We start from the raw sequence: 144,179 nt of genomic DNA on the forward strand, positions 1-144,179 counted from the left end.
TCACCTTTGCTTTGACGAAAATTTTGCTTTCATTTTTAATCATTTGTGTAAAAAGCTCTGGTTTGGGTTTGTTCAGACCTTTTGGGCAGGGAATCGATCTCCTCCAAACCATTTCCAAATTGCTTCCACTTTGGAAACTTGCTGAGCCTGGCGTTTTCTCTGTTGGACCAGAGGCCTCAATTCCTTTATCAGTCAGAAAACAACACACACCACACGGGCTATGATTTCCAGCCCTCACCCCCAATAAGAATTTTAAAATTTTTAACTAAAGCTGTGATTCCTGAGGCATTAATTGTTTGAGAGAGTTTTGCATTTTTTCCTCAAGTATCATTTTGTTCCATTGGGAGTTTTCCTGTGACATTTGCTGATTTCTGTACCATGGCTCCTACTCCCCATGTCACTTCCCTATTGACCGCTAGGCTAGAACAGCCAGCTTCAAATAAAATACCACATTTCTCAAGCGGGAAATGTAAGGCAGCATAACTTTTGGAAAAACTCTTACCACTGGACTCCACAACAGTCATTCTGGTGAGCAAGACAGGCTAAGCTGAGAGTGGGGAAATAGCAGAGAGCTGGAGGGAAATAAAGGCAGAGGAAACCTCAGCCAAACTGAGGGAGCCATGCTGAGGGAGAAAAGAAATTCCCCAGAGGGGGCAGAAGCAGAAAGTCTGGAGAGCCCCTGTCAGCAGGTACCAGATCCCCAGGGAGCTCAGGACACAGGCCCATTCCTGGCCCGCCCTGGGATTCTGGTTCCAGTGGTCTGAAGGGGACCTGGAAATCAACAACAACAATAATTTATACTTGACAACAGCTAGGTGCTAGTCATTGTCCTAAGAGTTTTGTATATGTTAACTTATTTAGTTTTACAACAACTCTCTGAGGTAGGTACTCATGATAGTCTGAATTCTAAAATGATCCTTGGTGACCCTTGCCCTTGTGTGATCCCCTGCTTTTGAGTGTGGGTAGCACCTATAAAAATAATGTCACTCCCCTGCTTGTATTAAAATACATGACAAAAGGGGTTTTGTAGATGTAATTAAGATCCCAGATAAATTGTAAAATAGATTATTTTGGGTAGGCCAGACCTAATCAGGTGAGTCCTTAAAAAGGACTGGGCTCTAGTTGATGAAAGGGATTTGGAGTGTGAGAGGGATTTGACATGAGAGAGATTCTCTGTTGCTGTCTTTAAGGATGAATGGGCCATGTTGCAAGGAATGTGGATGGCCTCTGGGAGCTGAGAGCATCTCCCTGCTGACAGCTCCCAAGGAAATGGAGGTGTCAGTTCTATGGCTGCAAGGAACTGAATTCTGGCACAACCATGTGACCTTGGAAAGGGCCCCTGGGCTCCAGATGAGAATGCAGTCCTGATCAACACTTGACTTGGTGAGACCCTGAGCAGAAAACCCATTCATGCTGTGCCTGGACTTTGGACCTACAAAACTGTGGGCTAATAAATGGTGGTTGTGTTAAGTGGCTACACGTGTGGCCCTTTGTTATACAGCAATTGAAACCTGAGACAGATTTTAGTAGAGTGGGGCACTGCCACAAGAAAAATACCTAAAATGTGGGAGGTATTTTAGGTATTCTGGAAGTGGGAATAGGTGAAGGCTGGAGGGATTTTGAGGAGAATTTGAAGATCATAATAGAGAAAACAAGTCACCTTGAAAATTTAATAGAAATCTGGACTTCAAAGATGCTACCAGTGAGGGCTCTGAAGGAAGTGAGAAATGTTTTATTGGAAGTTGGAGGGGAAGGGATCTTAGTTATATAGTGACAGACAGCTTAGCAGAGTTGTCTGCTGGATTTCAGTGGAAAGCAGAACGTGAAGTGATGAACGTGGATATTTAGCTGAGGAGACTTCCAAGCAAACCGTTGAAGGTTTGGCCTGGTTCCTTCTTGCTGCTTATAATAAAATGCAAGAGGAGAGAGATAAGTTGAAGGAACAATCATTAAAAAAGAGGAACCAGTACTTGATGATTTGGAAAATTCTCAGTCTATCCAGATGGAAAAAATGTCAAAATTAAGAGATTGTTTGTGAAAATGCAGTGCAGAGAAAAAGCCAAGATGTGACTGTACAACCTTTTGCCCAAACCTCAGAAAGACCAAAAGGTCAAAGTATTCAGTCACACAGTGGGTTTGTTCAAGTGGGCAGGGGTGTGCCTTACAGATCTTCTGGACCAAACCAGAGGGCTTCTAGAAAGCCTAAGGGTGTGGTCCTTAGCCATCTCAGCAGGAGACAAAAATAGAGAAGAGGTTATCTCTAAACAATGTGTGGGTGTGGGTTTTATCTAATGGAGGGGAAACCCAATGTAATTCACACAAGACCCAAAAAATTCTTACTAAAATTATTTCAGCAGAAACACTGCCAGCTTGGACTAAAAGAGTTGTAAAAGAAACAGAGACAAAATGCTGGAGCTGCTGGGTCCCCAAAATTCGGCTGGCAGGGAACAGGTTAATTCATAATAAAGGACAAATGACTGAGGGCTGAGCCAAGATCCCAGAAGGTTGACCCCAGAGCCTCCCATTTTGGCCAGCGGGTACTCCCACTAGGAGACAGCATGAAGATGAGTGGTCAGGATCTTTACTCCTTGGCTGTTCATGCTGGCTGCTTCCCTTTTCTAAGGTCCCAGCTCCTATCAGGAAGCACTTTTCTGCCATTCAGTGATCCTTGGCCATGGCCTCTCTAACAAGGGCTGGATCTCAGCCCTGAGGGACCTCTTCTCTAGGCACTCCATCTCAACTCTAGGGGTGTGGCTGCCCCTTCCATCTGCTATTCTGATGTTCTTTAGAGGTCTCTCTACTTTTTAGCAGTTAACCCCTCATTACTCTAATCTCCTCTTATATTAATAATTCTTTACATCAAACTTTTCCTGATAAAATTACAGTGTGGTTTTGCTCTTCTGATTGGATACTGACTGATACAGAATTGATTCAGGAGTCATCCCAGGAAAGAGACCACAAAGACAGAAATTGGGACTGGTTTGGCGTCCCTTTGGACTTGAGCGCAGTCCTGAGCTCCTTGCCAAAGGGAAATGGGATGCTAGTAACCCTCGACATGCAGTTGAACCACATTTAGCCAAGCTACCACCTACAGTTGGTTACGATGAAGCAACTGTCTCGGGAACCCAGGTGCCTGCTGCACAGAACTATCATGCTGGTAATGATGACTACAAGAACCGTATGATGTGAGATGGATTTTTTAAGCACACTTGAGCACTTACAAAGAGAAAATGGGAAACACCATTCTGTCCACTCTCAGCTGGAGTCACAGTCTGAAAACTGGGGAGCCCTAAAAAAACTATTTCTTGTAGCTGGACTGATAATGCTGAAAATCAAACACGAAATTTAATTTTTCACTGAATTGCATTTGAAATTTAGAACTTGATTTGTGGGGAATAAGATTCCAAACTTGAAATGGGAATGTCTGGCTGGACCCAGAAGAAACAGACAATCATGAACCTCCAAATGGCTCTGAGACCCCCTTGCCCATGGAAGAAGCCTGCCCTCTGGTGCCTGCAAACATTAACCTTCCTTTGCTTCCAAAACTTGTGATAATCTCACCTGAGACAGATACCTAGAAAGGGGATGCCCATTCTCCTCAAGAACCACCCGAACCACCCTCTGTTGCCACTACACCCAGAACTAGTGTCAAATCTCAACATTCTCCAGGGAAACAGGTATACACAATGACCCCCAAAGAAATAGCTTACACACAGAGAGAATTACAAGATTCTGTTAATGCATATTGTCAGAAGCCTGGGAAACATGTGGGAGTGGATTCTAAGTGCATTAGGCCAAGGAGGGTGGAATATAACACTAGATCAGGCCCAATTCTTTGATATGGGTGCACTCACTGCAGATTCCGGGTTTAATGTGTTAGCTCGTGCAGCTGAAGGTGATTATAACAGCTTATTTAATTGCTTGACTGAAACTTAGACACAATAGTGGCCCAAATTTAGTGAGATTGAGATGCTAGAGCTTCCTTGGCTGGGGAGATAGGAATATTGGACTAGATTTATCATGTGCAAACTGTACATCTAACCCCTCCCTCCAACTATGTTCCAAGAGAAGACCCAGAAGACACTCGCTTCACTAAGGCATTAAGAAATACATTAGTGAGCAAAGCTCTTGCACCCTTGAGCAGCTCGGTGGTTGCTTTCTCCTGTAGGTGAGATATGACTGCAGGGGATGCTGACATTGAGATGGGCCCCCTGGGTTTCAAGAGGGATGAGATTCCAGAGTAGCAGAGGCCACCAGGCAATGCTTAACTGCCAAAGGCACATCTACTGTAAAGGGCAGCAGGGATGTTCAGGCTATCAGAATGCCTTGACCCACAGAGATCTTTGGCAGTGGCCAATTTATCATGGTATTCCATGGAATTAAGTAGATGGACAGCCTACTACAGTATTGTAGAACAGGAAGAATTCTAGATCTGACTTGAGTCATAGCCTTTTACCCCATTTCTACACTTAAGGCAATTCACACATTCGGAGCCCCTTGAATGAAGAAGCCCCTTAAGGAAGAGCCCTTCATCAATGCCACAAATATACACTGTAAATCTTACTCCAAGCTTTCTACAAAGGGACCTATGGCTGTTGATTAACGTGACTGCACTTGGGAGAAGGAAATTCCCAGACCTTTATAAGATTACTAGACGTTGACTCTGAATTAATACTAATTCCTGGGGTCCCGAAATATCACAGTGACTCACCAGAAAGAATTGGGCTTTATGGTGGTCAGGTGATGGAATCTTAGCCCACATTTGACTCACAGTGGGCCCTGTGTTCCACTGACCCACTCTGTAGTTATTTCCCCAGTTCATGAGTGTATAATTGGAATAGACATGCTTAGCAACTATGTGGGGATCCTCACATAGCTTCTCTGACCTATGAAGTGAAGACCATTATGGTAGGAATGACTAAAGACTGACTTCCACTCTCTCCAAGCTAGTAAACCAGAATCAATACTACATCCCTGGAGAACTGCAGAGATTAATGTTACCATGAAAGACTTGAGAGGAGTGTTGATGATAGCAACCATACCTTCATGTAACACTGCGTCACATCACCAGTTTGGCCTGTGTGGAAGTCAGAAGCATCTGGAGAATGACTGGACTATTGTAAACTTAACCAAAAGGTGACTTCAATTTTAGCTGCTGTCCTGGACGTATAGCTTTACTAGAAAACATAAACGAAGCTCTGGGCAGTTGGCATGCAGCTATTGACTTAGCTAGTACCTTTTTCTCCACACCTATTTGTGAAGACAGTCAGAATCAGTTTGCTTTTACCTGCTGGGGTCAACAATATACCTTCATACTCTTGCCTCAGAGCCATGTCAATTCTCCTACTCTCTGCCATGTCCACAGAGACCTGCATCATCTTGACCCTTGACAAAACGCCATGGTGGTTCACTACATTGACAAGATTATGCCGATCAGATCTGATGAGCAGGAAGTAGCCAGTTCTTTAAGCGCCTTAGTAAGATACATGTAAATTAGAGGGTGGCAAATAAAAACATTCCTGGTACCACCAATTCTGTACTAGGGCTCAATCAAAAGAGATACGTCATACACTAATGTGAATAAATAGTTTAATATAAAGAATTATTAACTATAACAGGGGAATGGAGTAACAATGGGCACAAATACAATATTTTTTAAAAGGGAATTTTATCCATACGAATTTTAGAATCAGTTTGTCAATTTCTACAAAGAAGTCAGCTAGGATACTGATAAGGATTCTGCTGAATCTGTAGATCGGTTTTGAGATTACTACCACTTTAACAATATTAAGTCCTCCAATCTGTGAAAATAGGATGTTTTTTCATTTATTTAGATATTCTTTAATTTCTTTCAACAATGTTCCTTAGTTATAAGAGTATAAGTTTCTCGCTTATTTGTTGAATTAATTAAGAAGTATTTTCTTCTTGATTCGATTGTAAATGGAATTATTTTCTTAATTTCTAAATCGTTTGTTACAAATGTATAAAATTTTTAAAAAGGGAATTTAAAAAATAAAAGTTAAGAATAAGGAGAACTCTAAAGAACACAGGAATAGCAGATATAAGAAACAGCCACTACTTTGGAGCTGAGGCAGAACACCCAATGGAATAGTTCCCTGAGGTAGGGACATTATGTGTTATTGCTGGGTCCTTACTTCTGGGACATAGTCTCTCTTTCAGCCAGTGGGTTTCAGGTCCCAAAACTGGCTCAGTTCTAGAAACTGGGCAAAGGATTATGTCATGGACTGAATGCTTGTATTCCCCAGCCCTCAAGTTGTGTGTTGAAGCCCTAACCCCCCATGTGATGGCATTTGGAGATGAGGCATTTGGGAGGTAATTAAAGTAATAATATCATAATTACTAAGTAATTAGGTCATAAGGGTGGGGCCCTCATGGTGGAATCAGAGCTTATAAGAGGAGACACCAGAGAACTTGCTCCCTCTCCACTCACGCACAAAGAAGAGGTTATATGAACACATGGCAAGAGGGCGGCTGCCTGGGAGCCAAGGGAAGAGGCCTCAGGATAAAACCTACCTTGCCAGCATCTTGATCTTAGACTTCCTGCCTCCAAAACTGTGAGAAAGAAATTTCTGCTGTTTAATCTACCCACTCTATGGTACTTTGTTATGAGAGACCAAGTTAAGCCAAATTTTGATTTTTTATTGGAGTTGCTGTCTTCAGCCTTCTGCTCACCCATCCTGGCTTTCTCTTAATTGTATGGACTGAGCATACCCGCACTGACTGTCTGCCTCTCTTGTTAGAAATTCCATGTTCAATTGCCTCATCTCCACACCTCCGTGCAGGTCAGGCCCCCTGGCCACACTATCCAGCTCTTGCAGGTGTATGTTGGCTGGTCTTAAAGTCCCTTTCCTCCCTCAGTCAGTGCAGTGCTCTCCTGGCCAGACTATGTTGTGACTTGATCCTAGTTACTGGTCTGGTGATTAGGAGAGAGGGTAGGAGTAAATCCTGAGGAAGTGTGTGTTGTCTTGCAAGGCAGAGGTCTCCGCTGTCTCTTAGCAGGAGAGAGTTCTAGCCTTTAATAAGGAGGACTGGGCCACTTCTGAAGACCCAGAGAGTCTAGGGGACATGGAGTTGCAAAGTTCTTAAATGCATCAGCCCAGACGTCCCCATCCCAAGTCTCAAGTTTCCACTTCTTTCCATCTTAGGCATTGACCTTGGCATTGCAAACTTGCTGGGGGTGAGAATTCAACCTTCCTCGGAGTTCTACTACCTTTATAATCAACCCCTGGGCTTGGTCTCCATTTTTTTCTGCAAGAGATGAGACTCTCTGTATATGAGTATGTTGCCGAGAAGGCTGTCCAACTTTGGCACCATGCTTTTAATTGGTGATTAATCATTCTCAGCCTTTCATTGTTTTTCTTTGATGTATCAGTGGCATTCAGTAAGGGCCAACCAGCTTATCATCTTTGTAATGACTGTTTCTCGGATGCCTTAATCATTGCATCAGCTTTCCTATTCCAGTTTGTGGCTGGGGTAAGTTTTAAAGGCCATACTTCTTCAGCATGCTAGGGGCTATCTACTCCACTGAGTTCAGTTATGGGGTCCTTACCGTCAACCAGTGAAACGGACTCTCAGGACGAGGAAGTTGACTGAGAACTGCTGTAGGTAACAGCACAGTGTGGAAGTGAGGAAAGCCGGACTGAGCAGAGGGGGAGTTCAATTGGAATGCTGTTGCAAGAAAGGCAGAAGCCGGGGTGGGAATGCTGGGGCTCCTCTTGGAGTCCTGCCTACCACACATCCTCAGCATCTGTCTCAGGCCCAGGACTCTGACCCCCAGTGGCCCCCACCCCTGGACATAATAGCAAGTGGAAGAGTAAGGAAAACCTAGCAGAAAACACTCTCGGGCTTCCTCAAGAGTTACAGGTGCTGCAGTGGGTGTGGGTGGGTGAGGGCAGAGGGCTGGAGAAAGAGTGGAGCCTGCCCTGGCTGGGTGGAAGGTTTGGACCTGAGACAACGTGCTCAGGCTGACAAGCTGCTCCAGGGGCCCGGAAATGGCTTCTGGATATCTCCTGGGACTTGAGCCAGAGTGGAGGGGTGAGTGGGACAAGGAACAGAAGGATCAGTGGGAGAGCACATTCTCCAAAATTCTGTCAGCAATTTTCATGGTCATGTGTTGACATGAACAGTGGTTCTCAAACTCAACTGCCCAGCACATCCATTTCTATAATAAATATCTCTTCACCCCCCCACACACAGACACATATGCACAAACACACACTACACACACATAAACACACACTACACACACTCACAAACACACATACACATAGTTCTTTGAAATCAATATAATGCCCTGAGTAAAATAAAAGGAAAATAACTTATAATAAAAGAATATTCATTTCAACATGCAAATGCTTGAGCAGGCCTACACTTGAAGACAAAATGAATGGTCAGATGCAGGTACCCATGCATAGAACAGTGGTGTGACAAGCTACAGTGCACATGATCCAGGTGTGCTATACCAGAGACGTGGACACTAGGAGGGGTGTTGCCGCAGGGGATGTGGCTTTAAAACTGCTGCACCAGTCCCAGCTTACCTCACTTTGCACAGTAGCTGCACATCTGGAAAATGCTCACATAGTAAAACTGCACGTAAAGGACTTTATTTTACATGGAGTTCAGGTCTAGACTCAAATAAGTATAAACAGGTTTCTCACCTACACAAAAGTCTGAAAGTCAGGTGGATACAGGACAATTCTTTTTGCATCCAACACATTGAGAATGTTAGAATTCCTGGCCCCTGCCCACTACGTGTCTGTGGCGTGGCCCCATCACGTGCCTGCTGTTTCCGTTCACAAGGACCGTGACATAAGAGGAGTGCCCAGAGAACGGGCAGCCTGCATGTGACCCTTTTTTGGGGGGAGGGGCAGAAAACTGGAAGAGTTCCTATAGAATTAGTTAATAAGATACACCAGAATGGGGATTCCACCAACCTACAAATTGCTTCTGGGGGGAGGATTGCCCTGCGGTCTCCTTTCTGCTGCCCTCACGCTTGTGCAGCCACACATCGCTCACGTGTGACACTTTCATTATTTTCTGCACAGAGGCTCCGAGAGCAAAGCGGCTAGATCTGTCTCCACTCACTCATTCATTCGTTTTAGTTTAACCCTCTAATTTTATTTATGCTGCCACAAACTGACTAACAATTTGCCAGCATAGAGCTTAAAAAGCACCTTGAGGAATCTTTCAGTCTCTGAACACAGATCTCACAGAAATGAGGTGGGCTGGGGGTAGGGGCTCTTGCTAGGCTAGAGGAAACCTCACCACTTCGTAAACCTCGGAACAGGCAATGGATCTGAGATCTGGGATCCCAGGGGCTGGCGCAATGAGAGGCAGTATCTCTTTATCTGCAGAGCCTGACATTCCCCTGCTGCGGGAGGAAGGGGACGGGGCTGGGCTTGGCATCCTGTGTCCCTGGAGGGCTAAGGTGGTGGGTTGTGGGGGCAGCAGAAATCCCATGCCCCGGGCAGTTACAAAACAGTGTGGTGAGTGCTGAGGTGGAGCTCTGAGCAGAGAGTGAGCCTGAAGGTGGGTGTTGGGAAAGCTTTAGAAACAGGCTGGAATTTGAACGAAATCATAGAGTATCACCAGACCGACATCCTGAAGACAAAGACATGAGCAAAGGCTCAGACATTTATTTCTCCACTCTCCAAGGGCCAGGCACACGGCTAGTTCCAAATATTAGGGAAAGAAAGACAAATGAGACAAAGTAATAAGGTGAATTGGAGAGTATTCACCCAGCAATGTGATCCCTCTGCCCCCAATAAATACTACTATCAATTTTGCCTTTTCAGGTTCTTTTTCCATACTGAAAGTGGGGAGGAAAGAAAACTTGGTCTCTTGCCAGATATTACCCAGGTTGTGTCTGATAAGTTTGACCAGTATTCTGATACAGGGTTAAAATTTTTGCATCCTTCCAGGCAAATATTCAGCTTATTTGAATGCTATGATCCCTTGCCCAGGTCTTCAGCAATGAGCTGCTGGCAAAGGAGACTACGTGGACCCCCCCTCCCTCCCAGCCTCACTGTCTCCCCTGTCCTCCTCAGCTCCCCACCCCAGGGATCTGTGCCCATGTGTGGCAGTGTGCTGGGGAGGTGTGAGGAAGGGTCCCACTTAGGGAATCACCAGCTCCTGGTGGAAGCAGGAGTTGTTCTCTTTCTGCCAGCTTAATCCTGCATCTCCTTTGAATGCTGGTGACCTGCTTGCTCCATGTGTGATTGTGCAGTGATCTGCTGGCTGCCTTTGTTTAAATGGCAGGTCCTCTCTGGCACCATGAGCCCTCACGAGCCATCTTGTTGTCTTCTGCATGTTTGGCACTGAGTGTTATGACAGCTTTCTGGGTCACATTCCGTACCAGTTAGCTTTTGCTGCATAACCAGGCATCCCAAAACACAGTGCTTAATACAACCAGTGTTTATTAGCTTGCTCAATTCTATAGGTCAGCTGGGGCAAGATGGCCTGGAATGGCCTTGCTCACACGTCTTGAGTTGACCTGACAACCCTGGGATAATGGAGATGACTTGGGCTCATTCACATGGCAGTTGTCACAAGAGTCCCAAGAGAAAACATTTTTGTTTTTAGTATATGGAAATATTTATTTTTGTATATTTATCTTGTATCCTGTGAACTTTCTTTTTTTTTTAAATTTTGTTTTATTTTGTCAATATACAATGTGGTTGATTATTGTGGCCCATTACCGAAACCTCCCTCCCCCCTCCCTCTCCCCCCTCCCTCTCAACAACCTCATATCTGTTCGCTTGTTGTATCAACTTCAAGGAATTGTAATTGTTGTGTCTTCTTTCCTTCCCTCAGTTTATTTGTGTATTTATTTATTTATTTTTAGCTCCCACAAATAAGTGAGAACGTGTGGTATTTCTCTTTCTGTGCCTGACTTGTTTCACTTAATATAATTCTCTCAAGGTCCATCCATGTTGTTGCAAATGGCAGTATTTCATTTGTTTTGATAGCTGAGTAGTATTCCATTGTGTAGATGTACCACATTTTCCGTATCCACTCATCCGATGATGGACATTTGGGCTAGTTCCAACTCTTAGCTATTGTAAATAGTGCTGCAATGAACATTGGGGAACAGGTATACCTTCGACTTGATGATTTCTGTTCTTCTGGGTATATTCTCAGCAGTGGGATAGCTGGGTCATGGTAGATCTATCTGCAATTGTTTGAGGAACCTCCATACCATTTTCCATAGAGGCCGCACCATTTTTCAGTCCCACCAACAATGTATGAGAGTAACTTTTTCTCCGCAACCTCACCAGCATTTATTATTCACAGACTTTTGGATATTAGCCATCCTAACTGGGGTGAGATGGTATCTCAGTGTGGTTTTGATTTGCATTTCCTGAATGCTGAGTGATGTTGAACATTTTTTCATGTGTCTGTTGGCCATTTGTATATCTTCCTTAGAGAAATTGCTATTTAGCTATTTTGCCCATTTTTTAATTGGGTTACTTGTTTTTTTGTTGTAAAGTTGTTTGAGTTCCTTGTATATTCTGGATATTTATCCTTTGTCAGATGTATATTTTGCAAATATTTTCTCCCACTCTGTTGGTTGTCTTTTAACTCTGTTAATTGTTTCTTTTGATGTGCAGAAGCTTTTTAGTTTGATATAATCCCATTTGTTTATTTTTCCTTTGGTTGCCCGTGCTTTTGGGGTCGTATTCATGAAGTCTGTGTCCAGTCCTATTTCCTGAAGTGTCTCTCCTGTGTTTTCTTTAAGAAGTTTTATTGTTTCAGGGTGTATATTTAATTCTTTAATCCATTTTGAGTTGACTTTAGTGTATGGTGAAAGGTATGGGTCTACTTTCATTCTCCTGCATGTGGATTTCCAGTTCTCCCAGCACCATTTGCTAAAGAGGCACTCTCTTCCCCATTGTATAGGCTTGATGCTTTTGTCAAAGATCAGATGGCTGTAGGTGTGTGGGTTGATTTCTGGATTGTCTATTCTATTCCATTGATCAGTGTGTCTGTTTTTATGCCAGTATCATGCTGTTTTGGTTATTATAGCTTTGTAGTATAGTTTAAAGTCAGGTAGTGTTATGCCTCCAGCTTTATTTTTTTTTGCCCAGAATTGCTTTGGCTATGTGTGGTCTTTTGTTTTTCCATATAAATGTCTGGATAGTTTTTACCATTTCTGAGAAAAATGTCATTGGAATTTTGATGGGGATTGCATTAAATTTGTATATCACTTTGGGTAGTATGGACATTTTCACAATGTTGACTCTTCCAATCCAAGAGCATGGGATATCTTTCCATCTTCTTGTGTCCTCTTTAATTTCTCTCAGCAGTGGTTTGTAGCTCTCATTATAGAGATTTTTCACATCCTTGGTTAACTGTATTCCTAAGTATTTTATTTTTTTGGTGGCTATTGTAAATGGGCAAGCTTTCTTGATTTCTCTTTCTGCATGTTCACTGTTGGAGAGTAGAAATGCTAGTGATTTTTGTGTGTTGATTTTGTATCCTGCACCTTTGCTGATATCAATTATCAACTCCAAGAGGTTTTTTGTAGAGACATTAGGCTGTTTGACATATAGGATCATGTCATCTGCAAACAGGGACAGTTTGAGTTCATCTTTTCCAATCTGGATGCCCTTTATTTTCTTTTCTTCTCTGATTGCTCTGGCTGGTACTTCCAACACTATGTTGAATAGGAGTGGTGAGAGCGGGCATCATTGTCTAGTTCCTGTTCTTAAAGGAAAAACTTTCAGCTTTTCCCTATTCAGGATGATATTGGCAGTGGGTTTATCATATATGGCTTTAATTATGTTGAGATACTTTCCATCTATACCTAACTTGTAGAGAGTCTTTATCATGAATGAGTGCTGAATTTTATCAAATGCTTTTTCAGCCTCTATAGAGATGATCATATGGTCCTTGTGTTTGATTTTATTGATATGGTATATCACATTTATAGATTTGCATATGTTGAACCAACCTTGCATCCCTGGGATGAATCCCACTTGATCATGGTGTATAATTTTGCGTATGTGTTGCTATATTCTGTTAGCTAGTATTTTATTGAGGATTTTTGCATCTATATTCATTAAGGATATTGGCCTGTAGTTTTCTTTTTTAGTTGTATATTTACCTGATTTTGGTATCAGGGTGATGTTTGCTTCATAGAATGAGTTTGGGAGAACTGCCTCTGTTTCAATCTTTTGGAATAGTTTGTAGAGAATTGGTGTCAATTCCTCTTTGAATGTTTGGTAGAATTCTGCTGTGAATCCAACTGGTCCTGGGATTTTCTTTGTTGGGAGCCTTCTGATAACAGCTTCAGTCTCTTTTATTGTTATTGGTCTGTTCAGATTTTCTGCATCTTCTTGGCTCAGTTTTGGTAGTTTGTGTGTGTCCAGAAATGTATCCATTTCCTCCAGATGTTCAAATTTGTTGGCATATAGTTGTTTATAGTAGTCTCTAATGATTCCTTGTATTTCAGAGGTATCAGTTGTAATATCACCTTTTTCATTTCTAATTTTTGTTATTCAGGTCTTCTCTCTTCTTTTTCTAGTCAGCTGTGCTAATGGTTTGTCAATTTTATTTATCTTTAAAAAAAACAACTTTTTGATTCATTGATCTTTTGTATCATTTTTTTGGGTTTCAATTTCATTAAGTTCTGCTTTGATCTTAATGATTTCTTTCTGTCTGCTAAATTTGTGTTTGGGTTGTTCTTGTTTTTCTAGTTCTTTAAGGTGAAGTATTAGATTGTTCACTTGCCATCTTTCCATTCTTCTAAAGTAAGCATTTAATGGGACAAATTTCCCCCTTAGTACTGCTTTTGCAGTATCCCACAGGTTTTGGTATGATGTGCCATTGTTTTCATTAGTTTCAAAAATTTGTTTGATTTCCTGTTTGATGTCTTCTTGGACCCATATGTCATTAGGTAGAATGCTTTTTAATTTCTATGTGTTTGTATTGTTTCCAGAATTTCATTTGTTATTGATTTCTAATTTTAATCCATTGTGGTGTTAAAAAATACATGGGATGGGCCAAGCCTGTGGTGCACTTGGGAGAGTGCAGCGCTGGGAGTGCGGCAACGCTCCCGCCGTGGGTTCGGATCCTATATAGGAATGGCTGGTGCACTCACAGGCTGAGTGCTGGTCACGAAAAAAGACAAAAAAAAAAAAAAAAAAAAAAACATGGGATAATTCCAATTTTTAAAAATTTGTTGAGACTTGATTTGTGACCTAACATGTGATCTATCCTGGAGAATGGTCCATGTGCTGATGAGAGGAATGAATATTCTGAGGTCGTTGGATGGAATGTTCTGTATATATCTGCCAAGTCCAATTGGTCTAGAGTATTATTTAGATCTTGTGTTTCTCTGTCGATTCTTTGCCTAGATTATCTGTCCAATATTGATAGTGGGGTGTTCAGGTCTCCTGCTATTATGGTATTAGTGTCTATTTCCTTCTTTAGGTCTAGTAGAGTTTGCTTTATAAATCTGGCTGCTCTGACATTGGGTGCACATATATTTACGATTATTATGTCTTCTTGATGGATCAGTCCTTTTATCATTATGTAGTGGCCCTCATTATCTCTTTTTATGGTTTTTAGTTTAAAGTCTGTTTTATCAGATATAAGAATAGCTACTGCAGCTCATTTTTCATTTCTGTTTGCATGGTAAATATTTTTCCATCCTTTCACTCTTAGTCTATGTGAGTCTTTATAGGTGAGGTGGGTCTCTTGAAGGCAGCATACAGTTGGGTCCTCCTTTTTAATCCAGTCAGCCAGTCTGTGTCTTTTGATTGGGGAATTTAATCCTTTTACATTAAGAGTTGTTATTGAAAAGTATTGATTTACTCCTAGCATTTTATTGATTTTTGTTTGGATGTCTTAAGTGTCTTTTGTTCCTTTCTTTCTGATTTACTGTTTGTCTTCTGTATTTGTTGGTTCCTTGGGTTATAGAATAACTTTTCTTTTTTTCTCTTCATTGCTGGCATTTTTATTATACTAGTAGGTTTTGATTTTTCTTGGGTTTTTATGGCAGTGGTAGTTATTTTTCAGGTACAAACCCCAGTACTCCCTTGAGAATTTCTTGTAAGGCTGGTCGTGTGGTAGTGAACTCCTGCAGTTTTTGTTTGTCTGAGAAATATACTATTTGCCCTTCATTTTGGAAGGATAGCCTTGCGGGGTAGAGTATTCTTGGCTGGCAATCTCTGTCTTTTAGTATTTTGAATATATCATCCTATTCCTTTCAGGCTTTTAGGGTTTGTGATGAAAAGTCTGATGTTAGTCTGATTGGGGCTCCCTTATAGGTGATTTGACGCTTCTCTCTCGCAGCTTTTAAGATTCTCTCTTTGTCTCTGAGTTTTGCCAACTTGACTATAACATGTCTGGGAAAAGACCTTTCAGGGGTTGAATACAGTTGGGGATCTTTGAGCTTCCTGAATCTGAAGATCTGCGTCTTTTCCAATAACTGGGAAGTTTTCTGCTACTATTTTGTTGAATATGTTTTCAATACATTATCCTTTTTCCTCCCCTTCTGGAATACCCATGACTCAGATATTTGAGCGCTTAAGGTTGTCTGATATCTCTCTCAGATTTTCTTCAATGTTTTAAATTCTTTTTTCTTTTCTTTTTTTTTTTTTTGTCTGCCTGTGTTATTTCAAACAGCCCATCTTCAAGGTCAGAAGTTTTCTCTTCCGCTTCTGCAAGCCTGCTGGTTAAACTCTCTGTTGTGTTTTTTATTTCGTTGAATGAATTCTTCAGCTTGGCAAGCTCTGCTACATTCTTTTTTAGGGCATTGATTTCCTTCTACATTTCTCCTTTCAGGTCCTATATACTTTTCCTCATTTCATCGTATCGTCTAGCTGAGTTTTCTTGTATCTCATTTAGTTTCCTTAGAATAATCACTCGAAATTCCTTATCAGACATTTCAAGGGCTTCTTGTTCTATAGGATCTAGAGCTTGAGACTTATTACCCTTTGGTGGTGTACTTTCTTGATTTTTCGTATTTCTGGTATCTTTCCTTTGATGTTTAGTCATTGTGGCAGGGGGTTTCATGGTCCACTGGTTCAACACTCTTGTCCAGCTAGGATGCTGCTGGGGCTGCCAATTTGGCACAGCTGCCTCAGTGTCTGCTCGGTCACCCACTGGCACTGTGGGGCGCATGGTCTACACAGATCTCGGGACTTTCCGGCAGGGCACTTCTCTGGCTGGCGCACACTAGGCTGGGCTGGGAATGGAGTTCGGCTGCAGCGAGGCCTACCTGCTGGGTCGTGTGCTGGCACCGTGGGGTGTGTGGTCTCTGCGGATCTTGGGCCTCTCTGGCAGGGTGCCTCTCTGATCAGTGCACACTCCCCAAGAGAAAACTTAAAAATTTGTATGTAGTTCAGTTGATCTACTTTTTCTTTTGCCCCTTGTGCTTTTGGTGTCAAATCTAAGAGTCCGTTGCCAAATCCAAGGTCATAAAGAATTACCCCGAAGTTTTCTTCTAAGAGTCTCATAGTTCTAGAACTTACATTCAGGTCTTTCATCCATTTAAGTTAATTTTTGTACATGATGAGAAGCAAGATTCCAGTTTCATTATTTTTCATGGGGATATCCACTTGTCCCAGCACCACTTGTTGAAGAGACTATTCTTTCCCCATTGAATGTTCTCGGTACTCTTGTTGAAAATCAACTGAGCATAGATGTATGGGTTTATTTCAGGATTCTCAATTCTGTTCCATTTATCTATATGACCATTCATATGCCAGAATAACATTTAAAAAATGTAAATCCAGTCATGTCACTTTCTTACTTAAAACCCTCCAATGGATTTGATTTGTACTTAGAATAAAATCTAAATTTTATGCCTAGCTTACAGAACTCTAGATAACTGGCCCCTTGCTATTGTGGCTTTAGCCACAGATGACCAATTCCTAGTCTTTAAACTTGCCCAGTTTGTGCTCGCTTTACCCTCTTTGCACTGCTGTTTCCTGTTGAGAATCCTCTTCTGCATGGTCCTCCCGTAGGTATCTTCTGTCATTCATACTGCAACTGCAAGTCTCCTATTCAGACACCGCTTTACACCCTTTTCATAAAGAGGCATCCTGGTCACTCTTGGTTACCTTATTTTATGTTCCTTAATGGTATTTATTACTTTATATTTTTATTTGTTTAATGATTTTATTATTTTCTCCCTCTGCTAGAATGCAAGTCCCACGAGAACAGGGACCTTGTCTGCCTTTTCCCTCACATCCAACACAGCAGCTGGCTCATGGCAGCCACTCAATAAAATGAATCTGTTGAAATGAAAAATGCCTGCACCCATTAGCTGGTGCTCTGGTTCTTCTAGTGGTCACTTGTGGAACAGCACCCCTGAGAGCGGTGATTAAAAGAGATGCACTGACAATTAAAAACAACAAGCAAAGCTGCCTCACAGCACACAGCATGCTAGGACCACACGCTTCTATTTTCTTTCTACAAGTTTTATCTGGAATTAGATATCCTGGAAACATGTATATACCCTCAAGTTATTCTCCACTATTGCTAAATTCTTCTTTATGTTCATAGCCTCAATCAGTTTCCATTGAAGAACAGGTCAACAATAACTTTTCCTCTCGTGTTCAGAATCATCACGATTCCCTCCAAAATCTCTCTCTCTCTCTTTCTTTTGTCTTTTTGTGACCGGCTGCACCGCGCTCAGCCAGTGAGCGCACCGGCCATCCTTATATAGGATCCGAACCCGCGGTGAGAGCACTGCTGCGCTCCCAGCGCCGCACTCTCCCAAGTGCGCCACGGGGTCGGCCCGTTCTCCAAAACCTCTTTAATGTATAACTGCACATGTTACTGACAATGTTTGTTACTGACAGTAAAATTACTTTGAAACAGCAGAGCCTAATAAAATCAGGGCACACTGAGATTAATCCACACCTTCTACAGTTTGAGCAGAGCTTTGTTCATCCATATCCATTCTCTCCTCTTTAGATCAACTTTGGAGAGCAAGATGTTTGCTGGAGATTACCAAGATGACCCTAAAAGATTAGGCAAAAAGCAATGCTCAAAATTAATCAGGGAGGAGTTTGAGAAAAAGTCAGGGCAAAGACAAAGTTGAACAGAATATAGGAAGCAATGAGATAAAGAATGATAACAAAGGCACAGAACAGCATGGTAGAGGCGTGACTACAAAGTTAGACTGTTCTTCACCCTTCAGCCCCCCCAACGTATATACACACATATATTTTTCAATGGGATCACATGGTTTTGTTTTTTATTTTTTTGTGGGTTTTTGGGTGGCTGGCTGGTACAGGGATCAAACCCTAGACCTTGCTGTTATCAGCACTACACTCTAACCAACTGAGCTAATCAGCCAGCCCAGCAAATTGTATTATACATTCACTGCTTTTAAAATCATTTTGATGTAGGAGGTGCTCAGTTTCCCTGGGCTGGGTCTCAGGACATGCCTCTGGGTTTCCAGCCACTCCCTGAGGTCTCAGGCCCCCTCCTCTGAGCTCCCCCCTGGAGGAAAGTTACTGTTGCCAGTTAGACCTATTTTCAGTACAAACAGGGGAAAAATGAGACCACACAGGGCTGGCTTATGCAATCTGGTGTCTGGGCATGATCAATAGAGAAGGGTTATATAACCCTGGTAGCTGAATGACCTTTCACTAGAGGTGTTAAAGAACACAGAACATTCTTGAATGTGCCTGGTACATGTGATAGAATTTGACCAATGAATATGCTCCAAGAAGAGACTGACTAAGCATATTTAAGACTGTTACATAACTGGGAACCACCCCCTTAATTGAATATTCATTAGATGGAGAAACTATAAACACTGAATCCCAGCAGGAGGTGGGGCTATTGCTAATTCTCCTGGAGGCAACCGCATTTGGCTGGCTGAGGTGTGTATACTTTACTTTGTATCTAACTTACTTTCAGCAAGCAGCTGCCCATTGTCTTGAGCCAGCCTGCACTCTGTACTGAGATTTAAGTGTGTATTTCTTGCTTTTGTGTTAGACTTGATGTCTGTAACGAGCTTATTTTTGCATTAAACTTGGTGTGGGCCCTGCTCAGTGTCTGGAGCTATGCCGCGCTCTCTCTGTGGAACCTGTATTTCTTATCTGTTACAAGTTTATCTATTAAACTTGTTCTCACTTTCTACTGTGACTCTGCCCTTGAATTCTGTCCTGTGGTGAAGTCAAGAACCTGGTAAGGGGACTGGATGGGTTGAGGCCAACAATTGGGACCCTTGAACCCTAGCTCCAACATCAATTTGCTCATTTATTCAACATATATTTAACATAAGTTTTTCTAGTGGTTGCCAACATATTCTAAATAATATGCTTTTACTTCTATTTTTTGATTTATCATATTGCACTTCCAATATATCTACTGTGAGGGTTTTTGTTTGTTTGTTTTCTTTTACTAGTATTTCCATATTTATGGGGAACAGAGAACCAAATTGGTGCACTGTCCCTACCCCGAAGTTTTGAAAAGTGAGAGTCAACTTAGCCCTTCTGTTCTGTAGGGACAGGGAAAGAGTTACACTGAACTCTAAATTAAAGTAAAAACACAAAGACTATTCTGGTCATATTTAAATGAGTTAATATATGTAAAGCACTCAAGGCAATGCCCAGCCCCAGAGTAAGGGCTAATAATTGGTAAGTAAAATGCATTAAAATCCAAACCAATAAGTGTTATAATAATGATATTAGAAATATTGGTTTGTGGGTACAGATGAGATTCGAGGCCCCAGTTCTGTTTAGAGGATTGGAGAAAGCTCCAGGAAAGAGAAACCTTGGGCTGAATTTGCAATGGGTGAGAGAATTTCAGGCAGAGAAACCTGTGCACAAGATTACAGAAGCCTGAGAATAACAGGTGGGGGAATGCGGGGAAAAAATTAACTCCCCCCGCCCAGTCCTGGTTTATAGAGTTTGAACATTTCTGTGGTGTAAATGCTCCCACCATGGCCAATTTCAAGCTACCAATATGAGGTCACCAATATGAGGTCAGCAAAGTTGGTGCTATGGACTGAAGTTCATATGTGGAAGCCCTAAACCCCCAATGTGACTATATTTGGAGATAGGACCTTTAGGGGGTAATTTAGGTTAAATGAAGCCATAAAGATAAGGTCCTTATCCAACAGGGCCAGTGCCTTATAAGAAGGGAAGGAGACACCAGAGAGCTCTCCCTCTTTACCATGTAAGGACACAGTGAGAAGGCAGCTGTCTGCAAGCCAGGAAAAGAGCCCTTACCAGGAACCGAATCTGCCTGCACTTGATCATGGGCTTTGAGCCTCCAGAACTATGAGAAATAAATGTCTGTTGTTTAAGCTGCCCCGTCTGTGGCATTTTGTTACGGCAGCCCGCGATGACTAAAACAGTTGTCAAGATGTGCACAAGAGGCTTGCTAGGCAGTAGAAGCGAACTGCAGCACACCCTCAATGAGAACCTTGAGCATAGGCATCCAGGGAATGAAAGATAGAAAAGACGCAGAAAAATTAGATGGGGCAGGAGAGTAAAAGGGCTTGGAAGACTGTTAAATAGCTTGGAATTTATCCTGTGGGGGGAGAGGGTGAGTCTGAGGCAGAGGAGAGACAGGATCAGAGCAGCATCTTAAAGAAATCTCTGTGGCAGGTGCATGCAAATAAATGCAGAGAGAGCAGGACTGGAACTAGGAGACTGGTTGCAATAGTTAAGACAACCAAACAGAGGGGATAGAGAAGACTAGACAGTGTGTGAGCTATGGAGGAGACAGTACCACTGGAACTTGCGGACTGGTTGGATATAGGAGGCAAGGAGAGAGGTCTTGGTTGGTTGACATCCAGGCTTCTACGTTCATAAATGCATATTACAAGTTTTTTACTAAAAATCCTACCCCTTCTTTATTCCATCCACATTATTTCACAGCTAGCAACACTGATAGTAGAATTTCCATTTTCACATTTCCTATTGGTGGGCTTCAGCTTGAGCTGTTTGCAGCTTGATCCTATGTACCCATTTCTTTCATGATGACCATAGACTGGAGGAAATGTATTCTCCAATTTTGTGTTCTTTGAAAGATCAAGCAGAAGATAGAATTTGGAAGTTGCTATCAACAGAAACAATTCTCTGAATATTTCCCCTCTTAGAAAACTCCTGATGTATTAATAAAGAGTTTTGGAGGAACAGCAGGCTCCTTGAATACTTCTTCCTTGACATCTGGCTTGTCCCATTCTGGTCCTTGGCACATTGTTCCCTTCCCAACTTTCATGCTGGTGGATGCAGGTGCTTTGGGCATCCTGGTGCTGAGTCACAAGCTCTTTTCAGTCCATCTCAGGAATTCTCAAGGGGGATGCAATTCCCTCAGACCATCCAGATGGTTCTGTATAAGGAAATAGACACCTGAATGTGCATCCAGTCAGCAGTCTAAAGACTGCATAGACAGTGATTCCCATAGGTAAGTGCTTCTAGCTTCCAAAGCATACAGGGATTCCCTACCTGAGGCTCAAACTGGAAGTCAGACATGTCTGATAAAATTCTAGATCCGGCCTCTGTGTTCCATCGGCGTGTTGTTGAGGAAGTGCTGCAGAGGGAACGAATTGAGGTGTGGGAGCGCACCCATGCTAGTGGAGAAACTGGGTAGAAGAGTGCAATGGCACCGTGTCTGTGCTGTGTAGTGGCCTCCGGTGGGGCAGCACATGCTTGTGTATGATGCAGAGACTGGGGATACAAACAGAGCAGCTGTGGAGCTCAGCTGACAGTGAGGCAGCTACAGAGCATGGCTCTATCCCCCCTCACCTCACAACCTGGACTCAGATTCAGTGAGGACCTCAGAGAATGCCAGCTGGGGGTGGCTTTGGCAGAGCCTGTGGCACCTTCATGACAGCGCTTCCACTATGCAGCGGGCATCGGGAGCAGATACCACTCTCAAAAGGATGTGAGAATGGTAGGTGCTGTGAAGGAAGCTTGGGCCAGACACACAGGCCGGAGGTACCCCAGGGGATGTCAGAAAGAGCCCAGGGAGACTGGCAGTGAGGATGGGAGTGAAGAGAGAGTCCTTAGTCTTCAGGTGGGCACAGGAATCATCAAACCTGAGTTATCACTGCTCATATGACCTTGTTATGATTCTCAGGTTAGGGAGGTCAGGGGAAACTTGGCTGAAAGTATGTAGATCCTTTAATTAACTAAATGTGAATTCATCTAACAAGTTTTACTGAACTAATTGCAACTCTTTATCATTCTGCCATTTCTAAAGTAAAGGGACACTAAAGGGACAGTTACAATTGAGTGGGGAATGATGCCTATTTTCTGTCTGGCACTCCACCTGCTCTGTGCTCTGGGGCTGCTCTACGTGGACAGGCATTAACAGGCTCTCTAGTCCTCCAGTTTACCGCTGGTTTTGACAGTGGGAGTTTACAGCTGGTTTTGACAGTGGGAGGCACCAGCAGATGAAATAACAAAGGAAAGTGTGGTCAGTGCATTTACTTTAAGTAGTTCTCTCTGTTCTACTATTCCCTTCTGTCTGGGTCCTCCCATTGGCCCCTCAGGCCCATTTGCTAGGGCTGCTGTAACAAAGAATCACAGTCTAGGTGGCTTAAACAACAGAAATTTATTTTCCCATCCCGGAGGCTGGAAGTCTGAGATTAAGGGGTCAGCAGGGTTGGTTTCCTCTGAGGCCTGTTACCTTGGCTTGTAGATCTTCTCCCTGTGTTTTCAAAGAGAGTCTTTCCTCTGTGCATGTGTCTGTATCTAAATTTCTTCTTCCTAAAAAGACACCAGTCATAGTGGATTTGGGACCACCCTAATGACTTCATTTAACTCAATTATTTCTTTAATAACCCTGTCTTCAAATACAGTCACATTCTGAGGTACTGCACATTAGGACTTCAACATACGGATTTTGGGGGACACAATTCAGCCCATAACAGATGGGAACAGCTCCTGGCCTCTAACTAGCCCCAGTTGTTTTCCTAACCCCTGCCTACATCTTTGTAAAAGTTAACTCTCCTCAAGTACGCCATAAGTGTACCATTTCCTGTCCAAACTGATCGAAATATAAAGGGTTTCTAAAATAGTACACCTTAAAAAGGGAACCACTAAATATCTGCTTTCACACATGAAAACTAATAGTCTATCAACTGTCTTTCTATTTTCAATATTTTATTCGAAATCATTAGAATTCTTTCTCCTCTTTAAAAAACAAGTTACATTTTTGTGTGTAATGACGAGAGGCACATGTAGGTTGGGGCCACTGACAGGAGTGATAAGATGGTATTGCTGAGCATTACCAAGTCCCCTTCCCAACCCCTTTTTCGAATTGTCTGACTTCAGCCTTCGACATGAGGAGGCACTTCCCTACCCAGGCCCCAAGATCTTTGTGCAGTCACCTTCACTCCCAGAGGTATTTCTGCCCTGGAAAATCCACCCTCTCCCGGCGCTGGCATCCCTGGGCTAAGTTCCACCTTGGTACAGCCACCACTCATCCATCAGGGGCTACTTCCACAGGTGAGGCCCAATTTCCTCCGTTTATTCTGAACCTATGTGTGGATATTTTGTATCTTCAAACGCTCCAAGCTAACGTTCTCACCTGCCTCAAAACCCTCCCTACCTCTGAGATCTGACTTACTAATGCCGTCTCTCTATACACACACCGCCCCCGCCCAGGTGTGTGAGTGTGGCAGAGGGAACAGGGATCGACTACACTCCTCCCTATTCTTCACGTGTCCACGCACGTGGCAGGTGACCGGGAGGTGACAGCGCCCGCCCGCTGCGCATGGCGCATGGCGACTGAAACGTGCGGCAGGAGCTAGCTCCCTTCTCCAAGCTTACTTTCTCCCTAGGATTCTTGGTTAACGGTAAGTATTTACATGCGCACGGCCCACTAGCATGCCTCTCTCTCGGAAACATCTCTTTTAATTCCTATACCCGCCTTCCTAGCGAGGTATTGATCACCAGGGGTGAAACGCCAGCCGCAGGTCCCCCAGCCTGGCCCGGATGGCCTTCCCACCGGCCACGCCCCCACCGGCCACGCCCCTCCCACCGACCACGTGGGCTGGTGGGTGTTTCCAAACAAGCCCGGCAGCCCGTCGGCGCCGTCGGCCTCACCGCGCAGGCCCGAGTCGGGGTGGCAGTCGGGGGCGGTGCTAACGGCGGGACGAGGGCGCATGCGTTGCGTCTGTCAAGTCGGACTCCACGGCGGCTGGCGGTTGGCGGCGGCGTCTCCGTTTACGTAAGGGTGGCCGCGCGGCCCTGGGGTGAGTGTTCTGGCCCCACGGCTGAAGTGTTGGGCGGGGGTCGTCTGGGCCCGGCTCGCGCTTCCCGGGCGGCCGCGGTGACGAGTCCTTCCCTCGCGGGCGGCCGGAAGGCGGTCTCGGGCCGGGCGCGCGCCTGCCGTCCCGCTCACCTGCGACCGGAAGCGACGCGGCGGCGCGCGCTCACCGGGGGCAGCGGGGTCCCGGCCGGTCCTGGCCCCGGGCCGCCGGCCAGCGACCGAGCGTCGGCTTCTCGGAGTGTGTATCAGCCCCCCGCGTGCAGAGCCGGCCGGGCCCTGTGTGATCTCGATTAGAAAGCTGGAGTTGTTTGTGAGTCGGGGTAATTGCGTGCCGGTCGCTGTGGGCACGGATGTAATGCGGGTGGAGTTTGTGCACGAGGATCGAGCGGTCCACGTGTAAATGCTGAACGTGGTTTTCCCACATAGCGTCCATCTTCGCTGCTGTCACCCTGTTCCAAGCTGCCGTCATTTTTCTCCTGAACGTCGCGTACCATCCCCCTGCACTGTTTCCTCATCCATTATCCATACAGTAGCCCAGGTGGCCTTTTATAATCGTGAATTGGGTCATGCCATTGTCACCCTGCTTAAAACTCTTCAAAGTCATTCCATTGCGTTGGGAGGAAAATCCAAGCTCATGTTTTCCCGGGCCTTGCGCGATCTGGCCTTTGCCTGCCCCTGCTCAGAACTGTGCATGTGTAAAACCAACCCTACGCCAGGACCCAGCTCGCCCCTGGCCACAGAAGCCACGGGGGAGGACAGGGAAGATACTGTTTCCCCAGTTGATTAAGCCTTGCAGCGTATTAGAAGATACTCTGTGAGATTTACACAATGAATGGAGTCCTTATCAGCTCTTTTTAACTGGAAGTTAAAAATAAAATAATAAATTCTCACTGTGTTCCAGCCTTCTTCCATTTCCCTAATGCACCAGTTCTTTCCAACCTTAGAAATGACACATTTCGTTGTAAGATGTTCACTCCACTTTTGACCTGGTGAACTCCTGTTCACTCTTCAGATACTGGCTCAAATGTCACTTCATCACACCTGCCTCCACAATTTCAGTTAGGTTTCTCTAATTTTGTAAAGAGTCCTATACATTTCTCTTACAGCAGTCACCACAACTACATTTGTATCTATATATATAATATTAAAAAATGTCTGTCTTCCCCGAGAGACTCTAAGCTTTACGGGGACTGAAACTAGTTAACCTGCTACGTTGCCTGATGTAATTTACTCTCAATAATTATTTGTTGAACATATGACGTATTTCACTTCTGAAACTGTTCTTTAACCTTGTGATGAGAGTCTTCTGGTTTCCAACTTTTACTCCCAGGAGACTTGCTCCTCAGGCTATAGGCAGGCTCTAAGTGGCTTCTTGACTTCTTTCTCCCATTTCCCGTCCTCTTCTGGCTTTTTTTTTTTTTTTTTTTTTAACTTACCCAGCTTGGACCCCAAGGTCAATTACTTCAGCTACTCTTCTCAGCATGGCCTTTTTTCTGCTACTTCTACTCTGAAATCCCCCAATAGCGATATTTCCCCCTGCTAATTACTGAAGGAGGAAATTGTACAGCCTTGCGGATTGTTGGCAGTCTGTGGTTTTTAGGGGCCAACTTCAGGTAGGACCTCCACACCTACCATCAGTGTTTGTTCCCCATCACTCCCTTTTCTCTTCTACAGGACATTTATTTCACACTCTCATGTTCTCCAGCCCCCATTCCAGCTTTGCCCCCTGACTCCTGAAGTGCCCAAACTTCCTGCCTTATGAGATGTTTTCTCTTTGGTCTGCCTCAGCTTCCCTCCTCTGCACCTACAAATTTAGATACATCAGGAGTTATTCTTCTGCCAGAGTCAGAGAAAGGTGTGTTGTGCCTTCTGTTCACTCTCCTCTGGACCTTTCCCTGCTGTTGTCTCTTCTTGTACAGCTTTCTGTGTAGGTCACTCCCCTCCAACCATTACATTCTCTCGTTTTCCTTGTCCTAATTTTCCTCTCGCTAACCCCCAGCAAACCCATTATTACATTGTTATTTCAACCGTCCCTTCCACAGCCAAGCACCTTAAAGGGACAGGCTATGCCCTTGTGGCCTCCATTCCCTCATCTCCACTTCATAACCGACTGCTGTCTGGTTTTTGTCCCCATTGCTCCACCGACATTCCTTATACTAAGATAACCAGAGACCCATTTGTGTCCAAATCACTGGATCCTTTCTGATTTCCTTATGAACTTGCCAGATCATTTTCTACTTTAACCGTTCCTTCGCCCTCCTTTTTTATTATTACAAGTTTTCCCCAAACTTTATTATTTTTAACCTTGTCTTTGTACTACAGTACTATTACTTAGTATTTTTGATTGAGTCGACTTTTTTAAAAAAAACTTTAAAAGGAATCCTTGTATGCATACAAATAAGAAAAATGAAAACTGGTTTGTTGAATTCCAGCTAGTATGCAGGCTCTGAGCCAGACCCCTGCCCCCGCTGTTAGAAAGGGAGCCTTTCTCTTGATAATAATCAGAATGCCCGAAAGGAGGAAATTTCTCACTCTGTTGTTCACTTTTAACCTTTTCAATGTTAGCCTCTGCTTTCCCTCTAAAGTGATCTCTGGTACTGGTCAGAGCCGTGGGAATCCTGGAGCTGCTCACTCTGCTGATGCGTCCACATCTAGTCCAGGCCCTCCCTTGAGCTCAGATTTGCATTTCTGACTGCACGCTACATTTGGTACTGGTGACTTGTAAGCCCCTTGCCAGCCTCTTCCTGCTCCTCATCTGCTTCCTTTCTGAGAATCTCATTCTTGTAGCTGAATTCACTGGTGACTCATTTGCCCGGACCAAACTTTTTATTATTTCAGATTCCTTTCCAAACTTTACTTCCTTTCAGCAGATATTTCACCTCCTATGTATCAGACCGTGGACCAGGTATTTAGATCTTAGCTCCTGCAGGGTGTGTGTGAGGCCCCAGACACAGTGCATCACATGGCCTCTTTGTGCCTAGGCAGCTGACCTGTTACTGACACGTGCTTCTTCAGCACAGAGTGAGCCACTCTGCAGAAGAGGATACATTCTTGGCATCTTTGTATCCTAGTGCTTGCCCTGGGATTGTTTTATTTAATAAGGAATGAGTGGGCTGATTGGCGAACCTGTGGTCATTTCATAGAAACAAAGTTTCAGTGTTGAAAGAAACCTTAGTTTATTCACAGTTAAATGAAAAAGCAAGGCTGTCTCTTGGTTATTGTGTTGCTTTTTAATGTACTGTGTTTACTAAATATTATAGTTATAAAGGTAATATATAATGCATATATTCTCCTTCAAGCAGGTCCTGAGCATGTGGAGTAAAATGTGAAAGTTCCCCTGTGTTCCTTTCAGTTCTGTCTGCTCCCCTGCCCCTGTTGCAGGATGAGTATCTATCTTTCCGGATCTTTTTGTAAGCACCCCATTCATACAGATGTGGATACACATTTCTTTCAGTGTAAATATGTTCATACTATGTCCATGACTTTTTTCACTTAACGTGGTTTTTATATCAGTACCACAAAAATGCTTAATGGCCACATTAAACTATGAAAAGTCTGCCACAGGAAGCAGCCTTGTACCATGTGTGAGTATGTCTCTGGAATAAATACCTAAAACTAGAACTGCTGGGCAAAGCTCACAGGCATTTTAAATTTTGATAGATGTTGCTTAAATTGTCTCCTAAAAGGGCTTTCCTAATTTGTATTCCCATCAGCAGTGTGTGAGGGTGAATCCTCCTCCTTGTCTATGTGGGATATTACATTCTTGGTAACCTGGTGGGGGAGAAATCATATTGTGTATTGAAATGGAGTAATTTTTGAGAGTGTGTATATATATATATATATATATATATATATATATGTATATATATGTATATATTAAAATTAATTATTATTTTTTACATTCTAAGATGTTGCAGAGTAGGTGGAGGTATAGAGGTAGGGGGCATGGGGAGGAGAGGGAGGACCAAGGAGGGAGGAGAAGCTGGCCCATGGCTGGCTCCTTCACTGGCCTGGTTGCAGGGGAGAGGGTGGGAGGAGGGTGGCTGAGGCCTATGGCCCACCCCCATTCCAGTTTGGGTGCCTGGAGTGGTGGCTCAGTCATCACTGGGCTGGATGTGGTAGTTGGGGGGAGTGTGGCTAAGGCCTTTGATACCCCCTCCTACCCTGGCTCAGGAGCCTGGGGGGCTTCTGGTCCTTCTAGGTTTTATATGTGTTCTTTGGTGGTGTTAGACCTTTACTGGTTAGTATCAGAACTTTGTCTCTGGTATGTGGGTGTTTTGTGTTTTCTTTCAGTTCTGTGGTGGATTATTAGCTACCCCCACCACTTAAACTCTGCACTGAAACTAATTTGTTGTCTTTTGGTTACTTCCTGTGGGGACCAGCACTTGAACCCTGTGGTTGAGCTAAATTGCTGCTTTGCTAATGATTCTCTGGGGAAGGTTTTTTTGTGCAGCTCAGGTTTTGATTGTTGACCTTTTAACACTTCCTGGTCTTGTGAGATCTGATACACCTGGGTTGTGTGGAAACTTTGGTCTGGGCCTGTCCTTATACCAAACTGCACCCCCTGCAGTTCTGTATTCTTGACCAATCTCCACTGAGTGGTCCTGTGCTGACTGGAGGGCAGATCAGCTGTCCATGCTCTGCCCCAGCGTTCCCCCAGTGGGCCTGTCTCCCCCACTCCCTGCACTCTGAACACTTCCATGGGACTGGCTGTGTGCTGGTCCTTTGCAATGACTCAGTGGCCTCTGGGTGGCTCCTTTTTTCAGTTTTCTGTTGCCCCTTGCTTCTGTGTGAGTCCACGGGAACCCTGTCAGTGGTCTTGCTGTCCTGGGGGCTACCAAGGCCCTCTTCTCCCCTGCAGTCTCCAAGCAACATCACACAAAGGGCACAGCTGTGGCTTTTGCGAGCTCTTGCTCCTTGTGCTCACCAGGGCCAGGGCTTGAAACAGAGTGGTTTTTTCTTTCTCACATCGCAGTTTCTCCCGCCTTCATGAACTCTGTAGGTCTCTCCTCCTCCTCCCCTGGACTCTAGTGGCCCCAGCTTGGTAGTCATTCCTTTTTAATAGTTGTGTATTGATCAGTTGTGGGAGAGGGTGATGCTGGGGACCATCTCTATTCTGCCATCTTGACCGGAAGTCCCGAGAATATTTTAACTAGTTCTTCTGAGATTTTGATTTGTTCAAAGCTCCTGTTTACTGGGTAGATGTTCAGCCTAGAAATTTCTAGTTTCAGATTTATAAGAAACTCTCTCTTTACGTTACTGATTCTGTACATTACAGTTGATCATGCCACTATAATATAAATCCTTTGTGCCATAATGCAGTGAAGAATGCTGACTTGGAAATCAGCAGCCAAATGACTTCAGCTATTTTGGAGAACATTCCGTGTGTGTCACTCAGGATTATGGTTGCTGGCTTTCTTAGCTGGCTGCCCAAATGTCCTTTGTTGATGATACTGCATTTCTGTTTTTGGTTAATTTTTCTTATTATCAGAACTCATGAAGATAATATAGTTCATGCCCTTTTAAGAAATGAAATACTTGGGCCAGCCCCATGGCTCACTCAGGAGAGTGCGGTGCTGGGAGCACTGAGGCCGTGGGTTTGGATCCTATATAGGGATGGCCGATGCGCTCACTGGCTGAGCATGGTGTGGACCACACCGTGCCAAGAGTTGCGATCCCCTTACCGGTCAAAAAAAAAAAAGAAAGAAATCAAGTACTTGGAAACTTGAATTTTATTACTTGGTCTTTTGAGAAATCAGTCTCCTTTAATTATAAAATATTTAAGAAACTATATAAAGATCAATACTATATAACCAAAAAGCTTATCAAAAAAATTTTTGTTTTTTTTAGATAGTCTGTAGAGGATGCCAAATGAGAGAATTCCCCACTCAAGTCTAATTCAGGAGCAAGACTGTTTACAAAGTAGGCATGTCAGTAATGATGAAGAAACGGCAGACAGGCAGGGAAACGGTGCTGCGGAGGTGGAGAAATGCCTCCCCTCTCACTCCTCTGATGATGGGCCGTCCACCTCTGCCGAGGGAGGTGCGTCGGTGGCTTCCAGGAGAGGGCCGGCTCTGCTGCACATCGACAGACACCAGATCCAGGCGGTGGAGCCCAGTGCACAGGCCCTTGAGCTGCAGGGTTTGGGTGTGGATGTCTACGACCAGGCGGTGCTGGAGCAAGGTGTGCTGCTGCAAGTGGACAGCGCCATCCATGAGGCCAACCGTGTGGCCCAGCTCGCTGACGCGGAGAAAGAGTATCGGTCAATCCTGGATGACCTTGCGTGAGTGTGGCCCGTCTTCTCTCTCACAGGATTTTTGTTTGAACATGGTGGGGAAGTTCAGGTACTAGAGAGCACCAGAAACTTAGGAGATTTATGGAATCCCTTTTTGGGGGACAGAGTCAGGAAGGGCAGTCATCAACCTCTTCTTTGAGCCTCAGCCCTTCACCGCAGCAGCAGCATTGTACGCAGTAGTTAGGGTCTCAATCCAGTTACAACATCCTGTTTCACTCGTAATGTCCTGAAGAGAAGGGCTGTTCCGAATGCCTGGGACTCACCAACATGTGCACAAAGTGGCCTCAGGAGAAGCACACCTGAAGCTCAGGTGTTTCCTGCTTGAGATACCAGGAACACATCCTGCCCTCACACGTTTCTTTGTCCTGTAGTTTCTTTCCAGCTTGCTGTCCCAAATCAAGTTTTCAGTCCTTTGGCAATTTTTCAGATTATCATGTCTAGAAATAGTGAGAAAGAACTCCCTGCTTTTCCTTTCTTCTGTCTTACTTTTGACTCTGTAAGAAGAGATGAAGTCCCATGGAGACTTCATTGTGACCAGAGGAGAGACAGACTTGGGCTCTGTTGAGCATGGCACACTGGTGGAGAAGGGAGGAGGCTCTGGATCTGGGCTGGAGTTGGGGCTGAGGACAGGAGAGGGGAGGGTTGGGGTGGAGGGTTGAACTCACTTATTATTGCCGGTCTGCCTCCCGTTGGGCAGTGTTTTGGGCCATGTCAGGCAAGCGAGAAAGAGAAGGTGAGGACTGGACTGGGTGGAGGAATGGAGCAGTCTCAGGGGAGTGGCTGGGGGAGGACTGTGCAGCAGGAGACTACCCTGTTGGGGAGGCTGCAGGGTAGGTGGCTGTTGGCACTAAAGCATGTGTTTTCTGCTAACAGTTCCCTGGTGTCTTCTTTTGGCCTCTTAAGTACCAGTTACTCTTGCATAACTTTAGTCTGACCTTGGGTGATGAGGCTCTCACCTCTTTGATCTTTTGGAGATATGTCCACTTCCTGCAGAGGGGATAGATAGAGGAGAGTGCTGCAGAGTCTCCAGGCAGGGTGACAGTAGATGGCCAGTAGCTTGCATCATTTACCTTCAAATCCACAAAGGATACCAATAGAAAATTACTGAAGTGTTAAGAAGATTGAATTTGTGTTTTGAAAATTGAAAGCTACAATTCTATGGTGTCTGTTTTAGGAGTAACTTATTTAAATTGATTCTTTGCAGCACCAAGTTTAATGCTACAGTAAATGAATCTTCCAGTTGTGTGAATGAAGAATATTTTCACGGATGTATGTTTATATAAAAAACGTTTATATAAAAAAATGTTTAAGCATTTTTAGGACTTTCCCAGACTTTAGGAGGCTTCCATATTGGGCTTTAAAAACCTGCATATGCATTTCTTCTTATAAAAGGACAACTTATTGCAGATTGTCCCAGCACAGTGTCTTGAGTAAAGTAGACACTGAAAACATGCTTGTAGAATGAATGCATCAGCTTACCAATGAGAATGAGTGGATTTAAGTCAGCCAGATAAGAGAAAAACACTAACAGTCATCTTAAACCTCTTCAAGTCTTCCAGTGACTTGAAGTTCTGTTTGTGGCAAATGGGAATATGCATTCTGGTTTAGTTTCTTTTATCTTTTAGTTGATAAGAAGTAAAAGCGATGTGTTTTTAGCATTTCTTCTTTATATTCTGCTATGAAAATGTTACCACGGTGGAAAGTAGACAATTTATCTTCTTTTTCAGGTCATGTACGACATCCCTAAGGCAAATTAATAAAATTATTGAGCAACTTAGCCCTCAAGCTGCCACCAACAGAGACATCAACAGGAAACTAGATTCTGTAAAGCGGCAGAAGTATAATAAGGTGATTTGAAATAACACGTTAAGTATTGCATTTTTGAAAAAGTCATTATTTATGCCCTTTTAATAATTTAGGAAGTTTTCTGAAAAGTACTTATAAGATGTGAACCAAATGTTTATAACTACAATAGAGAAATTTTGAGTTGCTTTTGTATGTCTGATCTTTCAGCTGTTTTCCTTTAACATGCTCTGTTATACAGTATTTTTAAACACACACACACACAACATGCATGCGTGCATCCATACATATGTATTTGAGAATAAGTTCCCTTCCGGCTTTGCTTGTCTCCTTGCTCACGTGCGCTTTCCAGGTCTTCCTGGCTTCACCATTTGCCTTCATCCAGTTTAGGCTCCCGTTTGGCATGCTGGCCTCCCATTCAGTCTCCTTGTCTGGTGTGAACTTTCTTTTCTTTCTGCTTAGCTCCTGCTCACACTGTTTGTCTCCATTCTGTTCCTGCTGACACAGCCGTTGCCCCTCACCCACGCCTTGCTCACTGTTCAGAGCGACTGGCCCTTCATCCCTTCCTTGGGTTTTACAGTCAGCACCCAGCCACACTGGGGCTGCACTTAGGGTTGGAGAACTTAAGAGTAGGGAACATCTGTTAGTTAGGGTATTGTTTTTATGAGTTTGAAACATTTTTTAGGATTTATTTACAGCTTTGTGAGGTTAGAAACATTTTTTAGGATTTATGAAAATTCATTGCAAGTGACTAGTTTGGTCATTTTAGTTCTGCCATCCAAAATGGCTAGCAGACATCCTTGTGCTTACTGCTGATCCACTGCAGTGAGTGGAGCCTTGCATCTCTTGAGTTCCCATTTAGACTCAGTTCACGTGGCCCTCCTCTTTCTTTGCACTCACCAGTCTGTCGTCTTTACCACCCCATCTTCTCTCACTTACCTCTGGAATAGAAGCCCAAAGGTCAGAGCCAGCAGTAGCTTGAAACAGCTGGGCCCCTTCCCCCCCAAATCAGAGAGGGGACATCTGGTCTCTTGTGGGAGCATGTGAATTGATGTGCAGAGACCTTCTCTGACCTCTAGTTTCTGGTGGGCTTTCAAGGGGCGGAGAGGACCAAACTTTAGGCCACTTCAGATCCTACTCTAACTTGATTATATATTTCTATCTTTCTTTAGCAGCTCTTTGATGTTTGGAGATAGACTATTTACAGTGAAAGTGTTCTGAATGGGGTTTTGCTGAGAGAAAGACTGAGGAAAAAAACTTCAAGTCATTGCAGCGTGGTGTCTGTATTCAGGGTTTTGCCTTACGCCTTTCTCATGCACAGTTGAAACACTTTTGACCTTGGGAAGACGAATCAGGCACCACAGGCCCAGTAATTTGTGGATGCTGTAGAAAGGCCACATGTCCACGTCTGGCGATGTCAAGGGAGATAAGACAGAGGAGTCTGGGGTGGGCAGGGTAAAGGGGCATAGCAAAGCGTATTTTCTTTTAAAGTGCATTGATTGCATAGAGTACTATAAAGGACAGTCATCAACATGGGAGTTTATCAAGGGAGCCTACTTTTTTAACTGTTTGGACTTTTGTGTTTTTATTTCGTGTCCCCATGGCCTATTAACATCCGTAGCACATTGACTGCTACGGTCAGAAACACAGAATGGAGGAAACCAAGTAGAACAGTTCCACCTCCCAAGTCAGTACCTGTTTACCTGAGTACTCAGGCGTGTAGAAAGCTGTGTGCTGCCCACTCAGAGAGCAGGTGTGCAGAGAAGCCTGCCTGATGGGACTGCTCGGAGGCCTCCTTGCTGCTAGAGAAATGGTGGTTGATCACATAAGGCTCTCTTTAGTAATAGTAGTGCATGGAATTTCTGTTTTATTTTTATTTTACTATTAATTAAGGTTTAGATTTTGTAATGTTGTCTTTTACATTTAACAATAAGTCACTTCATTGCTGTTTTCTGTATTCAATATTTACCATTCAAGGAACAACAGCTGAAGAAGATCACTGCAAAACAAAAGCGTCTCCAGGCCATCCTTGGAGGAGCAGAAGTGAAGGTTGAACTAGATCATGCCAGTCTGGAGGAGGAGGAGGATGCAGGTGAGGATGCTGTGGGCAGTTGCTCTCTGTTCTTCAGTTAATGCTTGATGCCTGTAGTCAGTGAGGGGTGTCTTGTTAGTCTTTGCCTGATGTTTGAGACAAATATGTTTCTTTGCCTTATTGTCAAAACAGATTTAGGAAAATTTTATTCTCTACACTTGCAGAACCAAATCTCTCCTATTACATGAGGTTTATTAGAGAATGAAAGTAAATTTTTAACTCAGTTCACTGGAGGCTGCTAGTACGCATTTAGTATTATGTTTAATAAATTGGAAATCTTAAACATTCATATGGAGTTAATTTTATAAAGACAACTGACATCTTGATTCAATTACATTTTGGAAGCCCAGCATCATCAATCAGCATTTATAGAATTGCTCTCACATATCTTTAAGGAGCATATTTGGCAGGCTTTCCAAGCATCAATTCTGTTGTTTAAGAAAACACATCTTCATTCAGGTTATACCATGGTCATGATTTCATTTGTATTACTGGCTTGGATGGTTGTCTTTTGGAAAACCTTTTGAGAAAATGCATAAGCTCTGGAACTAAATATCTTTGCAGTTATGTGTGTGTGTTTAGAAATTGTTGATGGCTGCTTAGTCATTTATTGCTTGAAATATAGATTAAGCCCTTCAGGCAAATATTTTCTACTAGCTCCAGAAGTTTATTCAATAAGACAAGAGAATTAGAATGAAGAATTAATTGAGGTGATAGAAAAATATTAGAAAAATATGTTTCTAAAGTTCAGTCTCTCAGAATTCATTAGGTCTGTGACCTTTCTGCTGCTTTGGTACTGTGTTTCTTGTTGGTAGCAGGCGTTGTTCCTGTCTGGCTGTCTAAACCTGCCACTGTCTTCCACCTCCTATCGCAATGTTGGCTAAACTGCCTAGGGTTAATAGTTACCTCTCCAAATCCAAAAGCCCCTTTCACCTGTGCTCTGCTTGGCCTGCCTGCAGCAGCTGGTACTTCCTGTTCCTTCTGGGATCCCCATCTCCCCATCTCTTTCCTGGTTTTTCTTTCAGCCCTCTGCTACTTTTGTTTAGTTATTTTTTTTGTCAGCTGTATCTTAAATGCTGATGTTTCTTGGATTTCTTGCTGAGTCCTCTTCTTGTTCTACTACCTCTCTCTGAATAAGCTTACCTGCTCCCCAGGGCTTTTGCAGCCATCTAGGTTCTAGTATCTTACAGATCTGTAGACTCTGATCTGCCCTTTTCTTGAGCTCCTGGTTACTACTTTCCCTGTCCATCTGGGCATCAGTCAACACTTGAGACTCCTGTTCTCTCAGTTCCCTCCTTCCTCTGCCCTGTCTGGGGAGGTAGCAGAGCAGAGCACCTCAGAACCCAGGCTTTCGGGCAAGCTCTGCACTGCCCAGGCTTGGACCTTGAGTACGTTCCTTACCTTTCCAGGCTTAAGTGTAGGAGCCCTCCACTTCTGTTCATAGGCTTTCCTGAGGTTTCCTTTCCTTGGTGCTCCACATGGTGATCCATATCATAAGGTGGTTGTGAGGATTACCTGATAAAGAATCTTTTCTGGAAGTAGGGGGATGAGGGCAAATTACAAACAAAACAAAACTTTAGCCATGCCCATATGACCTGGGAGGAGTCTAGGATGCTCACTATCACCTTTTCTGTTCAGTGTTGTGCTGCACACTGTAGTAACGGAGGAAAAGAAGTAAAAAGCATAAGGATTGAAAAGAAGAAATAAACCATCATTATTCACAGAATACTTGATTATTTATGTAGAAAATCCAAAAGAATTGATGGATAATCTATTGGAATTAATAGTGAATTTAGCAGTATCATTGAATAAAAGGTCAATATAAAAAATCAGTCATATTTCTATATTCCAGAAAAAATAAAAAATAAAATTTAATAAAGATGTCAATTGCAATCAAAATCAAATACCTAGAAATAAATCTTAGCAAAAGAGGTAGATTTCTGCAATGTTTTCTACATTAAAAACTATAAAATGTTATTGAAAAATTAAAGAAGATCTAAGTCAGTGGGAAGGTACTATATCTTCCAATTCATAACCATAGTGTATTATTGTAAAGATGTCAGTTCTCCTATCCACCTATCATTTCAGTGCAACCCCAGTATAAATTTCAGGGGTTTTTTTGAGGGGAAGAATGTGTGGTAGAAAGTGTGGGGTGAAGGTGGATGGCATTAATAAGCTGATTCTAAAATTTATATAATGATGCATTGGGCAAAGAGTAGCCAAGAACAAAATATCCAGACCTGTTATAAAGCTATAGTAATTGTTACAGTGCTTTGCTGGCACGAGGATAGACAAAATAGAGGATCCAACAAGCAGACCCACTCATATATGGTCACTTGATTTATGACAGAGGGGACAGGCTGTGCTGTGGAGAACAGAGATCTTTTCAGTAAATGGTGCTGTGCTAATCCACAAGAAAATAAAATGAATCTTGACCCATTACATCATGAACAAAAGTAAATTCAAAGTGGATTTTAGATATAGATGTGAATGACAAAACAAAGCTTTTAGAACATAACATAGGGAAAACATTTTTGTGATCGTGCGGTAGACAAAGACTTCAACAGGACACAAAAATGCTCACTTATGTAAACGAAGAGATTTAAGTGGACTATATTAAAACTAAAACCTTCTGTTTATTAAGAGTGAAAAGACAAGCTGCAGAGTAGGAGAAGGTATTTGCAATACATGTACCAATCAAAGGCCTTGAATCCAGAATGTATAAACAACTCCTGGAAATCAGCTTTTTTTTTTTTTAAAAAAGGCAAACAGCCTAAGAGAAAAATAGGCAAAAGAGGCTATCTAAAAGGGGCTATGCAAAAGGTCAATAAAAGATCTATGAAAAGGCACCCAGTTTATTAGTCATCATTGGCATGCAAATTACAGCCACAATGTGGTATCACTATACACCTACCAGAATAGCTAAAATGGAGTGGCAGGAGTCTGGACCAGTTGGAACTCTCAAACACCGTTGGTGGAAATTAAAATTCTTAGGATCACTTTTGAAAACCGTTTGGTGATATCTACTAAAGCTTGACATACCCATAGAATTATACACATATATTGCCAAAGGATGTGTACCAGAATATTCATAGCAACATCTCCTAGTAGCCAAAACCTAGAAACCACCCAAATGTTCATTAACAGTGGAATGGAAAAATTGTAGTATAGTCATAGAATAGAATACTAACAGCATTTGGGGATTAGCTAACAGTAACTACATTCATCAGTAAGTATGAATCTCATGAGCATAATGTTAAGCAAAAGCCAGATACAAGAGAGCCAACATTTCCATTTACATAAAGTTCAAAGCCAGGTGTGGCTCATCTGCAGTGTTAGGAGTCAGGTTTGTCATTGCCTTTGGGTAGGGAAGAGGCTGGAAGGTGGCAGGAAGGGCACCTCTGGGGGTGTGAGTAATTTCTGTTAACTTGATATGGATGCTGGCATATGAGTGTTTTTTTCTAAAAAATTTCATTTGAGTTGGGAGGTTATGATTTGTGCACTTTCTCATGTATATTTTATTTCAGTGCAAATTTAATGAAAAGCTGGCTGTGGTTTCCATTGGCATGCAAGAATCATAGATTTTAGAATATGAATTCCTTCCCGTTAAGCCTTAGATCTTTTGTTGTTTTGGCTATGCAGTAAAGTAATTTTGCCCGAGATTTATTTTAACTAATGAAAGAGGGATAACTTTTTGGTGACTTTACACTTACTATGGCATAACTTTCAGTTTTCTTTTATCTCTTCAGTCAGTTAACTTTACATGTCTAACACAGTGCTGTCCAATAGGCCTTTTTGCAATGATAGGAATGTTCTTTATCTGTATTGTCCTTTGTGGTAGCCATCAGTCATGTGTAGTTATGGAGCACATGAAATATGGCAAGTGAAACTGTGGGACTAAGTTTTTAATTTAATTAAATTTAAATTTAAATAGCCACAGGTGATTGGTAAGTACTCTGTTCGGCAGTGCAGAGAAGACATCTGTTTTCCTATTTAGGTACATGCTGATCCCTTAGATGTCTATTTTCAGTTTTACTGTCTCTTGAATTTAAGTTCTTCTGAATGTTATTAGTAGCAATGACATGGAAACTTGGGAGATTGCTTCCTCATGGGCTGCTCCTCAGTTGATAAGGAAACAGCTAAATTAATGTATAACTAATTTATATAGGAATAGGTCTGTCTTTGGATGCATAGAGAGTATATTTATAATGTGATATCTTGGAGAAAAGTTACTGAGAAATCACCTTTTTGAATAGGAATATATTAAATGAGGCATAATAAATGCTATAATAAATTTTACTCTATTCTTCATATATAATATACTTTACATGTTTGTTATGAGTTATTTGTAGGTGCCTACTGTTTATTGAATAAGTGAATGTTTCTGTTATACTCTTGGAAAGTTTTATGTGCTGAGTGCGATATTGTTACCCTTTCAGAACCGGGGCCATCCTGTCTCGGCAGCATGCTTATGCCTGTCCAGGAGACTGCCTGGGAAGAGCTCATCCGCACTGGCCAGATGACACCTTTTGGTACCCAGATCCCTCAGAAACAGGAGAAAAAGCCTAGAAAAATAATGCTCAATGAAGCATCAGGCTTTGAAAAGTATTTGGCAGATCAAGCAAAACTTTCTTTTGAAAGGAAGAAACAAGCTTGTAATAAAAGAGCAACTAGAAAAGCTCCAGCCTCCATCATGTCTAAGTTGAGCCCCTCGACACAAAATAGAAACAAATCAAACAAGAAAAACAAAGTTCTCTTGAAAACAGATAAGCGCTTGAAGAAGCACATCAGGAAGCTCCAGAAGAGGGCTCTGCAGTTCCAGGGGAAAGCGGGATTGCCCAAGGGGAGGAAGCCCCTGGAGTCTGATGTGAGGACCAAGGCAGAGGCAGACTCTGAGAGTGGAGAGTCTGAGTACCTCCCCCCAGAGGAGGACGAAGATGAGGACGAGGCCGATCAGGTGGGGGCAGGCCTGTCTGCACATGGCACTGATTATGAACTGAGGCCTGTGCTCAAGGGCCGGAAATGGCAGAAGAAGGTCCCAGTGCAGGAGATTGATGATGACTTTTTCCCAAGTTCAGGGGAAGAAGCTGAAGCCACAGGAGGAGGAGGTCGGAAAGTAGTGAGGTGCCAAGACGATGGAGACGAAGATTGTTATAAGCAGCGGTTAAGGTCAGTCTGCAGTGGTTGTGATCAGATTGACTGACTGCTTTATCTTAGGTGGCAAGCTTATTAATACGTAAGCATTCTAGATGCAATTTAATGCATTAGATGCAGAGATTGCATTAGACACAGACTTAGCCTGCCGGCAACAGTGCAGCCCCTGAGTCCTCAGTGGAGCTGGCCCTAAATGCTTGTACTTCCAGATCTTTTCTCAGATTTGGAGACAAGACTAAGATGAAAAGCTTAAGGGAAGGGCTAGGGCAAGAGGCTTCAGAGGACTGAAACGTGAGCTGAGGCAGCCTTTACGCTGAGTAGTCCCCCTGGAGTGAGGGTGAGGAAAAGGAAGAGGTACAGTTAGGTACTGTTTGCTGGGTGGGGGTTTTCATTGTTGTTTTTCCTTTTAAAGCAGGAAAGTAATTTTAGAAAATTTTCCCTCAAAAAGAGCTGAAATTTAAGCTTTGGCATATGAAAGAGTAAGCTTGCTTTCTTAAATCCCTCCTTCCTTGTCGAGGAAATAGTCACCTACAGAATTAGAAACCGCTGTCATGCCAAAAGCATACTTTGTGTGCATAGCATACCTTCCTTTTCACTGGCATTTTTTTTTTTTTTTTTTTGCTGGAGACTGACTTTGGCTTTTATCTCCATGAGTTTGTCAGAATATGATGCGAGGGAGATAAAAGGGAAGGTGGACATGCAGGTAACATGAAGTCAGAATTGAGTATCACCATGTTTTCTGTGAGCCAGGAAAAATGACCCATACATGCAGGCCTCCTCCGTGTCCCGCTGAGCACTAACTGAGCTGCCTCTTAAGTCTCCTGCATTGACTCACCAGGAACTCCAAGGCCATCAAAGGGAAAAGAGGAATCTCATTACTTTTTAAATATTTAATATTGGGATAGCTTTTTCTCAATCCTCAACAGTTTTTTCTTCTCAACATGAGGAAACCTAGTTTATTGTATTCATTGTAGCTTTCCACTGGCCTTCACAAATGAAGGTTGTCTTGATTTTTTTTTTTTCTGATATTTAGAACTGCCTCTGACCCATGTCCAGACTGCCACAAACATTCCAGAACCTTTTCAAAGTAGATGTGGCATAGTTCTTTTAAAAAATAATCTGAGGACCTGTGACTTAAATCCAAGTCTTCAGAGCTATTGTGCTCACATGCCGGTAGCACCTTACATAGTGATACATAGTTAAAGAGTGGTTTCTGTTTCTTATTGCTCACTGCAGCTTTAGTCACTGTGCACATCTGTGAAGGTGTTTGAGGAATGTTGCACATACTCTTGAACAATGAGCAGCATCGGTCTTTCTTAACTACTGCAGAGAATTAATAAAAGTGTTCATCTCAACGTATTGATTATAAATGGAGCAATATATATTCTTCCCATCAAATTGGGTCAATATTAAATATATTTTAAGTGTATCAGTATTTTGATCAAGAGCAATTTATTTTGATTGAATTTTAAATTTTGTTTTAGTTTAATTTCATGGCAATAAGTTTTTCTTAATAATGTTAAGACTATGAAACAATTTATTACTTCCAAAGCCATATCATAAGCCAGTTTTTTGCTAAAGTTACACTAAAATCTCAAATGAATTTCAGAAATATCAATAACTCTAATTGCCACCAAAATATGATAGCTCTTAAAATTTCATAGCTACAGTTATTAAGGCTGTTAAACTGCAGATATCCACTTTGAAATGCTTATATTACATTTCCTTGGGTGCTCTTCAGATTAGGGGGTGTTAAAAGAAAGTAAAATGCTTAGGATTGAGAAACATATTAAGAACGTGTTAGAACTCTCAGTCACTCTGTGCTTTGTTACTTCTTGTTGCTGATCTTTGTAGATTGATAGAAATGGTAGTGGCATTTCTTTGAGTGAAGAAAAAGACCTTTAGGATAGCTTATCTTAGCAGTGGTTTGATGACAGATGATCAGAATAAAGCCATATAGTTTACAACCTAGAAAATGAGTGTTTTTTAGTGGTTAGAATTTAGGAATATATACCCAGGCTAGGCACCTTTTACTTCACTTAACAAATACGTATTGGTCATAGTCTGTTAATTGCAGTGCTCTTTTTAAACTTTGGAAGTGAAAGTGGACAACTAGAATCTCTCCCCTTTATTCCCTCAGCTTGAGAGTCATAGGCCTTTCATTAGCTCTAGGTCCGTCCTAATTAGGTATCTTTGTTTTAGCTGATACTCAGTGGGAATTTCCTATATAGCCTAACATTTTTTGGAACTAGGCGATAGCACTCGGTATCCTACTTTCTCTGATTTGTCCAAGACCTCAGCTCAGTCAGTGGAGTTTTAACCATTTTTTAAACTGGGTGTGTGATTTCCCTTCCCACACGTTTGTCCTGCCACCTTTTGTGCAACCTAATTGCATGTGGAGACTGGCTCCTTGTTGGTGGTCAGCCTCTCTGTTAACATACAGGATGGACAGGCCACTGCTTAGAAGTAAATGTTCTGTCGGTTTTTATTCATGTCAGTGGTATGCAGGTTTTATAAAACATAAAGTATTTTTTAATTTTAATTTTGTGCTACCAGAGTTTCCATTAGGGTAAGGCTCTCAGTTGTGAGGTGTAGCTCTGAAAATACACTGCTGGCTTTAGAAATTTCTGGCTTGGAAGCTCCAGGAGCCAAATAAAGACTTAATAGAGCTAACACACATTTGGTGTTTCAATGATATGTGTCCCTAGTGAGCACCTATGTACCACTTACCTAGTCCAGACCATATGGCCAGGATAACCCAGAGTGGCCCAGAAGACTAAACGTCTCCTTGGACCTCTCCCCTTCAGGGTGATAAATATCACCAGTACCTGTCCCCAGTCCTTGTTATCTCACTATTGTGGATTCACTGCCCTGTGGAGATGTGAGGTCAACTCCTGTTGCTTTGTCTTTGCTTCCACGGCAAGCATGCGTGTCTGGTTTCTAGGATTGGCTTTGAAAGTTCTGGCAAAGACTTGCAGTCTGTTAGCCGGTGTGGGCCCAAACAGGACATAGGCAAGTGTGAGGGGCATAATGAGTTCAGACTGAGGCATGTGTGGAAGACTTTGTGGAGGAAGTCCACCCAGTGCAGGGCTTTGTCTGTTAGGTAGCTCACATATGTCGATGGACCTTATGATGCAGGTTAAAATCTTTCCACACTTGCCCCCAAAATTGAGCAGGAGAGAACTTGCTTTGCTTTGGAGGCACATTATTTCCTCAGGAGTCTATTTGGATTGCCTTGGAGGTGGGTGTGGTAGCCCTGCAAAGAGGCCCAGTTTCTAAGCTGTCCGTGTTGGGACAGCGAGGGCACCTGGACTTCACCTCGCCTGCCAGCCCTGATCTCTGGGGAATGGTAGTCTATTCAGGGGCAAGTCGAGGCCCTGTTTGGGTCTCTGGGAAAGAGTGCCACAGCCCCTCAGTGATGTGTGTCATGGGCACTGGGGGAGCTAGCAGCATTTGTGCCAGCTATCTGCCAGCCTTGAGACAGTAAAACAAAAAATGTCAACAACTCTCACCCCTTTCTCCAGCAGTGGTCAGCCCCGCTTGGGCAGGCTGTAGCACATAGATCAGGTTCCATCCTGAGTGAGAGGAGGAACTTCAAAGATTTTGTCTCCTCTTGATGGCAGGACTAGGGTTAGCATTTATCATTTGACTTCAACCCATACACTGAGGCTCTTAATTCTAACTCCATTTGCCAGCTGGTTTTGTACAAGTCGCTGCCTTAACAGTCTGGGCTTCCTTGGTAATGAGGAGAGACTTGTTACCAAGGAAGCACAAAAGCGTCCCAGCAAAGTGTCCCAGCCCACAGACTGGTCCTGCAGAATCACCAGGAGCCCGCCACTGGAGCTGCTCATTTAGGAAGTCTAGCGGGGGCTACCGGGTACTTGTAAGGAGCTTTTCCAGGTGGTTCTGATGCACTGTCAAGTTTGGGAGCTACTTGATGTCTATAAGTCAATTTTATATGAGACTGTAGCTTTCAGCCAATTGGGTTTGTATGCCACTTTCTCTAAAATCCACTTTTATGTGCCCCTCACATTTGTGTTTACGCAGGAAAAGGCCTAGACAGGAGCCTCAGGGTCAGCTCATTCAGCTAAATGCTGTGCTGAATGTAGCAGAATGCAAAGGATTACCTGTGTCAGAACTGCCTGGGGAGCATCCTCAGAGGGCGGGTGCCTGGGCTTACCCCAGGAGCCGAGTAGTGTGCTTGTGCTCTGAACAAGCTCCTGCTGTTTCTGAGTGGAGGTTGGCGGCATTCTTGATTGTTGTAGGCCCTTGTTTAGGAAGAACTGTGTTCCTATTTAGGAGATCTTTGAGGAGGCTGGAAAGAATTGTTGGTAAGCATGTTGGGGTTTTAGAATGTAATGATTTTTTCTCAGTCCAAAGTCAGCATAGTATTGATTCTGGGATAAATCCCCAACACACCCCTAACTCCAGTCAGTAAAACACAGTAGAGTTCAGAAACACTCTTCAGTAGATAGTGCCTGAGTCTCCTCAGATGATCTGGCATGTTGGGCTAAGCTGCTGAAATCGATATGAGCTGGTACCTTGGCATGGTTTGAAGGTTCCCACCTCACCTTTTAGCACTTCTGATGATTCCTTGTTTTTTTATTGTAAAAATATACTATTAAAATGAAAAAAAACTATCTATACCTGTATCTTTGATCCTATATATACAGATTTTTACATTGTTACAATTATAGTAGCTGTACAAACACTTTATCACAAAGTTAAGAGGTAGAGCTGAGATTTGAAGCCAGGCAGGGCTGTCTGTTTCCTTTCATTGGAGAGGTTGTGTGGAAGGTGCACTATTTAGGTGTGACCACAAGGTGGTGCCAAGAATCAACATGTAGCTGCTTCTATCTCCATGGCTGGAAACCAAACCAAAAACCCAAGCCTGGGATCTGGCAGTTGGGTAAGGATATGGGAAGATGGCTAGGGAATCTAGAAGAACTGATGAATATGGTGTGGATGAGGATAGAATTTGCTTCATGGTCTGGTGTAACCTGAAACTGTAGTCATGGTGCCTGCTTATATAACTGGTTTTTAATATATTTTTGATCCTAAAGATTTTTCTTTTCTTGGGCTCCATTTTTTTACTTTATTTTTACATGAATAACTTTGAGTTAACAAGGGTCACTGGGCTTCTATGGCCAGGGGCTAGTTGGGTCCTGGTTTGGAGGATTTGCACAATTCTGAGAAGGGGCAGTGTAAAGTAAGGCAAATCTTCACTGAAGCCAAAATGTTTTTGTTATTTTCGTTATTATTTTAGTTATACTAAGTTTTCATTTACATTGTCAGAGCTAGGGCTCAGACCGTTCAAACCCATTGTATAGACTGGGTCCCCAGACCCGTCACATGCAGGTCCATGCTAGGTAATTGGGAAAGATTCCGGGAGCTGTTGGCGTATGACATGAGCTCAGTCCTCAGCTTCCTCAGTGGCAGCAGCTTACAGGTCTGGCGGTGGCAGATGGCCTTGCAGAAGGTCCCAGGGGCACTAGCAGGAGCAGCCTCCAGCAGCAGTAGTGCCCTCCCCTGCCCCCCCCGGGAGTGGGAGGTGCCGTGGATCAGATCCACTCATCCTTTATATTTAAGTCCATAACCCAGGACACCTGGGTTATGCACAATTACACTAGACAATAACCAAGGAACACCTGAGCACACGTGCCTGTTTACATCAAATGTTCAGCAAAATTCTGAACATCTGAATGGCCCTGACCATTTTCCTATATTTCCCCAACAGGCAGGCTGTAGCATTTTCAGATGCTGAGAGGGGTCAAGCCAAATAGGAGAAATGTTGAAAAGAGTCTTGTGTATTTGGAAAGTTAGAGGCCTCAATGGGCTGAGCAAGGGTGGCATGAAGGGTGGTGTATAAGAACGACAATAGCTAACATGTTTGAAAGCTTACCAATTGGTGGTGCTTCATGTTGTGTGGGTTAATTGGTTTAATCTGCACAGCCTCCTAGGTGATAGGAACCTGAGCCCAGAGAGATGAAGTCATTTGCCCGAGATAGTAGTCAGCGGAGGAGCCTGGAGAAGGAAAAGAGGTCTGAAGGTGGTTTGGGGCAGGTGGGAGCGATCTAGAAGCTTAGTATGCTGAAGTCTACTCAGCTGAGCATTGCCTCAGTGACTGGTTTCACCTGTCACTTGATGGGGACCAACTCCATGCCATCATTGGTTTGTCCCATTCCTAGCCTGAAATGCCACCATGCCTCCATAACTGTAAGGAAAATATAGGAAAATGATCGGGGCCCCTTAGATGTTCAGAATCTTGCTGAGCATTTGCTGTAAATATCCGCGTGCACCCAAGTATTCCTTAGTTACTATCTAATGTAATTGCGTATGGGCACCCAGGTGTCCTGGGTCATGGACCTAAGTATAAAGGACTAACGGCTTGATACATGGCGCTTCTTGGGACATTCCAGGAGGCCACTAGGGTGGCTGCTCCTAGCTCTGAATAAGTCCTAATATTTTTTTTTAATCCATGGCTCCCAGGATATTTTCCTATTATCTAGCTTGTGGACCTGCATGTGAAGGGATTGTGATCCAGTCTGTACAATGGGCCTGAGGGGTCTGTGAACCCCTAGCTCTAGCAATACACTCCAGAACCACTGCTCTGCTGGCGCCTGTCTCCATTTGTCTTGATGGAGCCTCTTTCTCTTCTTTTTGCCTAGAGCCTGTTTGCAGTGGAATAGTTCCCTGTCTGTCCTTCGGTCACATCTTTGTTGACACTGGATGAGGATTCAGCGATTTTAGGCCATATTTAAGCAGAGGCCAAATTAGATGGTAGAGCTTGATTTGCTTGTACTTTTTAAAAAGCCCAAATAACTTGACCTCTGGAAATCTGAATTTAGTGAAGTTTAATCTAGATTTGATCCAGAAACCCAAGTATAATGAAGATTGTCCTTATCTTCTCTTTTTGGTAGTTCATTTGTTCCGAAGAAATAAGCCTATGTTCTTTTTTTTTTTCTTCTAGGAATCTATATTTTTTAAAAAAAGAAAAACTTACTCCCTTACGGATGTTTTCTTAGCGAGCACATTGACTTCTTTGAAATGACAAAGCCGAGACACAAATAAAGACTAATTCTGTTTCCTGCTCCACGCACACCTTTCATTCTCTGCTCTGTGCATAATTGTCTGCATCAGTCTTAATTTACTTTGTGAGATCTGGACAACTAACTGAGGGTGTTTCATCTGCTTGGATGTGCCAATTAAGTCCACCCAGATAGACCATAAAAAGGCAGATAAGAAAACTAAAACACTGAGTATCTCAATTTAGCAAATTAGTTTAATCTGTAAGGGATTCTTAGCTGTCTGAAATAGAAAACCTATTGCACTACAGAAATACAGACTATTAAATACCCAGTTTGGTTCCTGAATATATTTTTAAAAATCAAATTGTACTCCTTGTGCTTCTGTTGTAGAATTTTTTTTTATGGCTATTGCAGTAAGTGAAGAATGATCCTGAAGTTGCAGTTTCACTCTGTATTAAGAATGATTTAACTGTATGATGTGTGGCTTTTTCTTTATAGTCAGTGCAGATTTAAACTGCTCTGGGCTTGGTGACCCTTGCAGCATAAAAATATAAAGCAGAGCAGTGAGGTCAGTTTTGAATTTCAAGCTCCTCAGTATGTGACTTCCTTGAAGGTTTTGAGAGGACATGTTCATTTTACTAATATACAGTCTCATGCTACTAATATTAGACAGTTCCCATTAATAGGTATATTTTGTGCCTTTTGTGGATTGGTATAGCCTGCTGTGAACATCAATTTGTCTTGTATTAAATGTGTCTTATGTGGGCTGGCTGGTTAGCTCAGTTAGTTAGAATGTAGTGCTGATAACACCAAGGTCTAGGGTTTGATCCCCATACCAGCCATCACCGAGAACAAAAACAAAACAAACAAACAAAAAGAAAATAAGTGTGTCATATGTGATTGTTCAGCCCAGATTACCTGTAGTCAAAACTGATTTTACTGTTACCTGGAAAGGCTTGCAGGTGTCTAGTGAAGAGTGAGTTTTGACTTACCCTTCCCAGTGTTGATGTGCGAAAGGAATCATGTTATTGTACAGAAATGAAGGCAATCTTTCCCCTCTTTAAACCTTAGCACTGACATTTTTTTAAAGACAAAGTTTAGGTTACCCTTTTAGAATCTGGTTTGCCCTTGCCCAATTGTTTTCATTATGTGGCATTTAAAGAGGTGATTATTGACCCTTTGGCTGGCACTGAGTTGGGAGATACTTTTTGAGAGAGAGTATGTAACAGGTAGGAGTACAGACTAGATCCCGATTGTCTGGGTTTGAATCTTTATCACTAACTCACTGGCAATCTTGGGCAGGCTCCTTTATATCCCCCTGCCTGCCTTTCTTTAACTGTAAAAATAAAGAGAATAACAGTAGCATCTGTTTCATTGGGTTGTAAGGATTAAATGAATTAATAAATGTGGAATACTTAAAACGTGCCTGACATAAAGGTGAGCATCAGTGACTGTCGTTTTTACTTAGTATTTGTCTTGACTGTAAGTTTAAAATACATGCACATATGTATGTGTGTATAATCTGAAAATAAAAGTTGTCCAGCTCTAGCTGACTTAGTTTAAGGAGGCACTGTACAGCTTAGGGGTTAGATTGCACAGGCCGTGGAGTTAGAATGCTACAGTCTCACCTCGTAGGCATGAGATCTTGTGTATCTCTTCATCTGTGAAATGGGGATCATAGCAGTACCTTCCTTAAAAATGATAGGAAGATTATAAAAGGTAATACAGGTAAGATGTTTGGCATACGTCAGGCACTCAAATATTATGGCTGTTCCTGTTTGCCACATGAACAAGCTAAAAGTTATGACAGATGTTCCATCAGGCCAGTAAGACGCTTGAAAAGAGTCTGTGAGAACCCTGAAGAAGAGCTTATAAATACTGGACATACAATATGTGAAAAATTGCCCAGTGAGAGGCAGTTTAACAATTGGTAATAGTGTACACAGCCAAATCATTAGCTGTTACAAACTTAGTTTTATTGATGTTATATTTTTTGTACCTTTCGTACATTTTTTGTTAATATGATTAAGGCTCACTTAGTGATAAAAGTATCTGTATGATTATAAGTACAGGATCAAGTTGGGGAGAAATAAAATATTTCTCCCTCGAACACACTAGGGGGCACTAGACATCTGTCCAGGGGACACTGAAACTTTGCAGCCTGTTTTTTGGTTCTAGGTTTAGGTAGGTCAAGATTACTCTCTGGTTCCTAGCAGTTTTTTCCTAAGGTAGATGTACCAGATCCTTCTCTCATGTCTCTTCTTGTGTCTTCTTTTCTTACGGCTTGATTTCCAGACTCCTTGCTTGGTGGATGCATAGGATGTCATGCCCAGAATGTCCTGTGCTTCTTAGCTGACCAGTAGGGGGTGGGGCACATGCTAGTCTTCTGTGTTGGGAGGTGAACTTACTTTTGCCTGCTCAAGAGTGCAGTAGGTGTTTTGACATTTTTATTCACATTTAACCTGCAATTAGACTTTTTCTATTTTACCTTTTTAAATAATCTCCTGCTGGTAACTATAAGGTAACACAGGATATTTATGTAGTTTCTAAAGTCTGTTGTGCATATATCATCTTATTTAGTCCTCATCAGAACACATTATTTGGCTCATTTTGTGGTTGAGGAGACCACAAAATGCAGAATGCAAAAGGCAGCAGTGTTAATTGATGTTTTCTGAAGTTTAGGCCTCCCCTTCCCTGTTAAAAGGCCTGTACTGCAGCACTGTGCCTACATCTGGTTTCACTTCTCAGTGACTGTCTTAAATCTGTGTTTATTACTGGCTTCTCCTCTAGTGGCTGCCACTGGAGTCTGACAGGGGCTGTAGAAGTTAGACACCCCCCCCCCCCGTGAATATCACACTCACTTCGGTTTTTTTTTGATACCTGCTGTGATTGTACATATATGGATTAAAGAAAAAAACAAGTGGGAACATCAAAAGCCTTATTTTCTTCCTAGTAATATAAATATAGTTTAGGGTTAAACTTCTTTTTCCTTTTATAAGAAGAATTCTTTCATAAGAAGTTGGATCTCTTGCCCAGCCTTTCCCGCCTGGTCCTGGGGAAGCTTGGAACCAACTAGCTGGTGTGCAGAAACCAGTCTCCTTACAAAGGGGGTCACTGGTGAACCCAGATAATGGAGCTCAGGCTTGAAAACAACTCACAAAATTTTAATTTTATTTTTATTATTCAAAGTAGTGAGCTTTCCCTCTACTCCACTTTGTTGTTGTTGTTTTTGTTGTAAGATTCTAAATTAAGAATTTTTCTGACCTGGCAGTGGCCCTTTGCCATGGGTCATCCTTTGTAGTGGAACCTTACCCATGTTTGCCTGGAGGATGGAGCTAGGAGCAGTGCTCTCAGTCATCCGGGTAGACGGAGTAGGAAGTGCAGCAGGAGGCGGGCTCTAAAGGAGTAGGACAGGGACTTCCTGGAACCCATGTCTGGATGACCCACTGTGACCATTTTCAAGCCACACTTCTCTGTGTGTCTTCTGTATCCCTATCCCAATTCTGAACTTTGTCATTCACTCGGCACTTAAGTGTCTGCGTGAGGAAGGCAAAGGGCTTTGTCTGTAGTGATGTAAACATGGCTGACACTGTCTTCAGGTGGCTCTAGTCTAATGGGGGAGGCAGATATGGATTTCACAATGTGCTATCACTTGATGGGCACTGTAGTAGAGACCCCAGGTGTGCCCACAATATTATAGGGTTGGGAGGGTGCTTGGACAATTGGTCACCTAACTGACTGGTCAGGGAAGGCTTCTTGTGAAAGGAGGTGCTCCTTGAGTGGAGGTCTGAAGGGTCCGCCTCATGTGTGGATGTGTGTATTGGGGAGGGAGGTTGGGCACAGTGCAGTTGCACAGAGTTGACGAAGCCACATGCAAGCCATGGCATGATGGCAGCTAGCTGCGTTTTTCTGCTTACGTATTTTGAGCATCCTTGGAATGCTGGAAGTTCTTCTAAAATAAATGAACTTTAAATGGTGGCAGCTAGCTCTCAGGTGTATTCTTAGAGTTCCATGACAAGGTGCCCCCAATAGGTTACAACTGGAGGAAGCATTGTTCCTGGTGCAGTTCAACTGGTTGTGCTGGGTCCAAGTTGCTTCTGACAGATAATTATTGCAATATTAGCCCCAGGCCCCACAGCCTGGGCCAGGTTCTCACTCCTGTACGAATGCAGGGAAGCCAGGGAGTGTTTTCTCTGTCTGCATCTGATTGGAATTGTACGTTTATGTTTATTCCTGGCTTCTCTTCTGAGCGGCTGCCTGCGGAGTCGACAGCGGGCTGAATCTGGCAGTCAAGTGAGGAATTAGAAACGTGGCCAGTGAACACCATGCCTGCTTCATTTTAATGTGGCTGCAGCTGTGACTATTACATGTGTGGCTTTTTTAAAATGAGAGGATAGAGAACATGAAAAGTTATTTCTTTTCTAAAGGTAAATGTTGGACTTTTGCTTTTTCTCAGTTAACTAAACTATTTATCGAGATAACAGAATTTAAACATCTGGGGGCCATTTCTAATTTTTAAGATTTCAGCTCACTTGGGCCCAGATCTTAACTTTGCCCTGCCCCCAGCCAATTTAAGTCATCCTGTATCTATTTTTTGTTACTGTCATATAAAAGACTGCCATACTTCGTGACAGCTTACTGTTTACAAATTTGTGACAGAATTTTTAAATTGAGGTATTCCGGCAGGTACCTTTTGAAGGTGAGGTGTCTTTACTATTGTGGTCGTATTACTCATAATAGTTTATTGAGTATCTATTGACAAACTCTCACAGTTTTTGTTCAAATGTATGTGTTCAGGCAGTGTGTGAAACACTGGTGCGCTGCATTAGCACATGCAGATTGGGTTGGACTGTATATTGCCTCTGTTTTCTCCTCTTTAAGTGAACTTAGGACCTGCTGCAGGGCTGTTGTGAGAATTTCAGCGGGTGTATATCATTAGACATTCTTTTAGCACATCTTGTATTCTAGGCACCGTGCCTAGTGCTCTCCATGTGACACCTTGTTTAATCCCCTAAACCCAGGGAAGCAGGTGCTGCTCTTCTCCCCATCTCACAGTGGAGGAAACTGAGACGCTAACCAAGTGAAGTTACTTGCTGAGGGTTAAAGAGCTAATCAGTGGCCACAGGACTTGATTCTAGCCATTCGAAGCACAGACTTGAGCTTGGACCTGTCCTTCTGCATGTCAAACTCATTGTACTCATATGGCAAACTCATTGCACATACCCGCCCTTTATGTCTGCTGGCCGGATAGAAGGCTTAGCGTGCCAGGCTACAGGACATGCTGGTTAAACGTGCTACAGAGAGCACCTTTATGACTCAACAGCACTTAGTATGGGAAGGTGAATTTGGCCTTTCTCCAGCCTGTCATGTGCCGGCTCACTTCTTGCTGACCAATGCCTTCAGGCTGCACTGCTTTGTGGGTAATCCTTAGGTAGTCAGCTCTGTTTTGGCAACAAGCCACGTGAAGAAGTATTGCTATCTATAACAGAAGCATCTCTGAGACTGAGCCACGTGTGCATGTGGTTTTATGGCCCTGGTATTTTCTGTCTCTAATATGTATGTGTGATTCTACTGGGGCGATTTATCTTCACAAGGATACAAATACTTGTAGGTAATAATGATTTTCCCCCACCACCTTTAGTCATCTTTTAGCTAAACTGAATAAATGTTCGGCCCTTTTCCTCTCTCTTTACGAAGCGGAAGGTGCTGAAATGCAATCATTTCTGCAGTGGCTTATGTGGTTTCCTAGGTGCTGAGTTCTGTGGCGACACGATGCCTACATATTTTAGGAAGGAGGGAGGAGGAGGAGGAAGCTGAAACCCTGTCAGTGCAGAGTGATGTGGTGGGAAATTTAACAGCCACAACGATTTGCTGGCTAAGTCTAAGGAAATAGCCATCATCTGTTAGTGAAGTTTAGTATATGATACTCTTGCATGGAAAATATTTATTGATCTTGTTTTGCCAAACTTCTAAGGCCAATATCTTCTGGTGTTTTTATTTCTCTTCCTGTAAAATTGTCTTTGAGGAATTGCAAAATGAAGTATTTTTAAATGGCTTTTTTATTTTTAAATCATTTTTGTGATTCTTATGAGTTTGTGCTATCCACAAATTTGCTAATTACAAATAATCCTTTGTTATGCAGATGTTTGGTTTCGAGCTCTGAAAACAAGAGTTTGGGTACCAGGGAGGGTCTCATGATCTGAAACTGCCTGATTGCTAAATTTAAGAGAGTGGGTAGCAAGAATTTAGATATGTACATCAAGAAAATTTATGTACATCTTTTCTGACAGTAAGGGATACCTGTATACGAGGGTTTCATAGCCTTGACACTATTGACATTTGAGACCAGGTAACTTTTTACTGGGGGGAGGCATGGTTTTGTGTGTTGTAGGTCATTTAGCAGCATCCCTGGACTCCACCTGCAAGATGCTGGTAGTTCCCCCAGCTCCCTCTGCAGTTGGAACAACCAAGTATGTCTCCTGGCATGTCTCCTGGAGTGGGGGTGAGGGGGCAAAATTGTCCCCTGTTGAGAACCACTGCTGTATACCAGTGCACTTAACTAGCTTTGTAAATAACTTGAAACTCAGGAGAATACAAAGACTATCATAGCCACCTAGAGATTCTTTATTTTGTCAATTGCATGGAGATAATTTTTAAGGAAGAAAAATGCTAATACAAGAGAGGAAGAGATTGCTTTTAGAAGTTAAGCTAAAAAAAAGGACAGTACGTTTTTTATATAAAAGGCTATCACATTAAACTTTATGGTTAGATGGTAGCTATTTCCTTAGACTCAACCATATACTGCCTCTTCCATTTGCTGTTCCCTGGAAATTGTCAACAGTGCTTCATTGATCTTATTTATAGGTTCTCTTACTACTCTGCAGTGCAGTTTCAGATCACCAACTAGTGCTTTCTTATTGATCACAAGTAAATTTCAGCTAACCCTTCCTTTTGTTTGTTTGAAGAGTTGGAATTTTCAACAAAGCAAGAATTTATCAGAGAATGTGCTTTAAGGTCCACGAGCATCTACCTGGATGGGGTTGCCTGTCACTCTAGAGTTGGCCTCTGGGCTGGTTTTGCAATGGATACTGGAAAACATACCATACCTCTAACTTGGCAGTGTGTACAATATTATCCTTTCATTTTCTCAGACATTTTCTATTATTCATGCATAATCAGTGGCACACAAATGCCTTCTTATGTATGTTGCTGCTGTCGTTCCTTTCCTGTGAGCTTTTTAGTTTGAAGGCATTTATCTTTATTATTACTTTATTCCATTTCCATCATTTTGTGAAATTCAGAGTGTCAGTTGCATGCATGCTAAAAAAAATCATCCTTTAATTTTGAAAGTAAATAGAATTTGAGGCTATATATACCAGGGTCCATTATAGTTATGTTAATGCAAAATCAGTCCGGTTAAATGGCTGCACCTTCCCCACAACCTTGCTGTGTTGCTAAGACTTTCAGATCTTTAGATGACTGACATTTCTTCTGTTAAACATACATGGTATCATCCTTCCCTTCAGAAATATAAATGTGCACCTTATTTTATGTCTGAACATCATCACATTACTAAATTCATAAGTTAGGCTTTCTTCAGTGAACACATTCTTTCTCTGTAGTATAATTGTCAGTACGTTTATAATGTTGATACCCTCCCCCGCAAGTAAGTAATCTGTAAGGTGAATCTGATATAGCAATTTTGACCAAAAATTTGCTTGTATGTTCAAGATACAATGCAGTTTTATACTATGATTATCATATGTTTAGCGCAGAAATAATAATTATAAATAAAATCTATTTTTTGTTGTACCGTATTGCCACTTTGGAGATACTAAGTTATATTGAAATTTTCACTGAATCTTTTCTAGAACTAGGTATTCATATGTTTTAGGAACTAACATATGTGTGCCAGAAGAGGAGCATGTACTTTTGATAATGAAATGAGACCCTATAGAAATATTTCTAGAGCAGCTGTAATAATTCAAATAAGAATTGAATTGAGAAGGCATGAAAAGAATTGTTTTTCTTCTTTGAATGGCAGTGTTTTGGGTAATGATGACAGCAGAAACCTAAAAGACCATTCAAATTTGCCTGTCTTTTCCTGTGCATGATCTAGAACTATTTTAATCAGTCCTGTAATCAAAATAATGGAAATATTTTTTTATTTTCATGGTAGGAGATGGAATAAACTGAGGATGCAGGACAAAGAGAAACATCTGAAGCTAGAAGATGATTCTGAGGAAAGCGATGCCGAATTTGACGAAGGTTTTAAAGTGCCGGGTTTCCTATTCAAAAAGCTTTTTAAGTATGTGTCATGTGTTCTGTCCTTTATACTTGTCATCTCAAGCCACTGTGTATAAATTAACATTTTAGGAATTACACAGTAGTTACCTGTGGGCCCTTAAGGTACTTGCAGCAATTTATTGCAAATACAGACACTGTCAAATGAAATTTTAGCCACATGCTATTCATTAAAATTAGAGGATAATAAATTGACTAACGTGCGCATTGGGTATGTTTGTAAACTGATGACTCTATGTGGACCTGTCTCAGCAGACTAAAAGCAGCACCATTTAAAAGCCATCTATGCTGAAATTTTTTTGTTCTTAATAATTTTAAGGGACCAAACCTCTAATTTCTTAAATCAGATTAATTTAATAAGAGTTATATATGAAAATCAATACTAGGGAGGTTTTTTTTTTACTTCTATGTGGAAATAAAAAACTGCTGAGATGATTTTCTGAGTGTCTTATATTGTACCTGAGGGTATAATACTTTTGAGCTGACCAAATATGCATCTAAGTATTTTATGTAGGTGTTGTTCTGATGTCAAAGGCAACACCTTGAGGATAAAGTTGCTATTTGAAGATGACTGAGTTTCGTATGTAAAGTGGCTGCATGTTGCAGGTGACCGACATGGCCTGATAGATGCACGCTCATGGTCTATGGGTGTGGCCAGTCTCCTGAGATGAATATAAATAGTGAGGAATGTTTCAGTCTCATTGCTCCTGGGATTTACTTAACAAGATGCTTTTGGGATGGAGGCTTCTTAGATGCACATAGGAAGTTAAACCATTAAATAGCTTCTTTCTGTCTCTTTTGTATCATTAATTTGAAGTTGGTAGCAGGATGCAAACTTCTTTCTTTGAGATGATTATGTTTAATCTCGTTTATAGATTCAGCTGTCAGCCATGCCTAAACTTGTAAAAGGTGTCTACTCAAAAATAGCATGCTCTTTATATTTCTTCTCAAAGAGCTTATGTTATAGTTTAGTTATTTATGCCACTACACCTGTAGGAAGCCTGAGTCCTAAAGCTGTGAAGTTGCTTGACTGGGTTGCCATAACCGGACAGAGGAAGAACTGTGCAGAAGTTAAAATCTGAATCTCTAGTAATTTTTGCAAAGAAATCATTTTATAGCCCAGAGAGGTAGCTGTTTTGCTCATGGCTTCTCCCCAATGAAAATTAACTATGGAAGGGTAAATAAGACAACATTTATTGGCAACTCTTTTTATTTTCTCTAAGATGATTGCTTGTTGGAGAGCAGGCCATGTAGTATCAGTGTTGTATGAGCAAAAAGAATACCCAAATTATAGATTAAAATGATTTAATGACAGATACTCTACATGTGTAGTAAGTGATTTGGCAAATAACCTCAAGAATCAAGTAGAGTGTGCATTTTTCTATAAATATCATATTTTCTAGCAAAGAAATTTCACAGTTAATAGAACCAAACTTTGCTTACTAAGAGTATATCGGATTCAGTGTATTGACTATTAACTCTATAGTAGTTAATAGAAATACATATTTGTTTGTTTTTTAATCAGTCTTAATTACACATTCCTGGAAAGTGTTTGTGGTTCTCATCTGTACAAAAACAGGATTTTAAATACTTTGTAAGTGTTACAAAACTTCTGTTCATTTTCTCCTGAAAAAAAAAATTAATAGAATAGATAGTCTCTATTTTTCTTTTATGATTAAGTTTTAGCCAGGCCAATTTAATTTTTGACTGTAGATATATTTTTACTGTATTTACTACATTCTGTAGAATTGAATTAACAGGGTATATAGTTGTACACAAGGGAGTCAGAAGGTACAATTATCCATTTAAGTGCTATTTTCTGCAAGATAATTTTTAACTTTTAAATTTCTGTTTTGAAAGTTTGCCCAGCAAATGCATTCATGTGTATAATTTAGCAGTCACATGACAGACTTCAATCTTTTGACCTTACTTTCCGTCACACTAATATATGCAATCTTGGGTTAGAGTCACAGTGGCAAGATACACCAGTCATGTGTGGTTATTTTATGATGCTTCGGTCCCGTGGGGATAGCAGAGTAATTTCATGACTCTTGTATAATAGTTTATAAAATCTTTAACTTTTCCTAAAGAGTAATTTTTAATGCTTTTCAAAAGTTTCAAAAACTAGATTCTATAACCTGCTTTCATCTAAACTATGTAATTCTTATGCAGTGCCTATTATTAGGAAGGTAAAGCAACAAATCCAAAGTCAGTTAGTTTAATTTCTGCTGGAACTAGACCCAGGCCCCTTAACTGCTCATCCAGCAGTTTCCTTCAACTGAAGTCTGAGGATCTTCCTGTGTTGTGGGTGGAAGGAAGGAGCCACTCTTGCTGTCTTTGGACACTGTCCCTAGTCATTCTTGGGAATTTCTGTGTAGAGATGTGAGTTACAGGGCTGCCTAGTAGATATTTTTTCTTAGGTTATTTCTTTAGTACTAGTCATCTTCTTGTAAACACGCAATCATGTGCTGTTGGAAAGCCCTTGGAGGATAGATTTGTAGAAGAGGCAATACCTAGCACATTGTTGCCACCTCTCCTGGGTCACAACAAATGTAGATGTGCTAACTCCCTCCTGGGATTCCAGACTGGTTACCATTCCTTTCATAATTTCTTGATTGCTGCTCTCCAGATTCTTACCACTTTAAGTTAATGGGCCCCAAACAAAGTGAGGCATTGGACTCATGTTGGATGGAGGCAGTGTGGTGTAGTGGTAAAACTCCAGAATGACCACTGGGAGATTTTGGTCCCTGCACAGGAGGTGATCCCATAGTTGTTCTGTACATCAGTACAAGGAGTTTGATGGACTAGAAGGTAGTGATTCTGGAAACAAACTGTGCATCAGTTTTTTTTGAGAACATTTTAGAGTATGTCTTTTTCAAGAGCTGAGATTATTACAGCGTAGCTAGTTTGTGAACCAACTTTTGTTCTAGACCAGTGTTTCTCAACCTTGGCACAATTTACATTTTGAGCTGAATAATTCATTGTTATGGGGACTGTCCTGTGCGTTGTAGGATGTTGAACAGCATCTCTGGCCTCTCCCCCTAGATCCCAATTGCACTTCCCCAGTTGTAGCAAAAATGTCTCTAGACATTGCTAAAGCTCCCTAGGGAGCAAAATTACTCCCAGTTGAGAACTACTGGTCTAGATTATTTCCAAATTGGAATCACTTTGGAATCATACAGTTCTGGATTTCAACTCTGGTTTGCCTAGTTTTTCTAGCACTGTGACCTTTGGCACGTTACTTTATCATTCTGAGCCTTTGTTTCCTAACTAAAATATGCTGCTGATCTCCTCTGTGCAGGTTGGTTACGAGGCTCTATCCAAACCACCTGGCCTAGTGCCTTCCGGAAGTAAGCTCCTTAAGTGGTAGCCATTATTCACTGATTACATACCACATATTTGTGGAACTTGTCCTTCTTCCCCAATTAAATGATCTTATGTCCATGATAGACTTCATTGTGTTTTGATTTTTAGTCCTATTCTCCAGGGTGCATATCCAGAGTGTATATTATGCTTAGCAAGCCTAATAAGCAGCAAAATTCTCAAAGTTTTCCTTATATGATAGGTTATAACAGCAATAGCTAGAGTTAAGCTTCTAGAATGGATTTGAAAAATATAGGGGGAAAGTTAATTAGGACATATTTACTGAGAGGAGATTAAATAAAACCAGCTCAACAAGGACTGAAGTCCAAAATTAGATTTTAGGGAGACATACCAGGTACCAAATAGTAAATATTTGGGTAGTAAAACAGTAACAAAAACACCTTCTTTTAAGGTGGGTAGCTCAGCCTTGGTATTTTTTTTGAGGAAAGAAAATTATTTAGCTTTCATCATCTTTTAAGTGGTTTTTGCTTTAAATTTTTTAACTTGGCATATAATCTTCCTACCATTCCATGATGTTGTCTTTCTTTCACTCTGAAAAATGTTTTTGCTCTATTCCATTTTTTAAAGCTTCATTTTTAGATTATAGATTAAACAGGCCATTGATGGAGAAAGGAAAATACCAAATCCTATTTGGTGGGGAAGGACATACATTATTTCTCTTTGACCCGTATTCCTTATTTAAAATTTTAATAGCTCTGATCTTTTTGTACCTATGATGAAATCCCTGAATCAATTTCTGCTTTAAAATAAGACTGTATTGTTGAGTCTTTAAAATGTTCTTTTTTTGCATCTGCTAGTAATAGACAGAATCATCTAATGTGTACTAATTTTGAAAGCAGCCCTATTATCAAACTTGTTTATGCCTTAAAATTTAATTTAATTTTTCCTATAAAAAGATAATATGATTACCAAGTGACTTTTCAACAGTAGAAGTTGTAAATTGTGGTGTTCTCTATCCTGCTTTTTTGATGCTATTCAGATTGAAAAATGAACATAAATTCCTCTTTTTTGTAGAGAAATTAATGGATCTAAAAATATTTAGGATTTTTTTTTCCCAGAAAGAGAGTGAATAAAAGATGATGTTTGTGCTTGTTTAGCAAGCTATTTCTAATGCTGAAAAAAGAAATGAATAGTCTTTAATTACCCCATCTATCAGTTTAATTAGAAATGTGTTAACATTCTATAAAGAAAAACTTGTGATTTTATGCCCAGGTGATCAAAAATGTATGACCTTGTAAATATAATACTCATGTAAAACAAATATCCAGCATGTTTCTCTGACTGGTACTAGAAACTAGCCAAATGATTAATTCATGAGCACTTTCTGTTATGATCTGTATTATCCACCGTTTGCCATTTTCTCTTTTCTTGTTGGTATTTGTTGTTGTAGGTACCAGCAGACAGGTGTTAGGTGGCTGTGGGAATTGCACTGCCAGCAGGCAGGAGGAATTCTGGGAGATGAAATGGGATTGGGCAAGACCATCCAGATAATTGCCTTCTTGGCAGGTCTGAGCTACAGCAAGATCAGGACTCGTGGTTCAAATTACAGGCAAGTGCTCCTCTGCAGACTGTCAGTCTGTGGAGCTCAATTAATATTTCATCAGATGTATTGCTGTGGAGGAGGGTCTTGTGAATTATTGATGACATTTCAATTACAATATTCCTTTAATTCTTTTAGTGGGGGACATCAAAGGAAAATTTTTACGAGACAATGGAGCTGTAGGGCAGGAGAAATTAAACATGTAACACTTTTAATGAATTCCAGGCATCGATGCTTCATTTTGCAGATGAGCCCCACTAGATATTTTGGGTCAATACGATGTCTAAGGTTAGCCTCTACAAATGGATTGTTTACAAACTCAATTATGTTAATATCAATAGTTTACACAATATGGAATTTTAAATTAGACATAATATCTTTAGTTCCATTTATTAAATTTTACATTAAAATATTTGTTTTGGCAAGAGACCAGGTGAGCATTACAGTAAGTACAAAGTCTATTCATGGGGAAAGTTGGAGCTTTGAAGAATCCATTCTCCCTAATTTCCTTTATAATCAGTATGCATGACAGCATTTATAGATAGCTCTTTTTTCTTTTTTTGAATGAAGTTGCTTGTCTGCTCACTATGCTTTCTGCCCTTCATCCAGTGTTTATGAATTTTATATAAGTTCTAAGGCCAAAGCCTAATTTACTATCTAAAATGATAGAAAACTATATTTAGATTTTAATCTTTATTCTCTTTAGAACTTTAAATAAACTATTAAAGCTTTAGTGTTCCAAAAAAATAAGCATTTAATCTGTTCAGTATGGTAGGGCTGAAATACTTTATCTTGAAAAAGTACTGTGATCATTTCCATATTTAAGCTGTAAATTGGTTTTATGGAAGTCAGCATTGGTAAAAATATTGCTAGGTAAATTACGTATGATATTTAATCTTGAACCCAGATAATCCGAGAGCTCCTTTTGTTTTAATAGGTTTATCTAATGAGTAACAATAAGATATTTACCAGGTGGTTATGTCCTAGAAACCTCAAGCACTCATATGATTTGGAGATCCCTTTAAAATAGTGTCGATGTGCCTGAAGTCAGCAACTGCAGGAAGTTATTCTCCTATAGTGCAGTTCATTGGAGAGAGATGTTTAGTAGGGAGCGAAATATGAACCATAAACTGTTGAATAAAGAACTTTTTTTTTGTCTTCAGAGTTTATTGTTTTGTTTTTATCTCTCACTCATTAATTTAGCAGATCAACACTTCTTGTGAGGAGTGTTTGAAATTTTAGAATATTTTAGAAATTCCAGTTGCATTTATGTAGATATAGGAAGGGGAAAAAACATTTGGCAATTTTTAAATGCTAAGTATTTTGTTATTGTTACAAGGAAGCTGTGTTGAAGCAGAGGATTTTCTTCACATATTAGTATTCTTTTTCTTACGTTTTGCCTGGAAACGTGAAAACATTTCAGCCCAAGGAAAAAAGCAAAGTTAAAAATGGGTATTTAATGTTTTCTTATCTATGACAGTCATTAGCATTTAAAAATATGCTTCCTCTATTTGGTTGGCTTGGTTTCTCTGACTGTTGGGCTTTTTTGATAACTAGAATGCCCCAAATGGCCCCAAATGGTTTCTGGGATTGTCTTTCTTTCCTTAAATGATTTCTGGGACTTTCTTATCTCCCATTCCTTTTTTTCCCTTCCCTTCCTATTATTATGAAACTTATGTGGAGTCTAATATTCTGGGCCTAGGAAACCTAAAGTCTTCCCTGCAGTGTAATTCTGATCTAAAAATTAAAACGTACTCTCTTGAGTGGTGACAGTCCTACTAGGAGTGAAGTCAGGGTGAACAACAAGCAGCAGCTATAATCAATTAACTATCAGCGCTCATATCCTTTTTTCCATAATGAAGTAGTGTGGCATACTGGACTGTAGCCCAGATTATCTTTATTAAAATGGTACTGGTAAAGTGGCTTTGGAGAATGTGGTAATATATCAGCCAGACAACTGGGCTCTTTCTTCATGAACAGAGGTGTACTGAGGAGCTTGGTCCCCCCAACTTATATGCCAGAGTGAATTGGATAGCATTTTTCTAACAGTTTTCTAACCTGTCCTCCTCTGAAACTAGATGAACTTGGAGTTTTCCTCTATGTGTATGTCCTAAAGAAAAATAGTCAGTCCTTGAGGTCAGATGACGTGTGAGGTGGCGTGGCTTCATTGGCTTTGTAAGCCTCCTCAGCACTCCTGCAAACTCTGGATTTGGGGGCCCTAATTTGAGATGGTCTCAGTGTTCCAATTTTAAGGTTCATGAATGTTGAAATGGTGTAAGTCTCTGTGACAGGAGAAACTACATGGTAAAAGATGTTTGGTTGATTGTTTTTTTAAATGTATGTTGTATGGGTGTGTGCTTTTAAAAGAGGGAGCAGCATATTACAGGAGGTTAATAAAAATCTCCACTGCTTGTTGTGTTCCCAGTTCCCAGTGGATACTCTACTTTTTTTCACTTTGCCATTCATATTATAATGGTAGGCCCCTGAATTTTATGATAGAGAGGAAATAAGTTATTTACCTTTCACATTTCATTTAATACTGAAAGTCTTGGTTATCATGTAGTTAATTTCTAATGAAGAAAAAATGTCCTGAAAAAGTTAATAAACTTTCAAGGGCAAATATTTTACTTTGTAATTCCTGGTAAATTCTAGGCTATGACTATCTGGTTTCTATCCTGCAGGTTGAAATATTTGGCTAGGGAGCTATTGGCTTGTCCTAAATTCATTAGGTAATCAATGATGATAAAGATGAGAGGAATTTAGACATTTCTGTGCTCCTCTCACTGGTATTGAGGATTGAAAAGGCTGGTTCAATTGATGTGACTATTAATGGATTTGATTGCCCCTTCTGTGGTCCAGGAACAACCTAGATCTGCTCCTAGATTTCAGCTCAGCGTGGCAATCTCCATCTTCTAATGGAGAACGACAGAAATTACAGGGCATAATAATGCTGGATGAATGTTCAGCCAGAAGAACCTTGAAGGACAAAGTATGAGTCATCAGTGTAGCTGTTTGCAGAAGGCATATTATAAAAGAGAAAAAAATGCCGTATAACCTGAAAAAGGATGTGTATTTATGCATGCTTATTTGAGTGTGAGCTTGTTTTTAAATATTTTAGACAGCTTTTAATTGGTTGTTTCCTAATTTCTGCTAAGTGCATATTGATGAGAACTCCTTTATTTCTCTGGGAGGATAGAAAGAAGTGGGCACATTTAATACCTGTAGAAAGGCATGCTGTCACGGAAGGGACCAGGGTAGAGTCCCGCTCTCCCCAGGGAGTTTGGGGGGCACATGTACAGGCCTCGCCCTTGGTGAGGAGCACAGCTTGGGAATTCTGTAGGAAATATCAGAGTCTACTGTAGCCTCTGGCTTCTTGTAGTCTGACCCTTTCTACCCAGCCAGGGAACAAGGACTCTAGCAGGAGGCGGGGAGAGTTTAGAAGTGGACAGAGGCATTTTGTCATGTTGGGGAGTAAGGGTAAGCCTCATCTAAGTCAGGGCTTCACCAAAATCTCATTGTTTTTCTGTTATAACTACAAATTAATTTTCAGTTGTGTAGAAGATAAATTTTAATATTTCAAGCACTGTGATTTACTCTGTTATTTAAAAAAATTTTTTTTTAAGTTCAAGAATCATTTATTGAGCTGTAGCAAGAAAAATCACTCATCATATTCCAACTTGGAAATAATATCTTCTAACATTTTGACATATTTTCTTCCTACCTTTAAGAAAAGCTCTCAGTTAGTAAAGCCAGTGTTTATTAATGAACTGCTCTGGGCTAGGCATTGAGATTATTCAGAGAAGAGATTGTCCCTGCTCTCAAGGAGCTTAGGGAGCTCTGACACAATTATAGCAAGGGAAATATGTGTTATGACAGGATTAGTATGGGGTCCTAATTAGCTGAGGTGCTCCTAGGAAGTGTCCTGCAGTTGTGTGGAGAGGCTGGGACAGGAAGTTTCTGTAGAGGAGGCTGGGGTCAGAGGAGGACTAGGAGGCAGCTGAGAGGGGTGGAGGGGAAAGAGGGTCGAGGTGAAGGCTGAGGGGTCAGAGGAGCATGTCCCCCGTCAGGGTGGCGATAGTTCAGGCTGGTGGTTGCTTACCACAGGGTCAAGTGTTGGGTGGCAGTGCAAGTAGAAGGGTGAGCTGAGGTCAGATCCTCGTGGCCTCATAGGCCAGGTCAAGGTGTTCAGACTCTGTCCCATGAGCAGCAAGCAACCATTGAAGGCTTGGAAGTGAGGGCGTGAGGCATTCAGAAATTCGTGCTTTGAAACGATCATGCTGGAAGGTGTAGTAACCAGATGAGAGATGAGAGTGGCCGGGACTGGCATGGTGACAGGATAGAGGGAAAGATGTGGTGACTTTGAGAGGGATTCCGGAGGTGGAAGTGACGTGAACTCGGTGGAAAGAAAGTGGGCCTGATTAAGGACAAGGCCTGGATTTCTGGTTTGGGCACACGCAGAGGGGACGACGGTTCTGTCCATTGGATTGGGCACACTGGGGGGAAGGCCAGGTGGGGAAGGGTGGTGTGTATGCCGGAGGGACAGCCGAGTCAGCAGCAGTTATGAATCCAGTGTGGTGGTTTGGGGTCGGGAACACGGTCTGGCTGGAGACCTAGATTTGGCCTCCTCAGTGTATAGAGCAGATTGAAACCGTGGGCATGAGTGAGCTAGCATGGAGATGTGTGTACACTGGGGTAAGGTACGTGCGCTTGGCTTCACACAGTCAGCATCTTTGTTGAGCAGAGGAAAGGGAGAGGGAGAAGAGCGGCTGCCTCCACGGTGTCTCTGCCTCTGCCCTGATGAGTGAGGGGCAGGTGTGGGGCCGGCAGTGCCTGTGGTCAGTCTTGTGTCTGGTGGCCCCTGGCAGCCCGAGCTGCATGTAAGTCTGGTGTTGAAGAGGCCGCCTCAGTTAGTTTTGGCTTGTGCCTAAATTTCATCCTGTGCACTGACTAGCAGCCACCCCAGCGAGGCTGAAGATGAAGTGGCTGCGGTAACGGGAGTGTTGATGTAGTGGGGGTGTGGGCTCATGAGCTTAGGTGAAGGGGTTGGTCTCAGCCAGGAAGAGGGCGGGACGGGTGTGGATGCAGACAGGTACCTGTGGTGTATAATGCATCAGGATATTTGACTGCAAGGAAATGAAACCTGGATTCAAATTGGGTTAAACGTTTACAAAATGCATGGTACACCTAGCAACCTACAGAGAGGGAGGCTGTAGACACGCATGATCAGCAGCTCAGTAATGTCATCAGGGTCCCAGCCACTTTAGTTTTCTCCTAAGGCCAGTTCTCCTTGTGACCATAAGATCTTACCACTGTAGCCCAACTGCCCAGTGCCTGTTGGGCTGTACACACAGCAGGAGAGACTGAGAGAAAAAGCTCTTCCCCACTATAGAGCATAAGTCCTTCCTTACTAGGTAGGTTGGTCAGCCTTGCCAGCCAACTTTGTGGGCTAGTGAGAGTTGCAGGGGAATGCTGTGCACTAACAGGCTTGAGGTGAACCAAGATTCCCACTTCACAGCCAGACAACGGTCAGAGTCCCATGAAGTACGTGTCTGTGGGAAGGAAGTGGGCACCTGCACAAAAATGGTTCTGTTTGGAAAGGAGAGAGCAGAAAGGGATGGTGAGATGTGGCTGTGAGTCTCCTGGCCTACCTAGTGTGAGGGCACTGGGTGATTCCATAAATGATTTCGTTTTTTTAAAAACTTATTATGAGCATTTTCCCAGGTGATTAAATATTCTTTAGAAATGATTTTATGTTTATATACTATTCCATGTCATTTAACAAACCCTTATAGTATTTACTATATGGCACTGTTCTAAGCACTTTACAGATGTTAACTGACTTAATCTTCATAATAACCCTATAAGATCAATACTATTATTATTTCCATTTGAAGATGAGAAACTGATGTCCAGAGAGTTTAAATAATGTCCCTGAGATCACAAAGTTAGTGCGTGCAGAGCTGGGATTCAGACCCAGGCGGTGCTCCTACCACTGGCCTGTGCTGTGTCAAAGAAATGGGATAGTTCATTCGCCCCTTCTCTATCTATGGACATTTGGGTGGCATCCACCTTTTCCACAGTATAAATAATTCTCTGGTGTGTATGCTGTTCTGTACATGTGTGTTGGGATCTCTGTGTCAATGTGTGACTGCTGCTCGGCTGCTTTCCACGACAACAGTGCCAGCCTGCATGCCATTCGTGTGGGCTTTCCAGGAGAGCCGCCGCTGGCTGCTTCTCCACTGTTTCCTCGCGTGGAGAAGCGGGCAGCGTGGTGTAGTGAGAGCAGGCCGCAGCAATCAGAAGACTGACTTGTACTTCCAGGCATTCCTCCACCTCTGGGTAGCCATGTCACCTTGGGCATGCCACCTGCCGAATCCCCAGACATGGGAGCGTTTCTGTCCTGCTTACTTCCCAGGGCTGTGAAGAGCAGCCTGTGAAGAAATCCTGTGGGTTGAAAATTCTTGGTGGACTGTAAAGTGTCAAACAAATTTAAGATACTGATATGTCCACTTAGGTTAAGGTCCACTGTATAATAACTTCACTAATCTGGAATAGAAGGGGAGAGAATATTTTTCTTACATAGTATTTGTTTTCTTTTACTTCACTGTAGATGTTATCTTTGAATGTATTATTTGGTGTTTTCTCTTAATACCTACATCTGCTGATTGATGAATGGGATCATAGAGATTTCACTTACTGGGTTTTAACCTCGATAGCTTTTTCTTTAAAGAAAATAGCAATAAATTTCCACAGCTAGCATTTTCTTTTTTGAACTGTTAAGTTCTTTTGTTTCTGTTTTTGTTTTGTTTTGTTTGGCAGTTAATCACTCTATGCTGTCTTCATGGCTGTGTTTTCTTCTTGGACATTTGGGTGCAGGTTTGAGGGATTGGGTCCAACTATAATCGTCTGTCCAACGACAGTGATGCATCAGTGGGTGAAAGAGTTTCACACATGGTGGCCTCTGTTCAGAGTGGCAATTCTACACGAAACTGGTTCCTACACCCACAAAAAGGTAACGTGATAATTCTTCAGTACCTTTCTATTTGTTTTGTTTTAATGCTTTCCATTTTACATATTTGGTTTGTCTTTCATCAGTGCGTTTCTCAGATGTATAATCCTGTTTCTTCATGCATTTAAAACTATTTTTTTTACTATTGACTTAATTTAGAGACACAACTGGGCACAGACAGGGCATCACAAGCCCGATAGTATGAGTGGGACCGTAAATCAGGCGGCTTACATAGCAGTTAGCTGCAGGGACTTTGGGCATTTGAGGCTTTAAAAGTAATATAACTCTTAATTGGTAAATGCATTTGTTAATAGGCGTTTAAAACATGTTTTTGATGAAGGGAAGAAGCAACCTGACATTTTGAGAATTTTACAAGTATTGTTGGTTTTTAATTAAGTTGCTTTGTTCTCTGAATTCTTGATCATTATGTATGGAAAGCTATATTCCTGACTTATTTGTAGTTTTATTAATAGTCACATTATCAAAAAGGAGGTATATCTGTGCTCCTGTGGGTAGCACAGACATGTTGTGTTCTGCTTTTTTCTTGTCTGTCTTACCATCTAGACTGTGAGCTCTGTAGAGTAGGGACTGCATCGGACTCATTTTCATATCCCAAGTGCGCCATAGCATTTGCTGAATAAATAATAATCACTGTTTCACTGGGGTCTTGTAGGTTACATTACTGACAGGAAGTGGCAGTTCGTTGTGAATTCTTTCTTCCTGAGTCTTCTGAGCTCTTGATTGAGCCCTCCTGTACCCCATAAAAGCAGTGCCAGCTGCAGAAGCTGTGACCTGCTGGCTTCCTTGAGATAAGCACAAAGGAGCATCTCCGTGCTTTTGCCGATACCCCTTTCCGTCCATGTTCCCCTTGTGTTCATGATCATGGGTAAGCAGAACTGTCAACAAAAGTCGATCAGCAGTCTCTGTGATTTGGTAGCTCAAGGGAGGTGAGATGGAATCTCGCTTATTCTAGCTGTTATTGTTAAAACTAACTGACTTTGCTCAGAATTTTAAATGATAAATAGAAAACAAATGAGCTAAGATAATTAATGACGTAGGGTAAATGCTGTGATATTTTTAAAAAGTGATTTTTAGCAGTATGAAAATACCAGTTTAGATTTTTTTTCTAATCAAATCCTAACTCGTCGTAACTATCCAGTCATTACCCTGTAAAATATTCTTGATTTCTTTTTTCACTCCCATTATCTATTGACATCTCTCAGTGTTTTGTGTTGCAGAAGCTTGTAGCAGGATTCATTAGTTGATGTTTGTCTTAGAAAGGCAAATTTTTCACGTGTTCCTCTTCTTCCTTTTATTTTCTTTTGGGTTGTAACGTGCACATATTTCACGACTTCACCTGGATTGTGGCTTACCTGCCGGCCCTCTGGTACTATAACCTGAAGAACTACCTTCACATAAACCAAATACATTGACTCGCAAAGGGAAATAGAATTGACAGTGAACTTGTTGGTGAAACAACTTCCTTAACTTCTTTGGAGGGCACAACTTAAAGAATAGGTATTTTACTTTGTTTACAATGGTTCCACCTTCTGACACACAGACACACGCTTACAAATGGCTGCTTATTATTTGTTCAGTGCTTTACAGTTTACCAAGGACTTTAACTTGAAGTTTCTGACTTAACTTTTGAGTAAAGCAGCATTACAGTTTCCTCGTGTTTTTACTCTGAATCTTAACTCTCTTTCTACTGTTCCTTTTCCATTAAGAAGTATCTCAGGTCTCTAAAGATGTAAGCTGTTATGCAAAAGATCAAAAAAATGTTCTTTTGAATCTTTCAAACCATATTCTTGACTTAGAAACATAATCAGTTTATTATTTCTTATTAATCTTAACAATCAGTTTATTGTCTGTGGCGGCACATTGAGAAGGTGTTAATAGTTCCTTTGCACAGGCCTTCTTAGTGACTTTTCCAAGATGGTAACTTTGGTTTCTGGATTAAAGCACTGAAGTGGCATTTGATCCCCCTGCTCCTTCCTTTCTTTTCTGTATGTACAGATCTTTGTCACCATCCCACACGTACCTGCTGGCTTATAAATGTGTGTTCAGTTGCAATAGAGTCTACATTTCTTATTCCTGTTTCAAATATTCTGTCAGTGCCGATCTGTTGTCTAACCCAGCCTGACTTCCTTTCCTTCCTTTTCAGCTGGGATTTCTCTTTTCCATGGGTGAGCCTTCTGTGCCCACTGATAGTCCTGGCGAAATTTAACAGTGGCACAGCGGCGTAGAAACAGTCAGTGCTGGACAAATAGAGAAGAGAAGAGGATTTCTCTTTAGAAATATTTAAAAGAGTAGTAATGGCAGAATTGTTTTGCTTATTACTCAAGTAGATTCTCTTTATTTTCCTAATGCTTTGTTGTTGCTGGTGTGATATAAAATTTTGAAAATTTTTCATTTGGAAAGCAGATACCAAAGGATCAATAATTTCTGAATGTAGCACATCTATCATTCCTCCCCAAATTGCCTTTTAGCTTCTCACCTCTCTCACCATTTAATCCCATATAGTATTTGTTAATAGTCTCTTTGATTGGGAGCATAATTGAGAATTGTCAAATGCACACCCGGCAACCATGTTAAAAAAAAAAAATGCATCTAATAATTTCAACCAGTCAAATCTAATGAAGAAATTTTCAGGCTTCTTTAATGGTCAGTTGAAATCTCATTTAATGGGAGTCCAAGATTTCATTTTTCTCATTATGTTTTGTGATCCCTTTTTTCTAACATAGAAAAACTTTTATGTGAGTTGATTAATATTTATTTGTTGAAAAACTATAAACACTGCATTCCAGGTCTTTGGTGTTAGGGCTCCAAAAAATGTATGTGATGTTTTTAACTTAGAGAGCCAACTGTTTTCTTGGGGAAAGAAAATGTAATATATGAGAAGATAATGAAAGAAGACAGTCTTGTGATACTTACCCTATAACTCACAGTGGGTGGTGGCATCTGTAGCTTAAACTAATGAGTAGGTACCCTTTTTTCAAATTGGTGGAAGATGTGTAATGAGAAATCACTTATATTCTAAACAATTGTCACTTTCTCTCTTTTTTTTCCCACCTTTTTCTGCTATGTAGAGTCTAGTAATCCTGTGGAATATTTTAGACAGTTCAAAGAGTTTTGTCTCATTTAGTCAAGTCATGCCATTTAGAGGTGTAAGAGTGGGAAAGGCAGCAATGGTGTAGCATTTTAAGAGCATAGGTTGTGTAGTTACCAGACCAGGGTTTGAATCTCAGGTCTGCCATTTGATAACTCTGTGACCTGGGGCAAGTCACTTGGCTTCTCTGAGTCCAGTCTGATCACCTGAGAAATGGGTATTTTTTTGTAATTCTTTGAGGATTTATTGGGTTGCTATGTGTACACAGAGCATATAACATTCATTCAGGTGATTCTTACTATTAGAAACAAAGACTGTGGTAGGTCTCCTCATCTCAGTAGTTGAGTGAAGAAAGGAGGCTGAAAGAGGCTTTGCTGAGTGGTTCAGTGTGCATTCTAGAGAGATGGAAGGGCCGCACCCACTTTATCACAAGTGCTCAGCGTCAGTCATCATCTAGACCTTTTTTTTCTCATGTCCATATACATCTGGTCCCAAATGGAAATGATGAAATAGAATGTTAAAATTCTCTTTTGGGAAGTGCAGGGTGTGGTTAAAGAGCAAACCACACTCACAAAAACCTGGGCCATCTGATGAAACTACCAACACGTGTGTTCTTTAAAAAGGCCCATTTTCTGAAACACTAGAGCAAAAAGACTTGGTTTTTAAAAAAGCTGGAGTGAAGTAAAATCATTGCAAATAAAAATAGAAGGGGGTCACACAACCCTTCAATCATCCTAAATATTTTAGACTCATTCCAAGTACACAAATTATAACAAAAAGTAACGTAATTCCTGCTAATGCTAGACACTGTGTATACACCTAAGATAAGAAATGATGGATACTTGGCTTGTTCTGTGAGGTAACAATTTTATGTTGTGAAATTATGTTCCCGGAGCCCTTTTTTCTTGTCAGCACAAATCCTTGTTTATTAAAGATTTAGCTGGAAGGAAATTTTAATTAATTACAGGTGTGGTAAATCCTGCCTGGGAAGCTGCCGTGCTGTGTTTACTGTGAATGGCCTTCATGTGCCTGTGCGTGGCTTGGCTCTCCCGCTGCCTGACAGTGTGATTTATGGCTGTTGTTTTCCTCCAGTCCACTGTTTGCCCTCTAGGAGGGATTGGTCTCCTGAGCCTCCATAATAACAGCAGCACTTTCACAGACATCTCTTAATGACAACAGCACAGCGTTCAGTAAGTCAGGCTAATTGCAGATGTACCCTATTAATTGCAAAAACTAGGAGAGGTTACATATTTTACAAGCTTTTAATTTGAAACCGCCCGAGATGATTTGTCTTAAGTGTTTGAATGGAGATGTCCATAATATTCAACAATTCACCATTATTGAAACTCCATTGTAGTCATTTATAGAATTCTGAGATTGAACCAGGTGAAAACAGACTTAGATGTGCTTTTTTACCCAGTGGCTGTTAAGTGGAGATTATCTTTTCAGTGGGGACATTTCCTGTTCTTTTTGTAACAGCATCTTCTTAATTCTTGTTAATCGATATACATCTTTCTGACCTAGTAGAAATTCTGTGTTTCTACAGCTAACATTGCAGAATTTTCCAAATAAACTTCAGTCTGTAAGCAAACAAAAGAAACTACACTTCGTTCAATGGTATTTATTGCAGAGGCTCGGTGTCTCATTTAACTGTGGTGAAGCTCCCAGCTACACGAGTCCAGAATTCACTTTGGGGTTGTGTTCCTTGGAGGTTAGTGGAATGGCCATGGCGAGTCTGTGCATCCAGCAGTTAGGAGTTCTGGGGTCCGTGAGCAAGTGGACCCACAATTGCAGGGTTTGGCTATGATATAGTGGACATTTTCTAAATGTGAGTGGTTATTTAACCTCTGCTCTGTTTCAATCCTCAAACAGTTGTGGTTGTTTTCCTCTCCCTTTCTCTCCATGTGCATGCATGACTTGTGCCTGGAGCAGACTCCGTGTGGGGCATTCTCCCATCTCAGTTTGCTGTCACCTCGTGTCCCGCCTGCTGCCGTGGCTCTCGCAGCCATGGGGAATAGAGTTGGGGTTGCTGCCGGTGCACAGTCTCAGTAGAAGATTTAGATGTGTAGAAGCTATGGCAGTCAGCTCTGGCTTCTAAAAGTTGTGGGCCTGCCGGGTGCGGTGTTGGAGGTGCCACAGTGCTGCTGAGGGCAGCCCGCTTGTTTTCTCTGGGCACAAGCAGCTGCGGCAGGGCTCGGATGATGGGGCGGCAGTGTGGTCAGGGGGAAGTGGGATGGAGCAAATCTGTGTGTTTGTAAGACTGTGCACCCTGAAGTGTAGGTTGCTGCATTTGCCATGAGGTCAAAGGTCGGGAAGTGGTTGCATCAGGTGTGGCCCTCCTGTACTGTTGTGCAGGTGTTGACCTTTGTGGATGGGAAGATGGCAGAAGAGCACTCATGATATATAGCTCTCTCTCACCTGTCGCACCTTCAGTAGGTCCTGGGGGTTGTGGTTATTAAAATGGTCTCTAAAGCCATTTTATTAACTTCTTGAATGTCGAGTGTATTATGACATCTGAAAGGACAATTTCTTCCTCTTTATTTTGTTCTTCCAAATTTTTCTTAGCCCTGGCCATACTTTTTATACTCTGTTCGATTAAAATATATTTTAATCCTAGTCTTTGATATTAATAAAATTATCATATTTGAAGATGTTGAATTAAAAAAATTTTGTATGAGATGATTGTGATTACATGAACTGTGTTATTAGGCTTCTAGTATTTATTTGTATTCCTGTGGTAAGCCTTATTAGGTTAACCTGTTGCTAGGTTTATCTATAAAGTAGTGGATCTCTGATGTGGTGCATGCACATGTGTAAGCATGCTGTCTGCCAGTTTTGAAAATAGGGTTTTACTGGCCTTATACATGATTTGGAATGCCTTCTGTCTTTTTCTGTATTTTGGAACAGTTTAAATCACAGGATCCTTTCCTCCTTCGCTCATAGAAACCCTTTGGGGTTGGTAGACTTTGTGGGAAGAGCATAACGTCTTTTTAAGTTCTTCAGTATTGGTCTGTTCAGTTGGAGTAATTTGGGGGGGTCCATTTTGGTAATTTATTCTTTTAACTGTCATCTGTCAAAAAGTTCAGATTTTTTGGCATGCGGTATTGGTAAACATTTTTGTATTCGCTACATCTGTGGTTGTGTTCCTTTGACATTTTTAATGCTGAACATCTGAATCTGTTCTTTGGGCTGACTTTTCAGAGGTGTGTGTGTTCGGTTTGGTCTTTTCAGAATTTTTTTTTTTATCAGTTCCACCAGGGTTTTAAGATTCACTAATTTTTGTTTTTATCTTATTGTCCTTTTTTTTTTAAGCAGGTTGAGTTGACTGCTCATTTTGATTTCAGCCTTTCTTAGAGTATTTGTAAAGAATGAGTATTCTTTGTGAAGTCTAAAGCTCTGCTAGGAGCTTGCCAATGGTTTCAAATGGTGATACCCAAATCCTTTGTATCCTAATTTTTAAACTTTTTGTTTTCTGTAATCTTGCTGTTAGGAAAATATAGAAAATGGTCAGGGCCCCTCAGATATTCAGAATCTTGCTGAGCATCTGATGTGAATATGCACGTGTGCCCAGGTGTTCCTTGTTATTGTGTAATGTGAGTGCGCATGTGCACCCAGGTGTTTTGAGTTGTGGACTTAAGTATAAGGGACTAACGGCTCTGATACGCGAAGCTTTCCCAGACGCTCCGGGAAGCCACCAGGGTGGCTACTTCCAGATCCGAATAGAACCTATTGTTTCTTCACCCCACGGCTCCCAGGACTTTTCCTATTACCTAGCTCGTAGACCTGCCGTGTGGAGGGTTTGTGACCCAGTCTGTGAGCCCTAGCTCTACATTTGCTTTTTCTCTGGGGGAGGCTGTGAGTGTGTCACTTTGTTCAGGACATTCTAAGGGCTTTGTTTTTGTGTTTATTGTTTTTTGTGTTTTTCTGTTATTTGCTATTGTTGTTTATTCATGGCTCTTAGTGTATCGTCCCCTTTAAAATAGGAAATATCCTTCTTTATTTCTTTTTGTCTGTGTCGGCTGGGTCACAGACCATTCAAACTCATTCTGTGCAGACTGGGTCACAGACCCCTCATATGCAGGTTGTGAGCTAGGTAATTGCAGAAAGATCCTGGGAGCTGCAGGCAAGGTTGACATGCTTTATTTAGATGTGAGCTCAGCCCCCTAGCCTCCTACTGGATCAGAACTGTTGTCTTTTATGCTAGGGTCAGATAGCCAAGGAACACCTGGGTGCACATGCGTAATTAACGTATTTACAACAGACAGGCCTGAGCCATGCTCAGCCAGATATGAGGTGAGGGAGCCTGACCAGTCTGTCTCCATTTTCCTCACAGTCTGATATAAGGCTGATCCTACCCTTTTTTTTTGTTTGTATTTCCTTGCTTTGGTCATTCCCATATTCCAACTTTCAGTGCCAGTCTAGTTACAGTCTCTTAAACGTGAGGCTGGGTTTTGGCCTTAACCAGTGGAAAGTCTCGCTGCTAGTAACCCTCTGTCATATGGTGATGACCCTTCATGTGTTTAGTCTGAAACCTGCTGTCTTATTTTCTATTTTCTATTTTCTTGATTTTCACTATTTTCTATTACTTTTCCTCCCTATAGTGGTTTGATAATTCTACATTCTCTTTGTTTTCTAGTGTTTATGTGGAAGTAGCAACTATTAGTAATAGGCTTACATTTTTGACAAGTGTACTTTAACATATTTTTCTCTTGCAGTTAAGAATTAAAGAGCATCTATTTTACCTGTGCCCCATTCTACTCTTGTACAGGGTGGGATTTTTAGTCCACTTTTATTTTCCCCTAATCTCACTCTAGGTTTTGTTAAATAGGAATTACAGTAACACTTAAAAATATGTATCTTTTTATATCTTATCTTATTTTTTTGGCAGCTGGCTGATACGGGGATTCAAACCCTTGACCTTGTTGTTATAACACCATGCTCTAACAAATTCAGCTAACTATCCAGCCCTCCTTTTTATATTTTAGATAATTTAGGTTTCATTTATACTTTAAAGTGTTTAATATTCAGACTTAATTATTATGTTTTAATGGTTTATTTTTAGAAATGGTATACATATCACATAGAATTTCCCTTTTGAAATATTTTTTATTGTAGAGTAAGAGGCAGCATAGCCTAACATTTAATAGTACTAGCTTTGTAGTTGGCTGCCTTTCTACATTCAGATTCTGACTTCACCATTTACCAGCTGAGTGACCTGGTACATAGTAACTCTCTCCAAGGCAGGGTTTTCTGTAAAATGGGGCAGTGGTGGTCCTTCTGTCCTTCCTCAGGGAGTTGCTGTGAGCACTGTCTATAATGGCCCACAGGGTGGGATCCCTGTGTCCCTCCTCTGCAGAGTGCAGTGTCTGTGCACGCCTTCCTTTTCCGTCCAAGAGAGCGCCACTGCACGGTCTGCAGACAGCACACTGTGCTCAGTCTCTTGGTAGCTTATTTTCTGAATCCTTTCTTGTCTGAAGCTGGAATTTGTTTATTCTTTCTGTCAAGCATGATTCCTAGTTTTGATTGATGCAGAATTCCAAGGTTGCCACGTTTCCCCCTTAGAATTACGTGAAGATATTTCTCTTTGCTTTCTGACATTTTTAGTGTTGCAGAAAAGATGGCTGATGCTGGCAGCCTTTCTGCTCTGAAGGGCATCTTTTCTTGTTCTGTTTAGTTCTGATTACAAGCAATGGTATTTTCTCATTTTTTTTTTTTATTTTTGGAATTTAGACAACTAGTAGGATATGCTTAGGATAGGTCTTTTTTCAGTGTTTCTCCTTGGCACTGTAGGATGTCTTGCTCTGTATCAAGTCTTTCCTCAGTTTATTCAGTTTTTTCTTATTTTTAAAATCATTGCTTTTGTATCATTTCCATTCTATCCTCTTGGAGTTCATGTTATCAGTCATTAGAGCTCCTACTTTTGTCTTCTTGTCTCCTTGGATTTTCTCTCATTTTCTTGCTCTTGTTTTAACATAATTAATCATTTCTACCCACCTTGTTCTAAGTTTAACAAAGATGGACACAAAGGATGTCTTGGAAAAATTAAAGTTGGGTAAGTGTTTACATATTACAACTTTTCCTCATCTTTTCTTGAGAGCTCCCCATTCATCAATATGAAGTGGCTGTGTTAGTCAGTGTTTACTACCATACATATTAACAAAATGTGAGGTATACTTCCAGTGCTGGCTGTATGATTAGTGTTGTACATGGTATGTTTGTATTTGTACATTTTATAAAGTGCTTTAGAATGTGTCATGATTGAAAGGCTGTCATTTTAGGTCATGCTCATTTAATTTCACTTATTATTTAAATCTGGCTTTACCATTTTATTTACCATTTTATTATGGTTTTAGGAGAAACTAATTCGAGATATTGCGCATTGTCATGGAATTTTGATCACTTCTTACTCCTACATTCGAATAAAGCAAGATGACATTAGCAGGCATGACTGGCACTATGTAATCTTGGACGAAGGGCACAAAATTCGAAATCCAAATGCTGCTGTTACCCTTGCTTGCAAACAGGTATGGCCTCTTATAACAAGGGGGATTTCCAGGTGGATAATAGTGTTTAATTCAGAAAAAAACTATCTGCTTCTAGTAGCACATTTATCGAATCTTTCTTGTACCTTTACATAAGGAATTAAAAGTATACATTTTGCATTAATGCAAAAAATTCCCTATTCTTGCCCTCAATCAGGTTTTTAAAATTCTCATTGCTCGTATTACTTAATGTTTCTTGCAGGCATCAGTTGTTAGAATGTAACCAAATTCAACTCTAATCCATAGTATTTAGTTTGAACAGTAAGAAAAATTTTTCCCTATTTTTTCATCTATTGTAATTGAAGAATTATAATTGTATAACATGTCTATGTTTTGGGGAGGACCAAAATGATGGCAAGAACTGAAATAATGAATACATGTGTTAAGTAACAATATCTCATGGGAGTGTTTTGGGGTAGGGATGGTGATCATCTATTAAAAGGTGAATTTAGGGCTGAGCCCGTGGCGCACTCGGTAGCGTGCTGCGCTAGCAGCGCGGCGACGCTCCCGCCGCCGCGGGTTCAGATCCTATATAAGGATGATCAGTGCACTCCCTGGCTGAGCGCCGGTCACCGGAAAAAAAAAAAAAAAAAAAGGTGAATTTAATAGAAAAGTATTTTTTCCCCCACAACAGTTCCGCACCCCTCATCGGATCATCTTGTCTGGCTCACCAATGCAGAATAACCTGCGGGAACTGTGGTCACTGTTTGACTTTGTTTTCCCGGGCAAGTTAGGCACGCTGCCTGTGTTCATGGAGCAGTTCTCTGTCCCCATCACCATGGGAGGGTATTCGAATGCATCCCCAGTACAGGTAATGTGTTCAGCACGTAACATTCAGGATGTAAGGAAAATGATCAGGCTTATAAATTTATATCTGATGAAAAACTATTTTTACTTAATAGATCCTATTTTTCCGGGTAAGTTTTCTAAAAAATGATGGAAAATATTCACTTAGAGGAAAGCCCTAGAATAAAACTATTCTTTTTGTGATAGAAATTAAACTGTTTTGGTGTTGGTTGTTTCTGGGATGTTCCTGACAGATAAGAAATAAAAGATGTCATATGATAAGAAAAAGAGTAGTCAGAAATTATGAAAAAGGGAGAATCAGTTCTGGACAGCAGGCAATTTAGTGCAAATTGAGTAGTGTATCTTATAAAGTAGTGGAGAAGCTTAGAAAAGGGGACACTGGGGAGGATTGCACAGTTCCAGGAAGACATAATGAGACATGTGTCCCTTAACCTGATTCTGGGAAAATAGGCCATGAAGAGCGAGGGGATTCTAGATTAGGGCAGCAACATGATCGTGGCCACATTGTGTGACTGTGGGCAGTGAAGAGACTGCTTGACTGGACTGCAGATGCTTGTGGGGGAGCAGTGGGAGAGCTGTGGACACCAGAACTGGGGGCCTTGAAAGGGAGGCCAAAGTGCTCAGGGAGGGCAGGACCACTGAAGGCATTTGAGCAGGAGGCTGGGAGATGGTAGTTCCTGAGGGTTGCTCAAGCTGCAGGGTAGTCACGGGAGGGCAATTGTACTGAGACCGTGGAGACATCAGGGATGAGGGTGATGAGGATCTGGACCTGGACTTGGGTGGTTGTCTGAGAAAGACAGTGGACAGTAAGAAGCACAGGTAGCATTTTTAGGCAGAATAGACAGGATGTGGAGGCTGAGAAGATAAAGGAAATGGGGTAGAGAATGGTGAGGTTGCTGCAGCTGACCCCTGAGATTTAGGCCTGGGTGACTGGAAGAATGGGTTTGTCACGGGCAGGAGTGTCAGGAGGTAAAGCCCACCTGAGGGCAGTTTGCGGCCTTTAGGGGTGGGCTCCATCCAGCCTTGGCAGGAGGCAGGGTTTCTGCGTGGCCCTCCTCAGGTGAGGCTTGCACCTGCCAGGTTATGGCTGAGCCAAAACTAAAGACTTTCACAACAAGAGTCGCTCTTGTGTTTTGAAATATTTAATTAGAAAAAGAATTTTGGGCCTTTAAAATCAGAGATTGTCAAAAGCAACTTTAATACCTTTTAGATTATGAGATTGAATGATTTTTGTTAAACTTTCATAAAGGCTCTCTTCCTCCTCTGTCTCCCTGTTGTCTGTCCTTCGTTATACTGCTCTTTTTTTAACTTTTCATTTTTTTATTAGCATATTCATTGTTACAAATCATACTTATTCTTTTTAAAAAAATTTTTATTGACTCAAAATGGATTATACATATTTTTTGGGTTCAACATTGAGGTATGTTGATCAAATTGATGTTACTAGCATATATATTGTTATAAATCGTAATTATTCTTTATGCCCCTTGTCCAATCCTGCCCCATCTCTCTTCCTCTCCCCCTCCCCACTCTAATCACCCTAGATTTCTTCTCTCCCTCTGAAAGAATAATGGTTACTCTGTTGATTTGCTGCCCAAATGATCTGTCCAATGCTGAGAGGCATGATCAGGTCCCCTGATACTGTCATAGAGCAGATGTCTCTTCCGTCACTATGAAATGGGCTCTGTGGAGACGCACATCCTCCTCCTTTCTTTATCTCTGCTGGTGACTCTCCTTGTGTCAACTTACTCTGTGTGGTGGTTGTGGCATCTAGCCACCTTCAAGGCAGCTGTGGTTATCGTGGTGGCTGTGGTGGGCCACCCACATGGAGAAGATATTTTTGGCCTGCTCCGTGGTGCTGACAGTGTGCCTGGTTGTGGAGAGTGTCTGATCCCTGGTTCCATGCCCCAGGTCCCCGGGTGGGTCCCGAGGTGCTGGCATGGTGTGCCTGGTTGTGGGAGGGAGGTTCAGTCCCCTTCTCCATGCCTCGGGCGGGCCCTGAGGAGCTGTCACTGTGTGCCTGTTTGTGGGAGGGGGGTCTGGTCCTCTTCTCCATGCCCCAGGTCCCTGGGCAGGCCCTGAGGCGCTGGCATGGTGTGTCTGGTTGTGGGAGTGGGGTCTGGTCCCATTCTCCGTGCCTCAGGTCTCCAGGTGGTAACTGAGGTGCTGGCACAGGGTGCCTGGTTGTGGGAGGGGAGTCCAGTCCCATTCCCCATGCCTCGGGTCCCTGGGTGAGCCCCGAGGTGCTGGTGCTGTGTGCCTGGTTGTGGGAGGAGGTTCCGGTCCCCTTCTCCATGCCTTGGGTCCCCGGGTGGGCCCTGAGGTGCTGGTGTGGTATGTCTGGTTGTGGGAAGGGGGTCCAGTCCCTGGCTGCTAGCCTCAGGTTCCCAGGGGGCCCCTAGGCATTGGTGGTATGCCTGTATGTGGGAATGGGGTCCAGTCCTTGGCTCCAATACTCGGGATCCTGAGTGGTGCCCCAAGGTGCTGGTGGTGTGAGTGGTTGTGGGCAGGGGTCCTGCCCCTGGCTCCATACCTCATGTCCCTTGGTGGGCCCCAAGGCATTCATGGTGTGCCTGGGCCGGAACTAAGTTTTTGACCTTTGCTTGCTTCTAACCTGGGGAACTTCCTGTGGGAACCAGTAATTGAGCCGTGTGGTTGAGGTAAATTATCCTGGTGGGCCCCAAGGCATTCGTGGTGTGCCTGGGCCAAAACTAAGTTTTTGTCCTTTGCTTGCTTCTAAAATGGGGAAACTTCCTGTGGGAACTAGTACTTGAGCTGTGTGGTTGAGGTAAATTACTGCTTTGCTCCTGTTTCCCTGCGGAAGGCTTTTTGTGCAGCTCAGGGTTTAGTGGTTGACCTTATAGGTACTTCGGGCTCTCCTGAGACTGGGTGCACCTGGGTTGTGTAGAAACTCTGGTCTGGGCCTGAGTTTTTTCGTGAACTGCACCCCACGCAATTCTGCATTCCCGACCAGTCTCCTCTGAGTGGTCCTGCACTGACTGGGGGGCAGATTGGCTGTCCTTGCTGTGTCCCAGTGTTCTCCCAGTGGGCTGGCCTCCCCCACCACGCGTGCTCCAAACACTTCCCATGGGACGGGCCGTGCGCTGGTTCCTTGTGATGACTCACCAGCCTCTGAGTGGCTTCCCTTTTTCAGCTGCTCTGGCTCCTTGCCCCTGCGTGGGTCCACGGGAACCCTGTTAGTGGTCTTACTGTCCTGGGGGCCATCAAAGTGCTCTTCTCCCCTTCCGCTTCCAAGTAATTCCATCTAAAGGGCATGGCTGTGGCTTCTGCCAGTTCCTACTCCATGTGCTCCAGCATTAAAGTGGCTGTGGCCCAAAATGCTGAGAGCAGTTTTTCTTTTTCTCTTCATGGTTTCTCCTGCCTTCATGAGTTCCATAGGTCTCTCCTCCTCTTCACTTGAGCTCCAGCAGCCCCAGCTTGGCCGATGTTATATTTTTATAGTTGTAAATTGGTTGATTTGTGGGAGAGAGTGATGCTGGGGACTGTCTATTCCGCCATCTTGACTGGAAGTCCATACTTACTCTTTATGCCTCTTATCCAATCTCTCCCCTTCCTCTTCCTCCTTCTCCCCCGCCATCTAATAACCATAGATTTGTTTTCTCCATCTGATAGATTAATTGTTCCTGTAGATGATCTGTTCAATATTGAGACAGGTGTGATCAGTTCCTCCTCTATTATTGTAAATGAGATGCTGCTTCTATTACTCTGGAGTGTGCTTTCTGAAAAGAGAGGACTTCTTTGTTTTTTTTTGTTTGTTTGTTTTTTGGGTTTTTTTTTTTTTTTTTGGTCTCCACTGGTGCTTCTCCTTGTCAGTGAAGTTGAGAGTCTGGTGCACCATCTGCATGGTGGCTGTGACTGCTGCTATAGAGACTAGCCACTTTTGTGGCAGCCATGGCAATTGTGGTGGCTGTGGAGGGCTACCCATGTGAAAATGGTGTTTTTGGTGTGTTCTTTACCTGGTTGTGGCTGAGTTCAGCTTTCTCCTGCTCCATGCCTCATTCTAAAATGTTGTTACAGAGCAGTTGGGGGTGGGGAGAAGAAGAAGGAAAGAGGGAAGGGAAATAGGGTGGGAAGAGGGGGAAAGAGGGAAAACATATTCAAGGCCATGGCGCCCCCTCATTTCAGCAGGGGAGACCAGAAAGCTTCCAGTGGTGGCTGGGTTGTTCCTGGGCTGGATGCGGATGTCAGAGGGGTGTGGCTGAAGCCCTGAGCCCCCAACTGCCTGGGCTTGGGAGCCTGGAGTACTTCTTGCAGCAGCTCAGTGGTCATTGCTGGGCTGCTTGTGGATGTTGGGGGGTATGGCTGAGGCCGTTGATCCCCCACCGCCCTGGCTTGCGACCTGGGACACTTCCTGCGGTAGCTCGGTGGTCGTCTCTGGACTGGTTGTGGATGTTGGCAGGGGGATGCTTGGCTGAGGCCCTCAGCCCTACCCACTCCCTGGCTTGGGAACCCAGGGGGCTTCCAGTCCTTTTGTGTTTATAGGTGTTCTTTGGTTGTGTTAGACCTTTACTAGTTAATATCAAACTTTGTCTCTGATCTGTGGGTATTTTGTGTTTTCTTTCAGTTGTGTGTTGGGTTATTCACTGTTCCTGGCACTTCAACTCTGCACTGGAACTAATTTGTTGTCCTTTGCTTACCTCTAAGATGGAGGGACTTCCTGTGGGGACCAGCACTTGAGCCCTGTAGTTGAGCTAAATTGTTGATTTGCTGCTGATTCCCTGGGGAAGGCTTTTTGTACAGCTCAGGTTTAATGGTTGCCTTTGTATGTACTTCCAGGTCTGTGATGTCTGGTGCCTTTGTATGTACCTTCCAGGTCTTGGGTTGTATGGAAAACTTTGGTCTGGACGTCAGTGTTTTCAGCAAATTGCACAGATGTGTATTTCTGGCTAGTCTCCACTAGTGGTCCTGTGTTGATTAGGGAACAGATCAGCTATCTGTGCTGTGTGCCAGTGTTCCCCCGGTGGGCCCATCTCTCCTACCCCTTGCATTCCAGACACTTCCCATGGGACGGGCCATGTGCTGATCCCTTGCAATGAGTCACTGGCCTCTGAGTGGCTCCTTTTTTCCATTGTCTGTGGCCCCTTGCTCCTACATGGGTCCATGGAAACTCTGTTAGTGGCCTTGCCAGCCTGGGGGCCACCAAGGCCCTCTTCTCCCCTGCCACCTCCAAGCAACTTCATAGGAAGGGCACAGCTGCAGCTTTTGCCAACTCTTTCTCCATGTGCTTACCAGGGCCAGCCTTAAAGTGGTTGGGGCTTGAAATGGTGGGAACGGTTCTTTCTTTCTCTCATCGTGGTTTCTCCTGCCTTCATGAATTCTGTAGGTCTCTCCTCCTCTTTCCCTGAGCTCTAGTGGCCCCAGCTTGGCTGTCATTGCGTTTTTAATAGCTGTAAATTGGTTGATTTGTGTGAGAGAGTGATGCTGGGGACTGTCTGTTATGCCATCTTGACTGCAAGCTTCCTAAACTTTTCATTTTGAAAGAATTTAAAACTTAGAAATTTGCAAGAATCGTGAAATAGAACCCAATGGATGCTTTACCGAGATCACCAATTATTAGCATGTGCTAACATTCGCTTCACCATTTCTCTAAATATGTACACAAGTTATGGTTGTTTGTTCTGAATTACCTGAGAGTAAATTGCAGACATGATGCCCCCTCCTCCAAATCCTTCAGTGTGTATTTCCTAAAAACAAGGACAGTCTCTTATATAACCACAGTGTGAACATCAAAATCAGGAGGAAATTTAACACTGATGCAATTCTGTTGTCTAATCTACAGTCACTCACACTTTGCCAGTTGTTCCAGTTGTTTCCATGTCTCTTTAGTCACCTTTAATCTGGAACAGTTCTTTCAGCCTTTCTTTTGCCTTTCATGACCTTGACATTTTTGAAGACCGCCAGCCCGTTAGTTTGTAGACTCCCTCAGTTTGGGTTTGTCTTCTGTTCCTTTGTAATTAGATTCAGGTATGCATTTTGGGCAGGAATGTGGCGGAAGTGCTGTCTTTTTCGGCGCCTGGTGTTTGGGGCACCTGCTGTCAGTTAGTCCCATTATTGGTGGTGATAACTCTGATTACTTGGTAAAGTCATGTTGGCTAGATTTCCAGACTGTGAAGTTACTGCTTTTCCTTTGGAGTTAATAAGTCATTTGTGGAGAGCTCCTTTGAGAACATGTGGGTACGGCCTGTTTCTTCCTTGAAGTTGTGTTTCAGGAGTTTGTGGGCTTGTCTTGTTCTAAGTGCTAAGATACTTGGGAGCAGGGGTGTTGATTTTATTCTCTACTTTTTGTTTGAGACCAGAGTCGCCATGCATTATTGAGTCTTAAGAGGCTAGTCTGTCTACAGGTGTGTATTGTGTCAGGAAGGGGCTAAATTGACGGGAGGGGGCTAGAAAACAGAACCTTTCCTTGACTAGTGTTCCCAGGCCGAGGGGGAACGTGGTAAATAAACGTGATCCTAGTGCAGGATCATGAGGACCATGATCTGGGAGGTGTCCACATCAGAGCTGGTAGGGCTCAAGGAAGGTCTCCTGGGGAAGAGGTGGCTGAGCCGGGGCTGCGAGGCAAGGGGCAGAGCACTGCCAGTCCAGGTGTGGCGTGACCACTGCTCATAGCCCTGTGTCCAGCGGGGCAGGGAGCTGTGGAGCTAAGAACCTGAGGGGATGTTGAGTTGAACCTCCTCTTTTCATGCTCAAGGTTGTTGAGACGCAGCATTTTGTCCACTTGCCTAAGGTCACTTGGCTCTGGATGAGGATGAGCTGGGTGTCGTTACCCCTCCACCTTGACACGCACAGGAAGAAGCATGGGCGGGCTCAGCGAGGTAGCCGTTTTCCATGGCATGGGGGCTTGGGAGTGATGGAGAAATCCAACTGGATCCCTACCTTGTGTTTTTACTAACAGAGAAACAGACAGGGGAGCCAGTTGGGAATTAAATATAAGATCAACTCAGGGTGGTGTGCAGGAGAGAGCAGGGCTGAGCCACTCCCCAGCCCAGCCCTGGTTTAGTTTACCAGCATCTCCCACCAGCATGCTCATGCTTCTGCAGGAGAGGGGGGCAGGCAGAGGGAGGATGTGGGGACAGTTTCCTTAACACACTGTAAGTACTTGCTTCCTTGTTGGGACTGTGGTGCAGTACTAAACTCTGAGGTTAATCATCTCTATATCACAGATCATGTATGTACCTCATCCTCATCTGAAAGGTAATTTCTATCAATGTTTGAATGATACATCGAAGCAGTTATTTGTAACTAAAAGTTGTTGATTGATTAAGCTTGTTTGTGATTATCTGTTATTCCAAGTAAAACTTGTTTCTTATATTTATGCACATACATTCACACAGCATGTACACACATGTGCATATACATACATGTATACAGACTTGAGTGAGGTGTTGTTAGGGTCTTTTAAAATATGTATTTTTAACACATTAATCTTTTAACTTGAATTTTTCTGTATGTATCATGGTGAAACTCTATCATCATTCATTTCACAGCTAATTTTCTTAATCTCTGGTTGGAATTTTTCTTGTTCCATGAAATAGTAATTTGCTAAGTTGTTAAGCCTATTTGGATCTTTTTTTTTTTTTTTTTTTTTTTTTTAAAATATGACCGGTAAGGGGATCTCAACCCTTGGCTTGGTGTTGTCAGCACCATGCTCAGCCAGTGAGCGAACCGGCCATCCCTGTATAGGATCCGAACCCATGGCCTTGGTGTTATCAGCACCGCACTCTCCCGAGTGAGCCACGGGCCAGCCCTATTTAGATCTTTTTTAAGTATCTATAATTTTACTGACTTCTTTGTTTGCCTTTAAGTGAATGGCAGAGGGAGTGGTTTCCTGGGCCTGTGGGTCTTTGTCTTCCCGTGTACAGTTAATACCCATCTCATGTGACCGTGCTCCATTATGGAACCATATGCTCCGTTTTAGGCCAAAGTGACCTTTCATTTCTGGGATCACAGGGCTTTTCTTGAATGTGCTCTCATAGTCTCCAGTGGGCGGTAATCTCTGCCTTTTAGCTGGCTGCTCCCAGTGCGGTAGCTCTCCCCTGAGTTAGCTTTTGATCTCAAGTCTTGCAGAATGGCAGTTCCTTTGTTACTTTTGGAGAATACAAGATTATAAACAGAGATTCATTTAAAAGCAGTTTTTCCCCTAGAGGGTGGTCAAGAACAAAATAAATCCCTTCTTTAGGGTTTAACTATATAATAATAATTATGGCAAAGTATTGAGGAGGAATAGGCACAAAATTGTTTTTTTGTTGTACATTTTGCTGAATGAGATTTTTTTTTTTTTTTACTTATAATAGTATTAGGAAAGCTACTGCCCCCTGGAATATATGGAATTTTTACTAGTTTTTCCAAACCATTTTCCACCCATTTCCAACCACTTTTATACAACCGTTGACCATTATTTTGTTTTTTAAGCAATGGAATCAATTGAGGTAAGAACAAATGCATTCCTTAAACACACAGTAATTTCCCCTTTTTCTCTTATTAAAGGTTAAAACTGCTTATAAGTGTGCGTGTGTCTTGCGAGATACCATAAATCCATACCTACTGCGGAGAATGAAGTCAGATGTCAAGATGAGCCTTTCTTTGCCCGATAAAAATGAGCAGGTTTGTGAATCAGGTGTTAATAAAGCATTACTAAAGCACACGTATGCCTGCCCTTCACTCTGACTTTGCCTTGTGTGACTGATGAGGCTAACTGGTGTGCTCCTGGCGCTGGGGGGCAGCGGGCCCATGTCTGCATGCACCCATCTGGGGCAGGTGAGTCTGCCAGGCGTCTGCCCTCAGCAGGGCTCCTCCTCTAGTGCACAGGCTCTGCTCTCCCTCCTGAGGGAAGAAGTCAGATTGCCGGCTGGTCCTGGGGAAGACTGTGGACTCTCCTCTAAGAGAGGAGGATATTCACGGGCAGGTACTGAGCAAAGAAGTGATGAGATCTGACTTAGGAGTGAAAAGGCTTATCCTTTTCAGTTCCATCCTGATGTTCTCAAATCTTTGTTTTACATTTTTTAGCAGCTGGCAGGTATAGGGATCTGAACTCTTGACCTCGGTGTTATAACCCTGCACTATACCCAGCTGAGCTAACAAGCCAGCCTACCCTAATGTTCTGTAATCTTAATAGACAACTGCGTCTTCTACTCGATGCTTAAAAAGTGCACTATCAACTTTGAATGTTGAAACTGTAAGGGATTGTGTACATCTGTCACCGAAGCCACTTTCATCCCTGGTTCTTCCCTTCCCCCAAACTATCTCCAGATTTAGCCCTTTATCTCTGTAGTCCCCGAGAGCTCTCCCCTTGATGCTGCTTCCTCAGGCCACAGCCCCCTGAGTGGTCTCCAATTGTTAGCCAGCACTCTGGTGTCTTTTTTGTCCTTTCTCATCCTCATTCTCGTGTCTGCTTCATATTCTGCGATTTTCCTCAAAAATTATTGCAGTCAAGGACTGTAGGATTAGGGCAATTGTTGGAATCCTGCCAACATAGCCGATTGTATTGCTAGGGCTTGGGCCCATAGACCCTTCAAACCTGTCGTACAGATGGGGTCACAGAACCCTCACACGCCAGACTGGGTCATAGACCACTCACATGCAGGTCCATGAGCTAGGTAATTGGGAAAGATCCCAGGAGCCGTTGGCAGACAACACAAGCTCAGTCCTCAGCTTCCTCAGCAGTAGCAGCAGCTTACAACAGCAGCAGCCAGCAATGCTGAAAGGACCAGGGTCTCAGGAGCTGGGAGGCCGGTCAGTCCTTGTAGGGAAAGTGAAGATAAATGGTCAGGGTCCCTCAGGGGTTTGGAGTCTTGCCGAGCATTTGATGTAAATATGCATGTGCACCCAGGTGTTCCTTGGTTATTGTCTACTATAATTGCTCATGTGCACCCAGGTGTCCTGGGTTGTCAGACTTAAGTGTAAAGGACAAGTGGCTCTGATCCACAGTGCCCCCCATCCCTGGGGGGCCCACAGGGAGACCGCTACTGCTGGAGGCTGTTGCTAAAAGCTGCTGTTGCTGCCTGGTGGCCTCCCGCAGGATGCTCCCGGAAGCCACTGTTGCCACTGCTGGATCTGCTGCAGCAGAAGCTTCACAAGCACAGACAGCCTGGGGGGGCACAGCTGATGAGTTAATTGAGGCTATTTTTGGGGTGCCCATGGAACAGCCATTTCCAGGTGGTGGTTGTGAAGGGGCTGGAACTCTGGCAAGGCTGGGTTTGCCCAAGGAGCGTGTGTAGAGTGACAGGCAGGCCAGGGACAGCAACGTGCACACGAGGGTGAAAGACGAGGAGCTGGCTGGGGACACTTGGGCAGTGAGGCAGATGGGAGGCAGTGGGCGAGGAGAGGTGGACTCACTGAGGCAGGTGTCGGAGGCATGAGCTGGGAAGAACCAGCCTGTTTGGCAACCAGGAAGGCATGGGTGGCGGCATCCAGAACATGACATCAGTGGCATCAGCAGAGGTGCCCTCCAGGCTCACGCCAGGTGCTGGCTTCAGGAGAGGCTGGAAGTGAGGAAGTAGAGACGGGATGGGTGTTGTTCCCTCAGGGAGTTTCCCCCTTGACTCTTGGAGAGTCTAACAAGGGGCACTGTCCCCAGGAAGAGCAGTGGGTTTTCAGATCCCATGCAAAGGCTGGAGGGCTGCCCTTGATCCTGCCCAGGAACCTCTTCCTCTGGGAATAAAGGAAATAAGGTGAGGTGGATGCAGAAGTAGAGACATTTTAGGGAGTAAAAACTGGGAATCATGACTGATTCTGGTAGCCTTAGTTTGATTTTCATTGTTTTGTTTTTATTTGTTCGATCATTTGTAAGTAGAGGTTGAGACAGAGGTGGCTGGATGGCTCAGTGGGTGTCTTGGGGAGCACCAGGAGCCTCAGCTCCGCATTCTGGGCTTGCAAGAGGTGCTGGGCAGAGTGCACTTGCAGGACCCTGGGGCAGGAGTGGGAAGTGGCAGTCCACCACCAATGGGAGTCATTCCCTGGCACCACTTGGCACTGACCATAAAGGAGTTCAGAAGCAGATGGTTGAGTTGATCTGCATTTGGAAGTTTACAGGATAATGGGTTGAAAAGGGTCCGAGTAGTTGGCTAAGGGGTAGCTGAAGTACCATCCATGGGAATATGACTGGCCAAGGAAGAAAGCCAGGCCATGAGATGGCAGTGGTGGACTTGGACAAAGGAGGGGTGAAGGGCAGAGAGCCAGAGAATGCCGTGTCATGGAGTGATTTACACAGTTGGGCTGGGAGGGTTGGAGTTGCTGTCAGACACAAGTTTGGTGAACTTGTCGGCCTGCACTTAGAACTCCAGGAAAGGGAGTGTTCCAGGCAAGGTTAAGGTCTCTGGTCAGATCTGTGGAGTGTGGGCAAGGGTCACGGAAGGTGGGACGGTCTTAGCATGTTGAGGCTAGGGAGGAGGATGTGCATACCTGGGTCCTGGACTTGCTTGTGTCTTCAGGATCTTCAGGAGCAGTTGGCACAATGGGGTGGGGACAAGGAAGTGGGTGAATGACAGAAGTGGATGGGCGGGGGTGAAGAACTGTGCTCTTTGTTCAGCTATGAAAGAGATTGTTGTCATGTTTTAATAAGAGGTACATTGTTAAAATTGCATACATTGTGCCCTTTTGGTTAGGAAATTTTGTTGATATTTTAGTTATTTTATTCTGTTAAATTTTTATTTTTTTGAAATTATGGTTTCTTTTCTTTTTTTCCCTGTAGGTCTTATTTTGCCGTCTTACAGATGAGCAGCATAAAGTCTACCAAAATTTCATTGATTCCAAAGAAGTTTACAAGATTCTCAATGGAGAGATGCAGGTCAGCTAAAGAATTAGAAGCTGGACGAATGAATTGTGGACACAAGGAAGTGGGGAAGGAAAGGAAACTAGTGTGCAGAATGTGCTGGGGTTTCCACATAATGCATCTCAGTTCACTGGAGTGCAGTCCCGTATGGTAGATGGGGAGTCACAGCTTTCAGCTGGAGATGGGTGTAGAGGAGTTGGGTAACTGGTCAAAGGTTGCATAGCCATGAGCTGTGAGCGGAACCCAGATGCAAGTGTGACCACAGGCCGTGCAGTTCCTGTTACTCCCTGGGTCTTACCTGGCAGGTAGTGGGTGTCAGGTACATACCTGGGTTTTCCCAGAAATTATGACCAAAATTATATATTAAGAGGAGAGGATTGTGAGGACTCATAAGTTTTATCAGCTTCTTAAAGGAGTGAACTCCATACCCCTATGAATAATGTACCACTATGATGTTAGAAACCAGAAATAATTCTGGTTCAAATGTCCCTGGCTGTAATTCTTATCAGTGTGTGAAAGGACTTTCTATTCCTTCCAATATTAAGAAAGCTTCTTTCTACTATTGTCCAGAATTCAGAAGTTGCTAGATAGTGTCTTCTCAGAAAAACCGCATTATATAAATAAAATGAATGTGATAGAATTTGTTTTTCTGGAACACCTTTCCTGCTGTGGAATGTCCCCAGACACTTTAAATGAGAATGGGCTGCTGGTACTAGACAACTGATGGAAACGTCCTGGGCCAACAAAGTATGTGTGCTGGGAGCTGGGCATCACGGTACTCACCTGGCGTAGGCTGCCACTGGCCCAGGGATTCTCCAGGGCCCTCTTGAAAACGTTTTGGTGAGAATTAAAGCCCTTCCCAAAGTAAGAAAACATATGGTTAAATTTCAGTGCGCCCCCTTTTCATCTGTATTGCAGCACTGTTACAGGTGAATCCACTACTGTGTAGTTTAGTGGAAAATAGCTGTGAACGATAGGGCCTGTGAGAATGAGCCCTGCAGGGACTGATGGTCCTGTGCAGAATGTAGGGGGCAGCCCTGGTCTGCTGGGGCAAGCACACTGAGGAGGAATCATTTTCCTGAATTCTTCTGTACGTGATAACATTTGAGCTACTGGCAGTGCTCAGCACTAAGTGTGGGTTTGTGTCTCTTCAGTAAGGGTATGTAGTAGCTTTATAATTAGCATGTATCTGTAGTTTCAGGTAATCTGTGCCCTGTCTGTGCGTCAGTAGTGAACCTATGAATTATGTCTTACTGACTTGACATGTGAGGTTCCTGGGGCCAAGGAGACTGCAGTGGTCTCGCCACACTCTCCCTGCTGTCATCCTGGGCGGACCTGTTTTTGTGAGGAGCTTTCACGACAGACCTCAGGAATCTAGTGCGTTGGGTGTCAGTCCTTCCTGCAGCAAGTGCAAACTGACCTGTGCTTTAACCCGCATTGATCTTTGCACCTGGAGTCCTTGCTTGGCCCTCATTGGAGGTGTAGGCGAGTAGCTCTGTGCGCTGAAGTACACTGGCCTGCACTTTTGGTAGATAAAGAGATGATGTGGCTGCCTGTGTTCATAACCTCCAGATTGTTATGCTTTTTCTTCCAGATTGTCATTTCAGTTTTTTAACCATCCTCACAATTTCTTATTTCATCTGTCACTATTATCTACAGGAAGTTTTAAATCACTCACATTTATTCATCTCTTCTAAATCTCCCCTTAACTTCTTCATGTGCCTCCAAGTTAGGTGGTTGAGGTTACCCTGTCCATAGACAGAGAATGTAGGCCACACTTGGAATTTTAAGTTTCCTAGCAGTCACATGTAAAAAAGGGAAACAGATGAGGAAGTGAAATTAATTTTGATCGTATGTTTTATTTAAACTTATATGTCCAAAATATCATTTTAATACATAATCAGAACTTAAAAATGGTGAATGAGACATTTTACTCTTCTTTTCTTGTCTTCAGAATCGGGTACTTTACATTTGCAGCATGTCTCAGTTTGTACTGGCCACACTTCATGTGCTCAGTAGCCATGTGTGGCTGGGGCCACTGTATTGGATAGCACAGGTCTAGAGGAAGAAAAATGAGTTACAGATGACTCTCTGGGTAGTTTTGACAATGTTCCTGATTTGTTCAGCTCTTTTATTGTTTATTTGTCTGACTGTTGTTTACTGGTTAAAACTACTGTATCCTTTGATTTCTGGCTTAGTTTATGATTTCTTTTTTTCTGTCTGAGCTTCTTATACTAGTGAGTTTGGTTTGAGCCACACTCTGAAAGCCATGAAAGCACCCCATTATTAGAGTTTTGTTCATGTCCTCCGGCTGGAGCTGGGGCAGGGACACTCACCCCTAGTCTCCTGTGCCCTTCTGCTGTGGGGACTATCCTTCACATTTTTCTCATTCATGCATTTTTCATGCAGATTTGTTTTCTGATATAATAATAATGTAAAGGTAGATGGAACTTCAACCTCTGACTCATATATTAAACTACAGGACTTCTAGTGAAGTACTTAGGAATATTTAAGTACATTTGATAAATCATGTGACAGATTTCTCCAAATTCAAATTGGTATGACATTTCTGATCTATATTTAAAAGGTGAGTCAGTTTTTTATATCAAATGTGTAATACTATGTACTGCATACCTTTTTTTCTCGTGAGGTGAAATGAATTATCAGCACTTGATTATGACCCATAGACACAAGTTTAGTCCAATAGAATTTTTTTGTTTCTAGAGAACTTGTTCTATCGGGGAGAGAAGATGAATGAAAGTTACTTTCTTCCAGCTCCTAAGAGAGCTGTGATTAGGGGAAACTAATGAGCTGGTGAAAAATTCCTTTTTAATCTGTTACACACTGAAGGGCCTCCTTCCCCTTCTTCCTGAGGGAATATTATTTTACATGGGGTAATCTGAGTACACCTATGTTCTTTTACACCACAGATTTTCTCTGGACTTATAGCTCTAAGAAAAATCTGCAACCACCCTGATCTCTTTTCTGGAGGTCCCAAGAACCTCAGAGGTCTTCCAGATGATGAACTAGAAGAAGATCAGTTTGGATACTGGAAACGTTCTGGGAAAATGATTGTTGTTGAGTCTTTGTTGAAAATATGGCACAAGCAGGGTCAACGAGTATTGCTATTTTCTCAGTCAAGACAGGTGAGCGCACAAACTTCATACAGGAAACAAGTTTCTTCTTTGTGACTTGTGACCACTAATTCAAAAAATAAGATATGATCTAGAGTAATAATTCCAAAGCAAGTCTAACACTGACACTGAGGAGGCAGCCTGCAGATCTCTTAGGGAGTTTGGATCTTTCTCTAGAGATGGTGTTCAGAAGTTGGCTTATAAAAAAGCTCACCATGTGATTTTGGTGTGCAGGTGAGTTGGGGCCTAAGAGGCTACTCACAAAAGTTATGAGGAAATCCTAAAAATACACTTATTATAACAGTTATATTCTGCCTTAAATCAAGAAACCCCTTTTGAGATAGGCCCATTGGGGAAGGTGTGACCATTTACACAAATTTAGAAGCACTCATTGGGAGTGTGTATGTGATTTGTGAACTCTTATCTCCCCACCCCCAAGTAGATGCTGCACATTCTTGAAGTATTCCTCAGAGCCCAGAATTATTCCTATCTCAAGATGGATGGTACCACTACGATAGCTTCAAGACAACCACTGATTTTAAGATACAATGAGGTAACAAGCAAACATAACAGAGAAGTCCAGCAGTGCTGCTGTATGTGGAGGGAGAGGAGCTAGTGCGTCCACACCCACACCTGACCCAGCATGCTTACGTCAGGGGTTGCGTAGCGGGTGAAGGGAAGCTTTTTGCTTTAACTCTATGTACTTCTGGATTATTGGTGTGGGGGAGGAGCATGCATGTGTGTGCATTTGACCAAAGAATGAGTTTCTTTTCTTGAAAACTTAATTTTTAAGTATTGCTAATATAATAATATTAAAAATAAGAAGTGTGAGACGAGATGCCGATTCACCAAAGGTCTCTAGGACATAAACAATCCTTGTGTTGGGAACAGCCCAGTATTTCCACATGTGGCATATGTGAGTGCAGAGGTGAGGTGCTGTAACTAGTCTTAGGTATGCATACTAAATGCTGTGTGTCTTGCCCCTAGGACACATCCATCTTTGTGTTCCTTCTGACTACTCGGGTGGGTGGCATAGGAGTCAACTTGACAGGGGCAAACAGAGTCATCATCTACGACCCAGACTGGAACCCAAGCACAGACACGCAGGTCAGGTTTTTACTTTTAAAAAAGAATGTATTAGTAGAAATATAGTTTCATGGTTAGCACTGGTGATTGTCCTTTGATATTCTAGTTGTCTTCACCATACGGGTCGCATTTTGGTTGTTTCCTATTCTTCAACATGAAAGAGAGTCTTCAGCAGTTTATCCATTGGCATCCGTTCTTAGATTTGGGGTAAAAGGAGCATGCAGTTGCAAACTTTTTTTTCAGGCAGAGATGTCTCGGTTCTATCTTTGTCAACTGACTGTTTATCTTCCTTCACAGGCCTTAGGTATACTTGGCCTTAGCCAAAATTCTAACTCTGGGAATCTTTGTTTCTTTTGGTTGGCACTTGTCATGGGAAGGGCCCTTGTTGAGACGTCTCTCTCTTCCATAGGCCCGGGAGCGAGCGTGGAGAATTGGCCAGAAGAAGCAGGTGACCGTGTACAGGCTTCTGACCGCAGGCACCATTGAAGAGAAGATCTACCACCGGTCAGTGTGGGCAGTTGCCTGCTCCTTGGCTCTGTGCACCCAGAGTTTTGACCAGGGGATTTTTTTAAAGTGTTATTTTAGAAGGTCTTTCCATCTTAGAGTAACAATTGCTATAACTTAAGGGATATAATTTTTTGTTTTCATTTTGTATTTTTTACCATTAAAATAAGCTTACGTGGCTTATTGTGAGTTTTTCAAAAACGTCTTTGGAGGCAATAATTTTTTTACCTTATTCTACTTCAAGAAGTGCTTATGTGTAAACTTCATATTGTTATCTGAGACATTCCTACCTACTATGGTGTGCCTCTTTCTTTCAGAAAAATTTTAAAAAGTGACAAAATAGAATGTCCCCATATTGGCATTTACACATACCACCCAGGTGTGATCAGTGTGGGTGTCTGGTGGTCTTTGGCTCATACACTCTTAGAGGTTGGCAGGGCACCCCTTTCTTCCTCCGACTTTTTATAGAATGACTAGGGGATTCTAGGCGATGGTAAATTCAACAGCAGAGCCAGGATATGACAGCTCCTCCCCTTCCCCCACCAAAGACTTTGTTCTTGAGCCCGTAGCCCAGCTCCTAAAGGGAGGTTCCCTGCTCTCCATCATGTGCTGGGCAGTGCCTACAATCTTACCTGTTCTTCAAGGGCCTGTTGAGAGGGCTGGAGACAAGTTGAATCCTGTGAGAAGAGAGCTTCCTCTTAGAGTTACATACTTTAGCCTGAAGAATCAGTAACTGAGAGGGTGACATCGCTGCTTTGTGGAGATTGCTGTGCGAGGGCAATGATGTTGTGGTACTTTAGCAGAGTGTGGACTAGTGGGTGGGACCTGGGGAGAAAGGAGGTCAGAATGGAAATATTGCAAAGTGCAGGTAAGAGAGTTTCCCGAGCCCCATCATGGAATGGTCCTGAGTGGGCAGGGGACCTTGGTCCATGAGGCAGGGAGACCACCTCCTTCTCACTCAGAGGCTTTGAGTTATGTGAATATGTGTGAAAAGGTGTTTCTTGACATGCGATGAATCTTGGAAGTTGAAAAAGCTCCTTAAGTGTAAGTAATAAGGTGTTATTTCTCATTTAAATTTTATAAAATGTGGGAGGCCAACTAATGTATTATGTACTTCCAGAATTATAATTTTCCAAGGCTGAAAGTTTGGGGGATTATTTAGCCATTTGTGCAGCTGCAGATATCCTTTCTCTCTTACATTGTTTTATAACTTGACCCTTGAGGTAGAGCTAAACTTTGTTTCATACCACTTTAATTTCTTTCTTTCTAGGCAAATCTTCAAGCAGTTTTTGACAAACAGAGTTCTGAAAGATCCCAAACAAAGGCGATTTTTCAAATCCAATGATCTTTATGAGCTGTTTACTCTGACTAGTCCTGACACATCTCAGAGCACTGAAACAAGTGCTATTTTTGCAGGTATTATGTAAAATGATCTCATTTAACATAATAACTTACATAAGAATTATGCTATATAATATTAGTTGTGGTCTTCCCCTATATAGGAACTGATTCAGATGTTCAGACACCAAAATGCCATTTAAAAAGGAAGACTCAACCAGCCTCTGGAACAGACCATGACATTCTAAAATGCAAAATGTTCCCTGGTTCTGATGCATCTACACATGATGCCACGTCACCTGAGGGGAAATCTAAGGCCACAGGAACTGAAGTAAATGCAGTAACTTCTCACCAAAGCGATCTTTTGAAAGCTGACCCTCACATGAGTAGTAATGTGTCTGGCAGTTACAGGCTTGGAGAAGAGGCCAACGTGGTGTCTAGACCAGAGGGGTCATTGGTGATGAGCGGAAAGGAGGAAAGTTCAAATTCTCCAAGAATCAGCACAGTGTCGGTGCCACCTGGTGAGGGCAGTGTTGATGAAAGGCATGGTCTTTCTCATGAAAGAGAAGGCTGCCAGGTTCAGACAGAGCCCTTTTGTGACAGAGAGCAGATGGAAAATAACTACTGTAAGCACAAGTCAAAAACAAAACATCATGGCATGGCAGCAGCAGAGACCCTGCAGAAACACCCGAGACCAAAGCAAAAGCCTCAGAACGCTAAGCATCGCAGGGACGCCAAGTTTGAAGGAACCCGGATTCCACACCTCTTGAAGAAAAGGCAGTTCCAGAAGCAGGACAGTGCAGATGAGAGGGAGGCCAGGAAACAGAGCACTGATGATTATGTTCTTGAAAAGCTTTTCAAAAAATCAGGTAATCCTGTTGCTGCATCTGCCACAGGGGTACTGGGTCAGGAGGTGAGTAGGCTGTTTCTAGCAGGAGCAGCCTTTAATTGACTATGCAGAGTGAACTCTCAGCCAGAAGTGTTTTTCTTCTAAAAGTCAGGTTTGAAATGTATTGACATTTTGAAAATTGTATTTACCCCTCTTTTCTGAAGACCTAGAAGAATTTGAAACTTTGGAAAACAATAGGAAGTAACTTAGAGCTGCTTCAGGAAGGATGCAGTGCTTAAAATAGGTGCACACTACGTGAACATTAATAGGCAGGTTCTTTGCATGCTGTATTTGCCTGATTTTCCAACCACAGGAGATTACAGTCACAGATCGAGGGAAAGAGACAGAAGGATGGCTAGCGGCAAACATTCTGCAGGTAGGAAAGCTGATAGCCATTCTCAAGGGAGCAAAATTAGGTGAAGTAGACTCAGCAATTGCTCGAGACCGTGGAGGACAGATAGCCCCACACAGCTTAGTCCTCCCAGGGGCATTATCTTGCCCTACCCTCAGCAGTCGCTGTGTTCACAGTGTGATGGCCTTGAGTTACCAGAGATTGCTGTTTATGGTGCTGTTTAAGAAGACAGATTTGTGTACGGCATTTCAGAAAGACTTTAACATGGTTAAATTTTTTTGTTAATTTCTTGTTTTAAAATAATTTCAAACTTAAAATAAGTTTGAATAGTACAAAGAACTCACCTACATCCTTCACCCCGGTTACTAACATTTTTCAGCATTTACTCTCATTCACACACGCACATACAAACGTGCATACATTTTTGGCAGGAATACCACAGAGATGACATTGCAGCTTACTCAGTGCGTCTATTCAGAGACATGTTGTTCTTTTGTCCTATTACTGATTAACTTTTAAGATTAATCTGGGGTCTGCCAGGTTTCTCAACTCTAAAGTTAATATTTTTCCCTTTGTAATTAATACGTACTTTGAAGTATATTCTTTGAGACTATGTAAATATCCTGTCCCCTCATCAAACTTTTGTCCACTGGATTTAATGTCTGTTGATAATTCTTTCCTTCAGTCAGTTATTACTAAAGGGCTGCCAAATGGTGATTAACATTCTACTGTGAGGAAGGTTTTTCTCCTTTATTTATTTATTATTTATTTTTATATCAGTATGGACTCATGGATTCTCTTTTTCTTTATGACTGTAATCCATTAGTGTTATTATTGTGATACATTGTCTTAGGTTTGCCTAATGGGAGCTCCGTTAAGCTGACTCCTTTGTTCCTCTGATGTGTCCCCATTATTCTTTGAGCACCTCCTTACTTCCTGGCACACCAAGATGTTCCGAGCTCAACTCATATCTTTTCTACCCCAGCCCTGGAATCAGCCATTTTTCCAGGGAGCCATGGAGAATGGTAGTTAGAAACTAGGATATGGGTTCTCAGAGTGTTCGTGGTTACTGGCATGTCACTGCTTTTCTAGTTAACAGCTAGGAAATAGATGTATGTGTATATGTATGTATGTGTGTGTGTATACAGCCAAACTCATGGTTTTTACAGACAGACACAGAAACAGATGTATGTGTATATATTTATTTGTACCTGTGTGTGTGTGTATATGTGTACACATATGTACACATATATATGTATAAATAAATACATATATATACATGTATATTCTAAGGAATACTGTCGTTAAAAAAAGCCTCAAAAGGAAAATTTTACTTTTTCATTTTCAATTTCATATGTCTCTAATTGATTCCCTTTTTCTAATCACACTAGCAAATGTGAAATAAAATATTAAGTATTAGAGATAATGAACATCTTTTACATTCTTAGCAGAAATAACTTCTAGTGTTTACCCATTAAGTAAGATTCTGGCATTAAGACTAAGGTATATGTTTTATTATATTAAGGAAGTATCAATTAATTCTCAATTTCTTGAGTGTTATCAGCAGGCACGAATGTTAAATTTTGTCAAAGGCATTTTCAGCATCTGTGGGAATATCATCTGTGGACATGATAAACCATATTAGGTTTATTATGTGATGGTTTTCCTAATACTGAACCAACCTTAAATTCCTAAAATAATGCCACAGTGTGTTATTTTCTTTCTTTGCTGTTAGATTCTGTTTATTGACATATTTAGTATTTTTCATTGATGTTCATTAATGATATTGGTCTGTGGTTTTCTTTGTACTATGTTTATCAGGTTTAGTTGTACTTATAGAAAGAATTGCTTCTCAATTCTCTGGAATAATTTATATAGCATTGGGACTATTTGGTCTTTGAATATTTGTTAAAATTCTGTGAAACCATTTGGGCTTTTTTCTAAGGTAGTTCCTTGATAACTTTCTTTCTTCTGTAGTTACTGGTCTGTTTTCCTAGGAAAGTATGTATTTTGCCTAGCTTTCAAGTTTGCATATAGATCTACAAAATGCTCTTTTAATGATTTTTTAAAAAATTCACTTCTGGTGTAAGGTGATTTCCCCCTTGTCACTTACAATTTCATAAATTTATTTTTCCTTTTTTCTTTGATTTAGTTAAGCTAAGTAGGTTGGTTGTTTTGTGATTTTTTTTTTTTCCCCAATAAACCAGGATTTGATTTATTGATTAGATCCACGGTTCTCTACTTCATTATTTTTTGCTTTTATCTTTATTACTTTCTTCCATCTGCTTTTTTTGTGTGTGTATTTTAGTGGGGGGGTTTTTTTGGCTTACTTGAAAATTTATTTTTATTTCATTTTTACCGATACAAGTTTTCAAGGCTATGAATTTTCCAGTGATGCCTGCATTAAATGTATCCCAGTGATTCTGATATGTAGTGTTTTTATGATCATTATTTTAAAAAAATTTTATAACTCTGGTTTTTATTTTTTCCTTCACTAAAAAGTTTATTAATGTAAAGTTTTTGCTTCCCTTCCAGGTAGCAGGGAGGAGGTTAAATGTTAATGTTGTGATTAAAGCCTTGTGCTTCAATTATTATAAAACAGGGATAATTAATAGTCTCTACCTCACAGGTGGTGAGTATGCATAGAAACAGCATTAGTGAAGTTCCTGGGTCATAATGGCCACTTGGTCAATAACAGCTCAAATTGTTCATTGTTTCTTGTCTACCACAACACTAGGCTTTTATAGAGGAGAAAAGTGTCTGCTCTGCAAACTGAAATATCACTTTTGCTGTTTTCTTTGTTCTTGTTAGTCGGTGTGCACAGCGTCATGAAACATGATGCCATCATGGATGGAGCCGGTCCAGATTACATGCTGGTGGAGGCAGAAGCCAACCGCGTGGCCCAGGACGCCTTGAAAGCCCTGAGGCGCTCTCGGCAGCGGTGTCTGGGAGCAGCATCTGGTGTTCCCACCTGGACTGGCCACAGGGGCACTTCTGGTGCACCAGCAGGAATAAAGTAAGAGATGCTGCCTTGCCGTGCTTGCGGGAGGCCAAACAATCAAGGCTAGAAGTAAAGTCATGGCTGGTGTGGGTGCTTGTCCTCTTGTTTGTTCACAGTAATCTCAGGGTGGGGTTGCGTCAGCCAGATTTGGGTGACTTGGGGAAATACCATTGTAAGTCTTACCTTCTGCCTCACTTTCTTCCCATTTTCCATAGTGAGTTTCCAGGGGAAGGAGAAGTGAACAGTTCTGTTTGAGAGATGACGTCGTTAAAAATAGCAAGAGATACAGAGGAATGATTAAATTTTAATAAGATGACTAGCCAGTTTACAGCAATCAGTAATTACTCTGCTGGGCAGTATGCTCTTTTGGAATAATTTTCCTAGCTGGCTGGTAACTCACTTGGTTAGAGTGGGGTGCTGATGACACCAAGGCCAGAGGTTCAGGTCCTAGTACCCGCCAGCCGCCAAAAAATAATAATTTTCCTACCTGGAATTTGAGGGTTTTGAATGAGGATAATGAGTGGTTCTCATTCTGAGATGCAGCAGTTACTTCGCAGGCGAGTGAAGTGGAGGCTTTGAAGGGAAGGGGAGAAATGGCGTGACTGAGAGAATGACCATGCGTGTGAAAATCTTCCCAGGAAGAGGTTAGCCGTGGAGAGAGAATTTTGATCTCCAAGTCACAAAAGCAAGTGTTTTTATCTACTCTGATTCTTTCCCTCATTTAGGAGTAGGTTTGGTCAGAAAAGGAATTCCAACTTCTCTGTGCAGTGCCCTTCTTCAACATCTCCAACAGAGAAATGCCAGGTAATGTGATAGCCTCAGGGTGAGACTTGCTTGATTGAATTGCCGTGAAAATTTCACCTGATTCCAGATGTGAAGAAAATGGTTTTCACTGGTATAATGATACCTGATATTTGTGTTGGATGCTCTGACTTATGGTGTACTTTCATTTGAATCTAAAAGGACTAGCTGACTTCCTAAAAGACAAGTCTTTAACCCAAGATCTGTAGCAGTATTGCCCTTAGAGTTGATAAAGGGATAGGTGTGTTGCTGCCTGTACAGTCAGCCCCATCTGGAAGGGAAGTGCCACTTCCAGAGACCACTGCCCTCTAGAATGAAGGTCCAGAAAACTGCCTTGAATGTTGAGTGCAGTTTACCAGCTGCTGGGGCTGAGTGCCCATCTCTCCCTGTTCCATGACACCCATGTGCCTTGAGTGCTTCAGTGGCAGTAAAACTAGGCCAAACCCCACCACTCAGTGCTCTCTTCAGTCTTTCTGGTTAAGGGTAATATTAATGATAAAACTTGGAAACTCCCACGTTCAGACTCCAATTTTAGATTGATATGAACACATTTAGGAATAGAGAAACTTTTTGACTTCCCATGTTATCCAGGAGGGATTTGAGGCCCTTTCAAAGTTAGATTTGTGTTGTTGTTCATGATGTGTAAGGTGGGAAGGAGTAAGAAGGTTTAAGAGTGGAGAAAAAGAACTATAGCTGTGATATTGTTCCTTGTCGCATAGTGTGTGGATCAGGGCCCACTTGGGAGGAAGAACAGGAGAAGCCCCAGGCACCGGCAGCAGCCTGGGCTTCCTGGAGCAGGTTTCCCAGGAACCTTGCCTAGAAGCCAGCCTGTCCATTCTGCCTCCCCTCTGCTTTCACCATGCAGGATGGTGACCATGGGGATGGCTTAGTTGGCCTTCCCTTTTGTTTATTTTCTTAAGTGTTCTTTAACAGTGGGTAGATTTAGATGTTTGACTCTCCCCCCTTTCCGTTAGATGGGGCCTCATTCTCTCTCCATCAACCTCATCTGGGCACATGTGCTATTTTGTGTTCCTTTAGAGCCTTTGGGGAAGGAAGTGAGGCATAAACTAGAAATTACATGTGTCATTGCGGTGGTCTTCTTTCTCCAGAACGGTGTCCTGAAAAAGGAGGGGAAAGATAACATGCCTCAGCACTTTAGTGGAACAGCAGAAGATGCAGAGTCTTCTTCTGGGGCCCTCTGTTCATCCTCACTCCTGGCTAAAATGAGAGCTAGAAACCACCTGATTCTGCCGGAGCGGTTGGAGAGTGAAAACGAGCCCTTCCAAGAGGCGAGTGCCCCGCTGCCTGCTACCACGGAACACGATGACCTTCTCGTGGACATTAGGAACTTCATCGCTTTTCAGGCCCATGTGGATGGCCAGGCCAGCACTCGGGAGATACTGCAGGAGTTCGAGTCCAAGTTATCCACGTCGCAGTCTTGTGTCTTCCGAGAACTGTTGAGAAACCTGTGCACTTTTCATAGAACTTCTGGTGGTGAAGGAATTTGGAAACTCAAGGCAGAATACTGTTGATCAGCCTTGCTCCGTAAACCTTCACTTCACTGAATAATCAGAACGCAGTGGGAATTTCTGATTATTAATCCCGTTGTTGATGGAAGTTGGCAGCATTTGATGTTTACTTTGAATGATGTCTACCTCATGGTTAACACTTTAAGGAAGAAGAAACTCTTCTCTGAAACTTCAAAGTTTTAATAATGCTAACTAAAGGACAGAACACTTGGATTGATTTTTTTCTTTTTGGTGATATGAATTGTGTTATAAAATCAGGGACCAGACAGTTACTCCTTGGAGCACATTCATTCCTTTACCCAAAAGATGCTGTCAGGGAGCACATCTAGAAGTTTGCAGAACAGAAATCTCAAGAATTCTTTTTATTGGTGCTAAAAGCAGGTCTTATATTCATTCAGATCTATTCAATAAATTAGATCATTAATATCTGATAACAGCATTATTTTGATGTGTAACTTTTAAACATCTATTTAATATTATCATTTGCCACCCCCAAAAAAGGGTCATGTATGTTATCTTTTGAGTCATATTAATTGCCTTTAAACAGTCCTCCTCTTAAGGTACTATTAAATTGGCAGGTGTTTTTATTAGTAAGGCATGAAATAGTGTGGTAGTAAATTACGAAAAACATGTATTTGTGGAAAGTTGTAGAGTACTCGTATTACCCAGGCTCTACTTTACGCAAAGGGAGACTTTTTTCCCCCTACAGAGACTGTTGGTCTTAGGAAAACGAAATGTGTTCCTAAAAAAAAAAAAAAAAATTCCAAGCAGAACCAAATGTTGGTGCACACACGCATGCACACTCCAGACTCAGCCAGACATGACCATCATGACCATGAGGTGGCCACTGTGGTGGTTGCTCTGTCTGCATGCTGGCAGATGTCTCTGAACATCTGTGTCCTTTGGTGAGCTGGCTCTCTGAGGATGCTGTCTTCTGTTAGAGCATGCTTGTCCTCCTGTGTGAGACCTTCTGTCCGGTGCTCTCATCTCGCTCTTCCCATGGCCTTGCTGTGACACACACTGTTTCAGCGGTTTGGTTTTCAGCTGAGTCTGTTCTGTCTCTGTTTACCTATGTATCGTTTTGTGATGTGTGGCCTTGACCCTCAGTTTATTTTCTTACCCTTGTTTTTCTTGTTTCCTTCTCATGGTTATCTTATCTCATCTCTGAAGTCTAGTTTGTTAAATTCATTGTATTCTTTAAATTTCTTCTACAGCTGTCTTGATGCAGTTTGTTTCTTGGATTGGTTTTCTCTGGCTTGCTATTTTTCCTCTTCCACTCCTCTGCGTTATGCTTGCTTTCCTCCCATGCCATTGCTTTACATCTTGCTCGTGCTTGTAGTGGACCTCTGTGTCCAGCCCTTCTGCTGGCTCTAGCCTGCCACCCAGAGAGGAGGGTCTGGGTGGGGAGCCTCCACTAGGCTGCATGCAGCTTTGGCTGGAGGACACGGGTTTTACTTTCTCCGTTCTTGATAGATATCTTAGGCCAAGGACTCTTTCCCTTATAAACAAGGATATCTTACAGTCTTGATTCCCACCAGGACTTTTTGCTCCTTTTTTTTTTGGATTCTGGCTTGTTTATTTTTTCTTTCTGTTTAGTTTTATTCATATTTATTGAGGGGGAAGATTATTTTTTCATGTTATCATCATTATTTAGAATTCATAGAAGGGATTTTTAAACAGGTCAGTAAGTCCTACACTTAAGTACTTCGCTCAGAAGGGAGTTAAAACTTATGACTGGTTTGTTTCTGGGAAGCTCTTTATTTTTATTTTTGTAATCATTAACCTATAAGAAAATTGTGTTTCCCTTGTTTTCAGGGTGAAGTTCACTAGTACTAGTGTGAAGCATTCAGGAGTCATATCTATAGTGTCTGAAATCTAAATTATACTGAGCTAGAAGGTACAGCCTTCTCTTCAGGTAAGAAATATGGTCAGGAGTTATGATGCAGGAAGAACAAGGTGGTCCTCAGTCCAGTTCTTGTCTCACCTCTGCCACCAACATGCCACGCCCTTGGCAGGTTCTGTCTTGGCAGGTTCTGTCTCAGCGTGGAGCTCTGTAAACACTATCATCCTGCCTCCCGGGTGGAGGAACTTGGAGAACAGTGCTTTAAGTGGGGATGGTTTTAATAATTCAGAGTAACTTATTCATTTAGATAAAATCTAACTTTGTGAACTTTAAAAGCTTCATACAGTGTAGATAGATTTAATGTATTTAACATGTTATATCAGTACAAAGGGCTTAAAAATTTTCTCAATTTTTAAAAATTCCTTAGTTAATACGTGAATATACTACCATTACTGTACCATTGCTATTAAAAAATTTCAAGTGGGGATGGCCAGTTAGCTCAGATGGTTAGAGTGTGGTGTTGATAACAACAAGGTTCTGGGTTTGATCCCTGTACTGACCAGCTGCCCCCCAAAATGAAAAAAGTAAAAGTCTTCAAGCAATACTCTGCCTCCTCAACCCCACACTGATCTTGCTGCTGTTCCAGAACTAAGTACTATAGCTATTTGGTGTGAATTCTTCCAGGCTATTTTCTATGCATTTAAAAAAAACAAGTCACAGACCACTGCTGTAATATCCATTTTTTCCCTTCTTCCTTTACAAATAAAACTCCTGAGTTTTACCTGGATGCATGGCTGCTCATCTAAAGACTGTACAGTCATCCCTTGGTATCCACAGGGGATTGGTTCTAGGATCCCCTGATGATACCAGAGTCCACGGATGCTCAAGTCCCTCTTGTCTTAGTCCATTTTGTGTTGCTATAACAGAAATACCTGGAACTGAATAATTTATACGAAATTGAAATTTATTGCTTACAGTTTCTGAGGCTGGAAAATCCAAAGTCCATCTAATGGTGGCAAAAGTGACTCAGAGGTCTCACATTGCAAGATGGTGGAAGCAGAGAGAGGAAGACACTCTCCTCTTTTTTTTTAAAGCTCTCAGAACCATGCCCGTGACCACCATTTTTAATCCGTTCACTACAGCATGGTCCTACAATTCAATCGTCTCTTCAAGGCTCCACCTTTTGATTACCATAGTAGGATTTTCCACCCTTTTAATAGTCACAGTGGGGCTAAGTTTCTAATACATAAAACTTGGGGAACACAGTTCAAGCTCCAGTGAGTTCTGGGGAAACATAATTCAATCTACTACATTCCACCCCTGGCCCCCCTAAAACTCATGTCTTTTCACATTTAAATACATTAATTTCATCCCCAAAGTCTTAACTTGTTTCAACTTGAGTCCAAAGTTCAAAGTCCCATCTGTGAAATCAGTACGTTATCCACTTCTAAGATACAATGGTGGGACAAACATAGGGTATATATTCCCATTCCAAAAGGAAGAAATAGACCAAAAGAAAGGGGTAACAGGTCCCAAACAAGTCCGAAATCCAGCAGGGCAGGCATTAAATCTCAAAGCTGGCAAATCAGGTAACTTGACTCCATGTTCAACGTCCTCTGCACGCCGGTGTGGGGGTTGGGGTCCCAAGTCCTCTGGCAGCTCCACTCCTACAGCTTTCCTGGTCTCAGGTGATGCTTTAGCTTTCGCAGGCTGGCATTGCACGCTGGTAGCTCCACAGGTCTGGGGTCTCCATGGCCGTCCTGCTCTCATGGCTCCACTGGACGTGGCGCTGATGGGGTTTCTCTGCTGAAACTCCAACCCCACGTTTCCATTCAGCATTGCTCCAGGTAAGGTTGTCTGTGGTGACTCCACCCCTGGGACAGATATCTTCCTGGCCCCCAGACTTTTCCATACATCCTTTGAAACCTGGGTGGATGCTCCCAAGCCTCCACAGCTCTAGCATTCTGCAAGCCTGCAGACCTAACACCATGTGGATGCTGCCAAGACTTCCGGCATGTATTTTCCAAAGCTGCATGTCTAGCCACACCTAAGGCCAATTTAAGCCACAGCTGGAGCAGCCAAAGCAACTGGGGTGCTGGTGCTAGAAGCAGCTTCCCAAGGTGGGCCTGAGCAGTGAGTTTTTGGAGGGTGCCTCAGGCCTGTTCCCCAACACCATTCTGTCTCCCTAGGCCTTTGGGCCTGAAATGGAAGGGTTGGCCCCAGAGGCTTCTATAATGCCTTGAGGGCCTTTTTCTCCTTTTCTTGATAATCCCTTTCTTTGTACTAGTCTTCTTAGCTAATGGTTGCTGGGCTGCACCATTGCATGCTCTCTGCTTCTCAACCACATGGCCAGGCTGCAAATTTTCCAAATCTTTATACTCTGCTTCTCTTTTAAATTCTGGCTTTATGTCCTGCTTTTGTCACCATAACTCGGTGTAGGCTGTTGTAAGTAGCCATGCAGCTTCCTGCTTAGAAATTTGCTGCTAAGAAATTTCTTCTGCCAGATACTCTGGTTCGCAACTCCTAAGTTCCAACTTCCACAAAGTCCTAGGGAATGGACACAATGCAGCCAAGTTCCTTGCCAGTTCACAGCAAGAGTGATCTTTGCTCCAGTTTCCAGTAAGTCCCTTCTTATTTACATCTGAGACCTCCTTAGAATGGTCTTTACAGTCCATATTTCTATCAGCATTCTGGTTGCCACCACTTAACCAGTCTCTAAGGCCTTCCAAACTGCCCCTGGTTTTCTTGTCTTCTAAACTCCCACCAGCAGCTATGCTTTTTCTAGCCTGTTCCTCCAAATTCCTCCTGCCTTTCTTCAACACCCAGTTTCAAAGCCGTTTCCATTTAAGTATTTGTTATAAGCAACACCCCACTCCTCAGTACCAATTTTCTGTATTAGTCCTTTTTGTGTTGCTATAACAGAAATACCTGGAACTGGGTAATTTATAAGAAAATGAAATTGATTGCTTACAGTTTCTGAGGGTAGGAAATCCAAAGCCCATCTGGTAGTGGTGACAGTGACTCAGGGGTCTCACATTGCAAGATGGTGGAAGCAGAACAGAGAGAGGAAGACAGACTGTCCTTTTAAAGCCCTCAGAACCACGCCCTTGACCACCATTTTTAATCCATTAACTACTGCACAGTCCTATAATCCAATCACCTCTTCAAGGCTCCACCTTTCAATTACCATTATAAGATTTCCCACCCTCTTAACAGTCACAGTGAGGGCTAAGTTTCTAATACATAAAACTTGGGGAACACAGTTCAAGTTCCAATGAGTTCTGGGAGGACGTAATCCACTATACCCTGATATAAAATGGAATATTACTTGCATAAACCTGTGCATATTCTCCTGTATCCTTTAAATCATCTCTAGATTACTTATACCTAATACAATGTGAATGCTATGTAAATAGCTATTGTGCTGTATTGTTTTGGCTGTATTGTTATTTTTTGCTATGTTTTTCTGAATATTTTTGATCCATGGCTGGTCGACTGTGGATGTGGAATGTGCAGATGTGGAGGGCTGACTGTGCTTTTCAGCCTCCCTTACAGTTAATTGTGGTCACTTGGCTAAGTTTTAGGCAATGGGGTGTGACTAAAACTTCTAGGTTGGGCCATTAAATAAGGGATTGTGTACACACACCCCTTGGGCTGGGAAGCCAAGTGGGAGCTTCAGCGGTGACCTGGTATCTCAAGAGAGAAGTTGTGGGTTGAGGAGGAAGAAGTCCTGCCAGTCTTGAGCTGCTTTTCTTTACCTGTTACATAAGAGTGAAATAAATTGCTGACTCATTTAAAACACTGTCTTTTGGAGTCTCTTTATTATAGCAGCTAGTTTGTTTTATATTTGTAATTTACAGTAATGGGATTATATCAACTTGTTATTTTGCAACTAAGTTTTCATTAAACATTTTAAGCAAGACATCTTTTCATTCCTAAAAGTATAGCTCTGCCTTCGTGGAATTACTAGATTAAAAATGATGTAGATTTTAAATGTTAATGGATAGAGTGAAATGGTTTCAATTCACATTCTATAGAAGGACTCATTCGTCTACACCCATCCCAACAGTTGGTAGTATCAGTCCTGGTAGGTGGGCTTTTTGGGTTTTTTTAAACAATCTTGTGATTGAAAATACCTTATTTTAACTTGAATTTCCCTGTACTTATAAAACCAAACATTTCCATGCTTGTTGGCCATCTGTAGATCTCGACTGTACATTGCTGTTCATGACATTTGTGTAGTTTTTCTATAGGTTATTTATCTTCTAGGGTTGCTTCCCCAAGCAAAAATGAACATGCAGTTGTCCCAATTATTAATGAATAATCCATTATTTTCTCCACCAATTTGAAATGCCAAGTTTCAAGCCATCACGTGCAGAGTTGTTTGTTTCTGGATAGTGGATGTAGATGTCTCTCCTACTGGCAGCACTCCTCACACTGTCATTTGGCTTTGCACTGTTCTACCATCTGTACGCAAGTCTCTCTTCCTTTTTCCTTCTTTATCCTTGTACATTTTCTGTTCCAGGTGAATTGCTGAATTGGTTTACTAAGTTCCACTAAAATTGTGTTGCTCTTTTGATTGGAATTGCATTAGTTTATACATTAATTCGAGGATCGTAGACATCTTAATAATATAATTTTTGCCATAAGTATCATAATAGGCCTCATTTTATTAAAATCTTTTATATTCTTGGATAAAATTTTAATAACTTTCTTCACAAAGGTCTTGCACATTTCATATTAGGCTTATTCCTAGGTATTTTGTAGATTTTCAGTTTTGGTTGGGGATCTTTTTTTACATAAAAATGTGGAGAATTAGAACATCCATGTATCTACTTTGTTAATGATGTCATTTAATATACAGAAAATTTAAAATTTAAATGTAGTAAAGTCAGTCTTCCCATGTTTTGCTCATTTAAGAACCCCTTTCCTAACCTAAGGTCATGAACATGTTCTCATAAATTCTCTTGCTAATACCATGTGAGTAGCTAGTTTTCCCATCACTTTTTAATAAAATAGTTCATCTTTTCCATTCTGGTTTGTGAAGCCACCTTTATTACTATTATATCCAATGTCCATACAATATGGAATGTTATTGGGCTCTGTATTCTGTTAAATTGGTCCATTTATCTAACTTTGGCAATAACACACTGTTTTAATTATTGTTGCTTTATAATTGGTTATCACAAGTGGTAGAACGATTCACCTCATCTTCCAAAAATGCCTTGCTTGTTGTGGGGCTTTCATTTCACGTAAATTTTGGGATCAGCTTATCACATTAGGATTTTGTTGTTGTTTTTGAAATTGTAATGAATGTACAGGTTAGTTGGGTAGGATTGTTGATACTGAGTTTCTCATCTATAAATATGGTATATCACTCTATAATACACGTTTACTTATAAAAGTATAATTCCATTATGTCTTTCACTTGCACTTTCTCATAAAGTCATATACATTTTACATTTATTTCTATCCTATAGTTTTTGTTACTATAGTAAATGACATCTTTTTTTAAAATCACATTTTCTAGTTTATAAGAGTTTGTTCTAGTTTGTAAGTGGTTTTTACATATTGATCTTATATCTAGCAACCTCGCTGATCTGTAAATGCATGTTTTCCTCCTCTCAACTGATTTAAAAATCAATTATATAAAATAATATGTATATAATGTATTGTTGGGCTATAACTTACAGAAATGTAATTTATGTGTAACATATTTGCCAAAACAGCCCAACAGAGGTGGATGGGAGCAAAACTATAATGGATTAATGAAAGATGACAGATGGTAAAGTAATAATTATAACAATATATTATTGGGTTTATAACTAACAGATGTGAAATTATAATACTGCAAACAGGGGGAAAGGGAGTAGAGCTATATAGGAGTAAAATTTCTATTTATTGTTAGAGTTAAGCTACTATAAATCTGTAACAAATTATAAGTTAAGATGTATATGGTAAACCCTAGAGTAACCACTAAGAAAATAACAAAAAATACAGTGAAAAATCATCAATGAAATTAAAAAAATTCTACATTAGGAAAATATACACTCAATGCAAAAGAAAACAGTAAAGAAGGAGCAGAGGAACAAAAAACAGACAAGACATATAGAAGACAAAAAAGTAAAATGGTAGATATAAATCTGACTATATCAATAATAAATGAATGGATTGAATTATCCAATCAAAAGTCAGAGATTGTCAGATTGGATTAAAAAATATAATCCAACTCAATGTTGTCTATAGGAGATACACTTTAGATTCAAAGAGATAGATTGAAAGTAAAAGGGTGGAAACAACCACCACAAGAAAGTTTGATTGGCTATAGTAATATCAGACAGAATAGACTTTAAAATGTTTCTAGTGACAGAAACATTTTATAATGATAAAAGGGTAATCCACCAGGAAGACATAACAATTATAAACATGTATGCCCCTAACAACAGACCACCAAAACATGAAGCAAAAACTAGCAGAAATGAAGGGAGAAATTGACAACTCAACAATAATAGTTGGAGACTTCAATACCCCACCTTCAATAATGGATAGAACAACTAGACAGCAGATCAACAATGAAACAGAAGACTTGAGCAACACAATAAACCAACTAGACCAAACAACACATCTATATAACACTTCACTCAACAAGTAGAGAATATACATTCTCAAATGCACATGGAACATTCTTCAGGATAAGCCATATGGTAGGCCATAAAACAAACCTTAGTAAGTTTAAAAGGATGGAAATAATACAAAATGTGTTCCATGTTTACTATCACAGGATAAAATTAGAAATCAAATACAGGAAAATTTGGGAAAGTCACAAATAGGCAGAAATTAAATAGCCAATGACTCAAAGAAGAATACAAAAAGGAAATTAGAAAATACTTTGAGGGGACATGAAAATGAAGAGAATATATCGAAATTTATGGGTTGCAGCTAAAGCAGCGCCTAAAGGGCAATTTATAGCTATAAATGCCTATATTAAGGAGGAAGAAAGAACTTATAGGGAATAACTTCAATCTGAGGTGGTGGACATGCTGATAGTGTTGATCTGATCATCACATCTTGGGCACAGGTGCTGATGGTCAGCTCTGTGCCCCATGAATATGTATAATCAAAAAAACTTTTAAAAAGAACTTAAAGCAATAATTTTATCTTCCACCTTAAGTCACTGGAAAAAGAAGTGCAAACTAAACTCAAAGCAAGCAGAAGAATAAAGATTAGAGTGCAAATTAATAAAGAATAGAAAAATGATGCAAAAATCAATGATACCAAAAGCTGGTTCTTTGATGAGGTCAACAAAATTGACAAACTTTTAGCTAGTTTGACCAAGAAAAAAGTCTCAAATTGCCAGGATCATATATGAAAGAGGAACTTTATTGTCAATCTTATAGAAATAAAAAGCATTATAAAAGAATACTATGAACTATTGTATGCCAAAACATTATGTAACTGAAGATATAATGGACAAATTCCTAGAAAGACACAAACTACTGAAATGGACTCAAGCAGAAATAGACCTATGACAAGTGAAGAGATTAAATCAGGAATAAAAAAGCTGCCCACAAAGAACAGCCTAGGCATGGATAGCTTTGCCACTGAATTCTACTAAACAAAGAATTAATACCAATTACTCACAAACTTTTCCAAGAAATAGGAGGAAGTGCTTCCTAACTCATTTATGAGACAAGTATTGTCCTGAGACCAAAAGCACTCAGAGATATCACAAAAGAAAACTACAGAGCATATATCTTATGAATATGGATGCAAAAGTCCTCAACAAAATACTACCAAATCCAGCGACATATAAAAAGAATTATACACCGTAACTAAGTGGGATTTATCCTAGGGATGCAAGATTGATTTAACATTTGGAAATTACGTAATATATCAATAGAATAAAAACCAAAAATGACGTGATTATCTCTGTAGATACAGAAAAAGCATTTTAGTAAATCCAATACCCTTTTATAATAAGAACAGTAAAAACAAAAACTAGGAATGGAAGAGAACTTCTTTAACCTGACAAAGGGCGTCTGTGAAAAACCCACAGCTAACTTTATATTTAATGGTGAAAGACTGAATGCTTTCTCCCTAAGATCAGGTAGAGGACAAGGATGCCTATTCTTACTATTTCTAGTCAACATTTTCCTGGAAGTTCTAGTCATTGCAATTAGGCAAAAAAAAAAAAATTTTAATAAAATAAATAAATAAAATAAAAAGCATCCAGGTTGGAAAGAAAGAAGTAAAACCATCTCTATTTACAGATGACATGATCTTATATAAAGTCCTAAGGAATCTGCTAAAAAACTGTTAGAACCAATAAACAAGTTCAGTAAGATTGCACGATACAAGATTAATATTCTAAAAATTAATTGTATTTCTATACACTTGCAATGAATAATCCAAAAATGAAATTCAGGAAACAATTTCATTCACAGGAGCATCAAAAAGAATAAGATGCTTAGAAATAAATTCAACAAAAAGTACAGAGTCTATGAACTTATAATTATGAATCCTCAGAGGGTGGGCATAGGAGTGAGGGATGAGGGGAATAAAGTCCCCCACTAAGAATCCAGGCCAAACAGCAGAGCTTCTCTGCACCAAAAGGTAAATTGTATCCTACCCCACCATTTTTCTGAGGATGATGGCTGTATGTAGGGGTCCCAGTTCACATCCTGGTCTCTTATCCATGCCTTGGTGTTGAATCCAAACTTTTAGATTTCAAGGAGTGGTGCTTTACAATGAGCATGTACCACTCTGTTTTTTGTTTCTCATTTGTGGCCCCCGACACTTCTTGGATAAAGTAATTTTTGTTACATTGCATAGTATTTCTTGTTTAAAAAGTCTTTGGTTAGTAATCTTATCTTTTACATTGCTCAAACCATTACATTTTCTAACTGGTCATGTTGATCAAATGAGCTTAGTTTAGAATAAGAGCCTGTCACAAAAATCAGAGCTGTGTGTGTAAGCTGTTATTTTTGTTGTTACTATTATTATGATTGTGATAAATGATGAATTATCTTTATAGTACTAAGACTTCAACAGCCGATTCCCATATTTTCTAGGCATACAAAGTATCATTTACAAATAATGACAGGATTGTCTCTTTCAGAAATTTATGTGTCTTATTTTTTTCTTACTGCGTGTGTCAAGCATATTTGCTCTAAGTTCCTGGTTGACACATTTTAATAAATTAAGAACCTTTCTTTTCCTCTTCCTAGCTTGCAAATAGTTTTTGTAAGGAATGAATGTTAAATTTTTCAATGACATTTTCTGCATTTACTGAGATGATAATACTTTCCTTCTTTAATCTATGTTTCTAAATTGAACTGGTATAGTAGATTTAGTTATCATTGAATCAACTAATTTGATCATTCCTGGGATGTTCCCAATCCTGGGGTGGGGAAGGGGGTTCTCTATTTGGTCATGATGTATTTTGCTTTTAATATACTACTGGTTTCAGTTGGCTGATACTTCATTAGACTTTTAACCTCTTGGTTCATAAGGGAAATTGCTGTATGGTTTTTTCCCCCTCATGCTTTGATGTGCATGTGTGTGCACGTGCATGTGTGAGGTTATTTCATTCTTGGAAAATGAGTTGAGAAACTTTCCACCTTTTTATGTTCTGAGAAGAGTTCATATAATAAAAGAATTATATGAACATTTCATAGAATACTTGTGAGACTGGGCCTTGTTTCTTTAGGGAGAATATTTCAGCTTGATCCTCATGTGCACTAAATTGCTTTTCAACAGTGTCAGTTCTGTTATTCCGTCCATACACTTCTGTTTTTCTTTTAATTTTACAATATGTTGTTCTTTTCTGAGCTTTGTCCTTGGTCCTTCTTTCATAATATTCTGTCCTTTGTCATGGGTGCACGGGGCTCTCTGGCCCCTTGAGTGTGATCATTCTACCTGAGAGCTCCTTCTGCTTCCTGCAGTGTTGCAGCAGGTTGAGTTAGGTGCTCCTTCTGTGGTGCTGATTTTCTTCAGTTCTTGGGTGATTCTTAGCTATGTTTGCGTTGATGTATTTGGGACCGCCTGTCCACAGGTGCTCCTGTTGATCCTCACCCACCGTCAGCACCGTGGAGAGAGCTGGGCGCTGCTGCTCGGGGTGTCCAGAAGTGAGTCCCAGGCATGCGTGGGCTCCTGTTTCTCCTGGCTGCTCCCAGCCCCGTGGGCAAGGAAGCAAAGCTGTTGTCCAAGTGCCCACGGTAGTGGCTGGGATGGGGGTGGGTGAGTCACTGCTTGGCAAAGGCAGGGGAGGGAGGATCTAATGCAGTGACCTCCTGTGGTCCCCAGCACTGCCTATTGACGAGGCCCTCCTTGCCTCCCCGGCTGCTCGCTCCTTGGCAGTGCCACCTGCTCCACCCGGCGTGCCTTCCTTCTATCCCACTGTGCTTATCCCGCTGCGCTATAATTTTGGATTCACAATGGCCCCCCTTTCCTTTTCGCATACACATACGCACACACACACAAGGGTACTTCAAAAGGTTCATGGAAAAATTGAATTAAAAGATAATTCAAATCCTTCCATGAACTTTTTGAAGACCCTTCATATATATACGAGTGTGGGCATATATATATATACATATATATCATACAAGTATTTATGAGTACTTTTATGTGTATATATTTACTTTTTCTGTTGTCTTGGAATTTTGTCAGGAACGAGTGTCAGGCATTTATGCTCAATCTACCACTCGATCCAGTCTTCGTCTAATGATGCTCATTTAACTTCCTTTAATTTCAATTCTTTTAACATTTAATTCATACAAGTAATTTTAGAACATACTTTTTTTTAATCTGAGTCTTTACCACCCCAATGGCAAAAGGTTCTTTCAGAAGGTGAATTTCACTTTCCCATTCAGTGTCTTCTGCTGTTAAATCTCTGGGAACATCGTTTATGCAAAGGCAGAAAGGGAGGTAACCTCCTGCCAGCCACCTCACACTAAGGGATATTTTACACCCTCACTGGTACAAGTGTCAGAAGTGAATGGAAACTAAGTAACTCCACCCACAGGTGGAAGAATGACACTCTAACATTTTAGTCTATTTGATATGTTTTAATCCTCAAATGAATGATTGGAGTGGAATCTTGAAATTGTTTTATTAACCAGAAATTAAAATGGAAAATATTTTTCATCAAAAATAGGAGTGGAATTATGGAGAAGAGGGGATGGGATGTAGTCTCCATCCGTCTTCACAGAAGAAATTCCTGTAGTGCTAAGACCTTCCTGCTTCTATGACCACCTGCTCCCTGGCATGTTCAACCAAGTGAGGGTGTGATGTTCTGTGCATTTCTGCTTACGTGTATTGTGGGTTTCAGGTTGAAAACCTTTGTTCTGCATTGTTCTGTTTCCCCTTACCTGCATTATAGATTTCTAATTTGAAAAAGACTGGAACCAGTTTCTACTGAGATTATTGTCTGGGGAAGTTTCTGAATTTAAGACAAAAAAAAATCTGATGAGTGTATCTCACTAGCATTGTCACTGTCAAGAATTTCTAAGTTGCTTGTTATAACTTTCTGCTTCCTTGGGAGAGAGAACCGGCAGCACCTTAGCTTTGAGAAGCTGTGTATTTGAATACTGGCTGCCACCACCGATCGTTTTCTTCTTCACAATGAATTTGTTGCCCTCTGCCTTGAAAGTATTGCAAGGGTAACACAAAGAGTCTGCAAAATTACTTTTCGCTTTTCAACACAATCAAGGTAGCCCAGGACACGGGGTCCCCACTCAGCGTCCAGCCTAGGTGCACACGGGGGTCCAAAGGGGAAAGACAGTGGGGAGAGGCGTGTGGCCCACGGTCTTTAGCGACCGTGTCCTTAATCCGTGGTACCTGTCATTTGGAGGACAGTGATGCAAGTCAGGAACTAGGCATTTGTTTAACTCTTCTGCCTGGGGTGTGGGGTGGAAAGGACATTTTTCCAGAGAGGCAAAGTCCTCTGGTCTAATTTGGATGGAAACAGCCCGGGATGGGCGGTTACCAGCGCCTGGAGGGTCTGCAGCTCCCAGCCTCGGGCTTATCTCACACAGCGAAGTTGTACTTTGAATCATAAGCACCATTTCTCCTTCCTTTGCTCTTTCCTGCTTCCTTCATAGTCCTGCCTTATCTCCTTCTGGTTTTTATTTGTTCATAACCAGTAATCAAATCAAACACAGCGCTGTTTTTATACCTGTGATGCCAGGAAAATGCCTTTGTAAGCGGGACTGACACGGGCCTCTGTGCTGTGCGCCCCTGGGCGGGCTGCTGTGCTGGGGACGGGCAGCCCCACTGTCCCCCAGGGGTGCAAACCCCTGATGTCACCCGCACTGGCGACGCCCGCACTGGCGACACCCGCAGTGCAAACAATGTCCCACGTGTGGGGGATGGCTGCGGAGACGCTGGCTACTGTGGGACAACATGTTTTACTGTTAAAAAGTCAGCAAGCAAAGTTACCCCACAAAATGGGTCCGTGTCAAGATAAAGATGCAAAGGAAAAGGTAAACAGCTGTTCGATTTTACCAAGGGGACAAAGAGGGTTAACATGTTTAGTGTAGTTGTCCTTTGCATTAAAATGGTCCCTCCTGCATTTGATAACCACAGTTTGGAACTTGATTGTGACTGGCAGGGCAGGGCAGGGCAGGGCAGGGCGGGGAGGTGAGGGTTTTTATAGGTCTTCCCAGGGCTCTGGGGGTCGTCCCCTGCCCCCCACCCTACCCCATCACCCCTGGCCTCACCGCTCACCAGTTTCTTCCCTGAGATCTCAGCCTTCACCCCCCACCTCCATTTCTGAGTAAATCCTTAACTTTCTTTTCAAATCTACCTTTTAGATTTATGTACCTTCATGAAGGTGGAATGAAACGATGGTAATTCATCCATATATGTTTCGCCCAGGTTTAGCAAATATCACGATGTTAAGCAGAAATTGCTTCAGATCTTTTTCCTTAAAGAAATAAATGACAAAAAAGAATTAACTACCCCAAGTCCTTGTCATGTCCGCTGTCCCCAGAGGCAGCTACTCTTCTAAGTTTGACCTATATTTCCCCCCGGCATGTTTGTATTCATGGACCACATGTGTGCACATCCATACCTATAATACTGTTTTGTGCCTTTGTAAACGTAACAGTGTCATGCTGTGTGCGTTTTGCAACTTGCTGTTTCACACATTAACCACCATTTGTCCATTTCAATTACCCTTTTCTTACTGATTTCAGGATTGACTTACGTATTCCAGACACCATTCTCTTATCTGTATGTCACGAATGCCATCTGCGTTGCTAGTTTTCGGTTTGCACAACATGTCTTTTGTCAGAGAAGTTTTTAGTTGTCAGCCTTTCTATTTATGGTTTGAGCATACGACATTGCGTTTATGATATTCCCTGTCCCCAGCGTCATGAAGATCATCTATACTTTCATCTAAAAGTTTTAAAGTTTTGTTTTTCCTATTTAGGTATTCAGTCTGTGTGGGATTTGTTTTTGTGGATGTGGGAAGGGTCACCAGCACAATTTATTCACTTATTCATTCTCCACTGATTTACTGTTTTGCCTCTGTCAGATACAACTTCCAGACACATGCAGACAGGTGCACACACCCACATACATGTGTCTGTGTGTGTAATTCTGCATGTATGTCACACAGTTTCAATCGTGTGAAATAGAAAATCCGTCATCTCCTTCTTCAAAGTGGATTAGACTTTTCTTGGCTCTTTTTTCCTATTGGAGTTTTAAGATCAACCTTCAGGTTCTATGAAAAATCTCGTTTGGATTTAAATTATAATTGCATGGAATTTATCGATTATTTTAGTGAGAATTGCTGTTTATGAACTTGTCTATTCCAACATGGCATCCTCTCCATTTATGTAGGCCTTCATTTATATCCTCCAGTAAAGTTTTGTGCTTTTAGCAACAAAAGTTCATCTTTTGTTAGATTGATTCAGATATCTATAGCTTTTATTACTTTTGTCATTAATACATTTTAAAGAATTACATTTCCCATTTGTTGATAAATCCTCCTGTTGGTTCTGTTGGTTTTATCTGTAGACTCTTTGCTTTTCTGTGGTAGAAAATTCTTATTTTTTCTTTTAAAGGTAATGATTTCAAAGTTTCACTATTAACATCTGATGCTTGCTTTAGGTTCCTTCTCTGATTTTACTAAGAGCTGTTACCACAGGTGGGTGTTGAATGTTGTCAAATGCTCTTTCCATATTTATTGAGGCGATTATGGTTTTATCTTTTCCTTTAATCTTTTACTGCGGTGAAGAGCGCTGCTCTGTTGTCTAAGGTGAAACCATCATTGCATTCCTGTGAAAAGTCCTGCTTTGCCACGTTTCCTACATATCCTGTTAGATTCCGTTTGCCACTGTGAATCTGGAGTGTGATTTTTCTTTCTGTACTGTTCTTGCTTAGAACACATGTAGGTACTTCAAAAAGTTGGTGGAAAAACAGAATCAAAAGATAACACAAATCTTTCCAGGAACTTTTTGAAGTACCCTTTGCAGGTTGAGTTGGGGGAGTTTTCCTGCTGTTTCAGCTCTTTGGAGAAATTTTCAGGAGATTATCTGTTCCTTGAAATGCTGGAAGAACCCACCTGTTTAACTTGTGCGTGTCGGTATTTGTGGGAAGAGTTTTAATGACTGATTTCGTTTTAAACATAGACGTGAGTCTGTTCTGCACCTCTATATTTTCTTGTGCTACTTTTATTAAGTTATATTTCTTGAGGTTTTCAAATTTATGGGCATAAACTTCTTCATCCTGTTCTCAAGTGCTTAAGTTTTCACTGTATCTGTAGTTACGTTCCTTTATATTTCTAAGGTTGTGTCTTTGTTTTTTCTCCGTTTGTCCACTTGCTGGCGGTTTGTCTCTCTTATTAGTCTCTTCAGAGGACCAGCTTTTAGGTTTTGTCATTCTCTCTATTATTTCTTTGATGACTATGTTATTGACTTTGTCACGGAGCTCAGGTGCTCACAATTGGATAAGTCATTGGCTCAAGATGCTCGCCATGACCCTGTCATGTCCTGTTTTATTTTATCGATGTGTGTAATAATAAGCACCCAGAAGCCCGCCGCCCAGCGTGAGAGAAGGTAAGCCCTGCTAGATCACTGACATCCACCTGCCCATCCCTCCCCTGCCTCCCACCCTTCTCCCTCATCTGCATCACCCCTACTCGTGAGTCATGTGCTTTTTATTCGCTTGCTTCTGTGTTCGTACATGCCTCAAAGGGCATTATTTCTAGGTGTTCTAAATGTAATAAAAAGGGCATCTCGTAGTATAATATATTCCGGGACTTGTTTTTAAAGTCAAAACTACACTATTAGTGCATGTAGCTGTGCTGCTTCGATTTCACCGCATTATGACACGCCATTTCGTGGGTATTCCACAATTGATCTATTCTCTTATTAAAAGGACGTCGGTTGCGTCAGGTTTTCATATTACAAATACTGTGGTTATCAACAATCTGATAGATGCTTCCTGGTATACACGAGTGAGATGATCTCTTGGACATAGACCCAGGAATGAAATTGTACCAGTTGTACCAAATGTCACCCCTTCACATAAAACATGACATCCTGCTGATTTGTGTCTTTTCCAACACTTCATGCAATCAGATTTCTTAATTTATGTGGATCAAATGAGTATAAAATCTCATTCTGATCTTAATCTGACTTTCCTTATTCACTAATAATTTTGAGCATTTCTTCATGTGTATTTCCTTTTCTCTTCATTCTTTTTTCTGGTTCATTTTTATTTGGTTGTTTGTCCTTCTCTTATTGGTTTGAAGAGGTTCTTCATATTCTCGACTCTAGTCCTCTGCAGGTTATATTCGTGCAAATGTTCTTTCCCAGTTTGTAATTTGTCTTTTCTTCTTTTAAAAAAGATATTTATTGATGAATATAAATCCTCAGTTCTGATACAGTCAAGTGTATCGCTCTTTTATTAGTAGTGCTTGCCATGCCTTGTTTAAAAAATCTTATTCTACCAGAATTTTGGAAAGATATCTACTTACGTTTTCTACTAAAAATTTTACTTTTGCCATTTAAGTGCTTAATCCAACTGGATTGATTTTTATGCATGGTGTGAGGTAGAGGTACAATTTCATTTATTTCCCCAAATGAATATACTCTTATTTGCTTCCATCTATGGATTTTGGATTTAGCCTGTTATTCTTTTAATAATGTCTTGAGTTGGACCGTTGTTGCACGATTTTTCAGTCTTTCTTGTTTTTTTAATACATGCGTTTAACGCTATAAATTTCCCTCTAAATACCACTTTAGGTGCATGTTATAGTTTTTATATTCTATATATTCATCATTATTTGGTTCTAATCTGATATTTCTTCTTCAACTTGTAAACTGTTCAGAGTTTTTAATTTTCGAATATGTTTGCAGGGTTTACTGTCTTTCTATTACTGATCTGCATGGTATTGATTTTTCTGTATTTGTTGAGGTCAGCTTTGTTGTCTAGAAATTGGTCAGATTGTGCTGATGGTTGGGGGTATTATAAATGTTTGTTAGATCAAACCTTTAACCTGTGCTGTTTAAATTTTCTGTGTCTTTACTAATCTTTTTTTCTCTGCTTAATCTATCAGTTGCTGAGTGGCGGTGTATTAGTTGGGGTTCTCTAGAGAGACAGAATCAATAGGATATGTTATAAATATATGAGAAGGAATTTATTAGGGGAATTAGCTCATGCAATTGTGGAGAAAAGTCCCACCACAGGTCATCTGCAAACTGGGTGCTGGTGGGGTGGCTTAGTCCAAGTCCAAAGGCCTTAATACCAGGGAATCTGATGGTGTCCTTGGTATAAGTCCTGGAACCCAAAATCTGAAGTTTTGAGCTCTGATGTCCATGGACAGGAGAGAAGGGTGTATCCCAGCTCCAGTGGGTAGAGAGAAAAAGCTTAACCTTTTTCCTCTGTTTTTTGTTCTCTCTGGGCCCCCAGCGGATTGGATGGTTCCTGCCCACATTGAAGGCGGGTCTTTCCCACCCAGTCCACTCAGGCTCTCATGCTAATCTCTGCTAGACACACCCTAATGGACACACCTGAAAAGATAGCTTTACTAGGGATCTCAGCGTTCCTTCATCTAATCAAGTTGATACCTAGAATTAACCTTCACAGGGGCGTATGAAATTCTCTATTACAATGTGGATTTTAAAATTTCTGTTTATAGATCTATTAATTTTTGCTTTATCTGTTTTGTGACTATATTTTTAAAAACATACGATTCTGGGTTTTTAAATATCTTCATGGTGAATTGTTCCCATTGTCATGTGTGATGTGAATTGTTCCCATTGTCATGTGTGATGTGAATTGTTCCAATTATCATGGGATGACTTTTTTGACTCTAATAATGCTTTTTATATTGTCTATTTTGTCCGATATAAGTACAGCTGTAACTGTTCTCTTTTGATTAAATTTGCCTGTTATATATTTTTATTCATCTTTTTTGTGTCATAGTGTTTAGCTGCATCCCTTACAAAATAGCATACAGCTGGATTTTTAAAAATCCCATGTAAGATGGTTGTATTTTAATAAGCAAATATAGTCAGTTTATAACTGACATTACTAATAAATTTGGATCATTGTGTGTGCATTTTGTATTTATTGTTTCAAGTTTTGTTTTAATCTTTAACTTCATTTTTCTCTCTTGTTTTCTATGAATTGATTGGATTTTTGTTATTCCCTTTCCCTTTCATTTATTTTGAAGTTATACAGTTTACTCCTATTCTTTAAAAGTTTAATGTGTATTTTAATACCATTATTTTCATCCTCTTTTCCAAAAATATAAGAGCCCCAGAACACTTATATTTATGTTATTATTACATTTTTCCCCCTACTTGCATGCTAGATTGTCTTAATTTTAAGTCTACTTTATTTCTTTTCTTTTTTGTTTCAGCAGCTGGCTGGCCTGGGGATCTAAACTCTTGACCTTGGTGTTACAACACTGTGCTCTAACCAACTGAGCTAAGTGGCTGACCTGTTCCACCTTGTTTCTAATGATCCCATTAATCGTTAGTATTGCTTTGTACAGTTTATGATCACTTAGATTTACCTACATGTGTGCTATTTCCTTTTTTGCTACTATTTTGTGCATCTCACTCCTTACTTCTGGGTCCAATTTCTTTGTTTCTGAAGCAGGTTCTTCACTGGTTCTCTGAGTGAGCGTATGTGTGTGTGTGTATGTGAGTGTGGTATACATTACTTAAATGAAAGCTACTTCATTTCACTCTCACTGTGGAATGCTTGTTTGGCAGGGCATGCGATGCTAGGTTAGTAGTCATGTATCTGAACTGAAGATGCATTCGCTCATCTTGTGGCCTCTCTGTTGCTCTTCAGACTTCTGCTGTCAGTCTGGTAGACGTTGCTTGCCGGGTCATTGGTCTTTTCTCCATGGTTACTCTCAAGGTTTTCTTTTTGTCTCTGCTGTTTATGATTTTAAATGAGGCATATCCAGGTGTTCATTTTTATTTTTCTTGCTTGGAACTACTTGTGCATCCTCAACGCAAGGGTTCATATATTTAATAATTTCTTAAAAATGACCAACCTTTCAAATACCGTCCGTCTTCTCTTCTGTATGCTTTCCTTTAGGAATGCCCATCAGATGCGTGTCTGCTCTTCTCATTCTATTCTCCAGTTTTGAGCCCCTCAAAGATTTCCATCTATTTGTCTCTCCATGATGCATGCTAGCTAATTTCCTCAGAACTGTCTTCCATTTCATTAATTCTCTCCTCACAGGTGTTTAACTTGCTTTTTAACCTGTCCATTGAGTTTTTAATTTCAATGGCTTTTTATTTTATTTTCCAGCTTTATTGAAATATAATTGACAAAAACTATATATATAATATAATGTTTTGATATACATATACATTATAAAATGATTACCACAATCAAGCTAATTAACATATCTATCACCTCATATAGTTACCATTTTTTTTTGTAGTGAGAGCATTTAAGATCTACTCTCTTAGTAGTTTTTTATATTTTTAAATGTTTTATCTTTTTTCCCCTCCATAATCTTTCCAAAGCTCTTTTCTCAGATGCTTCTAGTCTCTTTAATCTTTTAAAATAGTCTTACTTTATAAAAATTTTCATCCTAATGTTTTACTGACTCAAGTTTAGCAGGGGTAGGGAGAGGCTAGTCTTCTTTGATGTTTCTGCTATTTTTTAAAATAGACTTTATTTTTAGAGGAGTTTTAGGTTTACAGCAAAATTGGATGGAATGTTTCTGTTGATTTTTTATTCATTGTGTTTTACTTCCTTGTGTGTTTTAAAATTTTCAAACTGGGACCTCATATACGAGTATAGCATGGTTTTTGTTTATTTTTAATAAAGGAATCTCTGGGCTGGGAAATTGTTTCTAAGGATTGGTTTTGCTTTTTTTCCTCAGGGATGCCTGAGGTCTCGTGCAATTATAACCAATTCCTGTGTTAATTTCTCAGTTTAGGGATTTCAATGCCTTACTGATTGTGTTCCTGTGGACTTCAAACCTGTGCATGATGTAAGCTTAGGTTTTCAATTTTCATTGGAAGAGTCCTCCTCCCCTCCCCACTTCAGAGCCCTGGGAAGAAACCAGGTTCCTTGATTCATTTTATACTGGTGGGCAAAAGTTTCCCCTTTGGCTACAGCCCACAACCTCTGCAGATCCCAGCTTTAAGCAGTGGTCTCAGGCTTGAGTGGGGATTATGATTTTCCTCCTCTCTCTTCATGAGGTGTTAAAGCATAGGAATAATTATCACAGGTGAGCAATGGAAATGTTCCAAATACAGGAAGGAATCTTTTTAATATTAAATCAGTGGTGAAATGACTACTCACTCTAATAAAGGGACAGTCCTGTAGGAAGATCACCACCACAGTTGTGGGCAAATGCTTTCATTCCGGTGCAGGTCCTGGGAGGAGGCAGAGGGTGTGTGGGTGGGAACTTGGGGATAGCATCTAGCAATGCTGCACTTTCCAGTACAGTGACCACCAGGCACAGGTGGCTGCTGAACATGGGCAGTGTGGCTAGTGGCAATTGAGATGTGCCTTAAGCTTAGAATACACACAAGGTTTCAAAGACTTGTATGAAAAAGAAAAGTAAAATATTTTAATACATTTTAACATAGACCATATGTTGAAATAATGTTTCCATGTGTTGGTTCAAATAAAACATAATTTAAAATCCCTTAACCTGTCCTCTTTTACTTTTTAAGTACATGGCTTCTAGCATGTTTGTAATCCAACCTGTGGCTCCCATTGTATTTGCGAGAGCCTTGCTATTCAATGCCAGCAGCCTTGACATCACTCCAGAGCTTGTTAGAAAATGCAAAACCTCAGGTCCCAGAACTTGCCTTTCAACAAGACCCCTAGGTGAGAGAGCAGACTTCTAAAACTTGAAGGACATCAGGGTCACCTGGAGGGCCCCTTAAAGCCCTGTCCCCAACATTCCTAATTCAGGAGGTTTAGCTTGGGCCCTAGAATGCGCATTTCTAACAAGCTCCTAGGAGACACTGAGGCCTGATATCTGAGGACCTTACCTTGAGAACCACTGCTATGCTCTAGAGGATGATGGCCAGATCTGTCTCTGGGACCTAACTTAGAAGTTAGAGCAAAGCCCCGTGCTATGGACTGGATGCCCCCCAAACCTCATTGAAGCTTAAATCTCCACTGTAACTGGTGAGGGTGGGAAATCCTATTATAGTAATTGAAAGGTGGGGACTTGAAGTGGCAATTAGATTGTAGGATTGTTCCATAGTGAATGGATTAATAATGGTGGTCAGGGGTATGGTTCTGAGAGCTTTAAAAGGAGAGTGCGTGAGGAACTCTCTCTGTCTCTTTGCTCAGCCATTTTCTGCCACGTGAGACCCCTGCATTGCTGTAAAGCCACCACAGAAGACCCTCACCAGATGTGCTCCCTGGACTTTGGATTTTCCAGCCTCTGAAACTGTAAGCATTAAATTTTGTTTTCTTTATAGATTACCTAGTTTCAGGTACATATTTTATAAGCAGCAGAAATGGACTAATACACCCTGGGAATGAGCTATTCTGGAATTTGTCCTCCAGGAGTGGGATGTTGTCCCCATTCTCTGAGAGACAAGTAAATTGGGAGCCAAAAACCCTTTGAGCAAACCGTCAACCCCCAAACCCCAAGACAGCAGCTCTGGCCTGGCAGCCCCTATGGAATCCAAACCAAGCAAGTCCCTTCCCCTGAGAGGCCCAAACCACTGATGCCCAGGCCCCAAGGCAGCAACAGGCAGCTGAGTGTTAGCAAAACTCCATGCCCCTGCTGCAGACATCAGGGTGGGATGAGAGGACCATGAAAGCCTCTGCCACAATGACTAAACACCAACAGAGAGACACTGGAAATATGAAAACCCAAAAAAGAACACCACCACCAAAGGAATATAATAATTCTCAAGTCCTAGATCCTACAGAACAGGAAGTCCTTGAAATGACTGACATGAAATTTTGAGCAACAATTCTAAGGAAACTAAATGAGATACAAGCAGACTCAGTTAGACAACACAATGAAATGAGAAAAAGTATACAGGACCTGAAAGAGGAAATGTACAAAGAAATGAAAGCCTTGCAAAAGAATGTAGCAGGGCTTGTGGAGCTGAAGGATTCATTCAATGAAATAAAAAACACAACAAAGAGCTTAACCAGCAGGCTAGAGCAAGCAGAAGAGAGAATTTCTGACCTTGAAGATGGCCTGTTTGAAATAACAGAGGCAAAAAAAAAGAAAGAAAAAAATTTAAAAATTGAAGAAAATCTAAGAAAGATAAAAGACAACCTTAATATCTGAATCATGGGTATTCCAGAAGGGAAGGAAAAAGGAAATGGCATTGAAAACATATTCAGTGAAATAATAGAAAACTTCCCAGGTATAGGGAGATATACAGATCTTCAGATGCAAGAGGCTCAAAGATCCCCAAAGATATTCAACCCAAAAACATCCTCTCCAAGTCATGTTATAGTCAAACTGGCAAAACTCAAAGACAAAGAGAGAATCTTAAGAGCTGCAAGAGTGAAACAGCAAGTCACCTATAAGGGAGCCCCAATCAGACTAACATCAGTTTTAATCAGAAACCCTAAAAGCCAGAAGAGAATAGGATAATATATTCAAAATACTAAGAGACAAAAATTCCCAGCCAATAATACTTTACCCAGCAAGGCTATCCTCCTGAAATAAAGGTCATATAGTATATTTCCCAGACAAACAAAAACTGTGGGATTTCACTACCACACGACCAGACTTACGAGAAATTCTCAAGGGAGTACTGGGTTTGGTACCTGAAAAACAACCATCACTACCATGAATACTCAAGAAAGAACAAAATCCACCAGTAAAATAAAAATGCTAACAATAAGGAGAGAGAGAAAATGTTTATATACTATCTCAAAAAACCAACAAACACAGAAAACAAACAGTAAATCAGAAAGAAAGCAACAAAAGATATTTAAAACATCCAAACAAAAATCAATAAAATGCCAGGAGTAAATCAACATTTTTCAATATTAACTCTTAATTTTACATTTACAATCCTTTTACAGGATTGATTCTCCACTCAAAAGACACACTGACTGATTGTGTTAAAAAGATGACCCAAGAATATGCTGCTTTCAAGAGATTCACCTCACCTGTAAAACACATACAGACTAAAAGTGAAAGGATGGAAAAAGATATACAATGCAAATAGAAATGAAAAATGAGCTGGAGTAGCTATTCTTACATCAGATAAAATAGACGTTAAACCAAAAACTATAAAAAAGATAAAGAAGGCCACTATATAATGATAAAAGAATGTATACAACAAGAAGACATAACAGTCATAAATATATATGCACCCAACATCAAAACAGCCAGACTTATAAAGCAAACACTATTAGACCTAAAAAAAAGAGATAGACACTAATACCATAATAGTAGCAAACCTGAACACCGACTCTCAACATTGGACAGATCATCTAGGCAAAAAATCAACAGAGAAGCACAAGATCTAAGCAACACTTTAGACTGATTGGACTTGGCAGACATCTAGAGAACATTCCATCCAACAACCTCAGAATATTTATTCTTCTCATCAGCACATGGAATATTCTCCAGGATAGACCACATGTTAGGTCACAAATCGAGTCTCAACAAATTTAAAAAATTGGAATTATTCCCTATATTTTTTCAGACTACAATGGATTAAAACTAGAAATCAATAACAAATGAAACTCTAGAAACTAAACAAATACATGGCAATTAAACAACATTCTCCTTAATGACATTCTCCTTAAACAGGAAATGAAAATATTTGTTGAAAATAATGACACATACCAAAACCTGTGGGATACTGCAAAATCAGTACTAAGGGGGAAATTTATCACATTATATACTTACTTCAGAAGAATGGAAAAATGGCAAGTAAACAACCTAACACTTCACCTTAAAGAATTAGAAAAACAAGAACAATCCAAACCCAGTGTTAGTAGTTGGAAAGAAATAATTAAGATCAGAGTAGAAAGAAGTGAAAATGAAACCCCCAAAACAATACAACAGATCAATGAAACAAAAAGTTGGTTTTTTGGAAAGATAAATAAAACTGACAAACCATTATCAAGGCTAACTAAAAAAAAAAGAAGGGAGAAGACACAACTAACAAAAATTAGAATGAAAAAGGTGATATTACAACCAATACCTCAGAAATACAAGGAATCGTTAGAGACTACTATACACAGCTATATGCCAACAAATTTGAAAATCTGGAGGAAATGGATAAATTTTTGGACACACACAAACTACCAAGACTGAGTCAAGAAGATATAGAAAATCTGAAGAGACCAATAACAGTCAAAGTGATTGAAGCTGTGATCAGCAGTCTCCCAACAAAGAAAAGCCCAGGACCAGATGGCTTCACTGCAGAATTCTACCAAACCTTTAAAGAAGAATTAATACCAGTACTCTACAAACTATTCCAAAAAAATTGAAACAGAGGCCATTCTCCCAAACTCATTCTATTAGGCAAACATCACCCTGATACCAAAACTAGACAAAGATATAACAAAAAAAAAGAAAAGTACAGGCCAATATCTTTGATGAATATAGATGCAAAAATCCTCAATAAAATACTAGCTAATAGACTACAGCAACACATACATAAAATTATACACCATGATCAAGTGGGATTTGTCCCAGGGATGCAAGGTTGGTTCAATATATGCAAGTCAAGTCAATAAATGTGATACACCACATCAACAAAATTAAAGACAAAAAACATATGATCATCTGTATAGATGCTGGAAAAGCATTTGACAAAATTCCACATTCTTTCATGACAAAGACTCTCTATAAATTTGGTATATAAGGAAAGTATCTCAACAGAATTAAAGCCATATATGACAAACCCACTGCCAAAATCATCCCAAATGGGGAAAAAATTGAGAGCTTTTCCTTTTAGAACAGGAACAAGACAAGTATGCCTACTCTCACCGCTCCTATTCAACACAGCATTGGAAGGACTAGCCAGAGCAATCAGGAAGAGAAGGAAATAAAGGGCATCCAGATTGGAAAAGATGAAGTCAAACTGTCCCTGTTTGCAGCTGATATGCTACTATATACAGAACAGCCTAAAGACTCTACAAAAAACTCTTAGAGTTAATAAGTGATTTCAGCAAAGTTGCGGGACACAAAATCAACATGCAAAAAAATGAGTAGCATTTCTATACTCCAACAATGAACTAGCAGAAAAGAAATCAAGGAAGCTAGCCCATTTACAGTAGTCTCCAAAAAAATAAAATACCTGGGGATAAATTTAACCAAGGATGTGAAAAATCTCTATGATGAGAACTACAAACCACTATTGAGAGAAATCAAAGAGGACACAAGAAGATGGAAAGATATCCCATGCTCTTGGATTGGAAGAATTAACATTGTGAAAATGTCCATACTACCCAAAATGATCTAAAGGTTCAATGTCATCCCCATCAAAATTCCACTGACATTTTTCTCAGAATTGGAAAAAACAATCCTAACATTCACATGGAATAACAAATGGCCATGAATAGCCAAAGCAATCTTGAGCAAACATAAATAAATAAATAAATAAAAAATAAAGCTGGAGGCATAACATTACCTGACTTTAAACTATACTATAAAGCTATAGTAACCCAAACAGCATGGTACTGTCATAAAAACAGACACACAGACCACTAGAACAGAATAGAGAATCTGGAAATCAACCCATGCACCTTCAGCCATCTGATCTTTGACAAAGGCACCAAGACTACACACCAGGGAAGTGACTGCCTCTTCAGTAAATGGTGCTGGGAAAAATTGGACATTCATATGTAGGAGAATAAAACTAGACCTGTATCTCTCACCATATACCAAAATCAACCCAAAATGGATTAAATAATGAAATATAAGTCCTGAAGGAACTCCAATAACTTAACAGCAAATAACCCAATTAAAAAATGGAAAAAGGAGCTGAAAAGGCATTTCTCCAAGAAAGATATGAATTGCCAACAGACACATGAAAAAATGCTCAACATCACTCAGCATTCAGGAAATGCAAACCAAAACCACACTGAGATACCATCTCACCCCAGTTAGGATGGCTAATATCCAAAAGACTGAGAATGATAAGTGCTGGTGAGGCTGTGGAGAAAAAGGAGCTCTCATACACTGTTGGTGGGACTGCAAAATGGTGCAGCCTTTATAGAAAATGGTGTGGAGGTTCCTCAAACAATTACAGACAGATCTACCACATGATCCAGCTATCCCACTGCTAGGTATATACTCAGAGGAATGGAAATCATTATGTTGAAGGGATACCTGTACTCCTGTCTTTATTGCAGTGTTATTTACAATAGTCAAGAGTTGGAACCAGCCTAAATGCCCATCATCGGATGAGTAGATAAGGAAACTGTGGTCTATCTACACAATGGAATACTACTCTGCTGTAAAAAAACAATGAAATACTACCATTCACAGCAACATGGATGGACTTAGAGAAAATTATATTATGTGAAAGGGAAATACCACATATTCTCACTTATTTGTGGGAGCTAATAAAAATAAATACACAAACAAATAAAGGGGGGGAAGAAGACACAACAATTCTTTGAACTTGTTAAGACAAGTGAACAGATATAATGTTGATGGAGAGGGTGGAGAGGGAGGGAGGAAAATGAGGAATTGGTAAAGGGACATGAAAATCAACTACACTGTATAAATTAAAATAACAACAAAAAAAATAAAAATAAAAAAAACCCTTTGAAGGCAGATTTGAAAATCACAGGACTATGAAAAACTCTTTCCTCCTCTGCTAGGTGCAGAAGGGCTTCCCAGCCTCATCCACCATCCTTCCTGCACCATTCACCTCCATCCACCATCCACCATTCACCAGACCCACTTCCCCACCCACCATTTACTATTCACCATCTGTCATTCACCATCCACCATCTACCATTCCCTGTTCACAGTCTGCCATTTGCCTACATTCTCCATCCACATTCACCTGCAGTCACCATTCTCCATTCATCACTGACATCCTTTTCCTCCCTTGCTTCTTGCAGCCTGCATGAAGCTGCTCTCATCAAGATAAGGATGAGGAGACTGAAGCTATGTTCAAGAGGAGGCCAGCCCACCTAGTACGAGGGATAGAATAGGCCTTCGAGCCCACGAGAGGGGGTGTTCTTTTGTTCTCTCTTTGCAGAGACTTGCCTTGGCTTCACCATCAAATATCAATGCAGAGACCTTGCCCCGCACTGCAACTTACAGTGCCTGGCTCTGCAGTGGGTGAAAGGTTATTGTCCCAAAGACAGAACTTAACCCTGGCCACGTACAACACTCTGGAGCATTGAAGAGATCTTAAGGATGCCTGAAAGTCCACATTCTTGGCTTACAAAGGTGGTTACTCATGCCCAGAGAAGTTAAGAAACACTCTTAAAAAGGGCTACAGCAACTGAGAGAACGAATCAGACTTCCATTTGGAAAGGGAGATGGAGCTCTGTTATCTCCCCATCTTCCTGAAAACCTGTGCTCTAAACCCATGAGGAGAGGGGAACAGGGAGAAAACAGTGGATGAGAAATGCCAAAACTGTTTTCAGATGAAGGAGGGGTAAGAAATTCAGTAGGGATAAAGTTGAAGGAGCGGGAGAGCCCAGGTGGAGGCTGAACGTGAGGAATTGTAACATGCTTAATTTGCTTCTGTATTTAATGCTTGCTAAAGATGGGAAAACATAACTAACACCATTTTAAGTAAGGCAGGCCCGGACACTTTAAATTCCAGGAAGGGAGTAAAAGACCACCCGGTTCCAGGAACAGACTGACCAGTTCCTTATCTAAAAGTCACCTGGAAGATAAACGATTGAGAAGTGCACTGTTCTTTATCGGGGTGCCACCTCGCTAGAGCCCACCAATAAATATAAAGGTGCCTCAGATAACAAGTAAGCAGTACACAACTCATCCTGTTGTGAAAGTCTGTCTAAAAAACTGTATAAAAAGCTCTTGTGTTTAAAGCTCGGGGTCGCTTCTGTCCAGGAGACTAAGTGACCCCAGCATGCTGGAATAAACTCCTTTTGCTTGATTGCAGCGGTCTCTGTCTCATGGTCTTTGTGGAGTGAGCCATTCCTGTGTGTGAGATTTGTGCACAGTGCATGGGTCTTACAGAATCTCTTCCATGTCTGAAGTCCCAGATCCCCTCTGCAACCAGAGCAGTGGACGAATGTTTACCCTCTGCAGAAAGGAACCAGAGGAGGTCTGGGCTTTGGCCCCAGGCACAGCAGAGATATTGGCAAAAGCAAATCAAGTGGAATTCTGTGTGGAAATAGTGAGAGCCAAGCCACTTTTTCCAAGCTGGGTCCAGAAACCAGGGGCCAGACTTAATCCCCTAGGCAGGAAATTGGTAGATTCTTCTCTGGAAAAACTGAATGATCCAGAGAAAAGACCTCCACCATTCAAGTGCTCAGGGTAAAGGCAGAGCCCTTCCTGTGAGGCCCATCAGCCAGCCAGCCCTGTCCTTGCACGCAGAGCTTCTGGCCGGCTTTTGATGCCTCGTCATGCTACAGTAAGAACGAACGGGTAAGCGAGGGGCCAGCGTTTGAGGACAAGTGTGTTCACCTGAGCACCCGCCCCGCCTGAGCCTCAGAAAAAAGCTGCTTCTCAGCAGCTTTAGAGTAGTATTTGACTTTTATAAATATACATCTATTGCTTTGTTAAAAATTAAAGTCGAAGAAAGTCAAAACAAACCCTGTGACCCCGAGGAACTCTCCTCTCTTCCAACCATGCACAAACAGACTCCTTTTGGTGAGCTTCTGTCTTCATGTCACACTCCCAGGAGGCCCTATCAAAGTGCACTGGACATGCATGGGGGATGGAGAAAGGACGTGTTGTCTGCAGTCCTGCTTCCTGGAGCCTTTCTGACAGGTCAACATCAGGCTGGGTCCTGTGGCTGAGCCAGTGCTGTGGGTTGTAAGGGAAGCCTGGGGGGGGGGGGCCCAGGGATGGTGGGTGAGCATCTCACTCTGCATCCAGGGGCTTGTTGGTTTGGCTGTATTGAAGGCTGTCTGTGCATGGAGAAGCCAACGGACCCCCCAGAAGACTGAACTGGAGGTGTCTTGTGTCTGCTCGGTTTTCTCATCAGCAAGCCCTGCTACCTGGGCTGCTGAGAGCATGGCCTGAGCAAGGCTGAGGAAGGCCAGGAGGCTGGGTATGTTTTCCTTGTGTAGGAGCTTGGGGTGGGCACTCCTGGGCCTGGAGGAGCCCTGCTCCTGCAGGGAGCTTGACAACTACATTTTGGGGCTAGCTCTGGAGTCCTGTGGCAAGAATGCCAGGCAGGGCTCAGCCGAAGGTGTTAGTCCTCTGGAATTGGGTTGGGGTAGGAGGGTAAGGCAGTGCCCAGTGCCTGCTTCCAGGCTGAACGATTTCAGCTAGCTATAAAGGATTCTTGCTAAGAGGCCAGGGGCATGGCCATGAGCACACGTGTACACTGATCTTGGTCTCTGTATCCCATTCCCCCACCAGAAGGAACGAGGCTCCTCAGAAATGGCTCATTCCAGGGCTGGGCAGGTTAAACGTAAGACGAGCTTGTGACATCTTTCGCCAGGAAGTAGGGCTGCTGTACCAACAAAATAGCAGGAGCATGTAAGGAGGACACAGGAGCTAACTTAGAGGGTCTCCCATTGACCAGATCTGGGAAGCTTGGAACATCCAAACAAATAATGGCACTAATGAATTATATGCTATTAAATAAAAAAGAATCCATGAGTTTATATGGATATGGAATGGATAGATAATAAACAAATAGATAAATAAATAGGGGAGAAGGAAAAGTTCTTTGCTACCATAGAGTGCCAACTAATAAATGTGGAAGGATTGATGAAGTTAGAAAAAACCCAATTTGGCAACTATCATAGTAAAAATGGAAGAATTATCAATAGATGCTAAGTCTGGAGGGTCGTTATATAGTCACAAAGTATCTCTTCACAAATTACTTATTAATTATAAAAGACAAAATCCTAGCTATACAGTGGAAATCTTGGACTAGTCCTTGACTAAGTAGTCAGAACTGCCATTGTAGGGGACGTAGAAAAATTGTAGTGAAATAGTAGAAAAATATAACTTTAATGTACGCAGTTTTGTAACAAATGCCTAAGTAAAGCAGCTTCTAAAAGGCCATACAAAGGTCAGGCCCGAGCATACTAAACATTCCAAGGGAGGGAATGTCCCCCACCCAGTTCCAGGAACTGACTAGTTCCTTATCAAAAGGCCACCTGGCCATACCCCAGGGAAGATAAACGATTGAGAAATGTGCTGTTCCTTATCGGGGTACCAGCCTGCTAAAGCCCACCTGTAAATCTAGAGGTGCCACAAATCTATCAGGGTACCAGCCTGCTAAAGCCTACCCATAAATCTAAAGGCGCCACAGATAACCAACAACTCATTCTGTCACAAAGATCTGTTCAGAAAAACTGTATAAAAAGTGCCTGTGCTGTAAACTGGGGGTTGCTTCTGTCCAGGAGACAAGGTGACCCCAGCATGCTGGAATCAAGTCCCTCTTGCTTGGTTGCATCAGTCTCAGTCTCATGGTCTTTGTGAAGTGAGCCGTCCCAGTCTGTAGGATTTGTGCATGGTGCACGGATCTTACACCATCGGCACCGAGGCTCCTGGGCTGTCACGTGCCTCCTGCTGGGCATGTATGTAGTAAGCCACGTGTGAACCTGAACAGCAACGGGAGGAAACCCAGACTGGTGAACCTTTTATTACATAGCTGGCCTGTAGTCTTCAAAAATGTCAGCATCATAGAAGGCTGAGGGTGCCCACATGCAGTGCGTCCTGGATGGTGAGAGGCGGTCACAGAGGAAGGACTGGGACAGTGATCAGTGAGATCGGAGAGTGGGCTGTGGATGGCATCAGAATATCATGTTGATGTCACAGTCCCCGATGCTGGCAATTGCTCCGTGGTGTGGAAGAGAATATCCTAGTTCATTAGAAGTACACACCGGGATGTTTAGGGATCACAGGGGCATGAGTGTGAGAGAATGTCAAAGCAGCCATGGTGGAAGTGCTGAGTCTTGGGAGAGGGTATGCAGGAGTGCTTTGTTCTAGAATCATCCACCTTTTCTGAAATTGGGCTCCGGAGATCATGGGGTGGGGTTCAGGTCCTGGTCTTGAGAGACTGGCTACTTTCTGCCCTGCTACCAGGCTTCTCTTCAGCTATCAGATCGCTGCTTCGGAGTGGCACCCGAGCCCACCACAGCCTTGTATGAGCTGTGCTGGTGACAGCAGGCATTCTGGCTGTGAGGCCACAAAGACCCCACAAACATAAACAGCCAGTGGGCTGTGCCTAGAGTGTGCAGACAATGGTCGTGCAAGGACTCACAGACACGGCAGCTCACCCCTGCTGGGTGTTGTGTGATACCCCACCCCCAGGAGTGTGGTGGTCTGTTCTCAGTCTGACTCCAGTATCCTGCATGGGGCTCTGTTTTCAGCCACCCCAAATCCAGTTTGGGAAGGTGCAGGGCATAACTAGGTAACTCATAGCTGCCAAGGGAGTCTGTCCTGCTGTTGTGTACCCAGATTGTTTATTGTTTGGTTAGATGAGGCCCTGAGATGCAGATACCAAGGAACCTCAAGCCTGTCGTTGCCACAGGAGCCTTTGTTCACCTGCTACTCACTCTTCAGATAATGCCCAAGCCTTTACTGTGAACCAAGTGCACTTCCTTGCAAGAATGCTGAGGAACCCCAGGTGATGGGGGCCTCAGCCAAGCCTGCAGTGGTGTCCATAGGCATTCCATGCAAGTACATGGTGTGGAGGAGCAGTGGGGAGGAGGACCTGGGTCTGCCTAGGTGCGTCTGGGCAGGCCATGGCTTGAAAGATGAGTTGAGGTTTGCGACTTGATCTGTCAGGGAGATGGCATTTCAGGAAGGATGATCCTTGGGGCAGACTTGGAAATGTGAGTTGATGGGGCATTTGTGGGGACCCTGGGGAATCAATAAAGCTGGAATGCCAAGGGGAACGATATGAGAGGAGGGACCAGTGGGAGAGCAGAGTGGAGGAGCAAGGCCAGGACTGTGCAGGCCATGCTGTGTCCTGTCCAGAGGCCTGGGGTGTCCACAGGGCCAGCGTTCTGAGGGTTGGGCCCTGGGTGCTTGTTCTGGCAGCTGCAGGGTAACAGCAGGAAGAGCAGATGGTGAGAAAACAGGAGCCTATGGGAGAGGTGATACTGTGCAGTGAGAAGAGAGTGGGGCCTTCAGGGACACCCACATTTCCAGCTTTGGGAGGGAATGGGTGGAACCTTCCCTGGGGTGAGGCCATAGGTGGCTCGTGAAAAAAGGATTTCACTTTTGTTCTAGGTCATTTTGGGGTACCTAAGAAATATGCAGGCCTGGCTGGCAGCAGAAAGCTCAAGAGTGGAGAGTGGCCCTGTGTCTCAGGGAGGCCCTGGAACTGCAGGCCTCCCTCAGCCCCGGGGGCAGTGAGGACTTCTGGTCACGGGGTAGATGTGTGTGAGCCCTGGCTAGAGGTCCAGAGAGAGGGGCTGGGGGGGAAGGCCTAGGCTTGGGAAGCTGCCTTTTCTCAGGATTGCTCCAAACCTTTTCCTCCTGAATGGGCAGAGCACAGTCACCTCATAGGAGGGAAATTCGGGTTTCCCAGCAGCTGCTGCCAGTGAGACAGAATAGGGCTAGGTCTGTGAACCAAACTGATTCCATTCTCCTTGGCAAGGACACATTGTTACTTTTCCACTCCTCAGTCATGAGACCCCCTGGGCACATGATTACCCCATGGCCTGCCCTGATAAAATAAACTGAGATAAGAGGGGAACAAATATTCACTGATTTGCAAATCCCCTCCCCAAGGCTTGTTACAATATAATCATTACCTTTTTTTAAATCTTATTACTATCTAACCATTCTTTCTTTTCCCATAATTGTAAAAATTAAGTTACAGATTAACCTTAAAACCCCTCTAGGAGCTCCTGCATGCACACAAAGCTTCAAGGTGACAGCTCCAATGACCCTCTTGGGGTGATGATAACGAACAACGTCACCATCTTGGACCTACTGAGCAGGTGCAAGGACCAAAGCCCTAACTGAGCCTGCACCCATGATGAACCCATGAAGAACAGAATGGACCACCTGCTGAGGTGCAGAGTGGTGATGCTGGCCTGCACCCCTCCTGCCCGTTCCCTATAGAGGACCCTGAACAGCTCCTTTTCGGGGTCTAGCTTCTCTGCAGCTACCTCCCTTATGTGTAAATCTATCTCCTCTTTTAATAAAACATTGCTTACTTTACTGCTGGGTGCATTGTTCATTTCTATGACTCTGGGACCCAAGAGCCTAATTTGGTGACACCAGGAACTGGGCATCTCTTCTCCTGGTCCGCCTTGTGCAGCATGACCAGGCTGGGTGGAGGGGAACAGTGAGGAGCAGGGGTGTCCCACCCTGAGTAGAGCACTTGGGGGAGGTGCCCTCTGGTTGGGCCAGGGTCCAGCCAGCAGAGAGGTGGAGGCGACCAAAGGGAGGCCCTGGTGTGGGGTTGGGAGCCTCTCTCTGGGTGACCTGAGGCAAGTTCCCTTGACTCCTGGGACTGCCTGCTGCCCTCTGACTCTGAAAAAAAGATTCAATGTCTTGGGTTTCCCTGTAATTTCTCTCTGCTGAGTTGCTGCCCTGAAGGGCTTCTGGAAAGATGCTCCAGTTTTCTTTCTCACTTGGGAGGGGCTGCCTGGCTTTCAGAAGCCTCCTCTGGGTGTAGAAACACAAATTCAGGCCCACAGGAATAAAATGGAATTATGCTAATTATCAATTAGTCATCGATCAACTGAGGTGGGAGGATGGGAAGCGGGGATTCCCACCACAGAAACACAGCCTGGGGCACTGGAGACGGGTGGCCTGCTCCAGCAGGACAGCAGGGGCAGCCAAGGAAACTTACAGACCAGAGAGAGCGGACCAGCTCCACCAGACACAGAAACAGATGACAACGTTATAATAACAGTCACACTAATGAAGTGTCATTGGTCCATGAAAAAGACAAACATATCAATGAACCAGAATGAAGTCTGGTAACAGCCCGTGTGTTCATGGGAAATTAATTAGTATTCAATCGATGGGGCCAGAAAGACGAAGCTAAATTATTATTATTATTTTTTTTTTTCGAAGCTAAATTATTTAATAAATGGTACTGGAAACCTAAATGTACATCTAAAATATTGTAGATAGTTGTAGGTAGTTATGTAAAAATAAATTTCAAAGGAAAAAACCAAATGTAAAAAACAACTATACAAGCACTGGAGAAATTACTGAATAATTTGTGTGTAACCTTAGACAGGAAAGGCCTTTAAGAGAAACTCACCCGTAGACACACAAAAGAAAACACAAAACACAGAAGAAAAGATTGATTGATACATTTGATTCCACCAGAAATTTAAAACTTCTGAGTCATAACAGACACTGTAAGCAAAGATAAAAGACAGACTGGGAGAACATACTTGCAACAGTTACAAGACCAGGATTTGCATCCAAAACATAAAACCAAGTAGAAAACTGAAAAAGATGAGCAATGCACAGAGAAGACAGTCCCCGCAACCAGTAGCATGAAAAGATGCACAATCTCTCCAGTAATCAGAGCCGCATGGATGTGTGTGAGTTAACCATTATGTGGAAAAAATAACCAAGAATGAACGATGCCTCCCCTTTGGGAAAGCCATGCTTTGTGTCGAGGGAATTGTGAACTGACAGCTCTGGCAATGGTCATTTTGCTATGTCTGTTTAAATCGCAAGTCTAGGTTCTTATTCTCGACAATTACTGACAAAAAAGCCCATACACAGGTGTTTCCTTTCAAACTGCAGCGACTTACTGTCTTTTGGGGCAGGGATTTGGAGCGCAGTGCTGAGTGCTGGGTTTATTTTTATACTGAGGTGCAGTTTCAAAAGAACACAGTAGATCTTTATTTCTCCTGATGCAGAAATAGCTCATAAATATACAGTTAAGGGAGAAAAAGCTTGTTATGAAACAGTACATACAAATGATAGTGTTTCTGTTTTTTAAAAAAAACACCTTATAAAAAAAATCTGGCCTGAATTCTTCAAAAATGTCAGTCATCCAAGACCCCAAAAGGCTGTTCTAGGTGACGGGAGACTAAAAAGACACAGGACAAGTGCAGTGCAAGAACTGGCATCTGCATTAGAATGTAGACTGTGCGTTTTATTCCTTATTGTCATAATGTCACCATGAACTTCCTGAATTTGGCAATTGGATTGTGGTTATGTAAGAGGATGTCCTTTTTCTTAGGAAATGTAGACTGAAGGTCAGCCAGCAGACTGGCGGTGCTGACGGGCTTGGTCCTGCCCGATTTGGGATCTTGCCTGTGACGGGATCATCAGCAAACAGCGTCATATTCCCAAAGAGTCACTGAGTGTCCAACCAGAAGCAACCCCAGAATGACTTCCAGCTGGAGTAGTGGAAGGGGCACGGGGCTTCTGGGGATTTCAGGCCCCTTGCCCCATGTCCAGCTTATTGCTGGACGAGGACACCCCCATGCATGCCAGGACGTGCCCATCCTCTGAGCCTGGGGAAGCAGCTGCCTTGGGTGGGGCTGGGCTGCTAGGTGTGGGGCTAATGCCATCTTTCAGAGTAATGAACGGTGATGATGTTGGAGGTCGGGTCAGGTTCTTGACTCCGCCACAGGAAAAAATTCAAGGGCAGAGTCACAGTAGAAAATAAGAACAAGCTTTTAATATAACAGATAAGAAATACAGGTTCCACAGAGAGTACGGCATAGCTGCAGAGACTGAGCAGGGCCCACGCCAAGTTTAACACAAAAGCTAGACACATACTTCAAGTTCAGTACAGAGTGCAGGCTGGCTCAAGAGAGTGAGCAGCTGCTTGCTGAAGGTAAGTTCGATACAAAGTAAAATGCAATGCACACCTCAGCCAGCAAAGTGCGGGCTGCCTCCAGGAGTGTGTGCAACAACCCTTCATTCTGCATTTGGCTTTTATAGTTTCTCTATCTAGTGAATATTCAATTCAGGCAGTGGTTCTGCATTATGTAACATTTAGTCTTGCACATGCTCAGTTGGTTTCTTCCTGGAGCATGTTCATTGGTGAGACCCTGTCACATGCACCAGGCACATTCAAGAATGTTCTGCGCTCTCTACTGAGCATGCCCAGCCACTGGACTTGCACAAGCCAGCCCCTTTTGGTCTCATTTTTCCTGTTGGTGCTGAAAACAGATCTAACTGGCAACAGTAACTTTTCTCCAGGGGGGAGCTCAGCGGACAGCGGAGGTCGCCTCAGACCTCAGGGAGTGGCTGGAAACCCAGAGGGTGTCCTGAAACCCAAACCCAGGGAAATAGGATCTCCTATATCAGTGACAGGAAAAAGGAAGCTCTTCCTGGATGAAGTCACCCGCTAAGCAATGTGTGGACAGCCTTGGGCCATTAAGGCTGATGCCAGACTGCCTGAGGTCCCAGAGCCCCTCTGCCTTGTCAGTCCCCCAAGCCGCCGCATGCAAAACAGGATTGGAATGATTTCAATATTCTAAAACAGCAACAAGCTTGTCACCATGAGGAACACTCTGAACTGCTGGATTCCCTTATTTTACGGTATGCTTTTTCATTGTGAATCCCTTATGGGGAGAGGGGTAGGGAGATCCATTTCTCGTTCAGCTCTTAGGGCCTCTGGAATCCTCCTGGGCCTCCCAGGATAGCTGCTGGGAGAGAACCCACCATCCTTCCTGGGTATTTCCCATTAACCGTGGGTGACCTTGGGTGACCTTGGTCAATAGTGTTGGGTGTGGCCATGCCCCTCCCTGGTACACCTCACCTGGCAACAGGCCACCCACAGAGGGGCCATTATGATTCCTTTTTGTAGACGACAAAGCTGAGTTCAAACATGCCTAGGTTCGTACAAGTAAGTGAATAAGCCGTAGAGGCAGAACACGAAGTTAGGTCTCTCTGACTCCAGGCCATGTTCTTTTCACTAAACCAAATTAGTGCAAAAGACACATCATCTCTCCCTTATTTCCCCTTAAACAGAGATTCTCAGATTTCCAGTTTTAAACATACTGGGGGCCAAGCAGATTTATCAGTCCATCTCATGCCTTCTCAGGAATTGCTTTTTCTTTTTTTCTTTTTTATACAGATTGTTTTAACGTACTTGTACGCACTTGTGGGGCACAGTGTGTTGCTTCAATACATGCATATACTGCACGGTGATTCGCTTAGCGTAGGCAGCAGAGTTCCGTACCAGTTAGTCCATCCCTTCTCCACCCCCCGCCCCCCAGTTGGGAACTGTGGGGTGGGCGGAGCTGGATTCTGTCCAGCCAGTGTGAATGGGGTGGGCTCATATCCTTGTTTGACTTACTACTTGTCACAGGCCTGTGAGTGAGTGTCAATCCGTAGTTTGCACATGGAGAAACCAAGGCGGGGCAAAGGGAGAGGACTTGCCCGCAGCTGTGGGTGGGAGGAAGGCCCTGGGACACATTCTGCCTTGGGCTGGTCCCATGGGAGCTCCACTCCTGCCCCCGCGAGGGGATGAGAGGCAGCTGGGGATTGCTGGCAGGGCCTGGAGCCCCCAAACCCTGAAGATAATATACTGCCCCCCTACACTTAACTTCTAAATAAAAATGATACTGACCGGAAGCATGAGGAGGCCCCACAAAGTACCTACACTCCTCCTGATCACTTCCTGGGTTTTTGTCTTGAGGTATCCAATGTGAAATCATTAACTTAGTTAATATTTGTTGTCGGTGCTTCAGGAGCTTATTGCCGATGGGGAAACTGAGGCCCAAACACGAGGATGGTCCAAGGCCACAGAGGATGTCCCTGTGTGCCTTCAGAAGGCCTTGTTCCCAGGGAGGGCTGGTCTGGCCCTCCCAGCCCTTGATCACTGGCCCCAACTTTGTCATAGGAATCCCTGCAGAACAGAAGGTGCCCACCCTCCAGGCAGCCCAGCCCCAGCCCAGAGAATAGAAGCCCCTGAAGAGGGAGGGAGCCACTTGCCATGGGCGCTGGCCAGCCTTGCTCTGCTGCCCCTGGGCCTTGCGGTGTTGGTGGCCAGGGACCAGGCCAGGAAGAAGGAGAGGCTGGCACGGGAGACGGTACACCTGCCCACCGTGGGGGAGCCTGACCACACGTGGCCTGCCGTGGCCCACCCAGCTTCATGCTGGACCTCCTCCAGAGGTGGCCGCCCCGAGGGCTCATGAAGGACCCACACACCTTACAGACAATGTGCGTGGTGCTTCCAGGAGGAGGGTGAGATGGGCTGCCTGGCGATGTGGGCAGGAGTGTGGGGGGCAGATCCCCTCCCGGAGGGGCATGAGTGCCACCAGGACTTCACTTGTCTTGCACGGGCCCAGCCTCCCTCTGCCTCATCCTTCTCTTCCCCAACTGCACCCAAGGGTGAGGGCAAGGGGCCACGGGCTCCCCAACCACCCTGGCTCCTGCAGCACATGAGGGTGGGTCTAATTTTGATGTCTACTCACGGCCAGGGCTAGCATTTCTGGCCAAGGTGGAGTAGTGTCTCCCTCATACATCACCTTGGGAGGCACATGCTGCACCTGTCCCAGGACTGGTCCCCTGGTGGGGTGGGGGGGCTCCTCCAGGCGCCTCCACTGTAAGCTGCCCTTGTCCCCTCTGAGCTCAGTAAGTAATTCGTGGCAAGTACTTCTGGGATCATGTGAATATCTTGTTCCTCATCAAACGTTCACCCATTGTTCTGACCTTCATGGATGATTTTTGCCTGAATCCATTATTACCGTGGTGGCCGCCAGAGGATCTTCTGGCCCCGTCGTTCTTCCCTTGTTATTGGCGTTTATGGGAAGGAAGAGCCGTCCCTACCTAATTTGTTTACATCAGAACGGACTCACACAATTTTATTTTATTCAATAGATTGTAATTCATGAGTATCATTTATTTATTTATTTATTTATTTGTTTGTTTAGTTTTAAAAATTTTTTAAGGTTTAATTTTTTTAAAAAAATTTTATTTTGTCCATATACATTGTGGTTGATTATTATTGCCCCTTACCAAAACCTCCCTCCCTCCTCTGTCTACTCCCTCCCCCCCAACAATGTCCTTTCTGTTTGCTTGTCGTATCAACTTCAAGTAATTGTAGTTGTTATATCTTCTTCCCCCCCCGTTTTTTTTTTTTTTTTTGTGTGTGTGTGTGTGAATTTATATATTAATTTTTAGCTCCCACCAATAAGTGAGAACATGTGGTATTTCTCTTTCTGTGCCTGACTCGTTTCACTTAATATAATTCTCTCAAGGTCCATCCATGTTGTTGCAAATGGCAGTATTTCATTCGTTTTTATAGCTGAGTAGTATTCCATTGTGTAGATGTACCACATTTTCCGTATCCACTCATCCGATGATGGACATTTGGGCTGGTTCCAACTCTTGGCTATTGTAAAGAGTGCTGCGATGAACATTGGGGAACAGGTATACCTTCGACTTGATGATTTCCATTCCTCTGGGTATATTCCCAGCAGTGGGATAGCTGGGTCGTATGGTAGATCTATCTGCAGTTGTTTGAGGAACCTCCATACCATTTTCCATAGAGGCTGCACCATTTTGCAGTCCCACCAACAATGTATGAGAGTTCCTTTTTCTCCACAACCTCGCCAGCATTTATCGTTCAGAGTCTTTTGGATTTTAGCCATCCTAACTGGGGTTAGATGGTATCTCAGTGTGGTTTTAATTAGCATTTCCCGGATGCTGAGTGATGTTGAGCATTTTTTTCAACCCCAAAAGCATGGGCAACCAAAGGAAAAATAAACAAATGGGATTATATCAAACTAAAAATCTTCTGCACAGCAAAAGAAACAATTAACAGGGTTAAAAGACAATCAACAGAGTGGGAGAAAATGTTTGCAAAATATACATCTGACAAAGGATTAATATCCAGAATATAGAAGGAACTCAAACAACTTTACAAGAAAAAAACAAGCAACCCAATTAAAAAATGGGCAAAAGAGTATCATTTATTTTGATGCTCAGATATCCCCGGTCTTGGCCAGGAGCTGCTCTCGGCTGGCTCTCGCGGCCTTTTGTCAGGTGCACGTGGTTTCTAGCCACTTCCTGCCTCCGGCACAGCAGCCACCTGGATCTGCCACTGCTCTGAAGCCTGCCCCTCCTTTCCCACTTCCCTCCCCGCCATTCTAAACTCTTCATTCTGAAATGATTTCGAACATATATAACATTTGCAAGCCTGGCTCCTGTTTCAGTGGGAAATGGTATTTAGAAGCCAAGCTCCCGCGAAAAACGATTACATGGTATAATGTCGAATACACCGATTATCTTGGTTTGAGCATCACATATTGCACGCAGGTGTTGATGTTCAACTCCATACCCCACAGATATGTAGAATCAACTATGTTTCCAAAAAACCAAAAAACACCCAACAAAACAAAACAAAAAGAAGCCAAGCTCTGTGTGTGCTCACTGCTATTGGAGTATCATTTGTATTACATATCCCTGTGGTAATATGACAGTGTTATAAAGTGCCCACTAAAAATAAATTCTTGGTTACCAATGTGAGGCAATTTATATAAAAATATAAAGTCAGTAATAGATCCTGAATACGACAAACACTGTGAAGGTGGAATGTGAGTGAATGAAATCCGGGAAACCTGGGCCATATTGTGCCGAACTTGGATTTGAACGCCAAGGAGCGGGTTGTTATCTTCCCTAAACGCTGAACGCCCAGCTCTTGGGAAAGGTGGTGGGGGCTAAGTGAAATAGCTCATCCGTACCAAGTCATATGAATTTAATACTCTCAGCAGGCCTATGAGGTTTATACCATTATTATTGCTATGTACAGATGGGGAAACTGAGGCACACAAGGCCACTCAGTGAGACAGTGCTCCTTGGTGCTACAGGAACTCAAGTCTATAATGGTGACCAGGAATGCTGTCTCCTACTTTGGAGTGTGGGTGTTGAACTGCATGAAATTTAAGGTCTTTTCCATTGCAAATATTCACAGGTGAAATGTTTATTAGGATTGTCTTTCCTTTACACACATGCACTGGCTTGGGTCTGTTTAGGCAGAAAGCAATGACTTGCTCATTCAGTTTATCTTAAAGAACTTTTACTTATTGCTATACGTGTTATTTCTAAATTTCAGATTCCTTATGTGTAGAATAGGGATAAACACAGTGCCTACTTCATGAGGCTGTTG

General features: G+C 42.1%; 1 protein-coding gene across 3 annotated transcripts; it reads left to right on the plus strand.

The window, feature by feature from the left end:
- The first annotated feature begins 24,116 nt into the window (after positions 1-24,116).
- On the plus strand, positions 24,117-102,142 carry ERCC6 (ERCC excision repair 6, chromatin remodeling factor). 3 transcript variants are annotated; one of them, XM_063085845.1, is made up of 21 exons: positions 24,117-24,199; positions 30,071-30,499; positions 32,239-32,359; positions 34,292-34,406; positions 38,846-39,575; positions 54,768-54,896; positions 59,667-59,825; positions 66,693-66,828; positions 76,288-76,458; positions 77,111-77,287; positions 85,792-85,908; positions 88,994-89,089; positions 92,005-92,220; positions 92,651-92,761; positions 93,196-93,315; positions 93,704-93,798; positions 95,069-95,214; positions 95,301-96,005; positions 99,189-99,393; positions 100,104-100,182; positions 101,289-102,142. In XM_063085845.1, the coding sequence occupies exons 2-21, from the start codon at positions 30,081-30,083 to the stop codon at positions 101,709-101,711; spliced, it is 4,470 nt and encodes a 1,489-aa protein (XP_062941915.1). In that variant the 5' UTR covers positions 24,117-24,199; positions 30,071-30,080; the 3' UTR covers positions 101,712-102,142. The 3 variants fall into 3 exon arrangements, with proteins under 3 accessions (XP_062941915.1, XP_062941914.1, XP_062941916.1); XM_063085844.1 differs by having other exon boundaries at positions 24,124-24,199; positions 30,067-30,499; XM_063085846.1 differs by lacking the exon at positions 100,104-100,182 and having other exon boundaries at positions 24,124-24,199; positions 30,067-30,499; positions 101,289-101,380.
- The last annotated feature ends 42,037 nt before the right edge of the window (positions 102,143-144,179 follow it).

Source organism: Cynocephalus volans, chromosome 2, assembly GCF_027409185.1.
Source record: "Cynocephalus volans isolate mCynVol1 chromosome 2, mCynVol1.pri, whole genome shotgun sequence".
NCBI classification, from domain to species: domain Eukaryota; kingdom Metazoa; phylum Chordata; class Mammalia; order Dermoptera; family Cynocephalidae; genus Cynocephalus; species Cynocephalus volans.

Bases quoted from the DNA above. Each gene is read 5' to 3' on its own strand.
- ERCC6 (XM_063085845.1), top strand. From the start codon at position 30,081: ATGCCAAATGAGAGAATTCCCCACTCAAGTCTAATTCAGGAGCAAGAC. The intron at 34,407-38,845 runs GTGAGGATGCTG...TTACCCTTTCAG, and splicing joins GGAGGAGGAGGAGGATGCAG to AACCGGGGCCATCCTGTCTC. The intron at 59,826-66,692 runs GCAAGTGCTCCT...ATTTGGGTGCAG, and splicing joins ACTCGTGGTTCAAATTACAG to GTTTGAGGGATTGGGTCCAA.